Source organism: Colossoma macropomum, unplaced genomic scaffold (assembly GCF_904425465.1).
Source record: "Colossoma macropomum unplaced genomic scaffold, Colossoma_macropomum, whole genome shotgun sequence".
NCBI lineage: Eukaryota > Metazoa > Chordata > Actinopteri > Characiformes > Serrasalmidae > Colossoma > Colossoma macropomum.
This window is the reverse complement of record NW_023494791.1, coordinates 5244395-5388573: the sequence shown is the minus strand read 5'-3', so window position 1 is coordinate 5388573 and position 144179 is coordinate 5244395. Positions and strand designations below refer to the sequence as shown.

At 40.3% G+C, this 144179-nt stretch overlaps 2 protein-coding genes across 2 annotated transcripts; one reads left to right on the top strand and one right to left on the bottom strand.

Annotated features, from left to right (window-relative positions):
• The first annotated feature begins 36142 nt into the window (after positions 1–36142).
• Positions 36143–110329, top strand: pcsk2 (proprotein convertase subtilisin/kexin type 2). Its single transcript, XM_036573695.1, has 12 exons — positions 36143–36535; positions 41507–41611; positions 55820–55933; positions 56325–56433; positions 56584–56621; positions 72745–72821; positions 79857–79945; positions 80291–80466; positions 86343–86558; positions 91362–91462; positions 95868–96095; positions 109209–110329. The coding sequence occupies exons 1-12, from the start codon at positions 36347–36349 to the stop codon at positions 109696–109698; spliced, it is 1932 nt and encodes a 643-aa protein (XP_036429588.1). The 5' UTR covers positions 36143–36346; the 3' UTR covers positions 109699–110329.
• Positions 110330–117101: 6772 nt separating this feature from the next.
• On the bottom strand, positions 117102–137332 carry LOC118809888 (filensin). The gene is made up of 8 exons (XM_036573398.1): positions 136962–137332; positions 133485–133545; positions 132933–133028; positions 128053–128145; positions 125040–125153; positions 123151–123371; positions 122474–122565; positions 117102–118114 (listed from the first exon to the last, which is right to left on the bottom strand). Exons 1-8 carry the CDS (start codon positions 137330–137332, stop codon positions 117144–117146), a joined length of 2019 nt encoding a protein of 672 aa, XP_036429291.1. The 3' UTR covers positions 117102–117143.
• Positions 137333–144179: the final 6847 nt, after the last annotated feature.

The following is a 144179-nucleotide window of genomic DNA, read 5'->3' as shown; positions in this document are numbered from 1 at the left end:
AAACAGACATATACATCCACACACACACACTCACACCTAGGGGCAATTTAGCACGTCCAATTGACCTGACTGCATGTTTTTGGACTGTGGGAGGAAACCGGAGTACCCGGAGGAAACCCACACAGACACGGGGAGAACATGCAAACTCCACACAGAAACGACCCTGGTCACCCAGCCGGGAATCGAACCCAGGCCATTCTTGCTGTGAGGCGACAGCGCTACCCACTGCGCCACCGTGCCGCCCAGCAGTGAACTAAGCTGCCTTAATTAACCTCTGCCCTCTTTTAGTCAAATAACACAATGACATTTGGGAAGGTCATCTTCTTTCTGTAGATGATTGTACAGGGATCGTAGCTACATGTAAAGCAGACACAAGCTTCAGTGATGTCATTAATTTTCATTTAATTTAATTTGCTGACTAGTTAGCTAGGTCTTATGAATATTTTGCTTGTTCATAAAGAAAACCTTTAGAAAACACAAAACTAGGTCAGCTACAAGTAAGAGATTGAACCAGATGGTAGAGGTATGGCAGCCCAGCAATATAGGTTTAAGGAACAAGAACAGCTCTTGTGCTTGATTGTGATTTACAAAATGAATCTACTATGTCCATTTAAGTAATAGTTCTGGTGCAAATTTCCTTCTATAATTTGTCAAACTTCATCAAAGTAATAGTAATGAAAATGGACCTTTTTTAACCTTGTGAGTTCATGTTTTTGGTCATATTAAGCACAATCCATTGTGTCAAATTTTTCATTTACTAAAATTGTTGATCGAGGTTGGGTGTCACAGTGGCTGGCACAGTGGGTAGCAAGTAGGGCCTGGGTTCGATCCCCCGGCCGGGCGACTGGAGTCCTTTCTGCGTGGAGTTTGCATGTTCTCCTCATGTCTGCATGGGTTTCCTCCGGGTACTCCGGTTTCCTCTCACAGTCTAAAGACATGCAGTCAGGTTGATTGGACATGCTAAATTGCCCCTAGGTGTGAGTGTGTATGTGTATGTCTGTCTGTCTACACTGCGATGGACTAGTGACCTGTCCAGGGTGTATGCTGCCTTCCACCCAATGACTGCTGGGATAGGCTCCAGCTCCCCCCGTGACCCAGAAGGATAAGAGACTTAGAAGATGTGTGATGATCGAGGTTTAATGACTTTTGTCTGCCTCAAAATGCCTCTTGATGTTTGGTTGCATCAAATTATAATAATACCAATCAAATTACCAATATTAACTCCTCCCATTACCCTGACCAATCATTGAGCAAGAACACCCGTCATCACCTCGACTCTCCGCTGCATGTACATCTATGTTGGCAGACACAGAGAGCCTAGAGAGAGCAGCGCAGAGCAGGCAGCGGTCAGCAAGCAGTCATCTGCTTACCTTGCTAAAGTCCTTGGGAGCTCTATGAGGTGCAGCTGACCAAAGTAGTAAGACACTACAACTAGATTTCAAAGCTTGTGGTGGCACATCTAAGCTCAGTGTTGGAAGGAAAAGTGCTTCAAGTGCCGCTTGACAACCTTCAGGAAGAGCAGCTAGAAGTGTTGAAAGCAGCTTTTTGACAAGCTGAAGTGCCAAGTTCCAGCCCAGGCGGTCCAGAGAAGGCTACTATGGATTTGGTACAGAGAAAAAAGAGGGAAGGTTAGGGGAGTTGGCGGCCAATCCAGAATGGTAATGCATGCTTTCCTGAAGAAGTGCAGCAAGAGCTAAGTTGTGTTTCTCAAAGCACTATTGCTGGAGGAACCGCAGCACCATGTTAGCTTAGCTGCACGAGAGCAAGCCATCACCGAGGCAGAGAGCAGAGACGATCCTGTGTCAACCCAGCCCTTCATGCAGCAAAGCCGTGCCGAAGAGGTCGATAGCAACATAAGTGAGAAGGAGGTTTGCCGGTTTGAGCTTTTCCAGGCCACATCACGGCTGGTTTGCTGATCATTGCAAATCATTGCTGTGAACCTGAGTCAACACTGAGGGGAGAATGACGAGTAGACTGGTCGGGACGGACAGCCAAGAAGGCCTACCGCTCACAGTGGGACTGTATGGCAGAGTATGATGGATCGTTGTCCCAGCACTGGAAGATTGCAGCTGATTTGCATTAAATAAATGAATAAATGAACGATGAGTTTTCAAACTGGCGATAGATGAGTTTTTACTCTCACTGAGGGTTATTACCGTGGTAACTCGGTTAACTGTCACCAGTCACAGATCTACTGATTACAAATTTCAGATGGGCCCCTAGCAGATGGATGGTCCAGTTGTGGCCCACTCTTACCACTTTTAAGCAGCCCACATATCGTCTTAGAATTACAGCAATGACTTTGTCCGAATCCAAGTGCCAAAACATTAACTGTTCAGTCTTCAGTCAACACATCTTAACCCCTTTAAAGTTCCAGGATTATTACATACAAAGGCTAATTATTCCGTAACTACAGGGACTTCAATGCAAACTGGCTGAGCTATTCTTACGTCATAGAAGTGTGTAATAAAACTGTGGGCCTGCTGCTGAACCCTGACCATTTAAGGGGTTAAGACAGCCATGAATCATTTTAACCCAATTTTGAATCAAATTGCAAACTAGGATATTTAGTAGTGTTCCTAGTATCAAGGCAGATTAAGAATCTAATTTATTTTCAGTACGCTACATAGGCCAACACACTGCCATACCTCTGCCAGAAATGGCCCAGACTTGTTTTTAAGACACGTGGCCCAAATACGCATGTTTTAATTTGGGCCACTTTTGGCTCACACGCAGTTCGCTTGTGCCGACACTTGGCTAAGTAGTGCCACGTTTGCTAGAAGCGTCCTGCATCTGCATGCTGTCTGGGTCTGTGGGCGAAGCATCTAAGACTCCGGCCCTAATGACAGTGGTGTGCATGACCTTAATTTTGTAATCATTGTTAGTTACCTGTTGATGAACCAATTGGCCACTTAGAGTCATACTTACCAGTGATTACAAAATCCAGGACCGGAAACTGGATTCAAGGACTGGAATTGAAGACCTCTTGCCTAATCTATGATTCACGCAGGCTTAATTTAAAGGGATGTTACATTATGTAAATCTCACATTTGGTAACACACACACAGGGGTAGAATGGGTCACATGGATGTGCACGAGTAAACAACACCTGTCTGATGCCCTGGTTACTCTGTTATTTATTCTCAGAGTCAATAGGCAGTTTATGGATTAGGCAGATTTGTTAAGCTTAATGGCCTTTTCATTGATTGAGCCATGTGTGGATCCACTTGTAGAGGAAGAGAGTCTTTTCGAATCAGGAAATCCAGGCACTTTTCACCATCCACTTTTATAGCCCAGGTTGTGACTAATGCTTGGTTTATTTTTGAGTGCCCTGAAATTTAATTTGTCAGGCTATTATTTATTAGGGGCCATGTTTGATTAAGGAAACAGTCTAAGGGCGTTATTGAACCATCCTCTCTTCTCATCGACCCCGGAGGGAGGAAACAGCATTCGGATCAGCAGAAATGAGATTACCATCCCCTCTTCCTTCTCCTTTCTCTCCCCTTTCTCGCTTTAATACCTGCACCAAATAAACAACAGAGGAAGACATTCTATTCCACAAACACTGCGATTGCTATTCAGTTTTCCCTGAAGTTCCAAGTATATTACAAAAATATCTGTCAGAATTGTTCTTTGGGGAGGCATGAAATTTTAAAGCTACAGGGAAATCTTCCAGGAGGAAATCCTCTTGGTGATGTCAGAAGTGAACTAAGCTGCCTTAATTCACTGCTGCCCTCATTTAGTCAGACAACAAATTACACAATGACATTTGGGAAGGTCAGCTTCTTTCTGTAGGTGATTGAAAAGGGATTCTAGCTACACAATGGAAAGCAGACTCAAGCTTCAGTGATGTCATTAAATGTAATTTAATTTCATTTTCTAGCTAGTTAGCTATGTCTCCTGAATGTTTTGTTTGATAAAGAAAAAACCTTAAGAAGGCACTAAACTAGGTCAGCTACAAATAAGAGAGTGAGCCAGATGGTAGAGTTAGCTGGCAATCCAGTGGTTAGCCTGCTAGCAATATAGCAATTCAGGTAACTTTAGCTGATAGCCAACGTCATGTTTAAGCAACAAGTACAGTCTTTTTTGGAGAGATTTCCATTGTGATCCATGATTTTTCTCCAATATTAATCGCTCATGTCCATTTTACAAGTCTGCCAAGTAATAATTCTGCTCAAATTTCCTTCTATAATTTGTCAAACTTTAGTCATTTGAATCCTGGTAAAAGACAACGAGCCCTCTGTTTTTCGGTGACGAGGAGACAAGGCTACCTGCTGAAATGTAACTTTCAACACAGTTCCATTATCCTCGGTTCTACTCAGGTCTACTGTAATCTGCAACATTTTGATGGGTTCATTAGAAGGAGAACTAAATTAAATGTGTGATATCGTTCACAGTGCAGAGCGATTTCTGCCCTGTTGGGTGACATTTGCTAGCCTAATGCTATTCTATCTGAGATTAACTGGAAGTTTGCTTTTGGAAATACTTTATCCAGTCAAACCCATTATGAATGACTTTTTTTTTCTTCTGGTAAAACTAATCCAGCTCAAACAGGGCTTTAGTCAGCTGGAGTGGCAGATGAATTCACAGGGTAGTTAACACAGCTGTTCTATTTAAAGTCAACCTGAAATGAAAATGGACGTTTTTTAACCTTGTTAGTTCATGTCCTCATATTAAGCACAATCCATTGTGTCACATCATTCAAAAGTCAAATTTCTTATTTCTCCAAAATCTTTGATCGAAGTGTAGTGACTTTCGTCCTCCTCAAAAAGCCTTCTGATGTTGGCTTGCATCAAACTATACAGCCAACAACATCTAGTTTTCCCGTCTCCTCCCATCACCCCGACCATTGAGCAAGAATATCCATCATCACCTCGACTCTCGGCTGCATGTACAGGTATGTAGGCAGACAACGCCTGCTTTTCACGCTTAAATCAAATCCTGAAGAATAAATGTATGTCCTACCCACAGTTATTTCCCGGCCGAATATCCTGTTTCACTCAGAAATATGTCATGTTAAGGACGAAAAATGCTTTCTAATTTCAGATTCACATTGACTTTAAATTACAAGACTAAGCTAGTTACAAAAAGGTGTGGCATAATTTTCTCCTTACAGTAAAACAATGAACCAGGTTAAGAGGAAATCTGAAGCACTGTCAACAGTTGGTTAGAGTTTGGATTCTTACCAAAGGACCTTTATTGGTATAGCATGGTGTTCTTGCCCGGGTGGGGACCTGAACCCCAGTCTATGAGCAATATTATTTACTGCTTTACCAAACCCTAATTTTAATGTTTGCAACTAAAATAATTTACTGTGTTATTTTTAAGAACCTGCCAAACCTTTGTCACAATTTTTTTTTATTTTAAAGTCTTAATTAGGGCTCTGACCCTCCTAACCACCTCATTCATTTAGTTTTAATACTTTACATATGAATGATTCTAACAAATGGCATTTAACTGATTTAGAATTTAGACTTAAATTGTGACTACACCTTGATTATTCTACTGTTTTGATATTGACAATTTATGTTTTCACAAAATTTCTAATTTTGAGCAGAAGTCAAAAACACTTGCCAGTACATGACTAGCAAACACAGATTTGAACGGTTTTACACACATAAAATCATAATTATTTTATTTAAACACAAAAGAGTCACTTAACTGCAGAAAATCAGTAGTGACAGTTTTTAATGTTCCACACTGATTTTCAGACTTTGGGACACGTTCACTTCAAAACAGTGGGATCTACTGCTCACCATGTGGCCATGAGGGACAGAGATGCAGTCTCACTTCCTGCTCTAAAATGCAGGGGCGTGGCTAAAATAAGGCTCTACCCACAGACTAAAACTGGTTGTTTTTCGATGAAAACATGAGCATTTTCAAATAGAGAGTCTTCATTTCAAAATTCAAAAATAACTAATTAGTTCAAATTCACTTTAAAATAAATCAAAACATTTCAAATAAAATAAAAAGTATTATTTTCACAAATGTCAATTTAGGTAGGGGGTGGTGCAGTGGCGTAAAGCACGGCACCACTGGACTCTGGAGCAGTGGAAATGTATTCTGTGGAGTGATGAGTGATGAATCATACTTCTCTATCTGTCAGTCTGATGGATGCGTCTGGGTTTGGTGAATGCCAGGAGAACGTTACCCGCCTTACTGCACTGTGCCAGCTGTTAAGTTTGGTGGAGGAGGGATGATGCTATGGGGTTGTTTTCAGAGGTTGGTCTAGAACCCTTAGTTCCAGTGAAGGGAAATCTTAATGCTTCAGCACCAAGACATTTGGACAATTCTATGCCTCCAACTTTGTGTGAACAGTTTGGGGAAGAACCTTTTCTGTTCCAGCATGACTGAGCCCCAGTGCACAAAGCAGCTCCATAAAGGCCTGACTGGGTGAGTTTGGTGTGGAAGAACTTGACTGGCCCTCACAGAGTCCTGACCTCAACCCCATCCAACACCTTTGGGATGAACTAGAACAGAGATTGTGAGCCAGGCCCTCTCGTCCAACACCAGTGTGTGACCTCACAAATGCTCTTCGGCATGAATGGACAAAAATTCTCTCAGACACTCTCCAACATCTTGCAGAAAGCTTCCCAGAAGAGTGGACGCTGTTAGAGCTGCAAAGGGGGACCAACTCCATATTAATGCCTATTGTTTTAGAACAGGATGTCATAAAAGCTCCTGTAGGTATAATGTGTAGGTGTCCCAATACTTTTGTGCTTGTACTATATTTAGCTCATTACTATCTCAATTAATTCCTTGGGTTTAAATAGATCATGCTTGTAAATATCTAAAGTCTGGATGCTTAATTGTTTTTTTAATATGTTTTTTGTTACTGTGGCACTGCAGTTTGAACTAACTTGGTAGAATGGTTGGTAGAATATAAACCCCATGCATCCATTGTGTGAGTCATGCGAGGGCAGCATCCAGTCTGGGCAGGAGACCTTTAATCTGCTGGAGCTCATCTTCACAGCCTCACACCTCTCTGTTAAGAAGCCTTCTTGTCAGATGGCCTCAGTATCACTGCTGTTTCCATAGATGCAGGTTCTTTGCCTGCTGTCTACTGTTTCAGATAGCCCCACGCAATTTAGTTTCAAAGGACTGTTAGACCCACGTGTGCCGTTCAGTAAAAGAGTGTCATTATGGAATACATTCATTTACATCATTAAAACACATCAATGTCAAATAATGCAAATTCTAAATATCAGTTCAGTTAAGTGATTCAACCTACACAGAAAAATTAAAATTACATTCAGGGACTTCAGTGTTGTAACGGAACAACAACAAGCCAGCCTCACATTTTTAAAGCCCTATCTGCCACAAATTAATAAATAGAGATCAGAATATCTGAACCAGTAATAAATGAAAAAAGGAACTGGTTTATTTCAATGTTCCTTGTTTATGGTCAGTGGAAATAGCATAGAATATAGACACAAAGGCTTATAGAATAACTGGTATTTAAGAAAAAGGCATATTCACATCAGCCATAACATTATGACCTTGTTTCTACGCTCATTGTCCATTTTATCAGCTCCACTTACTATATAGGTGCACTTTGTAGTTCTACAGTTACAGACTGTAGTCCATCTGTTTCTCTGTATACTTTGTTAGCCCCCTTTTACCCTGTTCTTCAGTGGTCAGGACCCCCACAGGCCCACCACAGAGCGGGTACTATTTGGGTGGCGGATCATTCTCAGCCCTGCAGTAACACTGACGTGGTGGTGGTGTGTTAGTGTGTGTTGTGCTGGTCTGAGTGGATCAGACACAGCAGTGCTGCTGGAGTTTTTAAACACTGTGTCCACTCACTGTCCACTTTATCAGACACTCCTACCTTGTCGGTCCACCTTGTAGATGTAAAGTCAGAGACGATAGCTCATCTGCTGCTGCACAGTTTGTGTTGGTCATCCTCTAGTCCTTCATCAGTGGTCAGAGGACGATGTTGGTTGGTGGACTATTCTCAGTCCAGCAGTGACACTGAGGTGTTTAAAAACTTCAGCAGCACTACTGTGTCTGATCCACTCAGACCAGCACAACACACACTAACACACCACTACTATGTCAGTATCACTGCAGTGCTGAGAATGATCCACCACCCAAATAATTCCTGCTCTGTGAGGGTCCTGTGGGGGTCCTGACCATTGAAGAACAGGGTCACTTTCTCTTTCCCTTATGCAAGTGGATCTAAGCTAATTGCTTCAGAAATATCTCCAAAAAATGCATAACTGTTTATTTAATGGTCATTTTGACTGGAAACCACATTAATGAAGGGTCTCTGACTTCTGCCCAGTATTGCATATGAAGTAGGCTTCAGAACTATGTGAGAATATAATCTATATAAAAATATAATAAATAAGTAAATGCTTCACATTGTGGCTTCACACGTTTCACTGACGTGACATTATTTGTTAATCTATTTTCCATTTTTATTGTAGAACAAAATTTATCAGTACCAACTGATCAAACAGCCTGCGCAGGTGTTTTTTACTCACGCTTTACACTGTGGGGTGACCAAAAAAAAAAAGAAAAGAAAAATCTGTTTGCTTTTCTAATGGAGTGTGTTCTTCTCCAAGCTCAGGTGTTGCGTCTGTGGCGGTCCGTGTGTGGTGTACAGGCACAGAGTACACAGTGGTATCATTACCATTAGCGCTAATGCAATTTTGAGATGGAAAAAAGCATCAGGGGCCACACACAAGGCGCTGTCAGATTCGCAGCATTTGCGTGAGACTGTCGTTCGAGCCACGGTTAGAGCTCATATAAGTGGCTTTCTTCGGCCTGTTTGGTTTTGCTGAATTAACCTGTGTTATGTGTGTTGTTCCAGCTAATTAGTGACCAGTCAGCAGAGCTGTATGGCCCTCATTCTTCGGAAAAGTGCACTCTGTTTCCAAATGGAAACGTTAATTGTTCTATCGTCACCAGGGATGTGAGAAGGTGTTTCAATTTGGTGCTGTTGAAATGTTTAGCAGCAAGTACGTGATTAACACGGTGACATCATTCTAATATGGAGCCCAGCTGGTGACATGTCACTGGGGTGGTGTCCTTAAGGGTACATCTCAGTACCTTTAGTCAGGGAACATAACTGAACCATAATCCACTGAAATGATATGTTCTAAGCTGTACTGACTCCACACACCCCGTCTCGTCTCCAGGCTTTTATTTTACTGTTCTGTTTTAAAACATTCGGTTATGAAAAGGTACAAATACGAACTTTTCACCTGTTGAAACTTATTTAAGGTTCACATTCAGACCTTAAAACCACTGTTGTACCTTTGAGGGAACATTTACATTGTTTGTACCTTCATAAAGGAAAAATGTACCTGAACCTTTATTTCTAACAGTGTGTATAAATAAAAATAATGCATGGCTACAACTCAGTAAGGCATGGGAACAAGATAATGAAGCTGTGGCCACGACTTAGTAAGGCAGGGGAATGAGATCCTAATGTCTGGCCACAACTTAGTAAGGCATAATCTCATTCCCACGCCTTACTAAGTCATTGCCACGCGTTAGGGTCTCATTTCCATGCATTAATAAGGCGTGGCCACGCATTATTTTTATCTATACGGGACGTCACCAGCAGGGCTATGTATTCTAAATATAATGTGGTGTTTGTTTCCTTTTTTATTTGAATTGTATGGACATAGATGACAAGACACAGCTATACACAGATAACCAACACAGCAACACTGATGCTCACCCTGCTGGACAAACTTTATGCAAATGAGCAGAGGGTTGACCAATCAGATTGCTGATATGAAGCAGAAAACTGCTTTTGTCATGCCTATAGTCAAGCCCCACTCACACATCCAGCAGGAGATTATTACAGTAGTCAAAAAAATGGATGTAAGTGGGAGACAATTATGTTGGGTGAAGTGTTTAGGCTTTTAAAACAGGATTAGGTCGCTTCAGGGCACAGAACTAACTACAAGTCCTGCCTGTGTTTTAACAGCATGCCTGAAATCAGCCAACAGTTGGCGAAGGAAGCAATTCACTTCACTCTAAAATGCAGCATTAACTTTAACAGTGCATGGACACGGCAGATTTTGTACTAATAAATATAACACTCCACTAAAAAAAGCATACATGGGTCTTTGCTATGCTCAGAATAAGTTAAAGGTCTGTTTAGTTTAGTCCAGTGAATAAGTTCTTCTCCTAAAATGTCCAAAATAAGAGCTTCAGTTTGGTTATCTGGGCTTTGAGTGAGAGGTGAGGCTTGATTTGGTCGACAATCCATTTGTTCGCTTTCTTTGCCATCAAAGGTTCTCTCAAAGGTCTTTGCCAAAAAGGCATCCATATTTTTCCTGTCCCACTTCTTTATTGTCCAGCTTTTACATCCATAAAGAGCCACAGGGAAGACCACAGCCTGGACAGTTCTGCTCTTTGTTTGCCGAGACACATCATTCCATTTGAAGATCTTTTCAAGCTTCATCCTTGTTCTGCTGAGTGCTAATCTGTTTCCTACTTCCTGATTGCTGGATGCTTCATTGTCAATGACCACTTAGTCCACCACTTGTACGTCTCCACCATCGAAAACAAAGTTAGCTGTATTTCCTGTTGTCAAAACCTTTGTTCTCTTCACAATGTAGCTGTCATGTTTAATGTTTTACGCGAGTGACCACTGACCCTTTATTATTTATACAATCCTGATTGTTGCTGTCTGAAAAAAACCCACATCTCCAAAATAGTTTACAGGAGAAGGAGAAAATGCCATTTTGGAGCATTTTTTTGCTCTGTTTATCATGAAATTTTGATACAGTTGAAAAGGCAGCTATAAATAAACAAATAGATAGATAGATAGATAGATAGACACAGATAGATAGATAGATAGACAGATAGATAGATAGATAGACAGACAGACAGACAGACAGGTAGACAGACAGCTATAGATAGACAGACAGACAGCTATAGATAGATAGATAGATAGATAGCTAGCTAGCTAGCTAGATAGATAGATAGATAGATAGATAGACAGACAGATAGACAGACAGACAGACAGACAGACAGATAGATAGATAGATAAATAGACAGACAGACAGATAGATAGACAGATAGATAGATAATCAGACAGAGATAGATAGATAGATAGATAGACAGATAGATAGACAGACAGACAGACAGACAGATAGATAGATAGATAGATAGATAGACAGACAGACAGATAGGTAGATAGATAGATAGATAGATAGATAGATAGATAGATAGACAGACAGACAGACAGACAGATAGATAATCAGACAGAGATAGATAGATAGATAGATAGACAGACAGACAGACAGACAGACAGACAGATCGACAGATGGATAGATAGATAGACAGACAGACAGATAGGTAGATAGATAGAGAGATAGATAGATAGATAGATAGATAGACAGACAGACAGACAGATAGACAGACAGACAGACAGCTACATAGATAGATAGACAGATAGACAGACAGACAGACAGACAGATAGATAGACAGATTGACAGACAGATAGATTTATGACAGGAATGGGTTTTGTTTCAACAGCGACGTGTTTGTAGGCCTGGGTCAATGTTTATTTATGCCATTGAATGGTTCCAGCATGTCACTGGTTAACTGAGAGGACACTGTGTTTCTGTTTGACTTTGCGAAACAACACTCATGAAGCACGTTTGCTGATGTCACCGAGTTCTTGAAGGAATCAGTGGTGCCTCTGGGTTAGTATCTCAATTACTTTACACACGAATCACTCTCTTGAAGACGCCCGCCTTAACGTGTGTCAGAGGCATCCACCCGAGTATAACACAGATGGAGGCTGGAGGACATTTCGCCTCTGAGTAGTTTTACCCATGGTGCCGCGGCGATGAAGCCAACGGCCCTCCTCGGTGAATTCTCATCAGAGTCCTGCGGAGAGTGAGGGAAGACATGAAAAATTGAGAGTACCAATTGCTTTGGAGATTTTACTGAGGTCGTGATAATAAAACCAGATTATCCTTCATAAGAAAAACTGTGAACACTGAAAATAGTAATGCTTTTAAATGTGTACATGAATAAATTTCACATGAATGAAATACATCAACACAATTATTCCCAAAAGTAAGTAAACAGAAATACAAAATTATATTGACTTAATAAGTTTTATTCATGCAGGAATGATAAGAAAATTCAAAGCATTAGTTCTTTCAGTGCAGATAAACACATGGGATTGGCTGTATATTGCTTGTGGCATTAGGTAGAATAACCTGACAGTGCAATGCAAATGCAGGAGACTTGGCTTAGAGGATTAGTTTGTTTGGGATTAAATTATGCATGTCACACTGTATATAAAACAATATGTCTGTGTTCTCTTCAGGTTAGTTTGTGCTCCAGTGTGCTTGGCAAATTGAAATCGAAAGCTCAGTCACTTCGAATTTTGGCCAATGTTTTGACCCAGTTGACCTTGGCAAAACGGTGGTGCTCAGCAATAAAAATAAATTATAGTTCATAAACACAACTGCTGCGCTCATAGAAGAGGTTCATCAAAGCAGTTCTATGTAAAACAATACCAGAATGAACCTTTTTCTAGTAGAACAAAAGGGGACGGGGCTTTCAAACACTTCTCCTTTTAAAGAGTTTGGCAGGTTCTGTGTCTTTAGGCAACAACTAAAACATTAATGTACCCCTAAAGCAGGAGTCGGCAATCCAAATGTTAGGAAGAGCCACTTTGTCCTTTCAACATAAATCAAACCGCCTTGGGAGCCACAACGTTTTATGTCCATTTTTACCATCTTGGCTGTAAATGTGTCTCAGTATTTGCTAGTATTAGTATAGGCTAAAAAATATAAACAAAAACACGGACTTACTCTGCCTTAAGCTTTAGCTCAGCTACAGCCACTTTTCTTGCATCTCTGGTAGGAAACTTTTCCATCGAGCTTCTCATTCACCAGCATGTAACTGCTGCACCGTTTAAGGTGGAATGGGACAATTTGAATAAGAAGCTGACTTGCAGCTTCATGACTTTTTAGCGTTTGACAGTTACTCATAATCACTCCAGCTGGAGTGATTATAAATGCAAATTGGTCCATTCGTCTCCAGATTATCAATGTTTGTCTTTAATCTTTCTCTTTGCCTTTTCATTAGCTACTAGCTAGTTGTCTGTGTTGCTATGGTGACCAGCAGTCCATATGCCAACCTTTAAAGAGGGTTAAACATTGGTGAATTAGCAGTTATAAGCTACATTGACATGTGTTTCAGCATTTAAGATCATTTGTTTATTTATTAATCCCCATTCATCAGAGCCACATGTTGCTGACCCCTGTCTTAAAGTCATGATTTTGAACTATAAAAAGTGTTGAATTAAAATTGTTAAATATATCATGCATAATTGTTATGCTCAGTAAAATACTAGAAATGGCATTAAAACATAAATGTGTTAAGAATGTGAAGAACTATAAATGAACAGCTGGTGAATGCTGAACAGAACTAAGGAGACTACAGTGCAGCTCGTTATGCTAGCGCTAGCTTAGCAGGTAATAACAAAGCTCAACACCCTAAAAAAACAGACTAGATTCAGTCTTTCTGTCACTTCAACCCCTGCTGAAAAAGGACCATTAGAATCCATTAGAACCTTAAAAAAACTCTAGCAGCACTGTTGTGCCTGATCCACTCAGACCAGCGCAACACACACTAACACACCACCACCACATCAGTGTTGCTGCAGTGCTGAGAATGATCCACCACCCAAATAGTACCTGCTCTGTGAGGGTCCATGGGGGTCCTGAGCACTGAAGAACAGGGTAAAAGGGGGCTAACAAAGTATGCAGAGAAACAGATGGACTACAGTCTGTAACTGTAGAACTACAAAGTGCACCTATATAGTACGTGGTCATAATGTTATGCCTGATCGATGTGTATCATCATAATGAGGAGTTAACCATTAATGAGCGCATTTTCGAGTGCAGGGAGTCTTTGAGTAGCCTTTTTGTCTTCAAGGCCTCTTAAAATCCATTTAATTGTGTGCAGTCAATGTAAGCATGTTGAGAACCTGGAAGTAGGAACATACAGAAAGGCTGCAGAGGATGAGAAGTGAGTTGCTGCACTCATTTTTATAGTGGAGAAGAACAGGGGAGAGAATGGATATTTTAAGACAGCATTTCTATGCAGATGGCAGATGAAGGACACTTTATAGACTCGACAGGTCCAAACCATCGTACATTTCGTGATGCCATCTGGATCCAGTGCAATTTCTCTATGCATTTGAAAAGATCCAGTCTGATTGGTGGTATGTCCCACCTCATCAATGTGATTTTTTGCTAGAAGGAAATGATGTACTTATCTTTGAAGCATGTTCCCCATTCCGCTACATAAATGGACATGCATTGTCCATTATTGCTGCCTGGACACCTGCAACTCACCATTGTCATTTTCCCCTTGAGGAAATGATATAGCCCTTTGTGAACGCAGGGAGAACGCATCTGGTCTCAGATCCATTGCTTCATACAGAATATCTTTGCTCCTTCTTCACTTATAAGCTCCCTTCAGCTCAACCCTCAGGTTCAGGGAACAAAGATCAGCATCATCATCCTGCTAGAAGGTCAGTGCAGTGTAGTTATAGCCTCCCACAGACCTGGTTTTACTGGTCTGCTAAAGCACGCATTACACCCTCAGATTGAATTTCTGCACCCTCGTTTGAGCTTTGGGGCACTTACACAGCCTGATAGACTCCTACCCAACATCAGTGATGCAGCGTGCAGATAAATGTTAGACACATAGAGTTTACACGTATCACAATGCCTGAAAGATTTGTGTGACCTCTTCAAGTGTATATGTTTACACGTGAGCATACATATAAAGAAATGCTTCAGTTGGATGCTGGCCCCACTAGTGACTGCCTGGACCACCTCTTAGCTACATAGTCTGTGACAGTAAGTGAGCAGAGCAAAGACAAGAAAGGAGGAAAAGTGGACAGCACTTACCTTCAAGGTGTCATCCGCAAAAATATCCTTGGCATAGATTTTAGAAAATCCTGCTGCGGAGCTTCCTCGTAACTGTCAGGAGAAAAATGATCACCACGTACACAGATTTTGCACAGTAACTTTACTGAATGTCTCTCTTGCTACTTCATTGCCAAAAGCCACAGTTTGCTTGTGTCTACATCACTAGGAGATCGGTGGTAATGTATCAGACTATTTTTCCCTGGCCTTTTTAAGAGCTGAGCTGCAGAAGAGAAAAATGCGTGCTTTGATGTGCACTTGGCCGTGTTTGCTTCTAACTTATGACTCAGAACAGAGACTTGCTCAGCGTGTTGTTGCTACTCAAATAAATTAAAGTACAGAGCCACCTTATCACACAAAAACAAGAGTTACTCTATGATCGGATGCAAAAGTTTCAGCAATTCTGGTGAAATGACATGCTTTGTTGATTGAAGTTAATGCATTCTCTACAGAGAACACACGTAAATATGGCATTTGTCTGCAAATTTTAGTGCACAATCGAATCAAATTTAGCTCACAAATGAGAAAAAACCCATAAATATGAATTGTGCCATAACCTCTGCGCAGGCCACATTTTGTGTTTTTTTTCCCCCATATGTTAAATTCAGCAAATAAACAATAATTGTGCATTAAAATGTGCAGAAGTGTGTTCTCTGTAGAGGATGTATTCACTTATTTACACTTAAAAAATCAACGCATGTACTTTAACCAAGGCCGTCCAAACTTTCGCAAACGACTGCATTTTGAAAGCTATTAACATTGCTATAATAACACTGCAGAACACAGGCAATGTTCGGTGTAGCACGGCACATCAGCGTGCTACAGTAGTGTGATTACTTTTCCTGTAATGTAATACTGACATATTACAGTTAATCAAATGTCTCTAATAGAGCAATACTGGTTACACATGATGCATTTAAATAGGAATGTATATGGATCATTCTAGAACTGGATCAAAATCAGAGTTCAAAACACATTTCAGTCTTTTAACTTGGACTTGGACTTTGAGCGACCCCGTACCTTCATTATTATGTTTATTTTTTTTAAATAAATGATTAAACATTTCATTTTGTCACTAACAATCATAATGTTACTGAAACTTTACCAACTGTTTCAGTAGTGACTGTTTCAGTAGTGACTGTTTCAGTAGTGAAATTTTAGTTAATTTTGGGCAGAACTCAATAACGCTGGCCAGTACATGACTTGTGGCACAGCTATGAACAGCCATACACACATAAAATCTGATACTAAAACACAAACAATTTACTTAATTGTAGAACATTTTGTTTTGGCAGTGATCATTTTAGCTCAGTTTGAGCAGAACACAAAACCGCTAGCTAGTACATGCCTAGTAAATACAGCTGTAAACAGTTGTACACACATAAAATCTGAATACTTTTCATTTAATCACAACAAAGTTTACTTAATTGCAGAAAATATGTGTTACAGTAGTGACAATTCTTAATCTTTAACACCGATTTTCAGACTTTGGGACACATTTACTTCCAAACAATGGGATCTAACTGCTCACCATCTGGCCATGAAGCACAGGCATGTATTCTCACTTCCTGTTCTAAAACACAGGGGTGTGGCTAAAATAAGGCCTTTGGTAGTGACATAAGAACATTTGGCAGCATTTTTTTGAAGTTTTTTTGTTTGATAATTAGACTAATGATAAATCTAAATCTTTCAACTTCACTTTAAATCAATAAAAAAAGAAAAAAATAGTAAGTATTATTTTCACAAAGGTAAATTTAGGGGTTAGGGTTTGGGACAGACACATGATATATATTTAGCTTATTACTATCTCAGTTAATGCCTTGGGTTTAAAATAGATCATAACATAATCCCTGTAAATGTCTATGAGTGTGTATACATGCACTCAATAATCTGATCATAATCAAATTTCTGCAATTATCCAATTATTCAAATGGTCATGTAAACACCATACACTGATCTGGAAATCCGATTAAGAAATCAGATAAAAGAGTCTGGATTTTAGCTCAGTAATCAGATTTCTCAATGCATGTAAACCCTTACTCTGATTTCTTTCGGATTTCTCAGTCAGCGCATGCGCGAGAACAGACGGTGGATGTCGTGAGACGCAGCAAAACACTTTTGGAGTGGCGCTGAAACCAAACATGAAATAAAAGATTTGAATGTTCTTCATCTTCTAAATGATTTACGTTCACTTTTTCAGCTAAAGTGGCTCAAATTAAAAAAAAATGTTTGAGTTTTACGGTATGTTTACTTCATGTCTTCTTCTGTGAGTTTATTGGCCGGTTCTAAAGCAGAAATCTGATTACTGTCTGACTCATGTAGACCTGGAGTTTCCCCATTATCTGATCGCTCAAAAGCATGTAAACATGTTGATCAGATTACTGACAAAATGTGACTTTCTGCAGGTATCGGATTATTTAGTACATGTAAACACACTCAATGTTTCTTTAAATGGTCTTTTTCTCTGTTATTGCTGTCTGAAGTCATTCGGTGGAATGGTCCATATACTATCTGTGCCTGCTTGCCCATGTGCTTCCTATGTCAGCTAGCTGTGCAACTTTGATTGTGAGTGTGAGCAGCAGCACAGTGTGAGCGCAAGAAGTGCTGATGCTAATATGAGACCCATGGCGTGCTGAAACAAACCCAACCTCACCTAAATAGACTCAACAGCATCAGCCGTTCATCATTTTAAATCAAACTGCTGTGTTACACAAAGGCAGGGGCAGGCCTTTAAATGATGTTTATATAATTGATTATTTATTTATAAATAAAGTACTGAAAGGACAGTTGGTACAGCTGAGCCTGTCTGATTGGTTGGCTGCATGTAAATCATAATCACCTTTAGGCTACACTGACCACGTAACTTAGGAAATAATCAAGCTCTGTCTTCCACACTAAGCATTGGAATCAATTTCATGGTGACTCACAGCTCCTGCACGGTCGATTTTATACGCTCAGAGTGGGCAAGTAGGGAGCCTGAAAAACAGCTGCTGTGTTTAACAGGATATTTTGTGCCCTTTTGAGATGATCTCAGAAATCAGTGGGTTATTCCAGTGATGGCAATCCTCAAGGGTCAGCGTTATGGACGCATATCGCTGCTGTTGGAACAAAACCTCACATCTCCATTTTTGTCGCTTTTCAGTTTTTTACATAACTTGAAAATACCTGTTGTCCTTTATATTGTGTGTAAATTTCACGATGAATGGACCAAAATACACAGCCCAAAATGACTTGGAAAAAAGTCTGGTTCCATTGACTTACATTAAAAGTAAGGTATGTTTTTTGCTTCTCCTGTAAAGTTCTCATTTTGGAGATACGAGGTTTTGTTCCGACAGCAGCGATATGCTGTAAGTGGACACACCTACTGCTATATTGTTCAAGGAATCTGTGGAACTTTATTATAAGTGAGAAAAAAGAGACTTAGCCAGTAAATTGTGAAAAGGAATCAATCCAGTTCATCTTTATGGTTGTTGAACTTCTGGTAACTTCTGGAGAATCAAAATGAGAATTTCACTTACATGATCGCCAAATAAGTGAACACAGTGCACCATTTTCAAGGCATCATTCATTAAATATCAAACCATCTATTTAATAATTTATAAGTGTTAAACAGTGCTGGGCGGCTCGGTGGCGCAGTGGGTAGCGCTGTCGCCTCACAGCGAGAATGGCCTGGGTTCGATTCCCGGCCGGGCAACCAGGGTCATTTCTGTGAGGAGTTTGCATGTGTGGGTTTCTTCCGGGTACTCCGGTTTCCTCCCACAGTCCAAAGACATGCAGTTAAGCTAATTGGACATGCTGAATTGCCCCTAGGTGTGAATGTGTGTGTGTGTCTGTCTGTCTGCTCTGTGATGGACTGGTGACCTGTCCAGGGTGTATCCTGCCTTCCGCCCAATGACAGCTGGGATAGGCTCCAGCACCCTGACCCAGAAGGATAAGTGGTTTAGATGATGTATGTATGTATGAACAGTGTTGCCAGTGTTGCCAAATAGGAGAGAGGAGCTGGTTAGTGTTAGCTTGGCTAGCATCATAACGTGCTCACCACAGAACATGTTGGATTCTGGCTGACTAAAGCACCAGCACAAGCTTAGATGGTAATGATTCAAATCTGAGGGAGTGTTGCTGGTAGCTGCAGTAGCTGGTGTTGAAGAGACGTAAACAAGTGGTGTGTTCAGTGGTGTTTGGTTAGCATTAAATCATTGGTAAGCAGTAAATCAGGCTACAGTGCACAGTGCAGGTGTGTAACACAGTGCATTCTGTCTAACTGCTGCTCTGTTGAAACAAGTGTAGATGATGTGAAGTGGAATGAGGGAAAGCCAAAATCAGACCTGTTCTGTGGTGTTTGGGATGGTAGCGTTTTGGCTAAGCTAACGAGACCTTAGCTAGCAGGCCAAACGAGTCACATGCGCATGCAGTTTTTTCACAATTGCTATTAGGAAGAACTCTTTTAACTTTGATCTGCATAAATCTGTTTTTTTTTATCATTAAATCTTACAGCCTTTTTTTAATGGTTCAGCTTTTTATGTTATGACTCTATCAGTGTAAACTAAATTAAAAAGAAAAGAGATGATTTAGAAGCTCACACAGAAACGCATCAGCGAGTAGGAAGAAAGCTAAATTACTGAATACTTTGACTCTAAAGCAAGTGTCGCTATTCAAATAAAACCACACACTTAAAAAAGATGGATCTTTAAGGGTTCTTTAATAATGGTTCTATATAGCACCAAAAGCTGTTCTCCTATTGTACCATTGTGACAATAGCAGAACCCTTTTTGGTGCTATATACCCTTTTCAAAAAGGTTCTATGTAGAACCATTTACAGCACATTCTCCCTCAATCTGAAGAATGATTTCATGATGCAAAGAACGCTTCAATTGTAGAAATGGTTCTTTGAGTGTTCGTGGTTCTATATAGAACCATCTGCTTTACTATAGAACCATTGAAGACCATAATTTTTAAGTGTGCATGTCTCTTTAAAATGGTAACTTTACAGGTGAAGACTTAACTTTTAATGTACATTAATGTAGTTCCAGTTCCAATTTTGGACAACTTCAAGACAAGTTATGAGGTAATTACAAGTTACAAGAAATTACAAGTTACCAGTTTTTGATATGACAGTGACATTATGCCGTTTCACCGGTGGTCAATTGTCAATTGCTGCTCTGCCTGGTTTTGGTATGTTTTCTCTACTTAGTTGCTTTATGTGTAGTGTGGATTTGTTCTTATTCATTCTTCTTATGTACAGGGAGATTCAGTTGAAAGAGGCCCCGAATATTCTGTAATAACTCTCTCTAGGACGAAGCAAGCTGAACTAAACAATGTGCAATGTTCTCCTCAGTATATGGAGCTTCAAACAAGCCGGGATGCCCCTGCGTCAGAGCAATGAGGCAGGCGCTGGACAGCTGTCATGACGTTAAACCTCCATTTGCAACTTCCGGGTGCAGACCCCCGTACCCCTTCATGTGTCTGGCAAAAAACGGAGATCACTTCCAGCATCACATGTAATGTAATCGATTACACATACATCAAGGTATGTAGCACATTTTTTTGGTTCAGATTGCTTCATCCTAATGGGAGTTACAACAGAATATTCAGGGCCTCTTTCGAGTGAATCTCCCTGTATAAAACTGCAGCACAACCTTCTGACTATGAGTGGTCCCAAAATAGGAGCAATATGGTGGCCTACAATATACACCTAAACCACAGACCTCCTTAATGCACTCATTGTAATTCACTGTGGATTTCTTCTACCAAGTTGGGACCATCAACATGCCTCAGGGAAGCAAAGAGGCTCATTTTTCAAATCCGGTTCGCAGTAGTCGGCACATGGGTTGATAACTAGATTTATCAAGGTAATTTTCTTTGATTTGGATCACCGTTCGCTCTCCCTCTTCTGTCGGTCCCCTGAAAAAACTTCAGCCGACGGTGAATCACGCTCTTTCTTCACTTTCGGCTGCAGGTTTACATTGACGGCTCATTCATTACGGCGCGCTAAGTGCTCAGCTCGGAATAAACCATAAAGTGAGTGGAAGGAATTAGTTTGATTATGCATCAGCTCCCCCTTCTCACTGTTGCTTTCCTTTCTTCAATTATACAGAACACACTTTGTAAGCATGGGAGGAATAACAATGGGCAGATTACTCCTAGGAATCTCTCTCTCCCTCCCTCTCTCTCTCTCTCTCTCTTACCCCCCCCCCACCCCCCACCCCCCGACTCGGAAGCAGGGCAGCATTGTTTATTTGAGTCATTGTTAGCTCATTAATGATGTAAATTACGTGTGAGGTGGGAAGGTCTTCAGCTAAGCTGTGCATATTTACATTTCATTTAGAGTGCTATTTAGACTAGGAGAAAAAGAAAACAATCAAAAATAGCTTTCCATTACTTCCTTCGTCAAGGTTAAAGGAGAAACAGAGAGACGGATTCATAACGATTCCCTTGTATAGGAAGTAAAATCCCAGACTGTAAACTGTTGCCATGCTTATTCGCAGTTGGTTTTGGCTGAGCTCTCTTTAAATTCTCTTTCAATGCTTTCTCAATTATCAGATTCATCCACTCAGAGATGGGGTCCAAAGCACAACCCACATTACAAAATATTCTTCCACACATTGCGTGCAATGACACATTTTCACCAGAGAGGGCTCCAAATCCCCGAAACTTACATAGTGTTACTTTAGAAATCTTTATTTTTGAAGTGTGCACTGCAGAATGTTATGGTTATTTCTGCCAAAATACCTGTTATTGAACACATTGATTTGGTCAGTTCGTGAGCACAGGACCACCACTGACCAGATATTATTATAACTCCTTGGTCATTCTGTCTGAAGATGAACAAAGCCTTGGTGTGATTCTGGATGACCAGTTATCATTCTCAGCTTATATAGCAACCTGACTCGGTCATGCAGGTTTCTCCTCTACAACATCCAGAGGATTGGACCCTCCAGGGAGGCCACTCAGGTGCTTGTTTAGTCTCTTTTCATCTCGGGCTTGACTACTGTAACTTCCTCCAGGCTGGACTTCCTGTGAAGGCCATCGGGGTCTTGCAACTTACCCAAAATGCAGCAGGGTTTCTCGTATTTAGTCTTTCTAATGTCACTCCACTGCTGTGCTCCCTTACTGTTCGTGCTCTTTAAGCTTCAAGTAAGGCTTGGCTTGAGCCGCCATCCTTCAAGACGCAAGGAAGACAAGCATCAAGGCTCTTCTCTGTCCTGAAGGCCAGGTGGTGGAAGGAACTTCCATTGGCTTTCCGAACAGCAAAGTCTTCAAAATTCGACTGAAGGCTCTTTTTGTGAAACATTTAAATGAACACTGATCTAACACTTTTTGATGTATTGTATTGGACATATGCTGTGTCTTAATTCTGTACTGTATCTTTCTTTCTAGGTTTCAGCACTGACTCACTGACTGGCTTAGCTTAGCTTAGTTTGGACTTTAACCTATGTGTACTTGCTAGGATACATTCTCTGAATGGACAACAGAACGCCTTTGGAAGTCGCTCTGGATAGGAGGGTCAGTACAGCAGATTGGGGTTCAGTTCCCTGCCCAGGCAAGGATACGATACTGCACCAACACGACCCCTTGGGCAAGACCCCTAATGGTACATTTGCCTACTATTTGCCTGTATTAAATAGAAAATTCTAAATCCCTCTGGATAAGAACATCTACCAAATGCATTAATGTAAATGTACTTCAGCAAGATGGACGCTACAAGGTAGGTGTTTCAGATGAAGTGGCCAGTGACAGGTCTGAATCCAGCACCAGGTGATTGTACTGTGTTAGAAGCTCTGTGGGCTGATAAATCTCCAGATAGAGATTCTGGTCTGAGGTTAAAAAAAAACACTACCCTAAAGAACCTTTCAAAGGCGGTTCTTTGAAGAACCAATTCATAAATTAAATGTGTTAGTGTAAGTAACCTTTTTCCAAGTTTACATAATGAAAAGGTCTAAGGCCTATTCAATTTATAGAATATAGAACTGTAAAAAACATACAAAACAAAAACAACAAAGCTGCTCTATGTACGTTTTTATTTTGTTAAAATGGAAATAAGTGGCATTACTGAGTCAGGAGGGAAAAACACACTAAACTATGCTATCAGTGAGCTGGTGCAAGTCACCCTGTAAAGCCTGAAATAACCATTTAAAAGTCAGAAGCGTCGAGTTGAATTTCATGAGAGTTTTTCAGGTCACGTCATATGTCTATATGTACTGATGTCATATGCAAAGAAGGTCTAGCTTGATTGTTTCAGTCTCACATGCAAAATCAACATTATCCTGATTAAGGTATGAAGACAATAGTAGATCATTAACTCACATCCCCAGAAGTTTTGTCTGAGCTCTCTTTGAATTCTCTTTCAATGCTTTCATTGAGTCTTTAGATTTATCCGGTCAGAGAGGGGGTCCGAAGCACAACCCACATTATAAATTTTCTTCTGCACATGCGTGCTATGACACATTTCCACCAGAGAGGTCTCCAAATCCCCAAAACTTACAAAGTGTAACTTCAGAAATCTTTATTTTTAAACAGGCACTGCAGAAGATTATAGTTATTTCTGCCAAAATACCTGTTATTGAACAAATTGATTTGCCCTGATAAGTGACAAGTATGATGGACTCATATCTCTACGAAAACGGAAAAACACACAGCAAATCACAGGGTTGGCAAAGCATGAGGCTCGTCTGTCATCTGATTAGTGACCCAGCAGTGGAAATATAAATAGCGCTGACACGGTGGCAGGACAATTTAGTTTCCGGTGAGAGGAGAGCGAGACTGATGGATTCAATTTAATCTACCTCGGCCAGAGCTGTGCTACATGACAAATAGTCAGTCGTCTTCTGCTACTGTGAGCGCAGAATAAACAGGTGTTTTCTGCACCACACCCCCCCACCCTGCCTCGGACTTGCTTTGCAGCTTATTGGAAGCAATACGTTTTCTGGATGATGTCATCGGGCCGGATGTTTTCAGGTGTCTTGTTGACTACACAATCATATATAGAACATGAATAGCTACAGGGCTCCGTGTAGAAGAAAGTGGATCACTAAAGCCATTGAGAAGCCTTCTTGTTCCGGCAGAATGTCTTGGGATAGCCTGTGTTATTGCTTTGGGTTTTTCCTTTCCGCAATAATCTTAATAGACTGCACTAGCAGCTGTAGAGAACCATCAGGGCCCTCTAGGCCTTCAGAGAAGATACACTGTGATTTAGAATTCATTTATAGTTAGAATCATCATTCTTGTTGTATTTAAACTCCACAGTAGTTACACTTTAATGTCATTGTTAAGTTTTGGTTGGAAACAAAAGGTGTTAAATCAGAATATTTTTCTCTGTAGTTTCTAGGCACATTGGTTTGGCTTTCAGGAACTGGACTGAAGGCCTTACTCACTAGATTAGGCTGGTTCAGCTTAAGCCAGCACTGCGCAGATTGATGAATGCCATCATCGGCACTCTCCATGGTAGTTTTCTGGCAACAGACGCGGCACAAAAATTCAAGGTGGGTAGTGAGTTGATTTTTTTTTTTTTGGGAGGCTTTTCAGATACGTTGTCTTATTTTGCAATTAGCCTGCATTTTGGTATTTCAGAGTATGTTCTATAGTAAAAAGTATGACCTTGTCCATTCCTACAATAATTACTTTTTCAAATTACTACACTTGTTTTATGTGTATTTGATGATTCCAGCAAACTGTTTTAACCTCAGATTAACATCGGCATTCATTCCAAAAATGTACACACTGGCACTGCTAGACATCTGACTATCACTATAGTCATACACAAAAGCTTGAACAAGCCTGGTCAAACAACATGTGAAAATAAATTAACACAATCTCTACAGAGACACACTTAAATGTAAAGTTTTCCTGTAAATTCTAGAGCACAATTTCTAATTATTTGCTGAGTTTAAGAACTGAAAAACAAAATAAAACAAACTGTAAAATGTGCCATAACTTTTGCACAGTCCACACTTTCCCAGTATGTTAAATTCAACAACTAAACAATGATTGTGCATTAAAATGTGCAGAAGTGTGTTCTCTGTGGAGGATGTGTTATAGGGTGCGTATGAATGTAATTGCTGTTATTCCATCACAACAGGCTACTGAACTGTTCTAAACAATTATAACCTAAAAATCAAGGGGGGTGGTGAGCTGATTCTTTTTTTTTGGGCTTTTCAGATACGTCGTCTTATTTTGCACTTAGCCTGTAATTTGGTATTTCAGAGTGTTCTATAGTAAAAGCATGACCTTGTCCACTCCTACAATAATTACTTTTTCAAATTACTGCATACTCTTTTATGTGTATTTGAAGATTCCAGCAAAATGTTTTCACCTCAGATTTTGAATCAAGCCACTTTCGTTAGCTCTGCTGTGGTCAGTCAGCATGTGGGTCAGTCGTGTCCTCTTTCAAACGCTGAGCAATTTTGCAGTTTCTGGCGGAATGCTCTCCAATGTCCATCTTCCATCAGCAAAATTAGAAGATATTAGTTACTCAGTGCTGCTCACTATATGGGGTGCTGGATATTTTATTGGTGCCTCTTGACATGTTAGTTCTTTAATAGGATTGTATATCAATAATAGATATCTTCAGTAAAATCATATAAATCCAAAGGTAATAGAAAAGAGAATTGTGATAAAGTGCGTCCCTCAACCTGGCAGTATGCTGTGGCAGGGGACACACCTTATGGGTAGCGTCAGGCAAGTGGTCCAAGTAACTGGAATAAAATACAGCTGTTCCAAGAGTTCTTCTCCCCGTCACCTTTATTTACACACCAACACTCAGGCTTATATACATATTTACACGCGCACACATCACAAACAAAAACAAAACGAAAATAGTCTCTACAACTATGCAACGGACCAATGACTGCAAAGTCATATAGGTCTAAACTCATCACCTTCAATCCTCCACCGAGCTGAAAGAAGGGATTTTTTTTCCTGTACCCTCCAGTAATGCTTCTTATATTTGGGGTGCTCCTCCCTTAGAATATAACATTACTGGCCCGGGTTAAAACAAGTGCTTCAGCTATTTAAATATATTTACATTCAACAGTAAATAATTCATGTTCTTCACTTATTGATCAGATTTACATTCACAATGTCATTAATATGCATTCACAATACATTGTACACTCCTTAAACAGTTTTACTCATCTTGCAGGTTTTGTCCTTCCCTCCTCCTCTACAGAGGATGGACTCACCCAGGTAAGTAAATCACAGGTGAACCCGTTCAGTTCTCTTTGCTCCTCAAAGCAAGGATAATCAGTCAAGTAAGTACAGGTAAGTGTTTACAATCAGTCATTATAGTGTGATGTGTAAAGGAGTACTTTAAATCATCACAAGAATGGTTTATGTCTTTTTTTTCTTTTAAACAGGGGCATGGCAGCCCCACTTATTCCCCCTCAGATTTGATGTGATTTGATGTGTGTCAGTGTTAGCTCTGAAGCTCTCTCATAGAAGCCCAATATTTGGGTCATTCTACAGAAACATCCATTTTTGTGTCCCAAGCGTTTACAGACATATTAGACGATAAAACATGTTAGGGTTACAATTTATTTATATCTTACAACGAAACAATGTCATTTTAATAATTACACCTTCTTGAGCCTCAATTTATCAATATTGTTTTTTAAACCAATTATCTAGAATTCCAAGCCCCACAGAAGAGCTTGTCCCCACAGTCATATGTGAAGGCTGAGGCCATATTTTGAAGTAAAAAATGTGTTTTTCTGCAATTTTAACTACAATAATCTATACATGACTATGAAATATATGATTTAAATAACATAAAGAAAACAAATAAATATTATAAAATATATAATGAAAGTTGTTGTCCCCAGGAGTCGTGTCACTGGTGTTACCGCGTAACAAAAAAATATAATAATATATATATAAATATAAATAAATATATTCAATAAATTGAATTCACTAAATATATTGAAATAAAAGTCACACTGATGACATCACTTGACTTCCTTTTACCTGTTTTCTGAGGCTCTATGAAGAAAAGCACATGGTGAGTCCACTGTGTCTTTCAGTTATCAGAGATTTTCTCATTTAGCTCCTGATTTCATATGAAGCTTCTAGCTGAAGTCACTGGTGTGACTCACTTTATTCTGAGGTAATTGTGAAAAAATCGAATACAAATGGATTAAATTACATATTTTAGTGGATGTTCCATGATTGACGACATGTGGTTTGATGCTCTGTAGCAGACATTTTGTAAAAAGCATTTTTCATTAAAAATGTCTCTGGTGTTCCCTTTCTTATGTGTAACACCAATGAGGATTGGTAACACCAGTGACACCTATGGATATATAGTGGACGTTTCTATAGAATGACCCATGTACAGTTACTATCGAGTACCTAGTTCATCTAATTAATACTTTATTTAATCACATCAGGTTATGGAATTAAACAAATGCATGTGATCGCTAGAGTGCAGTGAAAAATCAAGAGCCAAACCTGTGCTCCTCTACCTGTATTCTTGTAACATACATATTCATAACTATACTGAAAACAACACATTCTTCTCACATTTTACTGTATTTATGTTTATTTGTGATTTTATATTGTGTTTTACTGGGAAAAACACACTTATTGTCTAGATAAACAGTTTTCTTGGCTGACTAAGGCTGTTATACAGCACTGTATGACTACACTTTTTATAATGTAACACTAATTACCTACTGGTTTCGTTTACATGGGGATCCGAGTACTGACCTCTGACTCAAGCTGTGGGATGAGAACTTTCTCTCTGGCTCAGAAAAAGAGAAAAATGCATTCTCCAGTAACTTTAGCCGACATACTGTGTGCTCTACTTGTTTCCCAGGCAACAGCGAGATTGTAGTATCGCAAGATTTTAGTGGGTGAGTAAATGACAGCATCGCTGTACATCTGATGTGAGACTAGACATCTTATCAGACATACTGCGGCTCTAAATGAGCTCATACGGAAGCATATGCAAAACAGGGCGAAGCCCAAGGATATCAAGCCACGGGTGACCAGAGAAATAAAAAGATCAATATCTTCTTATCTTCAAAAGGCCAGTACGGCCAGGCTGAGTATATCTGATAGCCGGAAAGGTCAGCGCAGGCATGGCTTTTCCGCCTGAAATGCGAGGCACACTGCTGTGTAGTGGAGTTCCTCTGGTCTGAGTGAAGCCCTGGGAAAGGTTCATGGGGAGTAAGCCAGGCGGAAGTCTGAACGCCAGCCTGCTCTTGGCGGAAAAGTGACGGCCCAAAGTCCTGGCTCCCTGAGTCCCACAAGAATCTGCCCTTTCTAACTCCTCACAAATGTGCAGCAAGACAAGATATGGCGTGATGACCTCAAGGTTGTTACATAAGCCAAGGCCAAAACTTCAATTTCAATAACAAGAATTAGTAGACCATAGAAATCGGAATTAAATGGACTGATGAGTGGGTGCAGTTGGGAAAGACCAAGCAACACAATGGCTTTCATTCTGAAAATCCACAACATCGCTGACATTTGGCTACCAACATAATTAGTGTTATTTTATCCAATCCAATTACACAGTCAGATTTAAATTCACGAATAATAGACTACAGAGCTGCTAATAAGCTACAGTGCTATTGGGACATAGATTGGAAGAAAATTCCATTAAAAAACTCTTAATTTGCACAGAAAGAACACAGCACAACGAGTGCTACCAAGTAATTTTCTCCATTCTGTGAAAAGAGGTTGTGTGAATATTAATTCTCTGGCCACGGATTAAATTCAAGCAAGAACTTGGTTGTTCCTGTAGTCTTTAAAACTAGCGAAGGATTCATCAGCACCATATGTGTGCTGGACAGAGGATTGACGTGATCATACAGGGAAAAAAGGCTCAGGCTTCTTGCTCAGCTACTTATCAGAGTGGACACCACACAGAAAAATAAAAAATAAAAAGGAAATAAACAGATCTGTGAATGAGTAAGGATGCAAACCACCAGGCAACACATTGGCATTAATTCCTAAAACCTGCACCACTGACATCTGACTGTCAATATACTGTCATACGCACAAGTTTGAACAAGCCTGGTCAAACAACATGCTCTGTTGATTTTTCAAGTGAAAATAAATTAACACATTCCTACAGAGACACACTTAAATGTAACATTTCCCTGTAAATTATAGAGCACAATTTCTATTTATTTGCATTTGAGTTTATAGACAGAAAAACAAAATAAAACAAACTGTGCCATGATAGTATTTAGTATGTTAAATTCAGCAAATAAACAATAATTATGCATTACAATTTGTGTTAAAGGGTGCCCAAACTTATTATTCCATCACAACAGACGACTCAACTGTTAGAAACTATTATTTAAAGCATTCTATTAATGCCCAGTTTTGACTAAAACATACATATCCCATCAGTCCAAACTCTGAACTGTACCATATGTATGTATGCACTGTGTCACAGCATAATTTGTGGTGAAAATGAAAGTAATATTATGAATTTTACAGCATGCTAAAGTCAAACAGTATGAATGCCTCCTGTTGACATCCTTGCTCTGCATTTGACCTTTTAGACAATTACATGCTTCCAACCCTTTTTTGTTGCAGCATGACTGAGCCTCTGTGCACAAAGCAAGCACCATAAAGACATGGTTTGACGAGATTGATGTGGAGGAACTCCAGTGGCCTGCACAGAGCCCTGACCACAACCCCACTTTAGGATGAGCTGGAACATTGATTGTGAGCCAGGACCTCTTGTCCAACATCAGTGACCTCACAAATGCTCTTTTGACTGAATGGGCACACTCCAACATCTTGTGGAAGGCCTTCCTGGAAGAGTGGAGGCTGGTAAACCTGCAACGAGATAGCTGCAATAACTCCATATTAATGCCTAGAGATTTGGATAGGGTGTCCTATTTTTTTGTAAGTCGCTCTGGATAAGAGCGTCTGCTAAATGATGTAAATGTAAATGTAAATGTAAATGTGTCCAACAAGCTCATGTAGGTTTGATGGTCAGGTGTCCACATACTTTTGGCCATTTAGTGAACATGACTATTGAAACATTTGGAAGACGTCCTGTCTCTGTAGGCTCTGATGCCAGTGGAGGATTCATCAACGCTAAATGTGTGCTGGACAGGGGAGGCTGTTTCATAAGGTGGAGAATGTACGTGAGCATATGGGGAGGAAAGGCTCTGGCTGCTTGTTCAGCTCCGCATCAGTATGCCTCATCACACCCTCCAGACAAGTTTTCTTTACCTATCTGGGAGCCTGGAGAGAACAGATCAATCACCACAAACCCACGATGCACCTCCTCCATTAATTTTTATCAGCCGCCATGTTTCTAAGACATGATTTACAAAATGATCATCAAATAAGGCTGCAGAGCATGAAAACGATTTCCTTTTCATCTCAGCGTTTGCTCAAACACGTACGACAGATAATAGGCCGGTGCTCGCAAATTGATTGCTCCTCAGAAAAACGTAGCGCACAAGGGGAAAACTGCAACGTGCCGGCATCGAGCGATACTTCTAATGGTGCTCAGTGCAGATATTAGATCATTTCTTCAGTGGTGAGGCAGCTTACACCCCCGGCTCGTTCCTTTACAAGGCCGTAGCACGTCTGGCTGGTCTGAAAAGAATGGTGCAAGTCCTGGAACCGTGATTGTTGTAGGTTTATTGAAACCATGACACTATTCAGAGCAGAAAGGTCACATCCAGTAGAAAGCACTCTCATCTGGCAAAAAGATCAGAAGGAATGCAGTCATTTTTTTCCATTCTGAACCTATTCAGCTATTCTGCATGGAACACTTACAAAGCAGAGATTCATGAAGGTCACTCAGAAGAACTGGCAGATCTGAGATTGCATTCTCTCCTGCGATGGATGGAGATCAGAAGCAGGAAGAGGGGGTCTGTTTGTGTATGCTTCTTCATGTCCCTCCAGCCATGCTTCACTAGGTGTATAATGGCCTATGGGGTTTAGTAACACACAGGGGTATTGCTTCATCCACCACTGGCATTAAAATCTTGGAACACTGGAGATCACCATTTTAGCCGCATGTGGTTTTGCGTGATCGCCAGCATCACTCAGACATTGAACTTTAACTCATCTTAGCTAAAAATGTTGTATTTCTTCCTGATAGTTAATCACATAGACATTCCATGTGAACTGCAGATTCAGCTGATACTACATTCTTGCTTGAAGAGATTCTTTTTGAGAGATTTTCACTGAATTTTTCTCAACAATTTAGTAATTGTCTGTTCCACCCTCTGGCTAGTTCTCCCACAATGCCTGTCACGCCTCCTCTACTGGTTCCCTTTCTCCTGCCGTCTCACTTGAGTCAGTTGACTGTATGGAAAACTCTAGTTCCCAAGATTCAGTGGGAGATCACATGACTCTTCTTGTTTTCCATTACCTGTAATCAGATAGTTAGTATATAAGCTTCGTCTCCAAACCTTATCTGTGTATGACCCGTTTTGTGTTTGCCGTTTTGGTTTGATTGCTGGACATTATTGCTCTCGTTTTTTTTTTTTAACTTGGACTGGTTACTGGACTCTCTCTGGACGTCCCTTTTGTCTTGGTTATTGTACTCTCTGGTTTTGACCCTGGCTTGTTCTGACTACGCTCTTTGTGATGCGCCCTCAAGTAAACCACAGTCTTGTCTTTTAATCTGCAAGTGTCTGATCTGTTTTGACCTCCTGACATTGCCACTAAGCTGGGTGGATGAAAGCTAGCTCTCTCTGAAACACATGAAGCTCCACCACATCTCTATAAACTGCTGATAACGCGCAATCATTGAACAGCTCAACATGCTTGGAGGAGAATGCTAACTGAAAACTACAACAGCTAACAGATGCCCACTCATGTTGTCTAGGATCGCACTGAATGATGGTGGGAGAAGGAGGACGATGCTTCCTACCCAGAGAAACCTCGTTCAGCATTCACCAACCGCTCGTAAGAAGAAATTTCTTCTTAAAACCGACTCACAATTTTCACAGGTTCTGATATTCACCAGTGTTTTCTTATTTGGGCTTTGTTCTTAGGTAAGAACATAATCTACAACCACTCAAGAGCACAAAGGTGTGAACAGTTCTGCACTTTAAGAACACGTCATGAATCTGACGCAGACTTTTTCTCAGGATCTTTCTCAAAAACACATTTAAGAAAAAACTTCGGAATTTATTGGTGAATGAGGCTAAGTGCTCTCCCAGTGAGAGGGCCAATGTTTAAATGGTTGCACCACTTGGGGAAGCTGCATATAGTCCAGGGCATCACCACATGAACTCGGGACTGCAGCAAGTTGAGGCTGTGCACAACAATAGCCATATATCAATAACATCCAGAAATGCAGCTGACCTCTCTGAAATGGACTGATGCTCTGTGGAAACATGGGCTGATGAGTCAATATTTCAGATGATTTATGGAAATTATGGATGTACAAAACCTTATTATGGACAAAACCTATCCACACTTGCTTTCTCTGAAACAGAAAGTACATAGCTAACCTAAAAAAGGAAATAAAAGCTAATTACTCTACACTTCCCTGGCCAGCAATCAAAAGTACATGTGGCGGTGCCCTCTGACCCTGGGAACTAGAGAGAGTGGACTTCTATGTGGTGCGAATGTAAAGGCGCGCCCCTCTGACTTGTTTGAAACCCCAGTTTTTTTGGTACAAATAATAAAGCACTTCCCCAACACAAGTTAAAAGAAGTGCTGGTAAAACACCTAAAACAAACACACACTTCCAACACAAGATATTAAAACACAGCACACGTGTGATAAGTCCTCTCTTCAGCCAGCTTGAAGGCCTCTTTTAAGTCTCAGGCTCCTCCCCCAACTACACCAGCCAGGCCCCTGATTGGTTAGAGGTGCTCCTCACATGACTCATTGCAGAGCAGGTACACCTGTGAAGGGAGAGACTGTGAGAGACCAGGAGAGAGAGAGAGAGAGTGCAAGAGAGTCATATAAACACATACATACATACATACATACATACATAATCTAAACCGCTTATCCTTCTGGGTCGCTGGAGTCTATCCCAGCTGTCATTGAGTGGAAGGCAGGATACACCCTGGACAGGTCGCCAGTCCATTGCAGGGCAGACAGACAGACAGACATACACATCCACTCACACCTAGGGGCAATTTAGCATCTCCAATCAGCCTGACTGCATGTTTTTGGACTGTGGGAGGAAACTGGAGTACCCGGAGGAAACCCACAAGGACACGGGGAGAACATGCAAACTCCACACAGAAAGGACCCTGGTCACCCGGCTGTGAATCGAACCCAGGCCATTCTTGCTGTGAGGCAACAGCGCTACCCACTGCGCCACCATGCTGCCCCATATAAACACATAAAACCCAAAATACACGTTAACACGTGACAACATCCCGCGTCCCATCCCGTTCTGTCTGCCTCACAGTGTCTCCTGTTATTGTGTGTTTGTATTGAATTGTGTACCAACTCTATTCACTTCACATACTTATGTGTGTGACCTTGTGCTGCATTAATAAAAAAGAAAATCACAATATTTGAATTTATATTATGATTTATTAAAGCAGTTTGAGTTTCCAAAAATAGCACAACTTTTAGATCCTTGCAAAGTTGCCTCTTGGCTTCTCGATTGTCTAAAGTTTGAGCAACGTTTGCATCAGTTTTCCTCCAGTGTCCCAGAGACATGTTGTTGAGAGACTTCTTTAAGAAGTCCAGACAGAGGCATGAGCCTCAAACAAGTCCTGAAAGAATGTTCATCATCAGAAAAAGACTGTTTAAACTCTCGGGACCAGATGGAAACTTGTGAAGAGACGCGAACGCAAAATATGCTGTGATACGGCAGCGCAGTCCAACTTTTCTCTTTGCTGAAGTAAAATAGCACTCCTGCTGAATGTTTTGGTGGGAAAGAACTTCATTACACCTCTACACCTTCATCACTGACCTTCCATTTTCTGTTTTTGTCTTGAGCTCATTAACAGCTCCATTATTTCACTGTGTCCTTTAAACGCTGTGCCTCATGAGTGTACTTAGTGGGCGGGGCTACGCTCAGTTTGTGTTATAAGCTGCAGTTTTGGTAAACTGACTGTTAAATTTAGGCACATTGTGAGCATGTACAGTCGAATGCAAAAGTTTGGGTACCCCAGGTCAAATGACATTTTGTGGATTTTCTAAGGGGAATAAAATGTGGCCTGTGCAAAAGTTATGGCACCCTTTATACTGTATGTTTTAGTTATTCCTGATAAGTAAAATTAGCAGAAAAAGGCACTTTTATTTTGTTCCCTGTGCAAGATGTCTTAACTTATTTTCACTGAGAAAATCAACATGTCCTTTCACCAGGGCTTGCAGTTGTACGCACGTCTGGCCCACAGAAACCCACTAACGCGTTCTTCAGGCCCAACGGAGAAGAAGCTGGCAAAGTGACAAAGACCAAACATGAAATATTACATTTCTCCTGCAGATATGAATTGAATTAGACCATCTGTAGGAGTTATGATTTAGGGATTTTACTAATGCAGTTATGCTCCATTCCAGTTCTGGGGAAATCCTGGACTGTACAGTTGTTCCTTCACATAGCTGCCACAGCTGATTCAATTTATCAGCTAATTATCAGCCTTTTAATGAGCTGAATCAGGTGTTCCGGAGCAAAGCTGTACAGCGGAGGTCCCCTGTGACTCGGAATATGAAGTGCTGCTAATGGTCAGACCGGAAGTGCCTAATTGCCAGACTAGACTACTTAGTCTGCTTCTCATGATAGTCCACGTAAAACACATGTAACATGTAATAATAGTCTGCCCTTCAGGGAAGAGAGGGTTGCCATCCACCCAAAAATCCATCCATCCATCCCGCCAAGTAGAAACGTTAAAGGTGGCAGAAGGTCCCTAGTTTGGTTGCCTGAAGAACCTTTCACTGAGAGGAGGACTCTGATATCTTTTCATCTAATTTATCTGCTAAACCTGTACATTTTTAGCACCATAGCACTGCTGAATTTTTTGTAATCATTGACGTTGCTTCTCCTGCTTTTCCCCTTTTTCCCGTGTCTTATAGTGATGGTCAAACCTCGTTCTCTGCTGTTATTGTTTGCTATCCGGCATTGACCAGAGGAGGATGGGTTCCCCTTTTGAGTCTTGGTTCCTCTCAAGGTTTCTTCCACTTGCTCTTAGGGAGTTTTTCCTTGCCACTGTTGCCATTTGCTTGCTTAAGGCGGGCTCGGACCTGGATCTTTCTGTAAAACTGCTTTGTGACCACGCCTGCTGTAAAAAGCGCTATATAAAAAACTTTGACTTGACTTGATTTGAATCTTCCAGTCAAAATGGCCATAAAGTACAAGTTATTCGTTTTCAGGAGATGCTTCTGAGGAGAAAAAACAGGACTTTCCAAAAAAATATTAAAAGATGTAGAGAAAACCAAAAGAAGACCACCAAAACTGCCCCCATCAGATAAACAGCACTTAAAGCTTTCATCTTTGAGAGAGAGGAGAAAATCAAGCTGCTTCAGATCTGAAAACATCCACAGGTGTTTCTGTCCATCCTTCCACTGTGAGAAGACGACTCAGCGCTGTGGGTCTGAAAGGATGTGTAGCTGTCAAGAAGAACCTCACTGAGAAAAGGAGACGGACACATCAAACAAAGAAGCTGAACAATGGACTGACCACCCGAGAGTCCAGACCCTCAACACCACTGAATGTGTTTGATTACTTCAGAAAATGATCAACCAGCTTCTAAGACTGAACTTTGGAGGTGTGTCTGCAGAAAGTGAGTCTCCTTAAAAGAGTGGACGCTGTGATGAAAGTAAAGTGACTCACTGAACACTGAAAAATTTTGTTCCATTTGTTTTATTATTATTTTTTTATGAATGTTTTGATTGGAAATGAAATAAACGAGGGGTGGTCTGTACAGCACCTTAAGTGGGGAGTGGGTCACTAAATCAAAGTGTCAGTGTCTTAGTGAAGCAAGACGAACGTTGGTTGCACCAACAACACGGAGATGTTTCCTCTCTTTATTTATTTATTTCCGCTCGGCTGGACGGAGGAATTCTCCAGGGTGCTGAAATCGCTTCTGGATGGTTTCGTCTCCACCCGAGAGGCGCGTGGGGGGTGGGGGGTGGATAGGTGTTGGGGTGTGGGGGTTGATTGTGTGTGGAGAGGTGGTGGGGGTGGGCAGTAGGCACGCGGGGCGGGGCGTGCATCCACGAACCACGCCCACTCCACCCTGATTGGGCGTCGCTGCGCGGAACGTCACGCGCAGAAGCCCCCCAGCACGTTGATGCCACTGAATTATAGATGAAAGGCTGCAAACATGCAGATCGGGGTCGCGCCAGCAAAACAACGGCCGTTCCCGAGGAGGAGATGAACCGCGCGCAGCGCTGATCGAGCCTTGTTCTTGGTCCGGGAGCCGGGTGTGTGTGTGCGCGCGTGCGTGCGTGTGTGTGTGCGTGGTTTTGCTTCTTCTCCGGAATCCACTCCACACCGCGGCCACACCGACCGAGGCACGATGCTGGGATGCTTGAAATACGGGACGGCGCTCGCGCTCGCGCTGGCGCTGCTGAACGCGTGGCTGCTTGGCACCGGAGCCACCGAGGAGGGCATTTACACGCACCACTTTCTGGTCCAGTTGCACGAGGGGGTCGACGAGGACGCCCACCAACTTGCAGTGGAGTACGGCTTCGGGAGCGCCAGGAAGGTGAGCAGCGCTCACTGGAACATCTACTGTACATTCAATGTGTTTATGAATATAGTTTCATACACAGCAGCATTAATGACCACAACTAGTTACCATAACAATACAAATATCAGGAGGTTTATTATCAATTAATGTTGCCAAACAACAAGAAGTGAATCTGTTAAAGCAACACTGTATATTATAGTGTTTTGATATATAATATATAACCTTATAATAATAAAAGTCCTGGCTATGATGTCAGTGTGGACTTTGAGCATTATTATAGTATTCAATATAATCCACAAATTTAATATAATTTAATATGATAGTGTTTTAGCCTGCCTAGTATTAGAATTTAGTATGTTTTAATTTTTTAATATGATTTAGAATTATAATATTTTAGCCTGATCAGTACTGGAATTTATTATAATCCAATATTTTAACCAGATGTTATAATGCTTTAGTTTGGTGGGTACTGAAATTTAATATGATTTTTTATTTTTAATTTGGCTTATTATTATGTTTTCGTCTGGTTAGTATTGAAATTTAGTATATTTCAATTTTTAATATGAATTAGCATTATAATGTTTTAGCCTGGTTTGTACTACCATTTACAATAATCTCATATATTAACTAGATTTAATATTATAATGCTTTAACTTGGTGGGTATTTAAAATGATTTTTTATTTAATATGGCTTATTATTAGGTTTTAGTCTGATATTTAGTATGACTTAATCTTTTGATATGATTTTGTATTCTAATATTTAGTCTGGTTAATATTGACATGTAGTATGATTTCATGTTTTAGTCTGATTTACTTTAATAATATTGCAATCTGCCCAGTATAGATATTTAATATGACTGACAGCTTTAGTCTTCATGGCTCTTGCTGTTTACCTCTAGTCTTTAGATTATCTATCTGCTGAAATGGGATTAGATCTGTAAGCCTGGAGCAACATCTTAAAGAACCCAAACCAGTCTGGGTGTAAAAATTGTCCAATGAAAAGCATCCAAGTTTAGAAACGGAGGTCCAGCGGATTTTCCTCATCCTCAGATAAAAATTGGGCCCTTGTGATAGTGGACTCTTAAGGTTTACGACCCAAGAGCTAGTGAATCGTCCCTTCATTACTGGACGTGTAATAAAATAGTGACAGAAATGGTTGATAATGTTGTTAGCCTCCCATTGCATGGAAAATTTAATTTTCCTCACTTTTTTTTTAATTAAACAGTTGGATGTAGTGTTCAAAACATACTACTCACTCCCCTGTGCATATATGGAAACGAAGCTGCAACACCTGTTTTGAATGTATTGGTTTTTGTGATATCATTAAAACCAACACATTTGCATACAAACCTAGTTTTAGCCCTGCTTATTTATTGTCAGAGTGTGGAGGTTGGAGGGGTTGCAAGAGATCATGATCTGTGCCCAATTCGGACCCCTTACTATGGACATTAAATCGATAAATTTGGTCGTTGTTCATATAACCACATTGAATTTTCTTGCAAAAAATCTTGTGAGCTTGGAGTGTTACAGCATTGACTGCTTTTTGAATGAGGTACAATACAGAACAGCCAATCAGTAGAGAGCACATTTACATATATCAGTCTTGAAAGCCCTGCCTGGTTATTTCAAATGGATAAAGAGAGAAAATGCTGAAGTAAAAATGAATGGTGCTGGTTTTGGTACATAAAACTATGCAAGTGTTACAAAAATAACACGAGAAAATGTAGGACCCTTAAATATGTGTGTAATGAAGCAAAAACTGTGGGTTGAGACAAGAAGAGAAACAATAGCTCCTATAAACAACACATACGAGAGTCCTGAATCCCTAGACTTGTCATTTGTTCTGTATCCGACACGGAGAAACCTGATGTGTTTTTGATAAAGGCTTTGTTACGTCCTCTGCACTGAAAGTGAATTGAAGGATCAGGGATGTTTCTGTATGAGGTCACATTATCAGGGTTTCCACTTTCATTGCACATTATTTTCTTCCTTTAATCGACCCATGCCATTCTTAGATATACTATGCTGGAGCTTGAAAATGAATCTGAAAGTTTAGGCCTGGAAAAATCTTTAGAGGTTGAGCTGTAAAATCATTAGTTCAGACTGAGAGCTAGTTTAATATTTATGACACAGTCTGGGGCTATTCTACATTCAAATGACACATTTAGTTATGAACAGCAAACATGCAGATGTGCAGCTACCTTCTGTCCACAGACTTGCTGATGATAAGAAATACTTCCATCCCATCACACAGTATTATTCTTGAAGAGCTGAATCCATTTAGTGCAACATTTTGCCCTCGTCTGACATCAGAGCTCTTATTTATTCTCCATAAAGAGCCGTTTATTAGTGAACAGAGGACATTATTAGCCTGACAGATTAGTGCTGTCAAATGTCAGAATTTGAGATGTATGTGTGCGGTGGGCTGCCGCGGCGCTCGCCGATGTGGAACACGGGGCTACATGTGTGGCATTTGAAATCTCGGCCGCCTTCAGCCCACGCTGAGCGTCTCACAAAGTTGGTCTCTTAACACTGGCTCATACCGTCTAGGCTGGAGGTGTGGTGATACCAGAATTTTGGCTCTGATATTAATACCAAGCAGACACCTGCACTGCCCTTTTGCCCTCAGACTGTACAAATGTCCTTGTGTGCAGTAATTGCATTTTACATCTCCTCCATTTCAGTGAGGTACAGTTCGCACAGACCCAGTAGAGCTTGTGGGGCAGCTCAGGTTTCACAAGCTTCCTCTTAGATGCCCCACTCTGAATTTCTGTCTGTGGAGATTTTATATCAGTAACTCCGACATGTCACAGATACACGCCAATAAAGCATTAATACTGTCTCTTTAAAGGTCCCATAACATAGAAACATTTTCAGAAATAAGACCGTTTGGTGTAGAATGTAAACACTGTTAAACGTTTCAACATTTACCATTGAAACTAAGCTGCAAAAACATCTTGTGATGACACAAATACAGTGTATTTACATATATCCTCCTACAGCAGTTTAGCTCCGCCCCTTCATGCTGAAGTTATAAGGAATGTTTCAGACTGGACAGTTTTTTCAATTTGGCTGAATTCAGGGTAATCAGAGCAGAGCTTGTTTGCATGTATCAGTCTTAAATGCTCTTGTGGAACACAGTGGAACGTGGTTCTGTTTCTGTATTTAATTTTCTCCCCTGATGTCCATCCATACATTTGAATGGCTTTATAGTCTAAATTTATTTGAAAATGACCTCTCTTTATCTCTTAGATTTGAACAGGCTGTTTTTGTTACTGTTCCTTTAAGACTAATCTATGCAATTGAGCTCTGTTCTGATTGGCTGTCTTATATTGTGCCTATATAATGTCTGTTGTAAGGAGGCCTAATCAGAGACAGATCATGGTCTCATGGGGCCTCAGGGCTTAAGCTTCTTTTTTGACCCCATGATGAGATGTAAACAAAGTCCTTCAGAGACACTGTAGAGAAACTTACAGATGCTGATTTCTTTACAGTGGTGGGGACAGAAACCAGGGGACACCATGTAATAAACAGACATATAGCCATTTTGATCATTACTAGTCATTTTGTTCACCACCAGTGAACCTACATGTGTTGTTTCAATAATAATATAAGCTTTTGGCTAAACATATATATAATTATTATATATATATAATATAATAATAACTTACATGAAATGGTGAGGGAGCTTTTAGGGCATCAAATGCTTCAGACGTCTGGTTCCTATCAGCATCACTGTGAACAATTCTGAGTTGGCAAGTTTCTCTAGAACAGAGCGTTTCACATCAAACTAGAGGTCTTTGTTTACATCTGAATCATTTAGTAATGCAGACTCACTATTCAAAAATGTTAATAGTAATTACCCTTTAAAGGGAGAACCTGCTCAAACATAACTCACATAGGTCAACCTGCTCAAACGTAACTCACTCACCTCCAGTATGTAGTGTAGTAGATGACGCAGCTGTCCTGTAGGTTAGAGACTGGGTTCAGTTCCCCGCTCAGGCAGATATGCAGAAATGTGAACATTTTAGGCTGATTTGGAAACAACTCTGATTCTTGGAACATGATCACACTCTGGACAAGACAGTCTATATGTGCCATGATCAATATTACGTTCAATTCACATTTCGGTGGCCCTTTTTCCCCAAAATCTTTCAGATGTCATTTTTAACCAACACAGAATGTCTTCAAATGTTAAACACATTAAGCAATCAAATAGATGACCAAATAATTTAAACAGGCCTCATTCAGTATTCAGAAGGGAAAATAAACAGTGAGATGAAGAAATACAATACAGCCTCACACACACTCTTAAACGGGTTTATATTTTATGTTTATTATTTTCAGGAGAGTAAATGAATTAAAGGCACTATTTGATTTGCATTGAAGCGAGGCGTAGTACTAGCTTATTTCAATAAACAATAACATAGAATATTAGTAACAGCATTTTTGATACACTATGTAACACTACTCTAGTTCAGCGCTTACTGTATCTCACAGATATTATGCAACATCCCTCCTCATTTGCATCAGACAGACAAGCTTCATTAAACATTGTGTGAACTCTGCGATTCTTCCGTAATTACTTTGCCTGGCTCACTCCCGCATGCACTGTAAGATGGGATGTGTAGAACCACATCATGTTTCATTTTGATCCATCTCAAACCCAGTTCCTCTAACTTAATCCTTTAGCCTTGTGCCTTGCCAGGCATTTTATCTGCTTGTCGTTACATGCGTGAATAATTTCAGTGTATTTCTAAAACATGCATTAGCCTGGATTATCTACACAACTCACCCTGTCAGAATGCTGATCTATATGGATAAGACAGAGTGAGCAGATATCATGGTCGATCCAGTGACCCTGACTAAACCTTTAATAAAACATAAGCAAAACACTGCATTCGTTCACTGCTGCCCATGGTGGGGCGATCGTGTCTCCAGATGCATTTTTTAATGGCCTCATATGGTCTTTGTCTTTTCTTCAAGCTTCCCTTTGGCGAGAGGCTTTTTCATTTCTACCCGCGGGACACTCCTAAGACCAGGAGGAAACGCAGCCTTCGCCGCCGCCAGCGTCTGGAGAAGGACCGGCGGGTAAGCCTACCAGCTCAGTGTGTGGTTCCCATAGAAACCGGCCTGATTCCAGTCCCTGAAAAACAATGGTTAATAGGGGTGGATGATGCGGCCTAAAAATGAGATCACAGCGTTTTCAATGAGATCACAATGTTTTCACAGGTTTCATTTATGACACTGATCATATATGGTCATTATATGTGCCACATAATAATGTGCAAAAGTCAGAGATACTTCTGAGAAGATTATGTATAAAATAATCCACTCGCATAAGGAAGGAGAAAGTCTGAATAAAAAAAACAGGAGTTTCCAAAACTGGAGCTTAAACACTGATTAAAAGCTACAGAGAAAATGGGGCTCCTAACAACCACCTGGAAGACCTGGTAGACACCAAAACTGCCCCCATCAGATAAACAGCACTTAAAGCTCTCATCTCTGAGACAGAGGAGAAAATCAAGCTGCTTCAGATCTGAAAACATCCACAGGTGTTTCTGTCCATCCTTCCACTGTGAGAAGACGACTCAGCGCTGTGGGTCTGAAAGGATGTGTAGCTGTCAAGAAGAACCTCACTGAGAAAAGGAGACAGACACACCAAACAAAGAAGCTGAACAATGGACTGACCACCCCAGAGTCCAGACCTAAACACCACTGAATGTGTTTGATTACTTCAGAAAATGATCAACCAGCTTCTGAGACTGAACTTTGGAGGTGTGTCTGCAGATTCTTTGAGGAACTGAAAGTGAGTCTCCTGAAATTAATGGAAGCTGGAATAAAGGTAAAGAGTGGATGCCCTGAATACTAAATGTTCCCTTCTTTATCTTATATCTAATCTCCTCAGAAATATCTCCTGAAGAAATGAAACCTGCGCTTAATGGTTGCTTGACTGGAAGTGAACTAAATGAAAGGTGGTCTTTGACTGTTGCACAGTACTGCATGCATTTGTATAACAATATGTTCATGACATTCTTTATGTCATATCGTCACTCTCTAGCTAATTAACAATAAGTTGAAGCTTTAGAAAATGCCATAGCATAATTAATATACAGCTATATAATATTACACATTGTGGTATAATGATAATATGCACTACTGTGGTGTTAAAATTGCTTGTGGACTGATCATTGGCATTAGGAGGTGTCTGATCTGTCTGTACTACTGGGCCTCAGTTTGGTGGGCAAAGTCAATTTGCAAAGAAAATGATTGGATGTGATCTTTCATAAAGTTTAAGTATTGTTAGAAAATATGAAATAGCTCTTGTCATTGTGAAATAATGGCACTGCTCAGGTACATGTTTCATTCATCAAGGTACAAACAATGTAAATGTTCCCTCAAAGGTCCAACAGTGGTTTTAAGGTCCAATTGTGAACCGTAAATATGTTTTTCCAGGTGAAAAGTTTGTATTTGTACCTTTTCATAATCGAATGTTTTAAAACAGAACAATAAAATAAAAAGCCTGGAGGCGAGACGGGATGAGTGGAGTCAGTACAACTCAAAAATATAATTACAACCAAATATAGTAATATTATGTCCCCTGACTAAAGGCACTGAAGATGTAGCCTCGAGGGCTCCACCCCAGTGATGGTTTAGTACCTTTTTTATGTGAGTCTGTGCGCTGTGTATCCATAGAGAAACACTGTTCTTGTTGCTCAACAGCTGATCCAAGATTTCTTGAGTCTCTATTTTGTGAAAACACATCATCAGCAATTGCACATTTTTGGTAACAGCTTGGTTTCTCTTACATGTCTTGGACTGTGTGAAAGTAATCCCAAAGAACATACAGGCTAGCAGAACTATAACCAATGTTTTCACCGTTAAGATGCTTTTATAAGGCAGACAGTCTTCAGTTCCCGTCTGTACACAGAACTGCAGCTTTGCATCTGATTACATACTAAAAGTAGTTTTGTGCAAATAATTTTTATTTGCTTTTCCTGTTTCCTCCGACACCATGGGAATCATGAATTCTGCTGCTTCCGCTGCCACCTTATATAGAGGTTCATGGGCGTAGATTTATGCAAATTGCTACTTCAGGTGCACGCATGGCCTTTAGGGTAGACTGAGACGCATCGTGATACACGTGAATAAGAATGAATGTCGTGTTTATGCAGCTACAAAATGAGAATTCCGGCTGGATTTTTTCGGAAGCCCTGCATTTATCAGCAAATTTACACACATTTGGGAAGGATTCATGAATTGAGCCCATTGTTTGTGGAGGGGATAAGCTTAAAGGAACACATTTCCCATGAAGGCACATGTTTCTTCAGACTTTTGTACAGAGAAAGCAGTTTTGCACCTCCCCAGCATTCTGCAGATGATAAATTGAGATGATAGAGAGCTGTAGGGTGAGCTTAACTCTATTTTGCCATTATATTGCAATTAGAGCTGGGTGTCCTTTGAAACTTCTCCTCACTTAGATGATGTAGTTAAAGATACTGAATTGATTTGATAATAACATGACTGTAGAGTCTGACACTAAATATAATCATGAAATGGAGGAAAAATATCTCTCCAGCTAGTTAGCCAACTTAAACCAGGGAGCTGAAACAGTCAAAAAAGGCTATAATCGTTGAGTGCATTTACATGCACTTAATAATCCGATCATACTCAGATTTCTGCAGTTATCCGATTATTCAAATGGTCGTGTAAACAGCACACTCCGATTTCTTAGATCGGAGTAAGGTCTAGAAATCTGATAAAGACAGCTGGATTTTATCTCGGTAATCAGATTTCTCAGTGCATGTAAACTCTTACTCTGATTTCTTTCGTATTTCTCAGTCTGCGCTGTGCGAAAACAGACGGCGGGACTGCAAATAAGCGAGCAGCGTCGCCGCGAGACACAGCAAACATTTTTGGAGCGACGCTGAAACTAAATACACGCTTAATGAAATGAAGAATTTAAATATTCTTCATCTTCTAGATGATGTATGTTCATATTTTCAGGTAAAGTCTCGTTGTGTTTTTTTTTAAAAAAAGCTGCTCCATGAAGTTTGAGTTTAAAATTATGTTTATGTTTGCGTCTTCTTCTGTGAGTTTATTGGCCGGTAGCAAAGCAGAAATCTGATTACTGCCTGACTCATGTAGACCTGGTAAACACGTTGATTGGATTACTGTCAAAATCTGACTTTCTGCAGTTATCGGATTATTAAGTGCATGTAAACGCAATCATTGTTTTTTTGTTAAATTGAAAAATGTGTTTGCCACTCTAAAAAACCACCACAGTAGTTAACTGCTGCCTCTTCGCTCTCCTTTTACTGCAAAAAATGGTATCTTGTCAAGTAAAATGATCAAAAAATATATATAGTCAAAATATCAAAAAATCTAATATTTGTCTTGTTGATATTTTTGTAAGCTTAATTTAAGATTTATGTTTTTACTTGTTTTAAGTAATTTTATTAAGTAAAAGTGATCTCACTATGCTGTCAGATAATTTTACTTGTTTTAAGAAATGTGCTTGAAACCAGCAAATTTATCTGCCAGTATAGTGAGATCATTTTCCTGAATAAAATTACTTAAAACAAGTGAAAAGTGTCTGGAAATAAGCTAGATAATCTTATAATCAGTGCACAACCATCTCAAAATGGGAACTAGTAGACATATCAACTAGATTTAAGATCATTTCACTTGAAACGACTCACTTTCCATTTTTGCAGTGCACATTTGTTTTTGTCCAAAATATGAATGAATCACTGAAGCATTTATTTATTAGTTTATCCAGCTGGTTGAAGACTTTTATGGACTGATGGCCTGGGACAGAATTGTGTAAGGAGAAATGATTTGAAATTAAATAGGTGTAGCCAGGTTTCAGTGTCCTTCTGGAAAAAAAACAACACAGACCAGCATTGCTGCTCACCATCAAAACCAGCACGTGTTGTGTTTTTGATACAGGCAGACAGCATGACCATGGTGGGTGACCAGCTAAACCAGCACAGCTTAGACCAGCATGGACTTGCTGGTTTTTCAGCTGGTTGGGCCAGAATAGCTGAGAATGCATGGCCTAAACACACCCAGAGAGCTCTTCTGCAGCATTGTTCATTAACTGCAGCATATATTACATAACTCTATTTAGTATCTCTAAAATAGTAACTATGTAGGAAGAGGCAAAAATGTTCATAATTATAATGTACATTAATGCAATGAGAAGTTATTATGAACCATTTCTATTGGTCCATTCAACATCACACATTCATGGCATACTAACTGCAATGCTAATATGCAATTGCTTTAAAGGACTATAAATAACATTCTGAATTATGTTCGAATAATAACGTCTCAGGTGCCATTAGTATTAAAATTTAAATTAGCCATGCTTTTAACAGCTCTGTTTTAATCTAAAATTATCATTAGGTTTATTAGCATTGCAGCATTTACAGTGTCAGGCATCAATGCTTGTTAAACAAAAGACTATTCAGACCTGCCCTGGTTAGCCTTTCAAAATCAATGCAAAAGGATGCAGAGGGGTTTTTTTGCAAGTCACAAACATTATTCAAGTGTTGTGATAGAGTGCCTGGTATTGATCCTGTTTTCCTGTTTTCACACTTTGGCCAAGCTCCTGCTTGATGCCTGGGCTGTTGCCTGTTTACTCTGAGACAGGGCCAGTGTTTGCTCTGCTCTTCATCCTCTTCATCCTCTGCTTCTCTGCCCTTTTAAACTGTTGAGTAAGCATAGTTTCAGAAGGTTGCTAAGCATGACCTTTTACCTACAGCATCAACATATGGTGTCTTAATGCACAGAAAGGATGATTAAGACTAAGGAATTTTGGTCCTATGTTGGGACTGTGTGAGTTGGGTTGTAATGACGTTAGTGAATGTAGTGAAGTAGTGATTTCTTGGACAAGAAGTCAAATGCTGTATTGAGAATGCCGTGGCATTTTGAAGAGGAAGGGTCACTGAATCGTTGGGTGGGCTAACATCAGCACCATTTACACATTTAACACCACAGCAAAACACCACAGTTAACACCACAGCCAACACACCAGTTAACAACATGGTTAACACCACAGTCGACACTAGAGTCAACACCACAGTTAATACTACAGGCAACACCACAGTTAAAGCATAGTTACCACCACAATTAACATCACAGCCAACAGCACACTTAACAGCACAGTTAAAGCATAGTTAACAACCCAGCTAACACCACAGCCAACACCACAGCTAACACCACAATTAACACCACAGTTAACACCATAGCTAACACCACAGCTTACACCACAGCTAATACCACAGCTAACACCACAGCCAACACCACAGCTAACACCACAATTAACACCACAGTTAACACCATAGCTAACACCACAGCCAACACCACAGCTAACACCACAGTTAACACCACAGCCAACACCACAGCTAACACCACAATTAACACCACAGTTAACGCCACAGCTAATACCACAGCCAACACCACAGCTAATACCACAGCTTACACCACAGCTAATACCACAGCTTACACCACAGCTAACACCACAGTTAACACCACAGCTAATACCACAGCCAACACCACAGCTAACACCACAGTTAACACCACAGCTAACACCACAGCTTACACCACAGCTAATACCACAGCTAACACCACAGTTAATTCCAACAGCATAGCTAATTCCACAGCCATCACCATAGTTAACACCATAATCAACACAACAGCCAACACCACAGCCGACACCACAGTTAACACCACAGCCAACACAACAGTTAACACCACAATCAACACCACAGCCAGCACCACAGCCAACTCCACAGCTAACACCACACCGAACCACAGTTATCACCACAGCCAACACCACAGTTTACACAGTTAACACCATAGCTAACACCACAGTTATCACTACAGCCAACACTACAGTTTACACAGCGAACACCACAGTTATCACTACAGCCAACACTACAGTTTACACAGTGGACACCACAGTGAACACCACAGTTAAAACCACAGTTAACACCACAATCAACACAGCCAACACCACAGTTAATGTGTATTACGTTACAGTGCACATGTATAATGAATCTTCGAGTGGGTGCACTTTGCAGGTTATTTCTGTGATGCTGTGTTGCTGAAACACCCAGAGTAGTGCAACTTTAGCATTAGTTCCTATAAAGACCTGCAAATTCCATCATTTATGGAGGAAATAAATAGCACCCTATAAAATGAGAGCGTGGACTGATGGCAGCTGAGCAACACATTAGCAATTTTAACATCTCTGTTTCTGTTTTATATATATATAAAAAAAAATAAAATATAACCCCTCAAAATACCAGCCTTCTCATGGCTTTTTTAAATGTAATTATATAAAAATAATGTAGAATTTGTGGCAATAATAAAATATCATTTGTGGCACTGCTTGACAGCACGAGTTCCTATGTAATGCTCTCATAACACTGTTCTCCTTTGTAATACAGTCATTTGGATGAAGGACAGAAAAATGTCAAATAGCCTGCTCCTCTGATTTCAGGGAAATGACACAGTATGAACAGAAAATTACTATATGTAAGATCTGGGAGCTAAAGATCACCAAATTATGAACCGTGGAGCCAATTTAGTCCAAATAGAAGAGCTTGTACTTGTCAGACTTATTCCAGATTCTCCTCATTATTAAACAGGAATAGCACAGCACCTAAAATGTTTCAACTGAGGAAGCGTATCTTTGAAACTAGTGATAAGTGGGGGAAGGTCTTTTTTCTTGTCAGGATGCGGTTAGAGAGTTCTGGGTTGGAGTCAAATTTGCAGTTGTGGTGTAAGTGAAGCCTTAGAGGTCAGAAATAACCCAATAAAAAATCCTGAACATGTTATTGTGCATTATTAATACTAAACAGCTTCAAATGAACGGTTGTTAGTGTAGGACTCCCTAAAGACAGACCCCAGAGTGTTAACCTTTGCTTTCATATGCTAAGATTTGCAATGATTTGTTAGAGGAGAAATCAGATTTTTTGTAAATTTCTGCATAAATAAACGGTTAACGCTTGTGTGGTGTTCAGGTCTGTGGGACCCATTTTCAATGTTTGCCAAAAGAAAAAATGATGTGATTTATTATTATTTTAACCTCAGATTCTTGGCCTTTGCTCATTTTCTGTGAAGAACATATAAAAGAACCCATTTTCAGTGTCTTCACTCTGTTCACCCCCCACACATCTATATTACACATGTGGTGTTGGGCTGAACCCGCGGGGAGTAAAAGTGTGGAGGTGCTGTGTCCTTCACTCTGTTCTCCTCCTACATGGCCTGCTGTTAGTGTGTGTGTCTGTGTGTGTCTGTGTGTGTATGTGTTTGGATTTGTGTGTGTGTGTGCGTGTGTGAGGGTGGACAACATGGACAGGCTGCTGACTGGCTACAGCTGCTAAAGGAGAACTCTATGCTGGGCATAAATTGTTGTGGCTGTATTGATTTAAAAACAATAATGCAGTGGGTCCACCAGACCACTGAGTAACAAACACATCTACACCACACAGGGTTAAGATGTAAACATCAGTCATTTGAAACAGCAATTACAAGTGCGAAACTGATCTGTTGGTATGTGGAAGCTCAGAAGAATATTTATATATATCTTGTATGTTTTTGTCATGTGTGCTTTATTGTGATTTTGATGCTCTAAAAAATGAGCCATTATGTGCACTTGAAAACAGCTAATTCTGTTTAAAGGGCCATTCCACCTATTTTCAAAATTTCTACATAAATCAGTTGTTGAGATGTAAACACTGTTATTTTGAGTAGTTTGGTATGAAATGCTCAGTTCTAGAGAAACTTACAGAGTCAGAACTGTTCACAGTGGTGGTGATAGGAACCAGACGTCTGATGAGTTTAATGCTTCTTAAAGCTCTCTCACACAAAGTTATTACATGGAATAGTAATGAATAGGCTGCCAGATGTCTGAGACACTGTTTTATGAGTTTTGAGAAGATTTTTTTTTGCCTAAAATGTATTTTTAAAATTCTATTCATGGTGGAGGGATACATGCAGGGTGTAGTGAGGCAAATAGTCCCCAAAAGAAAACGTATTTTTTTTCCAGATACCAGATTTTACCATCATCAACTTCGCATATAAAACTTGTGTGTAGGTCCACTGGTGATTTTGGACAGTAAATAAAATAGCTATATTTGTGTTGTAAACATTGTGACCCCACAATGTGACACAATGTGTTGCAATGTGACCCCCGGGCAGCACGGTGGCGCAGTGGGTAGCGCTGTTGCCTCACAGCGAGAATGGCCTGGGTTCGATTCCCGTCCGGGGTCATTTCTGTGTGGAGTTTGCGTGTCCTCCCCGTGTCTGCGTGGGTTTCCTCTGGGTACTCCGGATTCCTCCCACAGTCCAAAAACATGCAGTTAAGCTAATTGGACTCGCTAATGACAGCTGGGATAGGCTCCAGCACCCCACTGTGACCCAGAAGGATAAGCGGTTTAGATGATGTATGTATGTACATTGTGACCCCTGGTTCCTGTCACCACCACTGTACAGAAATCTGAGTCAATAAGTTTCTCTTCAGTGAATCATTTCACATCAAACCACTCTGAATGGCTTTGTTTACATCTCAAGCACTGAATGATGTAGAAATTTTGAAAATCATTGGAATTTCCCTTTAAACACCATTGACTATTTCTAAGTGCTTGAAATGGTTCATTTTAGAGCATCAAAAAACACAATAAGGCACATATGCCAAAGACATAGAGCACACATAAAAATATGCTCCAGTGCTTCCAGGTACCAACAGATGAATTTTGCTTTATTTGCTGCTTCAAACGACTGGGAGCTGTGTGTTAATTAAAACACCAGTTTTCAAGGACAGTGCACAATTTTTTCCTTTTTTTCCAACACCAGCTTTCAACAACAGTGCACGACTTTTTTCATCTTTTCTTCTGACTGAGCACTGAGTCAGAACAAGCGGGGGCACCGCTGGGAATTCTCCTTTCTAAACTAATTAAGGAAAAATAGCCTGCTTTTAAGCTGTAGGCCTGCTTGCTGTCTCCAGCCTCTTTCATGCCTGCTTCTTTAAACCCTTTTCTGTGCTAGCTTTGAAAAGAGAGGCAATGTTTTGGATTTATTTAGTCACCAGTATTCAACAAGTTAATTTAATACACCTTTAACTTGTTGAGAACCTTCTTCAAACTTTAAAAGGTTCTTCATAGTCACACATCTCAAGAATGTTCTTTAAAGGGCCCATATTCCTGCATTGTTATTGTGTTTGGTCATTTTTAACTAGTCAACTATTAACATTTGTGTGATTTTATGCACCAAAATGGTCATAATGTACTTTTTCTTAACCGTTTCCCAACCTCGCCTTATCCCTTTTGTTACTGTGGCTTTAAAACTGATATATGTAGATGAGCTCTGTTCTGATTGGCTGCCTTGTATTGTGCCTCATTCAAAAGGTAGTCCAGACTAAAACACTCCCTATGACTTCAATATAAATGGAAGGTGTTGAACTGCTGTAGGCTGAAAAGGTGGATATAGTATGTTATATATATTGCAACTGGTTTTCGTGACATCACAAAACAATTCATTAAAAGGGGCTGTTTTACAGCTTAATTTCCGTTTGTGAACTTTATGGACTGGAGAGTGAACAGCATTAAAGTTCACATACTACATTAACTCATTTCAAAAAAGTGAGGAAAATTCTGTTTTCCATGTTGTTTCCCCTTTAAAGGAGTATCCATCTTTTAGGAAACAATGCTGGTTCTTCTGTTGGCATCACAAGAAGCGCCTGGGTTCAGTTCCCTGGTCAGGTGACCTGGGTCCTTTCTGTGTGGAGTTTGGCATGTTCTCTCTTTGTCTGTGTGGGGTTCCTCCCACAGTCCAAAGACATGTAGTCAGGCTAACTGGAGATGCTAAATTGCCCCTAGGTGTGTGTGTGGATGTATACGTCTGTCTGCCCTGCGATGGACTGGCGACCTGTCCAGGGTGTATCCTGCCTTCTGCCCCATGACCACTGGGAATAGGCTCCAGCTCCCCCTGTGACCCAGAAGGATAAGCAGTTTTAGAAAGTGTGTGAATGTGTGCTTCCACTTGCAGTCCGAGTTCAGTTTCTTCTTATGTGGGCAGAAATCTCACTGCTATTTACAAAAAGGCTTAAGCTAATTAAATCTTAAGGGACTCGAATGCTGAAACTGACATTTTATGATATTAACAAAGCATTTAGCAGTATTAATATTAACACAAGTTCAGTGAATATTGCATATTTCAGGCCTCTTTTTGACAGTTTAGGCCCTTGTGTAGGTTTCTAGGTTTTATAGACAGCACACCAATAAATCAAAGCCAGAATGAAGGTTATACAGTTTAAACTATTCTGTGCTGTGAATATATACTGTTAAAAAAGGACACACTCTTCCAAATGTCACATTTTCATAAAAAAACTGTCCTTAGGGGCGTTGATGAGCTTCATATGTTCCACAGTTTCTTCATTAGAAAGTGTGATCTTTCATCACAGATCACTCTCAGTTGTTTTCATTGCAATTATCAGATTAGATATCAGTGGCGTAGTCGGGCGTCTGTGCACGTAGGTGCTGTATAGACCTTTTTACTGGGATCTTTCTGTATACTGACAACTAAGGATGAGATTTTGAACATATCTACTTATATTATTCATTCCAAGACTGCGTTTCAAGTTGTATTACAAGTTAGGAAGAAGAAAATTTTAACCACAAGTTTTGATTCCATATGATGATTCATAAACAATTTTGATTATCTGTTTCTACGGACACCACCACCGTCTTTGAGTCTTTATCCTGCAGTCAGTCACAGACATGCTGATACAATTTTCGGGTAAAAATAGATAGACTGTGAATGAAAACTCCTATGAATGTTTTTTTCTTATAAATAACTGTTGATGTTAGAAAATAAATATCAATATTAATAAATGTTTGCTTTTCTTCAAGCATGATAAGCTAGTTTATGTGAAATCAGGCATTGCATATCCAGGTTAGTGCAAGACATATGAAGCATGCGGTGCTGTTCAGTAAATGAGACGCAGAACATGAATAAATAATTGAAATACAAATAATAAACTTGATTTGCATTTCCTGGTGGGACTGCAGTACTTACAGCACATAAAATTATCATAAAATAATATTTGTAAGGAATGAGTCACAGAATTCAAATGTGATAAAAGAGAGAAAGTAAAGACAAAGAGAAAGGAAGGAAGGAAGGACCAAACAGAGGAAAGGAAGAGAAAGATGGAAGGGAGAAAAAAAGGACAGAAGAAAAATAAGAAAGAATAGAAGGACAGAAGGAAAAGGAAGGAACAAAACCAAGGAAGGAAGGAGGGAAGAAAAGCAAAAAGGAAAAGAGAAAGACACCCGTTAACTGTGGTTTATCACATCTTTGGAAAGCTGAGTTCATTTTCCCTAGCCACACCCAGGCCTGATTGCTGCCACACCTGTTCTCAATCAAGAAATCACTTAAATAGGACCTGCCTGACAAAGTGAAGTCGACCAAAAGATTCTCAAAAGCTGGACATCATGCTGCGATCCAGAGAAATTCAGGAACAAATGAGAAACAAAGTAATTGAGATCTATCAGTCTGGAAAAGGTTATAAAGCCATTTCTAAAGTTTTGGGACTCCAGCGAACCACAGTGAGAGCCATTATCCACAAATGGCGAAAACATGGAACAGTGGTGAACCTTCCCAAAATTACCCCAAGAGCGCAGCGACGACTGTGTGGACTGGCGAGACAAAAGTTGAACTCTTTGGAAGGTGTATGTCCCATTACATCTGGCGTAGAAGTAACACAGCATTTCAGAAAAGGAAAATCATACCAACAGAAAAATATGGTGGTGGTAGTGTGATGGTCAGGACCTGGCAGACTTGCTGTGGTAAATGGAACCATTCTACCCGTCTACCAAAAAGTGTCCGGCCATCTGCTCGTGACCTCAAGCTGAAGCGTGCTTGGGTTCTGCAGCAGGACAATGATCCAAAACACACCAGCAAGTCCACCTCTGAATGGCTTAAGAAAAACAAAATTAAGACTTTGGAGTAGCCTAGTTATAGTCCTGACCTGAATCCGATTGAGATGCTGTAGCATGACCTTAAAAAGGCGGTTCGTGCTCGGAAACCCTCCAATGTGGCTGAATTACAACAGTTCTGCAAAGATGAGTGGCCAAAACTCCTCCGCAGCGCTGTAAAAGACTCACTGCAAGTTATCGCAAACGCTTGATTGCAGTTACTAAGTTTAGGGGGCTCACTTTTTCACACAGGGCCCTTTAGGTTTGGATTTCTTTTTCCCTTAATAATAAAGACCTTCATTTATAAACTGCATTTTGTGTTTACTTGTGTTATCTTTGTCTAATGTTTAAATCTGTTTGGTGATCTGAAACATTTAAGTGTGCCAAACATGCAAAAGAATAAGAAATCAGGAAGGGGGCAAACACTTTTTCACACCACTGTATATATATGTCATGATGAATATGAGCGTAAAGATGGAAGTTATGAACTAGTTTTCACCTCCACATATATATTGCCTGCATTAGCTAACCATAGATCAGTTCAGTCAAAGCTCTGCAGTAGCCCATTCTGATCCTTTGCGTTCTCTCATTAAATATTATGACAGTGATGCCAGTCTGGCCGGCCAAATGCTGTGAATGCTTCACTCATGGCATCACACCCCCAAGCAATGTTATTAGCTTCCCTGGTTTTACACCATTTTTCATCACTGCTGTATATAAATGGAATTACATTTAGAGAAGAGTGACATTTGACAGGCGCCACTTCAGCATATACACCGGCTGAACATGCTGACTGTATGAATGTCGCTCATATCATCGGTAAATGTCCCTCAAACCTCATTCAGCCTTACCCTCAACTTTAACTTCTGTCTGTTCCACTACAGACGAGCTATAATAGATTCTATAATCCTCATATCACTGCAGTGCCTTATGAAGCAAATGTAGCTAAAGAAATCAGAGCTGAGCTTCACTTATTTAAATTCAGACTAAGTAGGACAGTTGTGAATATTCATCATTAAAGTACACAGTTCCGTCCCACCCTTGTGCTCTCTGGAGGGACGGTCCTAGTGGCTATCAAAGGGCTTTGAAAGCTCTTCTTAAATGAGCCCAGACCTGCCTTTGATCTGCACAATGTGTGATGAAGGCGAGAGAACATGCAAATCTGGGGAAAATAATTGAGCCATTCTTTGTTTCCAAGGCCTTATCGCACCCCATACTGCCTGTTGAAGGAGCATCTGGCTTCTGTGGGTTTGAGCTTCTGTTGAAGTACGGGGTCCAGACTCGGAGGCAGAATTAGCGGAATAACAAATGCACAGTTTGTGCCTGAACTACAGTTGCAGACATAAACCACGTTTACTTTGTTTTTCTTACTGTAATTGTCCTTACATCTTTTTTACAACTGCTAACAAGTCATTTCAGTTCTGATTTCTCTTTTTTCAAAACTCTTCACACAGTCAGCACAACAACACTCTGTTAGGACCAAATCATAAACCGTTTTTTCCTGGCTGGAATAAAAACCTTTCATTGAGTTTTCTCTCAGTCCCAACCTGTCAAGCTTATATATACAATAGCAGAACCCTTTTTGGTGCTATATAGAACCATATACAGCACATTTGCTATCAGTCTGAAGAACCATTTAAGCATGCAAATTGTCCTTTGATTGTTCATGGTTCAAGGAGATTCACTCAAAAGAGGCCCTGAATATTCTGTAATAACTCTTGCTAGGATGAAGCAATCTAAACGAAACAACATGCAATGTGCTCCTCAGTATGTGGAGCTTCGAACAAGTCGGGATGCCCGTGTGTCGGAGCGATGAGGTAGGCACCGGACAGCCACCATGATCTTTAACCTCTGTTTGCAACTTCCAGGTGCAGACCCCCCGTACCAGCATCACATGTAATGCAATCGATTACAAATACGTCAAGATATGTAGCATATTTTTTGGTTCAGCTTGCTTCATCCTAACGGGAGTTACAGCAGAATATTCGGGGCCTCTTTTGAGTGAATTTCCCTGTATATAGAACCACTGTCTTTACTAAAGAACGCTTGGAGAACCATCTTTTTAAAGAATGTATTTTTGATATATTGATGAGTTTATTTTCAGACATATGAAGTGTTTTGGTCACTGTAGGACATGAAATTAATGTGTGAAGTGCTCAGGATAATTGAACATGATACTGAAAGATGCTTCTTAGCAGGTGTAAAACAATTTTAAAAGGAATGTTGATAATTTTGTTTCAGCTCATGATAAAATGGTCCAGAATAACGAGTCTCTGTCCTTAGTAAATAGTGTTTTTATTCCGTGCTTTAGGTGAAAAATGTGATTGCTCAGGAGGGCTTTGACCGTCAGAAGAGGGGCTACCGAGACATCAACGACATTGACGTCAGCATGAGTGACCCGCTTTTCTCCAAGCAGTGGTATCTTGTGAGTAATTACCCTTTATATTGTCATCACGTTGCCTGACCTTCAGCACCGGAGCTGTGTATACGGAATTAATCTGAAAGGCTGATGACTCTTGATTTAAATCATTTTTCTCATTAGCAATTTGTGTCAACATTGAGGCGCGAGCCAGCATCTTCTGAGCGCCTTTGAAGGCTTTATCATGCATGGGAAACCTTGTCTGCCTTATGAAAAGGGAGCATCCCCTTTATTGAGCTTGTCAGTTTGAAATGCTTCCCAGCGGGGTTTCAACGAAGTGTAATATCAGTGACCTTTATTTTGCCCCGCTGCGCTCGTGCTTGTGACTAATTTTCTAATGTCCACGCGCCTGGAACGCTCAGCTCATGCGACGTGTCCATATTGTGTCACTGATTAGATAAACACAGGGCAGGCCGACGGCACTCCCGGGCTGGACCTCAACGTGGCTGAGGCTTGGAAGATGGGCTACACTGGAAAAGGAGTCACCATCGCCATCATGGATGATGGTGTGTTAACTTTAAAGCTAATTAATTCTCCACTGTCACTAGTTAACTCCTAACTACTGTAAGCACTGTAGAATGGTTGTCTTTGGTTAACATGAAGCTGTTGTCTTCATTTAAACACACTGATCAGTTACATTTTGGTGTTTTTGACAGGGATTGACTACCTACACCCAGACCTCGCCTCAAATTATGTAAGTATACTTTTTGTATGCTTATAACACAGTTTCTATGCTAATATCCAGTTGCGAGCCACTAGAGCCAGAAAAAAAAACACCTCTATAATGCTGATTTATGCTAGCATACCTCTAGGACTCCAGTAGCATGTTAACGCTAAGCTCACATGAACAATTTTTTGGCCGTTACAGATTACAAACATATTTGAAGCTTGTAAAAGACATTCCATGACCATTATATACATATATATGCTGTTGGAACAAAACCTCATACCTAAATTTTTGTCATTTTTCAGTTTTTGACGTAATTTGAAACTGCCTCTTGTCCTTTACATTGTGTTTACATTTCACGATGAATGCACTAAAAGAAATTGCCCAAATTTACTTGGAAAAAATTCTGGTTCCATTGACTTACATTAAGAGTAAAAAAGGGTTTTTCCTTCTCCTGTAAAGTTACCATTTCAGAGACACAAGGTTTATATCGCTGTTTTCGGAAGAAAACTTTGCATCTCCATTTTTGTTGTTTTTCAGTTTTTGACATAATTTGAAAATACCTGTTGCCCTTTACATTGTTTGTAAATTTCATGATGAATGGACCAAAAGAAACGGCCCAAAATGACATATATACACACCTATCTAAGTCTTCCAGAACAGTGCCTTGAGTCTAGACAAAAGCCTGAAGCCTAGAGTGACAGTTTTCATTAAATCCCTGTAAATCCAATTGTAAATCAAAACAGAGGCCTCAGAGGAAAAATCCTGATTGAATCATTTTCTGTTGGCAGTTGTTTCTGTTGACATTTTAGCCCTTTCAACCAAAATATAGCAATGAAATAAGAGTAGTTTGCAATGCAGGTAGAGTTCAAATGCAACAAGCACAATGATTCTATTAAATGAAAATGAATTAAAAATTACAGGCTAATTTGGCTAGTACACTGGTTTAGCTGGCACTCATAGCCATTCTGTTCTAAATATCTTCACAGCCGAGGTTTTCTAAAGCTCCTCTACCGAGCTAATCTTGCTCCTGTACTGCACTACCTAAGTGTGCCAAATCAGCTACTTAATGTTAACGTGGACACACACAGTCAATGTGATTTCCTACCACAAAGGCTATATTGACAGGGGGCTGCTGTTTTTATTCTAGCGCTTTTGCTGCAGGACAGGAACTGCTAAAGCTACAGATAGCACAGCATTAGTCTATGGCTGCGTCCTAATTGTGTACTACTATACAGTATATACTAACAAATGAAAACATTATTTTACATATTTGAAATGAACTCACATTTATACACCATTTCTCACATTTATATACCATTTCTACCATCGCAGCTGCTCTCGCATCGCTGTCCGCCATTTTTTCAGAATTTTCCAGAAGCAAGAAGCTCCTTCCGTTTGGACTGTGGGACAATAATGTCCATCATTACTATACTCAAAAATCGACTGGTTCTGAGTATGCATAGTGGATTTTTGAGTATACTCAACTTTGACACTTGTAACTATACTACATACTACATACTCAAACACTACTTAGTATTAAGTGCGTATTTCTTACCGTATCATCCACTGATGATAAATAAACACTTGTGAGAAGAAGACGACTAGTCTCCATCAGCATCTGGTCCAGTTAGCGCTAATAGCTTATTAGCTCACCTGAAGAGGCAGCCTCTGTTACTCAACACGAAAACCTACCGAATTCAAACACGTTTTCAAATGTGCTGCTAAAAGTTAAGCTTACAGCCCTACATTAATGTCATCCCAAGTCTGTTTCTTTTTTTTTTTTCATTCTATTTTTCTTCCTGCGGTCAACTGATTAGCTGTTCATTAACTCTTATGGATACTTGAATATCAAAAGTAGTTGAAATGCACATCTCTAATTTAGGACAGATCCCGTTTTGCAGTGCTGACCGAAAGCCTGAGACGAAACCAGCTTCCCATTTACTGTAATTTCCCCACAAGATCCTTATGAAATGCACATAACTGCGAATAGGTGGTTGAAAGAATCTCGGCATCTTCCTTCGCTTTCCACAAAAGACACATTTGGGTCATGTACGCAATCAGATCTGAAGCTAATGAAGGTTTTTTTCCGCCTGCCTTGTGAAATGGGAGCAGACTGCGCCTTGGCAATTAAGAAATTCTGCCGTTCTTCCATCACAAATGTCATTCCGTAGAGATTTCTGGATGCAGCAAAGCAGAGACGAAATAAACATCTCTGCGTTCCTCATCCCTTTTCCAGTGAAAGCACTCTCTCTCTCTCTCTTTCTGTCTCGAAAATTAGGAAGCAGACAATTTTACAGCCACACAGTTGCCGTGTTGTGAGGCTGGCAGCGGCATTCGCGCAGAGAGACCCTGATTCCAGGCTGGAGTATGTGAGCGCACTGTGTGGGCTCCGGGTCTGGCCGTGCCTTTGAACACAGATGAGTCTTAACCCAAAAATAACCTTTGCTTATCTGCGGCGGTGGGTGATGCCAGAGCACGCTCCGCTGGGCTGATGTCTCCAGCCGAGCTGGGCTGAGACAGTCATTTACTGCATCCTCCCCTCTGCTTCCATTCCCTTCCCCCTCCCCTCTGCACCCCCCCCACCTCCTCTCACTGCTACTGTTTTATTTAGCACCAATTCCACCCAGAAGCTCCCGCTCCTCGCTCCCTCTGAATTATCGCAACACATGCAGGCGCCTGTGCAGCAGCATTCACAATATACCAGCTTTACCCTGAGCACCAGAAAGAAAGAACAGCGTGTTCTTGTCTTTTTTTTTCCCTATATTTGTAGTAGTGGAAGACGATTTGTGGTCGGGCGGGAAAAATAGATGCTTGTGCTGGCTAATGTGTGATGAGGAGGGAATTTGTGTAATCGTTTGAAGGATGTTTTTTATTTTTTTGACAGGGGACTGCGTTTAATTCATTGCTTGATAACCGCACTGTTAGGCAGCAGCCAGATGGAGGTTTGCCAGAGACTCTCTCTCTATCTCTCTCGCGCGCTCTCTCTCTCTCTCTCTCGTGCTCGTTCGCTCTCTCTCTTTTCCTGCCAGACATACAGCAGGGAACAGAAGCAAGCCCAGGCTGTCATTGTTCAGTTCAGCGCAGCTTTATGTATATCTTTCAAAGTACAGCTATCTTCCATCATGTTGCCATGGCAATGACACATGAAGTCATTCAAACATAACATCTATGTTATGAACATCTTTTCAGAATTGGATAGTGTAGGTGCTTTTCATTGATGTGCATATGCTTTGCTATAGTACTGTGTGTCAGAATTAGCCACGTGGTAATGAACGTTATGCTGATAGAATTGATGTGTAGGGCCTCGTACAAGTTTTATGGAGAAATGGTTAAATCTACACCGATCAGGCATAACATTATGACCACCTCCTTGTTTTTAAGCTCATTGTCCATTTTATCAGCTCCACTTACTATATAGGTGCACTTTGTAGTTCTACAGTTACAGACTGTAGTCCATCTGTTTCTCTGCATACTTTGTTAGCCCCCTTTTACCCTGTTCTTCAGTGGTCAGGACCCCCATGGACCCTCACAGAGCAGGTACTATTTAGGTGGTGGATCATTCTCAGCGCTGCAGTAACACTGACATGGTGGTGGTGTGGTAGTGTGTGTTGTACTGGTCCGAGTGGATCAGACACAGCAGTGCTGCTGGAGTTTTTAAACACCGTGTCCACTCACTGTCCACTCTATTAGACACTCCATTATTTGGCATTGACGTCCCTGTAGTTACTGAATAATAATTGTATGAAATAAACCTGCATGTGTGTATTTAATATATAGATTTACCTCATTTTTGATGAAGGGTGCCAATAATTATGGAGTTGACTATATGCAAAGATAAGGGACAAAAGAAAAAAGCACCATATACTGTCACAGTAAGGTGCTGGACCTGTTGAGAAACAGTCCCGGTTTATCCGAACCTCAAACAGCAGAGCAGAACGAGCACAGACTGTTGTTTTTTGTGTGCAACACAGAGACAGACATGTCTGAAAACAGAGCTACAGCAAAACAGACCCATGGGAAAGAGTGACTCAGTTTAAAACTTTTAAAGACAGGATTCTGTGAACTTCATAAATCTTTCACCAGAAGGTTCATTATTGTCACAATGTGCAGGAAACTCCTTGCTGTATGAGTAGCATACATTTAGCTTAAACTGAGGTTAAGATTAGATTTGAACACAGCCAATTCATCTTTTAATAGCCACTGAATTTACTCATGGCTTTTACACCACAGACCTCTTAGATGGCCAGTTTGTTCACAGCATTTGGCAGACACTCTTATCCAGAACGACTTACAATTTGATTTTTTGCCCAAGGACTCTTATTGGTATAGTGTAGGGTGTTTACCCAGGCAGGGATTGAACCCCAGTCTACAGCGCAGAAGGCAGAGATGTTACCCACTACACTACACCAACCACTGTTGTTTTTGTAATGGTGTGATGTCCCTCTCTATGTAGTTGTAAATTGGACTTTCTTGCTGACACAGTCTGATCACGTCCACCGCTGAACTTCTTAGTCAGTTGCTGTTTTTCCTTACATACCATACAAACGCATGAGCATCAGGCGCACTGAATGTACACTTTTCACCACATCTTCCAGCTGACGTCTTTCCCACAGATCTAAATGCAGATGCCACTTTAGTCGCTGCTTCTACCAGTCGAGCAGTCTTTGTGACTGAAGCTTCTGTCGTTCGCGACCCAGTAAAAAAACATCTTCTTCAAAGTCACTTAGATCTTTTTCTCATGCATTCTTGATCCAAAATCTAGGTCAGCTGGGCCTGCTCAGCATTTTTATGCATCTGGACTCCTTTTTTCAAGTTTTCCTTAAGTTTGTCAGCTATCTGTATTATTGAGTTTCTTTATGTTAGATTCGCACAACATCTGCACCAACACGTCACGTCCTTCTTCATCTTACGTTTAAGTCTTCTTTTACTTCATACATCATGTATTTAGAAAGTAAAACTGATTATGTACTGACTCATGGCTCAAGGTTTTCCCTTGATCAGATTATCTAATTACATGTAAACGTATTGAATGAATTATAACTGCAAAAATCAGTTTTTGGTCGTCAGATTATTTTGTAGATTTGCTGAGTTTCTGTAATAGTGACAATGGCCCTTATTCAGTAACGTTGCATAAAAATACTGCAGATTTTAGCTCTTTTAAGGATGTACAAACTACTCTGTGTCAGATTTATGAAATTTTTTGTATGGCGTGGAAGATTTGAGTGCAAACGATGAATCGGTGCGTGAAATCAAGCGCCAGCCTACCAGCATCTCATTTACATATAATTTACCTGAAATGTGCCCTAATTCATGCAAGTTTCAGTACGGAGCCAATAAAATGACCACATTCAGCGGCTTGTGAGCCAATAGCTATACTAGTAGGCAGAGTTTGAGGTCAAGTAGTGAGTGCACTGCTCCCCCTACTGGCCAAACTTTATAGTGCTAAAATGACAATGACTGGAAAGGATAACATTTGAAATCAATAAAACATCTTCATTTTTTTAGGGTTGGTAGAATGATGTGATTATGTAGTGTGATTATTTCTCCAAAATAACATATTTCAAAAGCTGTATTATTGCAGCATATGAGATGCTTCTGCATCTTCTGTTTTGTATTGTTTATTTTTTAGGGCAAATCAGAAGTATAAAAGAAATGCACAGTGTAATATGTCTTTAAATACAACGTGGAACAGTTACAGCAATCGTTTATACCAATGTGCATGTAAAATAAGTACATCCACTTTTATACTAAATTGCCATGTGCACAAACTATTGGCATTATTGTTATTTACCTCATTTATTTCTTATCATTGGTAGATCTTATTGATGATAATTTTGGTTGGTTAACCACAATTCAAGTATTTTTTTTCAGGTTGTTAAAGTATTGTGCTCAAATTTACACACACTCCATCAGAGAGGGAACAGATGAAATAACAAAATTGTCGGGGAAATTTGTGGCCGCTCATTTTGCAGTCAGATTTGACCGTATGCTCTTGTGAATAAGAGCTGCTGTCTGTGACAATACTTCTCTTTTCAAGCCCAGACAGGGAAACCCTCATCACATCTGGTGTCATGTTTTTCCTCCTCTTTAGAAGGAGGTAGTTGTAGCCTGCTGGCATGAGAATTGTCAAGAGAATGTACAATTCCCTTTTTTTTCAATAATCACTACTCAGTTCCCCAATATAAGGCGAATAGTGCTGCCAGGCACCCATTAACTTCACAGCTCCTGTAATCAACCTGAGCCATTTAAACGTTTCGGTCTGTTATTGTCCCTGCTGGTAGTCTACTTACGGGGAGTTAAAGCAGTATTTGCACAAGATCTTCAAAAGTGTAATAATTTTAACAGTTGAACATAGTAGTTTTTGGTCTTTTGTGACGATTTGAAATCACAGTGAAATCTGATTTTTGGCACAGCAGATTTGGTGTATGCCACATGGTTCTTGAAGATGATGTATTTGATGCCTCATGAGCTAAATGGTATTATCTTACCATAACATGCTGGTCAAACTGTATGACCATGCTGGGCGGCCAGCCAAACCAGCACCAAGTCTAAGCTATTTTTTTTTAGTACAGTATTGTTGCAGTATTACAGTAGCCAAGCAAAGTGTTTGTCCAGTTTCTAGAAAGGATAGTTCTGGTCCTAAAATCTGATTGGCTGAGCCTCGTTCGAAGCCGTTGTAAAATCCATGATATATGCACACCTGTGTATTTTGCACCGTTGGGCTGCAGGATCCAGTATAAATTCCTACGTAGTGCACTATGTAGGGAGCAGGGAGCCATTTGAGATGCAGCCCCAGCATGAGAAGAGGGATTGGTGCTAAATGGATTGGTGCTAAATAAGACTCAGGTGATAATTCTGTGACCAAAAAGTACTTATAAAACAAACGTTTTTGCATTAAACAGTGCTGTGTTATCATATGTTGATTGTTACACAACAAAAAGTTAAGAAATTCATTAAAAGACCGTAATATACAGCGAGGGATGACCTAAAGTTCTCATTCAGCGGTCCATGGTTGGTTGGGAAACTATATTTCTTGGTGGAATACTTGTTTATGTTGATTATTATTAATAATAACAAATTATTTTTTGAAAAATGGTCTATTTTATCATATTTTATGTTGGCCTCCATTTTATGAAAGCAAAAAGCCACTTGAAGCTGTGTATTCCTGCGATTTTATTACCCTTCCTGTGATAAAATGCAGTAACGTACAGCCTTTCGTGGCTTATTGCTTTAATAAACTGCACATTTAGATTTATCAGTTTTGTCCTTAACATGTAGGTAGGATGCATCTGACTTGTGCACCCCTTTCAGCCAAGTTTTGATTAGGTGATTCATTAGATTAGGTATGTAGGAGCAGGAAAGACACCACAATAAGCGGGTCAGGGGTTCTCGAGGTTCTGAGTTGCAGAGAATCACTGTGTTTGGTACATATGTGAGTGCAGAGAGCAAAGATTCTCCTCAGCTTTTATCGCTGGTCTCCGTGTCAGTAATCTCTACCTGCTTTGCGCTGCTATAGTGATCAGACGCCGACTGGAGGTGTCAATACCTCTCAAAGCCATTCTGTACACCGAGTTACCTTCTCCAAGCATGTCATTACACTGCGCAGCGGCACGGGGACGAGAGGCCTTTTGTCCCTCACTGACTCATCATGGTAAATGCCAGCCAGCTCCCTCATCAGCCTGGAGCCATCGACGACTTCTGTGAATGATCTTTTCGACTGCGGCCTAATGAATACTGGTCTCTTCCCACTGTCTGGGTAATAGTAGCTTTGGATAATGCTAATGTGCAAGGCAGATTCAGTTCAGTGCTGAAAGAACTAGCAAAATCTGTCCATCAGGAGCAGCAATTTAGAGCCACGATGCTGCGCAGGCTACTAGAGCTGATACAGAGAGTGAGAGAAGGATGCGGGGGGACTATTCTCTGCTGGGCAATACCTGCCTCAGTTGGCTCTGCTCCAGAGAGGACCATTTGGTGATTGCATTTGCTGAATTGATGAGTCTCGGAGAGATGTTTACGGCTGCTGCATCTGTTTCGCTGCGTCGCCTCTTTCCGCCTGGCATTTTACTCCTATTGCCTGTTGCTACATTTAAATTAAATTCCTTGCGTAATTGGGGTGTCAGTAGCCTGTGTTTAGTTCCCTGATGTTACATCTGAGAAAAGTGTGACTTTTAATTAGGAAATTGTTAACAAATCATTAGCAAAGCAAATGCACAATGGGTGTTCCAGAGAATTCCATGCTCTTGAGATAAATCTTTGGTTTTATTCAAAACTTTGTTGTCACAGGGAGCAAGTGACCAGCGGCATAACTAAGATCTCAGGAGCCCCAGTGCTAAAAAGATTAATGGACCCCCCCCATATGAAAATGACTTTCAATGAACAGAAAAATGACAATGTAATTTGCTTTTTTGCTTGTTTTTATGTCTCAGACTAGCTGATGCTCTCAAGGCACACCGCTCCACCTACTAAATATTTGTGTTAGATCACTTATTTCAGATTTTAGTGTTATAAATAATGAATGTATGATGTTGCGCCCTGTGATGGACTGGCGACCTGTCCAGGGTGTTTCCTGCCTTCCGCCCAGTGCCCGGCAGGATAGGCTCCAGTGCCACACCTTTGACCCAGAAGGATAAGCGGCTTAGATAGTGTGTGTGTGTGTATGATGTTGCAGGTTGTGAAGGATCTGTTTGATCTGTTATTATTATGAACAAGAAAGTGTTGATGAAAGATAACTGATGTTAAGGTCTTTTCATGGGTGTCAGTATCTAAATGAAGCCCCAATGAAGAGTCTAAGGGGACCCAGACACTGCAGGCCCATAGCAATACCCCTCTCCTTGCCCCACCCCCACCCATAAGAGCATTAGTGAGGTCAGATACTGATGTTGAATGACTCAAACTCATCTCAGAGGTATTGGATGGAGCTCCATCACTCCAGGAAATACAGTTCCACTGCTCCACATCCCAATGCTGGGGGCTTTATACCCTCTATTTGACCTGCAGCTGCTCAAGAGCATCTCATTCTATCAACAGTGCTTTTCTATGGAGAGTATATAAGCTGTTTGTGTGCAGTTGAACTGTGTTAGTAATGGGTGCACATTTAAGCAGCCGAATTCACTTGTTAGATGGGGTGTCTGGATAATTTTGGACATAGAAGGTATGTACCACGCGACCCAGAAGGATAAGCGACTTAGAAGATGTGTGTGTGTGGGGGGGGTTTATGTAAAGTATAGATTGTGTGGTAACACTTTCTATGAATGTCACCTTTGTAAGCATCTATAAACACATTCATAACATGTTATAATGCATTCATAAGACATTATAAACATAGCTATAAATATTTATAAAAATGCATTATACGTTATAGCCATGTTTATTATGCATTATGAATTGTTAACATAATACATTATAAGTACTGATCATAACAAGTTATAAAAGCTCATAAGTCGTATTTGTCCGCTCTAAGTAAAGTGAAGCGTACTGTACTAAAGCCTCCTCCAGTGTTCAGAGTGAGGCTTCAAGTTGAAGTATTTACTGAAGGATTTACTGAAACACTAAAACATACATAATAAAGCACATTACAGGCTTCAAATGTCAGAGTTTAAACTAGAGCTGCCATCAGTGTTTTACCCAATGTGGGAAAGGTAATGTACACCACCGTTAGCTTGGTATTTGTCTTTACTTTACGCTCTCCAAGCTGGGACTGGCTTCTTTGGCACTGACATTATAACATGTTATCAACACTACTTATAATGCATTATATTAACAATTCATAATGTATAATAAACATGGCTATAAAGTGTAATTCAGTGTAATTCATTTTATAATCATGTTCATTATGCCGTATGAAGGCATTATAACATGTTATAAATGCGTTTATAGATGCTTACAAACATGACATTCATAGAAAGTGTTACCGATTGTGTTAATAAACGCAGAACATTTGTCTTGCTGTGTGGCAGCTTTTTAGGGTAAGTTCTTAATCAGCCAATATAGGAGGTTACCATAACAAGCTCTTACGTTAGATTACTTCTGAGATGTATCTCACAAATCCTCAACCAGGTCCAAGTAGAGTCTCGAGTCTCTGGGGGTGCGAGTGGGAGTCGAGATTTGAATATTTAGTAGAGAATTTCAGTTTAGCCTTGTTTCAGTTTAGCCCAGGCACAGCATTGTACAAGAGTTAACCTCAACTAAACATCATCAGGTTCAACACGGCTTCAAATAATGTCTTTAATTATAGACAAAATCTTCAATCTGAAGTACAGAACTGAAATGCTACATGCAGTGAATGTGTTGTTTTAATGGAAAGAGACAACTTGAAACAGTTGGGTTAGCCTGTAGTTTGTATAGCATGTATGCTGGCTAGGTTAGTTTAAGTAACTTTTAAAGGAATGTAATTTACAGTGCACTAAAACTTCAGATAGATGAACTATTACGCCTTTCAGCATATCAAACCTGATGCCACTGCCTAACGTGGGAGAATGACATTGGAGTAATGACTCCATAATATCAAGTCATGTCACACATGTATGACTGGAAAAGAATATTTTGGTTCAAATATTCATTTAGTCCTATTATTTTTTATTTGGAGTCGGAATAGAGCGAGTCCAAGTCGCTGACTCGACTTTCTATCTCTGGTTGGAATGCTGTTGTATATGTGGAAAGGAATGCTGTACAGTATATTCTGAAATGTGCAACCAACAGTAAGAACAGTGAGTTTGAAACAGTCTAAAAGTGTCTTTATAAGTGACAACAATATTTGATGACCAATAGTTTAGGTCCAGCCGAAGTCACAGTCTTTTGAGAGCATTTGTAGTTGGGTATGTTACTAAACTCTTCAGGAGCAGACTAGGGTAACCCTAGTTTAGACTACATGCTGCTAGCTTGAAACTGACTTGGCACAGATTGTGCTTAAGAAAGAAAAGTTACATCTAGGTTGTAGAACCTCTCTGAGATCTCAGGCCTTGTAGAGATGTACAAATTTCCTCAACAGGGACTCCCTGAAAGCAATATCAGTAGAATTAATAGAGTTTGGGCACAACTAATAAGGAGCTGATAAAGAAAAAAATAGCAAACAATCTAATTTACCCAGTTTTTCACTTACTCCAGATCAGCCAAGACATGTTTGGAGTCCAAATTTTGCTTCTTTAGTTTAGAAGTTAAGCTACGAGACTAATGTTGCTAACAAACACTAGAACTCAATAGTCACCCAAACAACAAAATTTGTTTCTGTAAAAATACATTCTTAAAGCTTCTCTCAACCAGCTGAAACCACATCTAGATCTTAATGAAGGTCACACAGACTTCCTGGTGTTGTTTAGAGCACAGTATGATTTACTGTGAGCTATAAAAATGAACAAAACCTCACCACAATGGGCAGCCATTACAGACATGAGGGCTGGTTCACAAAGCAGGACTGACCTTGCATCACAGTTGCCTGTATTTATGATGTTCATTGTCACAAATACTGATTTGAGATCAGCAGTCCTGCTACTGAAGTTTGTGAATACACACCCTGTTGTCTAAAGAAGCTGAAGACCTTGATGCAACTAAAGAAGCAAAATTAGGGCTCCAAGCATGTCTTGACAAATCAACTACATCTGGGGTACGTGGAAAATTCCACCATCTGCATAGGGACAGGATGGGCAAGTAGGCCTCCTTCCTCCCTGACCTTGGTTCGGCAATGAGGAACAGACTGATTGGAGAAAAAGTGTCCAAGAATGTACAAGACCTTTGCCAAAGGATCTACTCTGTTATTGTCTTATTGAGAGAACGAGCTAACGCTACTCAGAGACTTGTGATGTACAGCTCAATATCTTACATTGACAGCACAGAATGTATAGTAGACAGTATATCTGTGGTGGCAACTTGTCTTGACATGCTGCTCCAACAAGCCCACTATAGAAAGCATCATACATCCAGACAGAGATCCTTTAGTACCCCCATTAGGGGGGGTGGAACTGGACAGTGGTTTGAACCTGCTCCATCATCTTCTAGTGCAAAGCATGGCTGGTGAATATAGGGCATGTTGCCATAAGAGACTGAATGTCTGGAAGGCAAAGCAAACCAGAACTTTGTTACGACCCGGTCTAGGTCGGGCCGCAACATAAAAATAAAGAGACCTCCGTTCCCTCCCGGTTCCACAAGTCACACAGACAACCAATGTTTGCGACAATAACAATTTGGCTTTATTTTCAAGAGTTCAAGGCTTTAGACAATTATGAAACATTAGGGGAGGGAAGGGTAAAATAACAAACAAAAACACAGCTAACTTAAGTTTAGAAAAATATAACTAACCTAACAAACAAAAGAAAATCAAATACAATTTCTAACCTAACTTCCTAACTAAAGCAAACCAGGAGAAAAAGACAACAAAAATAACCCCCTCTTCCCCAATGAGAGTTTATGTACAAGAGCTATTGTCTGGGCAGCCACGGTAGCTGAGTGTTTACAGTATACTTCAGTGAAAGTGTAACGGCATGAGCTAGCTTTTACAAAACTCTCTACGACAAACAGCAAAACACCAATAAACCATACACCAGTAGCCAAGCTCTGACACCAACACAGCTCTACAGCAGTAGCGTCGCTCAAATGACTGCAGGGAACCGGGAACACAACGGAAGCCACGCCAGAAGCAAAAGCACCCTCACTTCCTCTCGGGCGTCTCTCTTTTATTGGCGGCTGCCCCTGGTGATGGCTCAGTGTATCTTCCCTCAGCTCTGCAATAAATACAGAAGACACACTACAAAAAAACTATGACCCATAGGGTCATAACAACTTAAGCATAAGAAAACTGAAGAAAAGTGATACGCTTGTATGCAAGCTGATGCTTTCACAGGATGGGCTACTATAGCAACATCGACAGCCTGTTAGATATGAAGGCCAATGCTGGCCTGATGCATGTGTCAACTGACAGTACCACATAGCCAGAGGCAAGGTCGCAGGCAGTGTCTCCAAGAAAACTCTTCAGCAAAACTCCCCGTAGATTTTCTGTAGGACTCCAACACAATGCTGTAGCGGAGCATGACTTGTTGACACAATCTTGGAAAAAGAGACCTTGATACAACTTACAACAAGAGCAGAAACTTTCCATCCATTCTGATTCTTGTCACCGAGGTCGAAGCCAGAGGCCACTCGGCGTGCGAGTGGACGCTCCTTGACAACAGGTACTGAGGACATCTGGCTGGTTGATTGGGTACACAGTGAAGAGGCTGCAAGCCATCTGCTTTCCTCTCTGCCGTACCTTCAGAGGTGGAGTTATAGAAGACACCTCCAAAGCTGGGAGGTCATCGTCGCCTTTGTTTGCTAAATGCCCTAAAGGTATCAACATAATAGCAGTTGTGTGAAATTTAATCACTGAAAGAAAAAGGATTCTGAGATAGCACGTAATCAGATGGCAGTATGTCTACAGGCAACCTAGCTTTGATGAAATCAGTCTTGTGGCACGGTCTGCTGATCGAACCGTAGACTCCCTACGGGTATTAGGGGGTAGGCTCAGACAGGAGATGCATGCTGTGTGGATCCCTCAGGAGTTGAGACCAGTATCCTGGGCAGAACTGTGGATACAAGCAGAGATGAGTGGATAGAATGATGTAGTTCTGAGGTGATGAAAGTGTGGATTTTTCTGTCAAACTGAACATCTCTCTGGTGATCCATTCATTAATTTGATGGTGGCATCTTCATCTCGTTTAAAACTGCCACCTGTGTACGCCACGTTGGCCAGAGTGAAACTCATCTGCATGAAGAATCAGAGCTTTCTATGTGCTGTTGTGTTTTCTATCACTATATAAAAGATGCACAAGGCTTCCTTTATTGTTGGACATACTGTCTGTAGGACCTTATTATTGATTTGTTTGATTAAAACAGCGATAAAACACAACTGATGTGTGATTACTAATCATTTGTTTCTCATTTACAGTGTTTACAGACATTTGTGAGACAAACTGAATAAATAGGTCCAGGTTTCCAGCTTATCGCAACCTTTGCATGTCAAATAAAGGCAACAACAGCTCTAAGAAATCATGTGATTAATGGACAAGAGCAGATTAAATGGCACAAATAGCCATGTTATTGAAACTGCCTTGAATGGTTAATGCAGACATCCATCAAGGCTGGACGTGTACGTTCCTTCTTCATGTTGGAGAGGCCACTTGCCACAGTATGATCTCAGAAGGTGTCTTGACAGATCACTGCCCATTTTTGTCTACAGTATGGTTGCAAACCTATGATCATGTATTTTGTCATCATTTTCCATGTCCACTTGAACCAGGGGGATGAGCAGGCATTTGACCCACCACTTTGCAAAGTACTGGGGTGATGCCCCGCTACTTTTTAAACGAGCTGAAGACACTAACATAGAAAAAATCTCTACTCTCCTTAAACTGCACAGACCGATGACCTCTAGGTATCAACAAACAGACAGTGAAATAAACAGATGGCCAATCACAGTCTCCGATTCAGCTGGGGGTTGGGACATTTACCAAACAGTAAAGCCTTCGTGAGTTTGTGTTCAGTGAGAGAAGCTGCAGCTCAGTAATAAGATAAAGAGGTGATATAGGAACCAATGCATGTGCTCGGTTTGGTACTGCACTATGAGAAATTTAGTAAATGTCAGTTTCAATATTTCTTACCGCTGCCTTGCTAAACTAAGAGGTGATGTTCTTTAGAGATGTGCACAGGGTCAAAACAAACACTGACACTTTTTCTGAATAGGTTTAATGGCTTATTTGGTTTACATATTATTAGCGTGACATATAGTGTATGTATTGCTGAAAGCTATTTTTAGTTAGTCAGTCACTGAGGCGCAGTTCCACAAGTAAGAACCTGATTCCCACCACCTTTGGATATGTGGCACTACTCCTCTCATTTCCACTACCAAGGCCTAACCCCATTCCTTATTTTTACCCCTACCCCTTGTTTTCGAGTGTCACCTTGCCCCTCGAAACTGAGTTACAAGAGGTAATGGTTGAAATTTTCCCCTCTGAAATGGGACCCTCAAATAAAAAGAGCATCACTTCATTAACAGCTACTAGCGCTGCTCTGTAGGCGACCCTGCCAGACTGCAGTGACAGCAGAGGAGGGTAAAGTTCAGCTCCTCACTGCTGGGCTTTAGTTACATTTAGGGCATCATATGCCTTCAAAGAGGGGGGCAATTATTTATTATCGCCCACCCCTAATTCTTCAGTGATGTGAAGCTGAATTCAGCCATTCGCCAGCTGTTATCATAATTTTTAACAGAGAAAATTCTCACATTTGTGGGTTTCTTTGGTCTCTTGTTCAGCCATCTTACCAGTTTTTCTTTTTTTCTCATAACACTCAGTTTGGAGTCTCTGAAAAACCTCTGTATGGAGGGCCTTGTAGCCCCAACACTTTGCCCTACCCCTCTATCTCAACAAGAATCGGGACACCCTACCCCTAGACGTGAACGCATAAAACAGAGGGCTAAGGGTTAAGTGGTAGGGGCGAGGGGTGAAATGGGATTGGGCCCAAGTGAACTGAACCGGAGTACATAGTTACCCTTCTTGCAGGGGTAACAAGCATACAGCGTCAGGATGTGTGGGTGGAGCTACAATTAGTGCAGACCACTGATTTGTTGTCACATAATGGTCACACTGTTATCTGCCCATCTGAGACGTTACACATAAAACCAAATGCAGTAAAAGGTAAATAAGAGCTTGGAGCTCCTCCATTGTTGCCACTGTTGCCCAGCCTACTTTCACAGCTCTTTTGTGTGATGGGAAATGGAACTCAACCTGGGAACAAATAGTTCTGGGTTCAGAATAGCTGTGCTGGAAAAAGGTCCGGTGGAAAACCACACATGTAAACGGTTCCTGAGAGAACACAGAACAAATTTCATGAAAATGCAACAATCTCTTTGCTCTGCCAACTGTTCCTGCTTACATATTTGATAAAAAGAATTATCACTCCTTTTATAAGATCATCATCTAATATCCATAACAAACTGTTTAGAACAAATGGAAAAAAGAAAGGAAGATTCATCATCGAAAATTGATTCCCCTAGCCTGGCTGCATGCTCCATTCTTCCCAACAGTGTGAAACGTACTGTGTTATTAGTGCTGACCTATTGTACTCTCGCTTCTATTTCCATAATGCATGACTAGCAGTGATAATAGCCAATATTTTCTTCTTTCAGAATGCAGAGGCCAGCTATGACTTCAGCAGCAATGACCCGTACCCGTACCCCCGCTACACGGATGACTGGTTTAACAGGTAATCAGCAGTCCGTCAGTGGGTTTGGCTTTGTGACTCAAGGCTGTGTGAGGGATGGAGGGGGTTGTGGGAGAACAGCGAAGAGGAGTGTGTTGACCCGAGTCTGTGTTTCCTGGCAGTGGTTGGCTAAAGGACTGCTTGCTTCTCCGTATTGATTTTCCTTACACGTAACCCCATTAAGTCATCTTTCTCTCTGGGCTCTTGGCCTAGCTGCATAAATATGGAGCGCATGGCCCACATTGACTCCTCACAGTGCACATCTGTTCCTTTCTTATCTATGGCTTTCTTTCTTATGTATACTAAAATGACAGAATATTAGAAAACTCTACATATTGGATTGTATGTTTTCCCTACATGATTTGAAGCTGCACTATGTAAGGTTTATTTATTTTTTTTGTTGTTATCTGAGTCAGGAGAAAAAAAATGGTTATAATACGGTGTATGTGGGCTGCTGCGAATAAAATAAATTTAAATATTCCTATATTAGTCTCACAATGGGGAAATTCACAGTGCTACAGAAGGGATAGCAAGGCATTCAAGAAAAGAAATAACTAGAAGAGAATTAACAAGTTAAATCACATTGTTAATTACAGTTTGTCACTAATCACTGTATAGATTACATATATATGCATATATGTACACACACACACACAAAATTAACAACATTATACATAGAAAATCGCATTGCAAAGCCTGAAATAATACTTTAAAAGTTAGATGCGCCCAATCTGAAAAATATTTCTCATATAAATTATGCATTCTTTTAAACTTAGATGCTAAATTGATGCAAGATTCACCAGAAGGGCTTCTTACCTCAGGTTGTGGGACAAGTTGGTTTCCTTTTTTTTTACTATAAAACCAGAGCTGTCTGCTGTTCTCCTAACTGTGTGTAGGTTCCTACATCATCTTCCTGTACATGCTAAACACATGCATAGATACAGTTTAGCTTTACATTAAATGGACATTGTTCTTAAGGGGGGCATGTCCCCATTTTCCTCTGTAGGGTGCACTGCACAGAAGCCTTAGGCACATAAGCATTTAGTTTAAAACCATTTATCTTGGCAACAAGTGTGTTTTGCCAGTAAAAATGCCATATATTATTAGAATAAATGCAAATAAACATAGATACAGTAAAAGTAACAAGAACTTCATTTTTAGGGGGGGATTTTTTTTCCATTTTCTCCCCAGTTTAGTCTTATCCAATTCCACCCACTAGTTCGGGCCCCAAATACACAATACTACCAGTGCTAGGAGGGTGAAGACAAACACAAGCTTCCTCCAAGTCAGAGAACACTGACTGCCAGTTCTGTTACGTCAGCTAACTAGCACTAATGGGGGGAGGGGGGGGGTGCAACCTACCCACCCACACTGTTAGAAATAAAGGTGCTGTGCAGGTACATTTTCCATTCTTCAAGGTACAAACAATGTAAATGTTCCCTGAAAGGTACAACAGAGGTTTTAATGTCCAATTGAGACGTTAAATAAGTTTTTCCAGGTGAAAAGTTCATATTTGTACCTTTCCCTAACCGAATGTTTTAAAACAGAGCAATAAAATAAAAAGCCTGGAGACGAGACGGGGTGTGTGGAGTCAGTACAGCTTAGAACATATCATTTCAGTGGATTATGGTTCAGTTATGTTCCCTGACTAAAGGTACTGAGATGTACCCTTGAGGGTCCCACCCCAGTGACAAGAGGGGCACTGCCCCAGTGACAGTTTCGTATCTTTATTTCTGAGAGTGTACAGAGAGCGAACCAGTTGAGCTCTCTTTTACACCCAGCCATGGATGCCTGTAGCATCACCAGGGATTGAATTCGTGATCTCCTGATGATATGGCTGATGCTCAGACGCTTACATCGCTCGGGAGCCCAGAATTGTGTATTTTGAAAAAAGTAGTTGATATCTTATATAGCTAGTTTGTGAGCTGTGACCTAGTTTGCTTTCGCGGAGATTTGTTCAATTCCATCAGTAGCACTCCTGATTGAAAATAAAATACAGATTTGATTGAAGTATTTGGATGATAACTATAATTAATACCGGGCTTCTTCGAGGAGGTGTTTGGAGATGGTCAAACACACGGATGTACAAAAAATCACTATTTATTGCATTGATGTTATTTGTGTTTATTCAAGTAAACCCTTATAGATCAGATGAACAGCTTTTCAGCTCTAATTTCCTCAGGTGCCTTTCGCACTATACTGTATGTATGATTAGATGGCCTTACACTGTATAAAAAACTAAATACATGTGCGAATGCAGTGGTAGATGGCAGGTAGAAGGTGCTCAGCAGGGAGAGAGCCAGTGCAGATTGGCATGCCTCCTTCTTTAACACGGCTCTGCTCTCAGCCTCAGCCTTAATGAACACTGGCACCTTATTACACCTTCCATCACCAGCGCCTTTGCAAAATCCACAACAGGCAGCTCGAGCCAGCTCAAGGACAGGCAGTCTAATAAAAAAGAAGCACAAGCATAACTTCTTCTTTGTCCTCTCCTCCGTGTGTTCGTATGTGAGGGAGAGAGAAGAGCTGTGTGTGATGGCAGCAGTAATATCATCAGTGCCGCAGACTTGCAGGCTAATCAGACGGTTGTTTATAAATAGAGCGGCTCTGTCTGGCTGAGAGTGATGGGAGTCACCCACTGTCTGTCACGCTGGGCTTCCTCCACGGCTGAAGTTCCCTTTCTGTGCTGGCTTGGAAACAGCTGTGCAGTTTCCTTATAATGGGTGAGGGCATTATTTGAGAAGAAGAAAGCCTCTTTCTGCTTATGCTTTGAACATGCCACATCTGTCACACCTGTCATGAGTTAAAGGGGCCGTGTGATGGATTTTTGCCCACTGAAATAATATGTTTGATGTAGTATGTCGGCATTTCTAAGCATTTCTAAAAATACCGTCCCTTACTCAGTCCATACAGTCTGTCTATGGAAACGAAGCTGTTAAAAACAGCCTGCTAAGGATTCACTGTTTTTGTGATGTCATAAAGACCAATGCATTTTCATTAATCAGCCTATAGTAGTTTAGCGCCACCCATTCATGGTGGAATAAAATTACAAGGAGTGTTTTAAATTGGACTGCTTTGTGAACTGGGCTCAATACAGGGCAGCCAGTCACAACAGAGCTCATTTACATATATTGATCTTAAATGTATGGTAACAAACAGCCTGTTTAATCTTAACAGTCTTTAATTTTAAGAAGTGGGTAAATGGTAAATTGAAAATTAAATAAAGGTCATAAGACAACCACACACACACACACACACACACACACACACATGCACACACGCACACACACACGCACACACACACACACACACACACACACACACATTTTCTAAGCTACATATCCTTCTGGGTAGGTCATAAGACAGACAAAAAAAAATAAAGCACAAGAAAAATGCAAAATATGGGAACTTTAATGTACATTAAAGGAATCCCCCAGCATTTTTCAACATACTAAAGAATAAAAACCCACTGAACGTAAACGCTTAGAACAAGAGCACCTGCCCACTGGCTTCTACTATACATGCATTTCAAGTCAGAGAGTTTCAGTTACTTTACAGAGAAATGCGTCAAAATCATTATCTGTGGTAATCAATTATTCATTACAGCTGCAGCAGACAGATTAGGCTGAAAAACGCTGGAGGATCACTTTAAGATGACAGCAGACAGGGAGGCCCCCATTGATTTTAGATTATGCATGTTAAATTATGAGTCGTCTCCATTTGCGGTGAGGGGAAATACTAACATGTGGAACATCGCATCAGACAGCGGTCGTGATTTGGAGAGGTTTTAAGTGCCTTGAATAATTTCAGGGTACAAAACAGAAACCCATAGAAAACCCACCTCCCATAGAGGCCTCTAGCAGACATGAAACAAGAGCCAGCTTCCATCTGAAGTGAGCTTCTGGCTTCACTCCAGTTGTAGAGTTGTGTATATAATTGAAATTCATTGTTACCCAAATAGGTGGCCATCTGTTTAACACATTAGCAAAAAGAAAATGTTACTGTTAAGATCTCAGCTAATAAATACAGTGGTTTGCAAAATTATTCAACCCATTTTCAAAGTAAACATTTTCTGAATATATATGATTCTTTTATATATTTTTCCAGTAAGTGTTATAACTTTTATTACCTTGTGAGCTCATAAACAGGTCTCAAAGCAGGTCTCAAAAAATAAATGGAGAAATTGTAAAGAGAATTATTTAAAGGTTGAGCCACCGATTTTTAAGTCATAACACTTTTTGAAATATTTGGTGAAATTCTAGATTAAATTGTCAATAAAATATTTGCTCAGAGAACAATCTGGTGACTGTAGCTGCACCAGGCTCTGTAAACAGCGGAAAGTAATAGACCACCCAGCATTCAGCCAATCAGGACAAAGAAGCTTATCAAAGAGGCTTCAAATCTGAGGTCCATTATAAAAAGTCTACAGCAAATACCGATACAAATGTTAAGGGTGATAAGAATTATGATAACTGAAAAAATTGGCAGAAAAATTATACTGACCAACTAAAAAAAGTCTGTTTCTAGTTTTGATAAGACCCACTGCAACGGCCAGCTCTTCACAGAAGTAATGACACAGAAAATGACACAAATATTAACATTTCCGCCACTTTCTATGGCTTACAAGGTAAAAAATAGCAAATTGAAGAGAAAATAATGCTGTGTAACTGATCTAGAGGAAAGACGTGTTAACATTCTGCTAGAGATAATTATGTTGCACAGCATATTTCATTCTGAATAGTTCAGCTGATGCGAGTTGCTGTGCCTGTATGGCAAGTTCAGAAAATTAGAGATTTTAGCTTATCTAAAGATAAAAAATCCCCTGTGGGCTTTGAGGAGCTCAGTCCAACAAGGCTCTTATTTAGTTATCTTCAGTAGTGGATGTTGGCTGGCTGATTGGATGTCTGCTCGTGTCCTTGCTTTATTTGTCACAATCGATTATAACTCAGTGAGCACCACTCATACTTGTGTTTTGGGAGAGAGTCTTTGGAAGGAACACTGAATAAAGAGGCTGTATTTGTTTGGCTGTTAAGTCAGAGAATATTTAGTGGTTCTGGTTGAGCTTCAAAACAGTTAACTTCAGCTAACATCTATGATTCCACCATTAACCCCTTAAAACCTCAGGATTATTACATACTAAGGCATATTATTTAGTAACTACAGGGACTTCAATGCAAACTGGCTGAGCTTTTCTTAAGTTATAGAATGTGTAGTAAAATGTTGGACCCACCGGTGGGTCCTGAGCATTAAAAAAAAGGTAATTTATAGATAAAAATAGAAAAGACATGGTGACGCTTTCACGGATACTGTAATTTTACCTTGTCTGAACATGCTAATCAGTACAATTAACTCCTCAATCTCTGGAGAACATTTAATATTTTTTTGGTAATCCAAAAATGTTTAATAAATCTAGTTCTGTGTCTTGTGGAAAGATATTTATACCACAGAACCTCACCTGAAATTACACACTGCACATAAAAATCAGAAACGCTGTTGTTCCAATTTGAGAGGATGCACAACAGGCTACTTTCAAATACTGGCACACAAAATCGATTTAAATGGTTTATTTCAGACAGTGTTGACAATGTGCCAAGAGCTCAAGTGAAAACAAATTAAGCGAAAACTAATGTTGTTTCAGTGTTTGCAATGCCATGTAAGGTTTCGGGAAATGGATGATATTGCATGGAAACAAGTGTGAAAATTGAGCTGAAATTGCAAAAGTCAAAAATTGCACCTCATCTTCATGGTGAATTAAAGCAGACAGATGGTTGAAAATTAGCTCTATAGCGTCTGTCTAGTGTATAAACGATTACATTACATTATTAGTGCTTCTCAGTGAAGAGCTTGATATTCTGGAAGACCGTGGAAAGTGTATTTATAGCCTTGAACGTCCCCTGAAAGAATGCAGTGGGGATCCGATTTGGTGGGGAACACTGAACAACTGTTGAGATACCAAAAAAAAAATGACTGTAGACTAAATTGAACCAAAAATCAGTGTATATATGAAATAAACAGGCCAACACTTTACTAAATATACCATACATAAGGACCTGGTTCTGTTTAAACTGAGCGACTGTCAACTATTCATGATTATATGAACTAACAAACTGATGATTGAAATATATGACGATGAGCTGCTGAAAGTTCTATATTCTAAAGTTTTAAAGTTCTGTTTACCACTCATACCAGCCCAAATTAACCCTTGTGTGGTGTTGATGTGTTTGTTACTCAGTGGTCTGGTGGACCCACCACATTACTGTTTTTTTAAATCAATACAGCCATAACAATTTATGTAAAAATACCAGATGTTTAAAATATCAAAAGTGTCCAGCGTAGGGTTCTCCTTTAGCAGCTGTAGCGAGTCAGCAGCCTGTCCATGTTGTTCACCCTCACACACACACACACACACACACAGACACACACACACTAATGGCAGGCCATGTAGGAGGAGAACAGAGTGAAGGACACAGCACCTCCACACTTTTACTCCCCGCGGGTTCACCCAACACCACATGTGTAATATAAATGTGTTGGGGGTGAACGGAGTGAAGATACTGAAAATGGGTTATTTTATATGTTCTTCACAGAAAATGAGCAAAGACCAAGAATCTGAGGTTGAAATAATAATAAATCACATAATTTTTTCTTGTGGTAAACATTGAAAATGGGTCCCACAGACCCAACACCACACAAGGGTTGAGTGAAAATCATCCTCAACAGGGAACACACTTAAACATGACTTTGTTCTTCAAAATTTTAAGCACAATTTCTATTTATTTGACAAACAAAAGCAAAACAACACACAAAAAACATAAAATATAAAATGCCAAAACTTTTGCACAGGTCACATTTTATGTTTTATTTTTCCAATATGTTAAATTCATTAAATAAACAGTATCTGTGCATTAAGTGTGTAGAAGTGTGTTCTCTTATTTTGACTTAATGTAATTTGATCAAATGTGTTCAAACTGTTGCAAGTGACTGCAATCTGTACTGTTCCTGCTAATTGGGGTCATTTTTCTGAATCTATATGTTCAGTCATGGGACCAGGTGTGCTGGAGAGGTGTCCGCAGTGGCTAACAACAACATCTGTGGGGTAGGAGTGGCCTACAGCTCCAAGGTGGCAGGTACGTCTTGTATGGGCTGTCATGGATGTAATGATGCTTGTTTTGATCCTTATGTTTATGATGCTTGTCAGTGACATTTTAGGAGAACTTTATGTTTTCCAGTGCGGCACTCAGGCCAAATACATACAAGCAGATAAGATACTGGTTAAAAGATGTAAATAAGAGAAAGGACAAGATTACTGAATAGAGGTATTGCAGAGGCTTTTAAAATCAGAAATGAATTCTTGGCATCACTGAGATGCCCTGAGGCAACAACGGCAGCCTGAGGTGAATGGGGGGGCTTTCAGCTCTGGGCAAGGACTTCATGGAGATGAAAAAAGTGACCTAGCTCTTACCCTTGTGCAGGCATCCGTATGCTGGACCAGCCTTTCATGACGGACATCATCGAGGCCTCCTCCATCAGCCACATGCCACAGGTCATTGACATCTACAGCGCCAGCTGGGGTCCCACTGACGACGGCAAGACGGTGGACGGACCCCGCGAGCTCACGTTGCAGGCCATGGCAGATGGTGTCAACAAGGTACTCGTGGGAAACGTAGCGTCTCACTGACCAACAGAATCTGTCAGTTTCAATATCAGAGGATTCAGCTGCAACTCGACTCTTTATTTCAGCTCCTTTTTTTTGTGCTGCATGTTTTATAGAGCTGGCGCACCTGTGGTGGGGTGAAAAAAACCCACCATTACAAGTGTAACAGCTGGTGCTAGCTCATAACCACTGGAGTTTGGAGTCCTTCAGGCCACAACAATTTTTCATACCAGCCAACTGAAGAAATAATTCATCTCCAGGTGGAGCTCCAGGGGCTCGAGGGACTTTGAACTAGATGAAGCACGATTTCACGAGACCTAAAGAAGCGCTGGTGTAAAATACCAAGCTGTGCCCCTACTGTTCAGACGTGACTAACGGGGATCGTAGTGATGGCCTCAATTTAACGTCTTGATGAATTAATCACAGCACTATGGAGTGATGCCCTCAAGTTCCAAAGCAGGCAGGAAGCGTTGCTGAGTAGGTGCTACTGCAACCCTCTTATTCTTCCCTCGAAAACGGGCCAGAACAAACAAGGCTAATCAAGCCATATTCCACTCAAACACTCAGTGGTAATGGTGGCTTACGTAAGCCTTTTCGCCTGCTCTCTGAAAAGCCTCCCGTTGACGAGAAGGAGGTTGGGGGGAAGTCATTCACTTAGATATTTCCCATGTAGTAGCTGAGCTGCCCTTATTCTCCTGGGTAGTTCTATAACACTTGTTACCATGGCCAATCACTTTACCCCTAAACATGTCAATTGGTTTTGGGTCTGCAGTCTGTAGCTTGGCTTGTGCAAATTGCCACAGCTAATGGAGGGAAATGGTGCCGAGCGTGCCACTGCTGCTGTGGTTTTATCAGAATACTCCACTCTGTGAGCTGAGGCAGCACACGAGGTAATCTCATACGCTCGTAATCATGTACAGTCACTCACCACAGACTGTAATTTAGACACGTTTCCCTGTAGCTGGCCACAGAAGAGCCATTGACCCCAAAACGGCGTTCTTTAGTTTCTATTATAATAGTGTTTTGAATCAACACTCTTATAATTAGGGGTGGAAATGGACGGGTTTTACTGAGGGGGACCTTACATTTTTTGGCAAAAACATGTCACTGCTGTTGGAGGAAACCTTGTATCTCCATTTTTGTTGTTTTTCAGTTTTTGACATAATTTGAAAATACCTGCTACCCTTTACATTGTGTGTAAATTTCATGATGAATGGAGCAAAAGGAAACAGCCCAAAATGACTTGGAAAATGTCTGGTTCCATTGACTTACATTAAAAGTAAAGAAGGTTTTTTCCTTCTCCTGTAAAGTTGTCATTTCGGAGATACAAGGTTTTCTTCCGACAGCAGCGATGTGCTAAAATGTCTGTTTCTTAAAAAAATAACTTTAATTTTTAAAAAATAATTAACCAATAAATGATAAGATTCAGTTTTACTTATTACTGTATAGACAATATATAATACTAAAGATAAAAAATATAAACTCTATTCTTCACAAAATTAACAATAATAACATTATAAATAGAAAAGCAAAAAAAATCTTTACACTTATACAAACGCTTTAATCTAGAGCTCTTACTGCATCAAAAATACTAAAAATACTTTTCAGGGGCTGAAAGATTGAATGTTTTTTCTTAAAAACTTTACATTTACATTTTGTTAAAGCTAAAAGAAAAAAACACTGAAATGTTGTTGCCAAACGTTTTTGACCGAGTGTTGCACGTAAATCAAAGTCTCTATCCACCTGAAGCAACATTATAACATCAAACATTAGTTCACTAAAACAAAACGATTGCAACTTAAACCTCAGTCCTTAAATAGTTATTGATCTTAAACACAGATCATACCACTTCTGTGGAAACGAAGTCAGGAAATGGGAATAAAATCTGGCTCTTCAATGCTTAAAAACATCATTGAATTGGTTCATAAACTAAGAGTTATAGACGTTTTGTACACATTAAACTAAGAGTACCACGTGGAAAAAAAAACATCTCGTAAGGTTTAATGACGTCATAAGGTGCAGGAATCCAAACAAGCTTTCTTAAGCATAACACAACTTTACCAGCCTTTTGTTGCCCCTGTCCCAACTTTTTTGGAATGTGTTGTTGGCATCAAATTCAAAATGGGCATATATTTTTCAAAAAAACAAAAATATTCTCAGTTTCAACATTTGATATGTTGTCTTCATACTATTTTCAATGAAATACAGGGTTTAAATGATTTGCACATCATTGCATTTTGTTTTTGTTTACATTTTGCACAGCATCCCAACTTTTTTGGAAATGGGGTTGTATATTTCGATATCGAGCTAGCCAGTAATGAATGACTAACTTTAGCAAACTTGTTTGTTCAGTATCAGTCATTACCATTTGAGTCACACTGGCTAACATGCTAATTTATCATGGGCATTTTAAATTGAGCTCACTGATGGAAATTTTCAACAAATAAAAACATGAATCACCGAAAAAAATCAATTACACCAAGTAGACTAGATATCATTGAGGCTTTAGAAAGAAACAGTTTTGTTTTGATGGCTGCAACATATTTTACCATTAAACTAGAAAATCTGCACATTTAGACCATATTTGTTACAACTATTAACCTCCTGTAATACGAGGCCAAACCAAGCTATAATCCATGTGTGAAATTTTACATTTTACCTCAAAATCTGATTTTGTTACATAAACACATCAATGTTTCACACAAAGGCTTCAGATTTCTCCTGTGCACACTAGTGATACCAACCCTGGAGCACATCTGTAAGCGGTGTTACAACCATGTCTCCCATATCACTTTAAAGAACCATTAGTTGAAAGGTTCTTTAGGAAACCCAGGGTGGTTCTACTATGGCATCAGTCCAAAGAATGCTTTTCTATCTCAAGGCTGAAATAACAAGCACTTACTGGCCACTCTATTAGACACTTACCTTGTTGCTACACCTCATAGGACCTCTGTTGGGTGGATATGTTTTGATTGGTGGACTATTCTTAACCCTGCTATTGACGTGTGTTAACCCTACATTGACGTGTGTCCAAACCCCAGCAACACCACTGTGCCTGATACCAGCACCACTCACACTTCCATGATCCCATGCTGCTTTCACAGCTGTGCTGAGAATGGCCCACCACACAAGTAATATCTGGCTCTATGGTGGTCTCTGTCCACTGATGAATGAAGTAGAGGGGGCTGATAAACTGTGCAGCAGTAGATCAGTAACTGTAACACACGCAGATGTACCTGATAAAATGGCCTATGGGTTTAGGTACAAGGTGCAATAAACTGGCCTCTCACTTTACATCAGATAACTGTCATTTGTTTCCTTGTAATATGGCACAATAATCACTACTGGTACTATTTCAGTTGTTTACTGTAGATGTTGACCAAAAAGGATTGTGCTTTTTTTAATTGTGGCCATTTACTGAGGCAGTCTAAACGACTAATATTGACAGTTAATGTGCAGTTAGTCCAGTGGCCTTGGACCAACTCAACACAGAGGTTTTTTGTACCATGAGAGCAATTATGTTTTATTATAAGTGTTTTTTTGTTTACTGAGTTGTGTTTAAATTACAGAATTCTATATTATTTCAACCAGTGTCTTAGCACCTGTAATGTAGCACCATTTTGAAGCACAGTGATCTAACCAGACTGAAGTACAGCCTCCTCATGGCATGGTTAGTTTTAATACACTGTTACAACTAAGATTCCCAAAGTAAAAAAATGAGACCACAGTTTCCTCCACATATATAACCTCAACAATTTTTTCTTCACTGAATAGCAAATTTCTGAGCAATTTACAGTGTTAATCTTGTTATAGATGTAGGTGAATGTAATGTTAGGAGTCTCACTCAGGGACTCTTACAGGTGTAGGGTGGTGTTCTTCCCTGGGCGGGGAATCGAACCCCAGCCTGTTGCGTGAAGGCGAATGATATTACCCACTACATTAAACCAACAGCAACTATAGAATTCATGTAAATAAAACGTATTTCAAATTCTAATGAAATGTATTTCAAAATGGATTATAGACGATTATTGAATTTTCTTTTTTTTATGTTGTATATATGTATATATGTTCAGTATGATATATGTAGTCAGGAGTGGGCTTTACACGTACAACATATATCACTGCTATATTATGATTAAACCATAGAGAGAAATAAAAATGTGTTTTCCAGTTATTCCTATCAAAAACATAAAAAATAATAATATCAGCTTTTATTTCAGTAATAGAAGAAATTAAAGTCGAGATTGTTTTTTTTTTTCTATTACTGTTAATGTTTGGTAACAGCAATAAAAGAAAATATATATTTGTCCAAAATTATTACAAATGGATATACATCATTTTACACAGCCCCTTTGTAACAATTGTAACTTAATTTATTTTTAAGCATATATTTCTATTTATTTGTGTTCCTATTACGAAACATTCAAAATTTATTTCAAAACTATTCACAACAGTGATGATGTTGTCATGGCAGCTGTGTGGAAAGCCTTGCAACTTCTTTCTACAACACCCAAGTGACCCTTCAGCAGGAGAGACTGTGATCCTCCCACACCTCCAAGATTCCCTCTCAGCAGCTCTCCTCATGAACAGAGCTCATTAGAGCAGCAGCAGCATTTAAAGTACATTCAATTGTGTTTTATCTAATTGCGGCCAAACGGAGTGGATTGGTCTCTGTTCAGACAGGAGGCTGAAGGAAGGTGAGAGAGAGAGAGAGAGAGAGAGAGAGAGAAATAAATAAATAAATAAATAAGTAAATGAGTACATACAGTGAGAGGAGGAGAGAGAATCGAAACCCTTGGCAGTTGGTCTATGAATTTGTGCTCATTTTAGTTTTATAGTTTTACCAGCATCACAACGTAAATCTGAGCAGCCGAATTAACCAAGCGTAGTTAATAGCTACATATTAGGAAAACATAATGAAGGAGCAAGCAGCAAGACCATTAGAGCACCAGCAAATGCAATTTGTGATGTGTGAGCTAATATAATATGCAGTTCATGTAGAAGTAATTCATAAAATGATACAGTCCTTTGCAAAAGTTTGGGTGCCCCGGTCAAATAACAGATTTTATTGATTTTCTAAATGAAAATAAGTTATACATCCTATACAGAGACACACTTCTGCACATTTTAATATACAATTACTGTTTATTTACATTGGAAAAATAAAACATATGGTCTGTGCGAAAGTTAGAGCACATTTTATTCATTTATTCATTTTTACTCAGCAAATAAATAGAAATTGAGCACTAAAGTTGCCAGTTGCCATATTTAAGTGTGTCTCTGTAGAGGATGTGTGACTTATTTTTTCCTTAGAAAATCAACAAAATGTGTCAGGAGTGACCAGGAGTGTTCAACCATTTGTGTACAAATGTAAGTCTTTTGTAATATTTTGCAGTATGGACCCTTGACAAACCAAGTTTACCAATAAATGTTACTCTTATAAACCTTTTATAGCAAGTTTACAAAGTGCAAATGGAATATAAAGTGGAAAAAACACAATATGTAATAAATATAAAGAGACAAAAAAGAAAAACTGATCAAATACAGTAGAACTAAAATGTAAAAGAAAAAAAAAACGACAACTTTAAATGCTGTATTTCACTCATGTCGATGAGGATAGTGGCTGTCAGATTTTCAGGTAGATGCTGGATGTCTATGAAGTCTGTTTATGTATTCAAGATCCTCAGAACATTTCATCTAATTTAAAAAGGCTTAAAATAACTTGGCCTTTGTGTACATCTATGATAGTGTTATACAGCTTGATTATAAGGACGTTCATTTCTGAAAAAAGCCTCTGATATAATTTATGTAGTGTTAATTATGGACATGTGTGCATGTGTGTTTGACGTGTGGCTCTGGTCATCCCGCAGGGCCGAGGGGGGAAAGGCAGTATCTATGTGTGGGCCTCGGGGGACGGCGGTAGCTATGATGACTGTAACTGTGATGGCTATGCCTCCAGCATGTGGACCATCTCCATTAACTCGGCTATCAATGACGGGCGCACGGCCCTCTATGACGAGAGCTGCTCCTCCACGCTGGCCTCCACCTTCAGCAACGGCCGCAAGAGGAACCCTGAGGCAGGCGTGGTGAGTAGCTTGTGTTAAAAAACTTCAGTTTTACAAGCAGTTTGCGGTTTTGCGTCCATTCCAACTCGTAAAAGTCAAGAGTTGTTACAATTTTAAATTCCTATTCATGTATTTTCTTCTTCACAAAGGTAGTTTTTCAGTGACACAGGCTGAATAAAAATTGATATATTTTCAGCTTTGTTAGATCACATTATTTACCTATCAAATAAATATCGCAACAGCACTGATAAATCACACAGAATGGGTTAAAAGGCAGAAATAGCCATGTTTTCTGTCAGCTTTAAAGGTTCCTCCAGCATTACTCATTTTCGATCCATTTATTTTCACCTGCTGATATTACCAACAACATTTACCAACCACATTTATATTGTAAGGTATAATGTTAACACACATCAGCATAGCTTTAGCAACACTATGTCACTAAGTTAGTTCAGCAGTTCTCGTCCTGGAGATGCAGCTGGCAGTGCCACCTTTTATATACTATTTTTACCTTTTATTTGATTAACCCTTATGTGGTGTTGATGTGTTTGTTACTCAGTGGTCCGGTGGTCCCACCACATTATTGTTTTTTAAATCAATACAGCCATAAGAATTTATGTAAAAATACCAGATATTTAAAATATCACAAGTGTCCAGCGTAGGGTTCTCCTTTAGTAGCTGTAGCCAGTCAGCAGCCTGTCCATGTTGTCCACCCTCACACACACACACACTAACAGCAGGCCATGTAGGAGGAGAACAGAGTGAAGGACACAGCACCTCCACACTTTTACTCCCCGCAGGTTCACCCAACACCACATGTGTAATATAAATGTGTGGGGGGTGAACAGAGTGAAGACACTGAAAATAGGTTTATTTATATGGAAATGAGCAAAGGCCAAGAATCTGAATTTGAAATAATAATAAATCTCATCATTTTTTATTTTGATAAACATTGAAAATGGGTCCCACAGACCTGAACACCACACAAGGGTTAAATTTTAAGATATATTTAAACATCTCTTAGTGGTTAGCACTGGTTATCATGCCTGCTTTTCCACAGATCTTGCTGTATTTTTAGCAATCGCTATTGCAGGCAGGGTTGCCAGGTCCAGCAAAAACTCTCCAGCTCAAAGTTTGCTGAAAAGCTGCCTACGTGAAGCCGAAACTTCATCATTTTCTCGCTTGACTGCATTTTCAAACTAGCCCAGTTTGGCAGAACTGCGAACCTGGAAACACTGATGGTGGGTGCGCGCTCTGTACCCAACACTTCCCAGCACAACCAATGAAAAAAGAAAGTGTGCATTTCTCCATAACCACCTCTTCTGTAGGTCTGCATGCTCTGCTAGATCAGAACATCTTGTTTGACCTGAAGAACCCGCGCAGTGTGTAAATCTCACTTATGGCTGAAATGAAAATATCAAAAATTGAGATATTAAGTGACATCACATTAATCTAAAGGAAAGGGTGGGGCGGTCGTTTACAAACGAGATGATTTATGTTATATTTTTACCATCCCCCTCAATTTGAGCCCTGAGTGTAAGTAAATGTCTATGGCCTAATCAGTGACCACTAAAACTGTTTTGAAAAAAAAATATCTAGCAAAGATTTGTTTCTGAAGTTCTCACGTATAATAACAATGTGCCAGTTTTAGGTTGTAAACTCATATTAACAGTAATTCCTAAAGCACATAAAGGCAGCATTAAAATGATTTCAAATATATATAATTTTTCCTGCTAAGAATCACACAGCACAATCTTTACACCGTGGTTCCTCAGTTTCGGTGCTGGAGGGTCCGTGTCCAGCACCGTTTGGTAGCTCCCCTACTCAAACACACCCACTAAACCTGGCAATTAGCAGTCGAGATGAAATAGGGCTTGTTTGAGCTGGAAAATCACCAAACTGTGCTGGACACCGGCTCTCCAGGACTGGATTACAAAGTCTTCAGGTAATGTGCTTTGTTCAGTCTGATCTCAGAGGCGGTGATCTGGAGATGTAAAGAGTCAGTGGAGGAGGTAGGAGCCGTATCACATCCTTTTGGAAATGTAATACCTTTCCCCCACCCACATACAATACCGAGCATGATGAAAGAGAGAACTAATTGTCTCGTCGTTTTTGTGTGCGAACAATTACCTGTGAAATGCAAGTCAGAGGCACAGAGGGATGCATTCAGCGTGGATCTTAATCTCAGCTCCATCTCCCGATTTAAAGAAATAAGCGGAGATGAAGAGCACTTTTAGCCTGTCAGCGAGGATCTTGTCAAATGGAGTTGGAGGGAAGAAGAAAGACAAAGATGGAGGGGTGGGTGGGGCATTAGCATCAGTCTGGCGCTCCTGTCAAAGAGAAGAACAATCATGTCTGAAGTGTGCTGTCAGAAAGCTCAGCTTTGTCCTCCTGCTGACTGACTGACTTCTGCACACACTTCTGCACACTTATTACCGGCCTACGTCACACCTCCAGCCAAATTAGCAGTTCTGTGTTAGTAATTAGCTCTAACTAAAGCCTAATTTGAGTGCAAATGTGATGTGTTCCTGTTAACAGTTCAGCATTGAAAAATTACATCACCACAGATTTGTGGTAGGCATTTGGTACATTCATGTCATCAGTAAGTGCTAACAATATTCCTCAGCCAATGGGCTGATCAGCTCACCAACCAATCAGCACTCAGTAGCAGTAATGCTAACAAATCAACACTTAACAGCAGTAATGCTAACCAATCAGCACTCAGTAGCAGTAATGCCAACCAATCAGCACTCAGAAGCAGCAATGCCAACCAATCAGCACTCAGTAGCAGTAATGCCATCCAATTAGCACTCAGTAGAAGTGATGCCAACCAATCAGCACTCAGTAGCAGTAATGCTAAACAATCAGCACTCAGTAGCAGTAATGCCAACCAATCAGCACTCAGAAGCAGCAATGCCAACCAATCAGCACTCAGTAGCAGTAATGCCATCCAATCAGCACTCAGTAGAAGTGATGCCAACCAATCAGCACTCAGTAGCAGTAATGCTAAACAATCAGCACTCAGTAGCAGTAATGCTAACCAACCAGCACTCAGTAGCAGTAATGCCAACCAATCAGCTCTCAGTAGAAGTAATGCCAACCAATCAGCACTCAGTAGCAGTAATGCCAACCAATCATCACTCAGTAGCAGTAATGCTAAACAATCAGCACTCAGTAGCAGTAATGCTAAACAATCAGCACTCAGTAGCAGTAATGCTAAACAATCAGCACTCAGTAGCAGTAACGCTAAACAATCAGCACTCAGTAGCAGTAATGCCAACCAATCAGCACTTAGTAGCAGAAACACCAACCAATCAGCACTCAGTAGCAGTAACGCTAACCAATCAGCACTCAGTAGCAGTAACGCTAACCAATCATCACTCAGTAGCAGTAATGCCAACCAATCATCACTCAGTAGCAGTAATGCTAACCAATCAGCTCTCAGTAGCAGTAATGCCAACCAATCATCACTCAGTAGCAGTAATGTTAACCAATCAGCTCTCAGTAGCAGTAATGCTAACCAATCATCACTCAGTAGCAGTAATGTTAACCAATCAGCTCTCAGTAGCAGTAATGCTAACCAATCATCACTCAGTAGCAGTAATGCTAGCATCTCACTGCCCAATTGAAATGTCTGTTTTGTTCATTTTATGTAATTATGTAACATTTTATGTAAGTACAAGCCTAAATTGTTTAGATTGGCTATCTCACTTCCTAGCTGTTGATAATTGGGCCTTGCTCAGACTGCCAGCCCAAATCCGATTTTTGACTTATTCAGATTGTATCCAGATTGATTTTTGATAGTCTGGACAGCAAGTGACGGAAGTGCTGGGATTCAAAAAGAGCGCCAAAGATTCATCCTTATGCCAGAGAATTTTAAAGAGTTTGGAGGGCGAGATGACACATCTCCAACTCTCCTGCATCTGTGTTTGAAATCCACGTCACCAGCGTAGCTACGTGGTTACTGACACCTACATCGTTACGACAGCAACCCATGCAGATAGGCTGGTGATGTCTGGACACAATCCGATCTGATCACTTGTAAATAAGAGTGTGGACAGTCGTCTCAAAAGATTTGAGAAACAAATCCAATTTGCCTGCAGTCTGAACACAGCCTTAGTAGCTTCCAACTGAAGACAGAAGCAGCTTAAGCTTAAATCAACAAACATTCCTCTTCTCTGCCTTCTGAAGGTGCTGTAGCACCCAGTCCATTGTTAGAAGTTTTGTTGCTCTCAAAAACTGTGTTTTCTCCTATTTACATGCATTTTCCTCAAACTAACTGATAAAAACCTACTGAATTCACATTCTGTTTGTAGCAACGTAAACATGTGATTATGGGAGCTAACAACTCTGGATAATAATTGTGATCAGCCGAAATAACCACGATCCAACGGTTATGTAATAACTGTGACAGGCCTATCATGTAGTTTAGAGTACACTGTGGGCTGTAATGTAATTGAGCTATGGGCGCGATACTTTTGGATCTCTACCCTTTTATGGTTTCAAACATGTGGTTTGTAGCAAATCCTGGCACTTCCAATCTCAACCGTTTCCAAGATGGCAGCCCTTTTAGACACAGTGTGTGCTACGCTAATTAGCTGAGTCATCTTTTTCCCCTGAGTGTGCCTGTAAGTGCCGGAGTTGCTGTTTTTGACACGCATCTCCCTTTTTCACAGCTTTGTCTCTGTTCAGTTCGAGAAAGCGTTATTGGCGTGAATGTTAGAGCTGCAGTTTTGCCAAAGCTGCATTGTAACATGAAATTTTCATAGAATGAAAGCAATGATGGAAGCATGAGATCTGTTCTCTCTCTCCTTCTGTCTGCAGGCCACCACAGATCTGTATGGAAACTGCACGTTGCGTCACTCTGGCACGTCGGCTGCTGCTCCCGAGGCTGCGGGCGTGTTTGCCTTGGCGTTGGAAGCCAAGTACGTACACCTCTGCTTTCCACCCAGTGAACCTGCTTAAAGATTTATGGAACAATCGTGTAGCTCACACGTTGGAGAGCCCCTCTCAGGCAGATTCACTCCCAGCTGTAGATTACCATTGATGAGTCTGTGTCATAGAAGCGTCGTCCTGCCAGTATCTTCAGGAAACCTCTTTGAGGTGTTTTCCTCAGTGCTTCTAAGACCCATGGATAACAGACTTCATACCGATATGCTCTCAGCCGTTCATGAAACTGGCTGATTGCTCTATAAAGCCAAAGAATGTGCAACGTTTGTAGTCAAAGCCAATGCTTAGAGAATCGCTGTCCGAATGCCAGCGAATGAAAATCATGTTCTGCCTGCATCTGGTGCTTAAAGCTCATTACATCGGTGCGGAGCTCACGCTCTGGCTCGAAGCTCTCCTTCGTTCGGATAATTGAAAGTCTGGTACAGATGAGTGTGAACATGACCTGGGAAACGTAACGTGCTGGAGAGACAGCTCCAGGAGCTGTGTAGTGCCATGGAATGACCTCAATCTTTCATAAAATATCCAGAAATTCTTTCCAGGAGTAAGAAAATGAATCAGTTTTGCCCCTTTCAAAAAACTGCAGTGTTTAAGGTGAGATACTACAGGTGAATAGGGCAAGTTTTGTAAAACAATAAATACAACCATGATTTGTTACCAACTGATTATTTATATTCTTACAAATTGTAAAAAATAACGGACATTATCCAGGTGTCGATTTGCATCTTTTTTAATACCAAACATCGATGTTAGATTTAAATGTTTGTTTCATTGAAAACAAACTCCAGAGAACTGATTTTATAGAACATATTACTGAAATTGCTTGTTGATTTAGAGTGTCATTAAGAAAACAGTGTGTGATGCTATTATAAAATATTTTAGATCATTTTCTAGTACAAAATCTAACATAGATCCAGCTAAAAGTAATATATTAGGAAGTCCTGTGTATCCTCCAGAATATGCTTAAGAATGACTGTGTGAAATTTCTTAACACAAGTAGAAGCTGATATTTTTGGTACTGAATGTAGAGAAAAGCTGATTTTGAGAAAAACCACTCTCAGAAATAAAGGTACTAAACTGTCACTGGGGCAGTGCCCGTCTTGTCACTGTGGTGTTACCCTCAAGGGTTCATCTCAGTACCTTTAGTCAGGGAACATAACTGTACCATAATCCACTGAAATGATATTTTCTAAGTTGTATTGACTCCAAACACCCCGGGAATCCCAGAAAACATGCATCGTTTGTGTGAAGGATATCAGTAATACAAAGGAAATAGACTTATTGAGATATTTTATTTATATTATATAGGAAACAAGCTTTTTAATGATGGATTACATGGCATGGTTGTGACAAATGTGGGCGGAGCTAAGTCTTCAGTAAAGATGTGAACTTTTGGAAAATACAAATTAGACACATGAATTGACCAAAACACTGAAATAAACACATTCCTGTTGAACTTTGACATTTTTAAAGATTACAGTTTTAGTGAAGACACATTATACATGCAATTAATCCAAAAATCTTTCAAAAATTGGTTAGACCAAAATCACCTGTGGTGTCTTGCCTTAATTGGTCCGTTGACTCTTGGTGCATTTAACTGATTTAATATATCACTTTATACACATGTTTGCTGATGTGCAGCCCGTGATTAAAAAGAACAACACTAAATATTATTTTAGCAGTCTTCTGTGGTCCTAGCAACGGAGGCATAACTGTTGCCTTCATATCATCTTCGCTTTCCTTCGGCTGTTTGAAGCGGACGCTAGTGTGTTGGGACTGGTGTTAATGAATGTTGACATGACCTTGCCTCTGTAAAGCCTCTGTGTTTGCTCAGCGTTGAATAATGATGTAGCTGACGGCCGAGTGGGTCACTCACTCCTGCCAAAGGTAAATACTGACTGCAGGCTGCGAGTGCGTGTGTGTTTTGTCCACTGCCCAAACACACTCATGGCACCGTAATGATACGAGCTTCGCATCTCGCTGAAGAGCTGAGGATTGACTAGCGACAGTTGTAGAGGGACGGGCGATACTACTGACTTCTTCATCCAATACCAATTCTGGTTTCCCTATACCAACACAGGTTCTCTTGAAAGTCTTGTTGTGCGCATAAGAAAGAAGTGATTTCTGGAGAATCAGATGCTGTACATATTGTCGCACAAAACCTTATCATTTTTTCAGTTTTTGCATTTTTGCATGATTTGAAAACTCCATTTTGGAGTTTGCATTGTGTTAAAATATCCTGATGAATGGAACAAAAGAAATGTTTGAAAATTACTTAGAAAAAAACTCATAACATGAACTTCAATCACTAGTTAAGAATGTTTTTTTCCTTCTCCTGTAGTTACAATTTTGGAGATACAAAGTTTTGTTCAGACAGCAACGACAAACTAATTAGTGAATGCAACTATAATGTGAATCCATTACTGATGCAGGGGTTCAGTTTGCACACACACAGCTTGTCTAAACTCCAAGGGCATAAAGATACACAAAATACAAAAATCTATTGGATTTGTATCTTGATACAACAGGTTTTTCGATATAGCAAAAATAAGCAGTGTCTGAATATGTTCCATGAGTTTATATGCTAATATTAGTATGTTAATGTTTGCACACAGCTTACATGCATATACACATATTTGATATATTAGATTTGATAAGACTTTAATTTCTGAGGTCAAGATTCAGTTTTCATGTCTTTTTCAATATTTTGTATGGTAAAAACATTAAATTTGGTTCTATAGAGCTCTAATTATAGACTACACAGATTTACCCAGATTAAGTTATCCAGCAGAACTTTATTAATGCCTGCACACCAACCTCTAACTCCAAAAATCACAACCTTTAGGATTTATGATTCATTTATGAAAAAGTCCAGTCATTTGAGTGTGGGGGTGTGCATAAATTAAGCCTTCACTCTGATAGGATGCACCCAGGTGCCTAGTTTTGTTCACTGACAGTGATTTCCAACATGAGACCCTTGGAAGAAACTGAGGAGAGTATCTGCAATACAGTTTTAAACTTCAATATATGTCCAAATTAGATTTTTCAGCAACTATTGAAATTGTTACACTTTTAATAATCTACCTAGAAAAGCACTGACCAACAGAATGGAGCTCTCTGGAGCAGCCGCACATGAGCATAAGGTCACCACGCCCAATGCCAAGCATCAGCTAGAGGGGTATAGAGCCCCCCAGCAATGGAACAGCAGTGGAACTGCGCTCTCTGGAGTCACGGAACTCCATCCGGTTCCTTTGGGCTGAGCTGGTGTGACCCAGAACTGATCATCCAACATTAGTACCTACCTCACTAATGCTCTTGTTGCTGCCATCAAATCTTCACAGCAATGTTACAACATGTAGTGTAAAGCCTTCTCAGAAGAGTAGCGGTGTTACTGCAGCAAATCAGGACAAACCCACTTTTAATACCCTTCATTTCAGAAGAAACGCTGAATGTTGTGTTAACATTTCATGATGAATGGTCCAAAGTCACACTACCTTAACATACATTAGATTTCTTTCTTCTCTTATAAATGATACAGTCACTTGCAAAGGTTTGAACACTCTGGTCAAATGAAATTTTTTGTTGATTTTAAATGAAATAAGCCCATCTTCTACAGGGAACACCCCTAAATATGGATTTTTTTTCTGCAAATTGTAGTACACAATTTCTAATTATGCAGAAAGTTTAATATAATGAAAATAATAAGACATAAAATGTGCCATAACTTTTGCACAGGCAATGTTTTGTTTTTATTTTATCCCAATGTGTTAAATTCAACTTGAAATTGTGTATTAAAATGTTCAGAAGAAGATCTGTCAGCTTTTTTCACTTAAAAAACAATTCAACAGTAACATGTCATTTGTCCAGGGGAGCATTCAGCTGTACTAGCCTTTATTTTATCAATTCATTTTATACAATATAGTCCTACAACATTATTCGCTTCGGTCACTTTAACATCAACACATCCCATTTCAAATAAACCTCTTAAGATTAATGCCAGAAGAAAACGCTCTGGATCAATATTTTTATGCTAGAATCGATTCTCAAAAGCAAACAGCCGGATCGGACATACGGACACTTCAGTATCGATCTGCCCATCCATACGGTGGACTCTGCACGTTGCATTAGACCAAAAAATCCACTTCTGCACCAGCACTCAAAGGAAAATGTTTGCTTTCCATCTTTTCTAAAGTGCTCTTAAGATCCCGTGTATCTAAGAGAATATTCCTGTTGACCTGCGGTTTCCTGTTTGTAGGAGGACAGTGTTTCATCCAGCAGGGTTACTTAGTAACTGTCTGTTGACCATTAGGAGGAAGGAAGGGTTTTAGTTATTTTTAACTGAGCTGATTTTGACCTAAGCCTGCCCTTCTCGTCTGTGTGCAGTCCGAACCTGACGTGGAGGGACATGCAGCACCTGACAGTGCTCACCTCCAAGAGGAACAAACTCCATGATGAAGTGCACCAGTGGAGGAGGAATGGAGTGGGCCTGGAGTTTAACCATCTGTTCGGCTACGGCGTGCTGGACGCCGGCGGCATGGTCAAGCTGGCGCGGGACTGGAAGACCGTGCCAGAGCGATTCCACTGCGTGGCCGGCTCTGTTCAGGAGATGCAGTAAGTGTCGCCAACAGAATGCATATGACGGTCAAAGGTTTGGGGACGTACAGCTTTTCAAAATTTTTTTTAGTACAGCCCAAATTTTCTGTGCTTTATTGAAACAGTTTGATGTAGTATGTAAACACAGTTACTGCTCAGTCCATACGGTCCACATGTGGTAACTGAGATGCAAAAATGACCCGTTTTGAATTTATTGTTTTTGAAAAAGCAAACCATTTACATACATCCACCTATTCAGCCTACAGCAGTTTAGCCCTGCCCATTCACACTGAAGTTATAAGGAGTGTTTCAGGCCAGACTGCCCTTTGAATGAGGCACAGTACAGAGAACCAGAGATCATTTGTTCGTTCATAGTACATCAGGGGTGGTAAGCTCATCAGTTAATTTCCAGATTTAGCAGTAGTGTTACAGCAGGGAAAGCAGGGGACTGTCCACTCAGACACCATTTAAATCTGGTCATTTCCGGAGACTTGGATCTGGACTGTAACCTGATAAGAATTTAACCACATGCATTTACCATTTGCCAATCAAATGCGTCTCCAGATAGGTCGAAATCTGTTTGCTGTCTGGCACAAAATATGCAGATCAGCCAAAGGCCTTATAGGAAATTCTGTCCACTTGACAGCCATCTTGACAACACCACTGGGCTGTTATTTGCACTCGTACAAGATCAGTCCCCTATCTGTTTAAATGAGGAGAGACATATAAACTCAAAACTAAAAGCCACATTAACGTTTCATGAACACATTTCAAGTAACTGCTTCTCCTGCTTCTGGCTCACGCAGCAAACTGATTGGCTCAATTTATTGAACGTTGAGATTTGTCTGTAAACAGATGCCATGTTGAGTGTTACAAGCTTTCCCATTAATTTTCCAACCACTGTCTGATCTCCTCCTTTATAATGTCTCTGAATCAACTCATGTACACAGCCAATCGTTCGTGTTGTTCCTTGTTTTTCCTGTTCTTTTCAAAAGACAGTTGTCAACTCAAAAAGTAAAATTTTGCACAGCGTTATTAATTTTCCTACGCTGCCTTAACAATAATGTTTTTAGGAAGACGTCTGTTTAGAATAATTACCGTCCTGTAATAGTCGCCATGGTCATGATCGTCACATGGTCACACATCACACATGGGTGTGCAGAATTACAGAGAGATGAAGTGGAAGTAGCTTTGAATGTAGCTCAGCCAGATAGCTTTTAGATCTGTAAGTTTTAGAATTGATATTTTGATGGCTCACATCTTGGATTTTAGGCTTGTCAGGCCACTATTAATTGTCAGATGGCTAAAGCTTACCTACAGCAATATCAACGTAAAACTGGTTAAAGAAAATAAATCGAATGGGATAAAAACACAAACTCCACTGTACAGAAAGCACACATGGGTCTTTGCTATGGTCAGAATATTAAAGCTCTGTTCTTTTGTCATTTATCTGTTATTGTTTTTAGCAGTTGCAGTTAAACAGTCCTCAAATGTGGGGGTGCTGCCTTTTCTCATGTCCCTGTAAGAAACCATGTAAAACTGCACAGGCTGAGGTTGCAGTTTGGCAGTAGGGAGGCTTTTCGCCGTCAGCTTCCTTTTTTGACATTCATCATGTGTCGGCTGGGTGTGGATGTTGTATGGAGGGACTGCTCCAGTCTGACAGCTCTCGGCTTTGATCCACCCCTGAACTCCACATGATGGCATATTGCTAGTGTCAAACCCCACTTTCTCGACCAGCAGACCCAGGGAGTCCCTCTCCCCTTCCCTCTCTCTCTCTCTCTCTCTCTCTCTCTCTCTCCCTTTTCTCTCAGCACCTGTGCTCCTTATTCTCACGTCTGCTATAATTAGTCCTCTCCTACTCACTGCTGGGCATAGCATGCTATGGCAACAGCCTCAATTAGTCTGAGCTTGAGTGGCATGGAGGGGATGGTGTACGTGTGTGCATGTGTGTTTGAGTGTCTTTGTTTGTTTTTGTACATTTCAAGGTCCAAGATGTCTTTGTAGGAAAACCAGGGACAAATGGGACTAATAGGGCATCAAAATGGTCCTAATTTTGTGAAGTGGTCTTTAAAAAAGGCCACACATTACATTTTTTAAGCTAAAAAGGCAAAATAATTTCTCTTTGGTTACTGAGGTCGAGGTTAGGGTTACAGTACTGTGCAAAAGTCAGAGAGCTTCCCTTCATTTCTTTAATTTACAATCAAAAATGACTTTTAAAGTGATTCAAGTGATTTTAAGAAGATATTTGAGGCATTAGATATAATTTTCTTGCACAGGGAAGGTGAAAATCAAAGGAAACAAGATGTGAAGGAAAACTGTAGTTTCCAAAACTGGAGTAAAAAAAATCTTGAAAGCTACAGAGAAAATGGGCTCCTAACAACCACCTGGAAGACCTGGTAGACACCAAAACTGCCCCCATCAGATAAACAGCACTTAAAGCTTTCATCTCTGAGAGAGAGGAGAAAATCAAGCTGCTTCAGATCTGAAAACATCCACAGGTGTTTCTGTCCATCCTTCCACTGTGAGAAGACGACTCAGCGCTGTGGGTCTGAAAGGATGTGTAGCTGTCAAGAAGAACCTCACTGAGAAAAGGAGACGGACACACCAAACAAAGAAGCTGAACAATGGACTGACCACCCCAGAGTCCAGACCTCAACACCACTGAATGTGTTTGATTACTTCAGAAAATGATCAACCAGCTTCTAAGACTGAACTTTGGAGTTGTGTCTGCAGATTCTTTGAGGAACTGAAAGTGAGTCTCCTGAAATTAATGGAAGCTGTGATGAAAGTAAAGAGTGGACATACATATGACCCCAAGTCCTGACACTGTATAAAAACAAACAGACTGTACATGTTTACATCTGTGTGTCCTTGTCGAACCCCCCACTGACAAAGTGGCAGATCTCGTATCTTACCTAACGGAGAGTCCACAGGAGTCTTAGCCAAGGCAACAGGCGAGAATAGCAATTAAGCAGAGGCAGAGTGAAAGAAATCCGCTGCTGAATGGTAATGAGCGTGGGCACGCAGGGGCTTTTGCCACACGATAAGGCCTCTATCAGCCCCGACTAATGAATGCCTCCAAGCAGGCAGACAGCTAACCTGCATGGAACAATGCGACGCGTGTCTCCGCCGTGGGCCGTGTGGAAAAATAAGGCTTTAATTGATTTGGAGGGAGGTTCCCGAAACAAGGCATGACTCTCGGAGGATGCTGGTGGTTTCGCTGCTGCATCATTATGTAGGCCTAAAAAAGCCTGTCTCATTTATGCTGAGATATGTGTGAAGAGGAGAGAAGAAAAGAGTGTATGTGTGCAAGAATAACGAGAGGAATAAAGAACATGTCGGGGGCGTTTGGGCATTTTTGTGTGGGTGGACTGTGTAGGTGCATGTGTGTGGACAGCTGAGAGTGAATGCAGCATCCTGTAGCTGATTTAACGCCTAGAAGTCTAGAGTTTTTACTCTTATTTTATTAGACCATTTAAATATAATTACATAATTGCATAGGCTGCTTAATTAGTTACATAATGAGTTACCTTTACATTTGTATTCTGTACACTGAAAAAGTGATGTGTTAAATTAACTTTATTCAAATGTGTATATCATTTTTGGTCTATGGGATGGGCGATGTGACCCAACATTACCTGATGACTATGTTGGGAAAGAGAACTAAAAGAGGACACACTTAATTTTAACCCTCTGGGGTCTGAGGGCATTGAATTGATTTTTGCATATATTCTTAAATTCACCTTTAAAGGCACTTGCAATCGAAATGACACCCACACGTTATATATCGAAATGTTTAGAACAATCTCAGCTCTCTCTGTAATCAGGCCCTTTCATCAGTGCTGTGTAAAGAGATATATGGGCCTGAAAGATGAAAAAAATAGAAATTCTTAATATCATTTGTGAGCACATGGCTTTACTCATGTGGGCGATTTGTTGGTTGCTTGAAAGGGGTTTACCGAAGATTTAGGTTCACAAAAGTAATGGAATGTATTAATAAAATAGTAAATAAATGTTTTCCTCATTGCTACTTTCCAAAACTGCTGTAACAACTTCAGCAGCTGTAAACTTTTTACGTCTGAGTCAGTTTAACGCAAAATCCATCAATTACAGGCGACAGGCAGACGACGGACACACAGTGAGAGGCTGATGATGTGCATCTCAACTTGTCTTCATTGGTTCATAACTTTGGATATGAGTCACTTATGATCTCGCAATAGAATGGAATCGAAAGGGCGACTCTACAGATTCAGGAACTGTTTGAACTGTATTTCTATGCATTATTATCACAAAGAAACATAAACAAGCATCTAATTTGATGAGCCAGCACGTTCGTCAACACCAGAGGGTTAAATACTTTGATTTTACTGCTAAAACAGAGGATTATTATGTGTCATTATTAAGCAGTTAGGCTGGCTTTTAATGGTGAAACTTTCATGCAACTTGTTGCATGTTGTGAGTTGCATAATCAGGAGGATCTTCTTTTCATTCTTCTGTTTCATTTTATTGTCTGGTAATGCAGTGAAATAAGTCAAATGATGTCAGTCTACATGATCACGTGATGCATTATCTGTGTTATGATTGGCTGTTTCATAACACTTATTCCATGAAGGTAAGCCACTTGCAACTGTTGCGGCTAAGTTCCAAATGAGTTGCAGGATGCTTTATATTATGCAGTTCAAGTGCAGTTTATTTTCATGTAGGTTTCAAGCAATTAAAGTTGCATGTGAGTTTAGCTGTTTAGAGCTAGCTCTAGGCTGTAGTACAGTAAATTTTCCACTGTCTCTGCTGTTTCCCTAAGTGTGACATACAACTAAAAGGTCACAATGATTCAGATAACTCCAGAGAGACACCAGAGAGACTCCAGAAAACGATTCATTTTACTAACATGTAAAGCACATGGAGATGTATTTGGAACTCACTCACTCGTACATGTTTAGCATGTTTAGTGTGAAGTTACCATGCAAGTTGCTTTTGTGTGCATCATTAAAGAGCTATGAGTGGCTCCCGAGTGGCGCAACCGTTGGCCCTATCATCAGGAGATCGCGAGCTCGATCCCTGGTGATGCTACAGCCATCCGTAGCCGGGAGTCCGAGAGAGCACAATTGGCCTCGCTCTCTCTGGGTGGGTAGGATGGCCCCTCCTTCTTCCCCCATCACTCAGCGTGATGCTAGTCAGCACAGGCGTCTGTTAGCTGACGTAACAGATCTGGCGGTTGGCGCTTTCCTCCGAGCGCGTTCGGCTGTCCAGTGACGTTGCGTGAGCGGCAGCTCGAAAAGAAGCGGTGGCGCTTCACAGGTCTCGGAGGAAGCCTGTGTTAGCCTTCGCCCTCCTAGCGTTGATAGCATCGTGTGATTGGGGGAGTCCTAACTAGCGGGTGGAATTGGAGACGATTAAATTGGGGAGAAAATTGGGTAAAAATAAAAAATAATTAAAAAAGAAAAGGGAAAAAATGAGTGAGTGCACACTAGCAGGATCTCGAATGCATGTGTTTGCAGGAACATCTAGGGCCGCCCTGAAGCTTTTACAGTCTAAATATTGTTTAATACTTGTCCTCAAAATCTCCCTAACAGCCAATTCACAACAGACGTATTTCTGAACTGTTCTTTAGTTGTCCGTCTGACGGAACAGACGTGGTTGCATTTTAAACAGTCCTTCAGTTACACCAGCCGAACTAGACGCATGTCTTACCTCTGTCAAAACACAAGACCTTTCAACCATACATTTTTTCTTGCATGCACGAGTGAAGTGCAAACTCCACAGTGATCCTCTCTATAGCAGGCATGTCAAACTGGGGACCTTCCGGGCAAAAGTGCTGCAGAGATTAGCATTTACCCTCATCTAACGCTGTGATGAACGAGGCTGTGTGCTGAAATCTGCAGTGTATTGGCCCACGAAGACTGGAACACGACACATGCTTTATAGTGTTCTAATTTTAAAAGTAATTATTTACTAAAATGTGCTAATATTGTTGGTGTGGTAGTTGCAGAGCAGCTCCTGTGCTGTACTAACTGTGTGTGGGGGAGAATCCTCTCTCATACAGCAAGAAAAACCTGTGATTGTGATTTCATCGCAGTAAACAGATCAGCTGTTTGTGCTGTCAGGTTTTGAACCTGTGTACTCAGATAGCATCATATTTGCTTCAGTGATTGTGTGGAAAGCGGTGCAGTTTGTTACGCTCTGAAGCAAAGTGATGTGGATACCTGGCCTGAATTTAACTATAACTGTTCTATTTAAAGTTTGTAGTGATGAAATTTATTTTTGGGTACAATATTTGTGCCTTAAAAAACATCAAAAAGAATTCTAAATACAGAAATGGTTAACAAGATAAACAAATGCTCAAGAATTTAAATTAGTTATTTTTATGTCAACAAACACATGGCAAATTTGTAAAAGGTTGTTTTTCTTAGTCCAATACAAGTCAAACATACTCTTACATACATACATTACATCGCTGCTGTCAGAACAAAACCTTGTATCTGCAAAATGGTAACTTTACAGGAAAAGGAAAAACATACTTTACTTTTAATGTAAGTCAATGGAACCAGAATTTTTTCCAAGTAATTTTGAGCCGTTTCTTTTGGTTGGTTCATGATGAAATTTACATACAATGTAAAGGGCGAGAGGTATTTTCAAATCGATGGAGATAAAAGGTTTTGTTCTGACAGCAGCAATATATATATATATATATATATATAGACCCTTTTTGTTCTTTTTCATCAGCTCTTTGCTCAGGCCCACCACACTGCAGTCATAACGCGCTCATCCACAGACGGTGGTGTTTCCAGCCTCACAGTGCAGCACCTTTTGTTCCAGAGCAGTAATTACAATCAGAGCAGAGCCGCGAACCTCCTCCGGTCGCTAGGCTATTAATAATCCAGCATGTGCTTTAATACCTCGCTCAAAAAAAAAACACTGCTCAGTATCATAGTCTCTACAGCAGCTATGCTGCGACCTGTTTCCTGCTGGCCTGAAGTTATAGGAACTCGCTGGTCTGATGCGTTCCACCTGCTGATCAATCACATCTGCTTTTCAAGAGGGAGACCCCTAATTACATCCATGCTTCGCGCAATCATATAAGTGCACCTGCTGGGTTGGAGACCAATTTTGAGGGGGAACTGAATTGGGCGTCCATAAGTTCTTCTCCCAGGTGTGTGGATGTGTCATGAGGGACATCTTGTGCTTTAGTGCACAGACAGATTCCAGCCTTAAAGAAGTCACAGTTTGGCTACATGCTGAATGAAGCTAAACATCCATACACTCTTAAAAAAGATGGTTCTGCAAGGGTTCTTTGCATGATTAAAAGGTTTTTCAGATTGATGGAGAATGTGTTGTATATGGATCTGTATAGAACCTTTTTAAAAGGTGTTCTATATTGCACCAAAAGGGGCTCTTCTACTGCTACATGCTTGGCATTGTAACAATAGAAGAACCCTGTTTGGTGCTATACAGAACACTTTTCAAAAATGTTCTATATAGAATCATATATAACGCATTCTTCCTCAATCTGAAGAACGCTTTCATTATGCAAAGAACCCTTTAATCATTCAAAGGGTTCTTTAAGTGTTCATGGCTCTATATAGAACCATTTTCTTTACTAAAAAACCCTTGAAGAACCATCTTTTTAAGAGTGTAGAAGAACCACTTGTGGTTCCCCAAGTAACTTTTAAATGGATTAAATGGATGGAAGAACTGTTTTCAATGTTTTCAGTTGGTGCCACAGAGAACCACTTTTGGTTCCAAACCATTTTGGTTTAGTTTGGGACTCTAAGCGTGTTCTTAAAAGAACTCTTCATGATTTTTAAAGCAATATAAAGGTTCAGAATCAGATAAGAAAATATGTAACTTGAAAAACCAATATGCTTATGCTTATTTAGTCTATTCCTAAAATGCCTGTTGGGTCTGTTCCTAAAGTAAATATAGGCAAAGTGCTTACAGGAAAGTCTTTTCACTCAAGGCCATCTTGGTAGCACCCTGTTCAGTTTGTTTTCACTCATACAAGGCCAGATTCCTACCTCTATGAACGTGGAGAGACTTATTAACTTAATACTTAAAACTAAAACACACATGATATTAAAAACACGTTTCAAATCACTGGTAAAAATCGGACAAAAACATAAATATTTTGCTCTGTTTAACGCTCAAAAATGTTTTTTCAGCTTGTTCTGGCTGCTGTGCATGTGCATATCTCCACAACAAGGGACTTTTCCTGTTTGTGGCTTAACCACCAAGCTGATTGGACTTCCCTCATGTTGAGTGTTGCAAGCTTCCCATTCATTTTTTCAACCAGCATTCAACAGTCTCCTCCTTTATAGTGTCTCTGATACAGGCTACTGAGACTATTCCTTATCTCTGCTGTCTTACCACAACATTTGATTATTGAAGTAGATTATAGATCAATGGAGTAGGCCTAGAACAAGAACCAAGCACCCAAGGCAAGAACCATTTAGAAGTCTTTTTATTTGAGGGTGTACGCTCATGGGAATGAGAATGGCAATAGGCATTCACTTCTATTATAACTGTGTTTGCTGTAGTTTCACAAAGAAAAGCATTGAAATTATTGTCTGTGGTAATCAGTTGTTTGCTATGAATGTGGCTGTCATGTATGGAGGCTGGAAATAAATGCGAGCAGACTTTAATAACCAAACTAGCAAAATTCTAAGTACAAAGTAACTAACTATAAGACTTAAACAAAGAAACACAAGGTAGGGCAAGAACCACTACATCAGACAAAGTGACAAATAGACCAGACCAACACTGACTGAAACAAAGGGCTTGATAAAGGCTAGAACAAATGGGGAACACCTGGGAGAAGGAGGAGACAGAGACTACAGACAGGTAAGGATACTAATAGGGAAGGCAGGGAAAGGGCGGAGCACAAGAACCAAAACAAAAACACAAGCACATGGCAGAAAGCACATGGCTACTACACAGAGCAAGTAACATTCGAATGTCACCGGATCCTCTGAATTACGAGGTCATCAAGGAGTCAAAATATGACTATAGCTAAATTCAGGCTAACATTGCTGTGTACTGAATTAACATCACAAGATTAGTAGCCTTACCAGAATACCCCACACAGTGAGACTTGCAGGGGAAAATGTACACAGCACAAATTATATCCGCTTTAGAGAGTTTTTGTTTACCGCCATTCATTTTCCCCATAGAGAAAAGCAGCATAGACCTAATTTGGGCATGAGGTCAACTGCAGAATGGCACACAACTTCAGGCTGAATCCAGTTCTATTAACCCCTTACAATCCCAGTCTTTTTACATACTAAGGCTTATTATTCAGTAAGTACAGAGACTTCAAAGCAACGGGCTGCACTATTCTTAGGTTATAAAAGTGTGTAATAAAACTTTAGGCCTGCCAAAAAAGTGGTTTGTGTAAGTGGTTAACCCTTGTGTGGTGTTCAGGTCTGTGGGACCCATTTTCAATGTATACCAAAAGAAAAAATGATGAGATTTATTATTATTTCAACCTCAGATTCTTGGTCGTTGCTCATTTTTCTGTGAAGAACATATAAAATAACCCATTTTCAGTGTCTTCACTCTGTTCACCCCCCACACATTTATATTACACATGTGGTGTTGGGTGAACCCGCGGGGAGTAAAAGTGTGGAGGTGCTGTGTCCTTCACTCTGTTCTCCTCTTACATGGCCTGCTGTTGGTGTGTGTATGTGTGTGTGTGGGTGTGTGTGTGTGTGTGTGTGTGTGTGTGAGGGTGGACAACATGGGCAGCCTGCTGACTGGCTACAGCTGCTAAAGGAGAACCCTTCGCTGGACACTTGTGATATTTTAAACATCTGGTATTTTTACATAAATTGTTATGGCTGTATTGATTTAAAGAAACAATAATGTGGTGGGACCACCAGACCACTGAGTAACAAACACATCAACGCCACATAAGGGTTAAGTCCCCCTGAAATGATCTTTGCCTGCATACTAAAATACTTGGTGAGAGTAGTAGCTCCTCCGAGTGTCTTTGGTGTACTGGAGAGATTCATGTTGGTCACATACTGCATACATTCGGGCACAATCAGCACATAAACAGTATATAGGAGACTATTTCTAAGACAGCCAGTGTATGTTGATTGGGGAGGCATAAGGAGACAGATAGAGAGACAGTTCGACTTGCTGGCTGTGTTTGTGCTTTGAGGATTCTTTTATGTCTTTTTATTGGTACTGCAGACCTATTTATAGTGGCATTAATGGCTTTATTGCTATTGTTAATCAAATGAGCACTTTTGGCCAGGAACAGTGTAATTAGACACAATCAGGAGCTCCAGGCTTCTGTGTAGTCTACTATAGCTGTCTCAAGTCCCAAGTGACCTACAGACCGCATGAATACTTGACTCTTACGCAGTCTAACGTTGTCCTACGTTCAGGTACTTCTATGAATTAGTTTCCCGGGAAACACGCCCAGCTCACGCAGCCACACACGCACACGACCCGCTAATCTGAGCGCAGTAATGGACCAGGCTGGAAGACATGCCTCTGATAATGCCATTACGTCCACTTTATGGCCGCTCACTCCAGCCCTCCACCGTTATCATCCTGGCGGCACAAAACAGCCTGTCAGCAGCGCTGTGCCTTTGTGCTAGAACAACAACAAAAAGCACCCGCCTCTTACAGCGAGGACAAGATCCCTTCATCTGGCCAAAGCAATTTGCTTGGCACCAGGGTGGTGCATTATTGAAAAGAGGGGGTACATAATAGAGTTTTGTCATGGCCTGGTTTTTTACAGCCCGTTCTTATTAAACCAGCTCATCCAGAGAGGAATAATTGCAAGATTACAGCCTTTTTCAGAGCAAGAATTGATGGTTCAGTTTGTTTCTCCAGCCAATTGTAGACATGATCATTTTTGGCCATAAACCCACCAAGCTGGATGTGTTAAACATATTAGCGCTTGTAGAAAAATAGGTTTGAGTCTGACTTGGGCTTCATGGGAAGGATCGATTTAAAGAATTACTCATATTTATTCATATTTCTTTAGATAACTACATTAGCGCTACCTCTGCAAGTGTCACTGCATTATTCAGAGTGGTCAGCGGATGCATATAAATCCAATTTAGTCCCAGCTAAGTGAATTTACTGTTTTTGTCTCCACTAAATCTCACTCTTAGCGTTTTTTATTATTATTCATCCGTATAATTCATTATTCTCATAAGCATACGGTGATTAAGGATGTTGAAGAAGAGCATGTTTTCTTGACCTTTGTTCAGTAGCTTAGAGAAAACGCTCGGAGCTTCTCCTCTGCAGAATTTCACAGCACTTGTCAACGGCTATTAAAAAGGCCTTTAACCCTCAGCTTGAACCGTACATGAAAAGATGTCAGCTGTTAACAGCCTGTTGACCTGATGAGCGATCCCTCTGGGCAAGGGTCAGGGCGATTTATGCTGATTCAGCCTGATTTGTCAACAGATTCCGTTGTGCATGACTTCAGTGCTTGCAGAAATGCTCTATCTGACACATCTGCATTGTATGGTTGATTACCACAGATAATAATGTTTATGCATTTCCTGATGCTTTGAAAAGAACGGAAAACCTGTTGACACGTTTATAATAGAAGCCAATGGGCTTTTGAAGAACTCTGTCAGTAAATGTTCATGCTAAACACATACAGTGTTGTACAAAAGTCAGAGACCATCCTTCATTTACTTCATTTCCAGTCAAAATGGTCATTAAGTACAAGCAAAAAATGAAGCTCGAACAACTAAATATAAAATCCTTTTTTCATTGTTCAGTGAGTCACTCTTTACCTTTATTCCAGCTTCCATTCTTTTCAGGAGACTCACTTTCAGTTCCTCAAAGAATCTGCAGACACACCTCCAAAGTCAAGTCTTAGAAGCTGGTTGATCATTTTCTGAAGTAATCAAACACATTCAGTGATGTTGAGGTCTGGACGCTGGGGTGGTCAGTCCATCATTCTGAGAACACCAGCAGCTTCTTTGTTTGATGAGGGCTGAGTCGTCTTCTCGCAGTGGAAGGATGGACAGAAACACCTGTGGATGTTTTCAGATCTGAAGCAGCTTGATTTTCTCCTCTCTCTCAGAGATGAAAACTTTAAAGGTGAACTCCACCAAATTTTCAATTTTTCGGCATAAATAAATGGTCAAGATGTAAGCAAAGTCATCAAAAGTGGTTTGGTGTGAAATGCTCTGTTCTAGAGAAACTTACGGAATCAGAATTGTTCACAGTGGTGTTGATAGGAACCAGACGTCTGAAGACTTTAATGCCTCTACAAGTTCGCCCACAGAAAGTCATTACATTAAATGGTCATGAACACCATGTCTGAGGCATTGTTTTATTATAGTTATCATAGTTTTGAGATATGATTTTGGTCTAAAATATATGGTGACGAGGTACATGCAGGGTATTGTAAGGCAAAATTGTACCCCAAAAACTTGTTTTAAGATTTACTACTATTCTAATATTACCAATGTTACATATCATTACTGTCCAAAGAAAAACATGTATCTCCGAAATGGCAGCTTTAGAGGAGAGGGCAAAAACATTCTTTCAATCCAAGTTATTTTAAAAAGATTTAAATACAAACCTTATTTTTTTCTTCTTATTTTGGACATCAAAGATATAAAACTCAAAAGACATGTATGAGTTCCCTGTTCATTTTGGATAGTAAATATTTGTGTTGTAGACCCCTGGTTCCTATAACCACCACTGTAAATAAATTAGAAATCCATAAGTTTCTCTGCAGTGCACCATTTTACATCAGAATGCTCTGAATTGACTTTGTTTACGTCTCAGCAACTTAATACCACAGACCTTTTGAAAAATTGGTGGAATTTTCCTTTAAGTGTTGTTTATCTGATGGGAACAGTTTTGGTGTCTACCAGGTCTTGCACAGTTTGTTAAGAGTCCTAATTTCTCTGTAGCTTTAAATAATTTTTTGAACTCCAGTTTTGGAAACTTCTAGGATTTTTTTTATTTTTTTTATTTGACTTTCTTCTTCCTAATGAGAGTGGATTATCTTATATCTGATCTCCTCAGAAACATCTCCTGAACCCAGAATAGCTTGTACCTAATAGCTGAGGGGTGGTCTGTAACATCATATTGTTGAATATCTCTCTCTCTCTCTCTCTCTCTCTCTCGCTCTCTCTCTCTGTGCAGTAAGATCCAGTCAGGCGAGAAGCTCTCTCTCACCATCTCCACGGACGCCTGCCAGGGCAAGGAGAACTTTGTGCGCTACCTGGAGCACGTGCAGGCCGTGGTGACGGTGAACGCCAGCCGCCGCGGAGACCTGACCATCAACATGACCTCGCCCATGGGCACCAAGTCCATCCTGCTGAGCCGCCGGCCGCGTGACGCCGACGCCAAAGTGGGCTTCGACAAGTGGCCCTTCATGACCACGCACACCTGGGGCGAAGACCCGCGTGGCACCTGGCTGCTGGAGGTGGGTTTCCGCGGCGATGCCCCGCAGAGCGGCGCGCTGAAGGAGTGGACCCTCATGCTGCATGGGACGCAGAGTGCCCCTTACATAGACCAGGTGGTGAGGGACTACCAGTCCAAACTAGCCATGTCCAAAAAGGAGGAGCTGGAGGAGGAGCTGGACGAGGCCGTGGAGAGGAGCCTCAAGAGCCTGATGAGTAAAAGCAACTAGCCCCAGGACGGCCCTGCATGACGCCCGGCTTTTCTCTCTTCTTTCTCTCTCTCTCTCTCTCTCTCTCTCTCTCTCTCTCTCTCTCTCTCTCTCTCTCTCTCTCTATCTCTCTATCAGTGTATATCTCTCTTGCTTCTCCTTTCTTCGCACCTTTTAGTTTAAATTTTTTTCCTCCCCCCTGTGGTTCCAATCACAGTGAATGTTTCATGTAGCCCCGTCATAATAAAAAGTATATTCTCAAAAATGATCTGCCCTACAGATGAAAATATGACATCTTGCTTTCTGTATTATGTTTTGTTTTTTTACAATTTAAGAAAAATGTATATAAACAGAATATATAGATACTATATTAAGTTCTTGCTTATCTTGCTGTCTTACCACCTCTACGAAGACAACTACTGTACAGTTTGTGACTGTAAATGACTTTCTGTGTTACTCTACCTACCTAACGTTTAGTACCTTGCAAACACAGCAGTGGTATTTCTTTTCTGTTATATATTTTTGTGAGGACGAGCTGTTTATATCTACGGTTGGAGATGGAATGTGTGATCACAGCTTGTGGCCGACTACAGCATATTTCATATCCTTCGATATATCTAATAATAAATCTGTTCTGCTGTTTGTTAAAGCACTTGAGTGATGGAGAGGATGTTTTGCCCCAGGATTCTACGGAAAAGCTAATTTTTCAGTAATGAACAAATCAATTATTAACAGCCTCATTCGCTTTTACCCTGACTACAGAACTGAGGTTATGTAGGTAATATTAACATTATTTCAGCATCAGCCCGAGTGAGCTAATCTTTAATTTTCCTTTTTTGACTGTGGTTACCTCACTTTCATTTTTCTTACATATGTGAAGACATTCTGGGTACACAGTGCGTAGAACAGGGCTGTCAGGTAGCATTAGAAATCTAATTCAGATTTTCCACTTGTTTGTTGGTAAATATTAAAATATATTTAAATTTTAAATTAAATTTTAATTTTAATTTTTTCCAACCCAAAGAAAAAGTAAAACAAAAACAAAACAGAAGATAAATGATAAGTCAGACTTTGTAAGCTTTATTTTTATAATTCATTAATACTTTATCAAGTCCTTCAAATGTTATGATTATTGATCAGTAGAGATTTACCAGATTAACATTGGTACATTAAATTGCAGACTTTAAATGAATCAAAAGTAAAGTCAGAATGCCAGGCAAGCTTTAACATTTCTGAAATGAACTTGTAAATGCAAAGTTGTTCAGCTAAAAATGCTGAATCACATTAATCTTCTTATTTGTCTGTTGGAAGAATAAAATAATGGCAATTGGATTTTAAATTATTAGGTCTTATTGTGTGCTGTGAACGCTTAATCTGAATCCCAATTCATAGAACTGGTTTAAATTTTGAAATGATGAGTCTAACAATTTTAAAATACAGTGGTTTAATTGAAAAATGCCAAGGCCACAATAATTAATTAATATGTGTTGACTATTAGGGACAAAAAACTTTTTTGATAATTATTTACCTACTGATGCCAGAGATTATTTCAAGACCAATTTTGAAATGCTCGGATCAAAATCCTAAGACTAGTTAGAAATGGGCTGTTTTCAAACAATGTACGATAGAAAAAACACATTTTATGAAAACACTTGTAAGTGCAAAGTTAATAGGATCACTAATTGCATTATTTAAATCCAGTTTCATGTCCACAAGTGAAATAATGTACGAGGTACACTTGGTCAGATTGTTGGAAAATTAAGTAGTGCCCCCCAAATGGCTGATTCTTTTGAAACATCATAAGCTAACCGAGAGTTTCTACATAGACAGACCATTCAAGTTTCATGATGATTGGTCAGTATTATACCTGTAAAATGCTTGGTGAAAGCTGATTGGCTGATGGCACCCACAGTTTTCCAATTATCATGTTGTCTTTAAAAATGAATTTAGATGCAGAATAGTTTCACTCGATGTGCAGATGCTGTGAAAGAGCCACTTAGCTATTAGAGCACGCCCTATTTACATACGTGTCCAAAATTGGCAAGCTACCTCAAAATCACACAAATATAGCTTCATTAGAATCAGATAAAGCTGTTTGTAGCTTTTTCAGTCAACAAAGCTCTAATCCAGAAGGATTGATTGACATGTGGCAGCCATGTCATTTAAAAATCTTTTTATGATAATTATCGAGATTTAGGCTCTGGCAGATAATTTGATACCAGTTTCATGAGGATTGAGGGAAAAACCTAGTACATGTTCGCAAAAATAGGTTTTACAAAAAATGCAAAAATATGTCAACATTTTTTTGGGCGCATTTTGAGTTTTTGATGAATTTTGGTTCACTATGAGCCAAGAAATCAGCAGCATCCAGAATTATGTCTTTAAGCCTCACAGGGTTTTCATGTATGTAGGCCTTACAGTTTGGTCTGTAAGATTTGTTTTAGGGAAAAAAAAATAACTAATGTGGATCTGAGCAAAACAATAAGGATCTGGCACCTACAGTGCTTGGACCCCTAAAACAACATTATTTTGCAATGAAAATAAGAAGATACATAACTGCAGTAAATAACAGCTCAATAAGCAAAAACCAAGGCTCAGCATAAATTATCGAGTGACTTTTACAGCACCCGGGGTTTTAACCATTCAGTCTAGGCTTTAAACCAGTGATTCTCAGCCTGAGGGTCGCATCTCTCAAGATGGTCCTCAAAAAAGGTATATAGTCTTATTTAATGCATCTCTGAGAAGGACTTTTTATATAAACCTTGCTGTCATTATAAGCTAAAGATTGTGACGCATAGTGAAAATTAAAGTCTGTAACTGGTGCAGGCGGCTGCAGTAGCTGTTTAGCAGCTTAACCACACACCTTCACTTAGATATTAGGTGATTATTAGCTTACTGCGCTACAAAGCGTACACAAGTTGAGTGCCTGCTTGTCAGAAGAGTCTGCCATCTGAAGCAGATCGTTGGGCTACGTCTGTTTTGCCTATTAACATTATTCAGCGTATTAAGTAAACATAGCGCCTTGTTCTGAATGATTGAGCTACTAAAAAACTTTTGGACATTCACCTGTATCCCCATAGCATTTAAAAGCTGAGCTAGTTTAAAGGGAGCTTCCTTTTTCTGCCAGAAAAATCACTGCAAAAAGCTAGAGGGCACCCATGAGGGACTCCTCAATGAATGGGGCTAAACAGGTAAAAAAAGAAAAAATGAGTTTTAATCAATTTATATGGAAAGTTCTTTTAATTTTGGAAAGTAGAAGACTGTATTCTATAAAAAATTAAATAAAACCACCAGTATCTTTCTATTTTTCTACAGCAAACATATATTTGTTTGTCTGACTAGCATTACTGCTACTGGGTGTTGGCTGGTTGATGTGCTGATCAGCTCATTGGCTGAGTAAAAGCCAAAATATAATGTTTAAATACACTATATTGCCAAAAGTATTGACTCACTGAATTCAGGTGTTCCGATCAAGTTCCATGGCCACAGGTGTATAAAACCAAGCACCTAGGCATGCAGACTGCTTCTACAAACATTTGTGAAAGAAAGGGTCGCTCTCAGGAGCTCAGTGAATTCCAGTGTGGTACCGTGTGGCCTTCAGATTAGCTCAAGAACAGCGTAGAGAGCTTCATGGAATGGGTTTCCATGGCCGAGCAGCTGCGTCCAAGCCTTACATCACCAAGCGCAATGCAAAGCGTCGAATGCAGTGGTGTAAAGCGCCGCAACTGGACTCTAGAGCAGTGGAGACATGTTCTCTGGAGTGACGAATCACACTTCTCCGTCTGGCAATGCGATCAACGAGTCTGGGTTTGGCGGTTGCCAGGAGACGGTACTTGTCTGACTGCATTGTGCCAAGTGTAAAGTTTGGTGGAGGGGGATTATGGTGTGGGGTTGTTTTTCAGGAGTTGGGCTCGGCCCCTTAGTTCCAGTGAAAGGAACTCTCAATGCTTCAGCAGAACAAGAGATTTTGGACAATTTTATGCTCCCAACTCCCATAAAGACATGGGTGAGTGAGTTTGGTGTGGAAGAAGACTGGCCTGCACAGAGTCCTGACCTCAACCTGACAGAACACCTTTGGGATGAATTAGAGCGGAGACTGCGAGCCAGGCCTTCACGTCCAACATCAGTGTCTGACCTCACAAATGCGCTTCTGGAAGAATGGTCAAAAATTCCCGTAAACATGGAAAGCCTTGTGGAAAGCCTTCCCAGAAGAGTTGAAGCTGTTATAGCTGCAAAGGGTGGGCCAACATCATATTAAACCCTATGGATTAAGAATGGGATGTCACTCAAGTTCATATGCGTGTGAAGGCAGACGAGTGAATACTTTTGGCAATATAGTGTATTTTATGCTGCTTTGTGTGGAGAAAAACAGGTGCATTTTTGTATAATAATTCTGACGTATTTAGAAACTACAATTTACAAATCTCCATCAGAACCCATTCATTGGCCTTCCTGGTTTTTAGCATCTGACAAATCCAGAAGTGAGTGGCAATTCTCCTCATTCTATGTTCTCTGGTAAAACCCAATACAATTCTAATTAAGACCAAAATAAACTGCTGTTTTGTTTGTTCATGGTCAGCAATGGTATGAGCTTCCCTCCATTTGATAGCTGTCATTTGTTATACTGTTAGTAGCTAATTTGCCTGGAACATGCTAGGAGGTAAGTTTTTTGAGGGACCTGCTTCTTTCATCACTTCCATCATAAACAGGTCCCTGTCATCAGGTCATGTTCCATTAGCATTCAAGACTGCCAGGATGGCACCCATTCTGAAGAAGCTCAAGCTTGGCAGCTCTGATGTCAGCAGCTACTGACCAGTACCACTCCTTTCTTTCCTCTCAAAAATTCAATCTATAATAATTTGTCTCTCTTTCTCACTCAGAACCGGCTCCAGGACCACAATGAGTCTGGCTTCAACCCGGCGCACACAGCTGCCCTTGTAACAGTGACTAAGAAAATCCAGGTAGCAAGATCAGCCAAACTGTCATCGGTTAATGAACGCTCTTGACCTCTCTGCTGCCTTTGACACGGCCAACCACAAGACCCTCCTCTTTGTCTTCACCAACATTAGAATCGATGGCTCTGCATGGAAGTGGTTTTAGTCTGGAAGGATACGTTTATCAGGTAACATGGAGAGGGTTGACATCCGCTCCACGCAGGCTCTCCACTGGTGTCCCACAAGGCTCAGTGCTGGGCCCTCTTCTCCTTTCACTTTACATCCATTCTCTTGGTGAAGTAATATCCCCTTATGGCTTCTCCTACCTCTGCTACCCTGATAACATTTAATTCTTTCTTTCACACCTTCTGACACTCAGGTTTCCAGTCGCATCTTTGCATTTGACATCTCTTCATGGATTGTAGCTCACCACCTGAATCTCAACCCTAGCAAGACTGAGCTGCTATTCACCCCTGGAACTACATATCCTCACCATGATCTTACCATCTCAGAGAACTCCTCAGTCATTCCATCTGGAAGACTTGGTGTAACTCTGCATAACCAGTTATCATTCTCAGCTCATATTACAAACCTGACTCGGTCATGCAGGTTTCTCCTCTACAACATCCAGAGAATTAGACCCTTTCTCTCTAGGGAGGCCGCTCAGGTGCATGTTCAGTCTCGTCATCTCAAGGCTTGACTACTGCAACTCACTCCTGGCTGGTCTTCTATGCGAGTCATCAGGCCCGCCCAACTGATCCAGAATGAAGCAGCACGGTCTTCGGTCTTGCTCATGTCACTCCATTGCTTCGTTCCCTTCACTGGCTTCCTAAATTTAAAAATCCTGATGCCAACAAAGCCAAAAATGGACTAGCCCCTCCCTACCTGGGGCAGTGGTCAAAACTCGGTCCATACCTCGAGCCCTTCGAGCTTCAAGTACGGCTCAGCTTGACCTGCCATACTTCAAGACACATGGAAGATGAGGATAAGGACTTTTCTCTACTCACTTCTACTCCCTACTCTAGTCCCTTGCAGTCTTGAAGACCCAACCTTTTGTGACACAGTTTAATTAACACTACTCTAGCAGTTATTGTGCTGCACTTATGCTATGTCTTAATTCTGCATTAGTGTTTTTCTGGCTTTTGTTTCTACGGTATCTTAGCTCAAGGGTTCCATGGACTCATGGATGCATTCTCTGAGGGGACAACAAAACTTTTATACGTCGCTCTGGATAGGAGTGTCTGCTGAATGCCGTAAAAGTGTGGACATTTTCTGTATTGGACATTTTCCTTCTTTGAATTTGACAGATATTCAAATGTGAAATTTATTCTGACAGCCCTAACAAAGACTGAAGCTTTCTCGGTAATCAGGCTCTACATTCAGTGGTAAATTTCTCAGTGTGAGAGCGACTACAAACAGATTCTCATTGTCTCTCGCTCTCTCTGGCTGGGAGAGTAGATTATGCAGAGGTCACATCTGCACTCCAGCGGGTCACCTTCATGAAAAATGGATGAGTGTCATCTCCAGCTGGCTCACAAAGAGGAACACCTCCAGTCTGGGTTGCAGAGAGAAAGACTGTTCAGAAACATGGAGTATAAAGCGCTGCTTTAGTGCATAGCTTTAAAAACCCTCAGCGCTTTTTTAAAGAGTACGGCATGTAAATGATGTTAAAGGTATTGTTCAGATTCCATACCTGAGTGATACCTTATCTGTTATTATTGTTATATGACAAGTCTGGTGATCCAAACTCTTTTTGGCATCCAAAATATGCTTCATTTGCTATTTTTTTTAGGCTACTGTAGTTAACACATGAAGAAAACAAACCCCATGCTTAAATAATCATACACCTCAGACCATGTTAAGCTTTTAAATAATCTTTAACACACTTGTTTATGTGCTTTCTGACTGTTGTCTATAAAAACGGACAGAATTCAGACACAACGGCTGATATTAGTGATTCAACATGCTGATAAAACAATGGAAAACAATGGACAGCTTAATGGTCAGTATAATTTATTTTTTTGCCAAACCATAGTTTTGAAAATCAAACACAACAGAATAGCAGTTTTGGACATTTTAATTTTTATTTGTAAAGCAATTAATACACAGCAGGACTGTGCGATTTGCAATTACTAATATTCCAATAGAACAAATTGGAAGCTACTCAATCTCTTGAACTCAGGGCCTTCTAGAGTTTGTGGGTGGAGGGCAAACATATTCCTGAGGGCAGCAGCATTATTCCGATTAGAAAAAGGCACTCTATTGTTTGAAGCTTAAACAATGTATCAAAACATTCCTTCATTGGGGGTGAAGGACGGGGCTTTCTTCGTCTGTTGATGTTCCCAAGTTTTCAGACAGTAAAGGCCAAAGGTGTTGGCACAGGGAGTTGTAAAGCAGCACCGGGGGTGGGGCAGCTACGTAGTAGAGCTAGGCAGAGCTGGAGCAGAAAAGAGGCAGGAATGGCAAGGAATAAGTGGAATGTATTTTTTTGTTGTTTTTTGTGTTTTTCTTTGGTCGTTGGCCAGAAGCTTCTTACGTGGAGCGGTTTCCGTGTTTCTTTTTGCTGGTCTTTTCAATCATGGTCTCCACCACCACTGCAGTCTCCTCATAACCCTTGACTTTGTGGTCAGGCGAGAGCCTCTCCACCGACTCCACCACCTCCACCTTCTCGTAGCTCATGGAGTCTGGGGGGTGGCCGCTGGAACGAGGTGAGGGTCCCCTTCGCCTGCCGCTGTCTTCTGCTCCCTTGTCCTTGTCGCTCCGCTGGGATGAGGGCTGACCAGGTTCTGGGGCGGGACCGGGGCCTCGAGGCATGTGGTTAGGGCATGGGACGGGACCGGGCGGTGGAGTTGGGCTTTTTGGTTGTCTGGCTTTATCAGAATCTCCATTTTTCAAATGGTTATCTCCTTTCCTCTCTTCGCCGCCTTCCTTCCCTCTTTCCTCATCAGCCTTGCCGTCGTCTGAGGGAGGCAGTGGGGTTAGAGGGATGGGGGGAGGGACAGGAGAAGGAGTGGGAGAGGGAGTTTTGCGCTCGTAGGGCTCGTATGGGGGGACCGTGTCATCACAGATGGTGACGAAGACGTGGCCTGCGGAAGGCGTGGACGAATAGAAGCAGGGGTCTAGGTAGCTGGACTCACCCGTTACCAGGACGTAGCGGCCCTTGGTGAAGAAGTCGGCGATGGGCTCGGGTTTCTTGTACTTGCGCATCCTGTCCCGGACGATGTTGCAGAGCGTGTCGAAGGCCTTGCTGATCTGGGCACCATCAGGCACGTCTTCGCGAGCAACCCCCTTGAACAGAGGAGCGTGCTCCTCCTGTTTCACCTCCCCTTCCACCTCCTCAGCTCCTCTTCTCTCCTCTTCTGCACATTCACCAGTTCCTCTTTCCTCCTGGGCACTGTCCATCATGTCTTTCGAAGTGAGATCCTTCTTTTTGGTCACTTTCTTAGCAAGATACTTCTGACGAGGCTTGACGCTGGTGATGTCCTGGATGGCTTGGGTGATATCTGCAAAAATGGTTAACAAGAATGACCAAAATTTCCAAGAATGGAGTCTTACATGGTCATATGCATCGTGCTACCACATTATGTTAAAGGGTCAGTCATTGAGATGTAAACAAAATAATTATAGATGTTTGATGTCAAGTGGAGAAACTTGTCGGCTCAGATTTTACAGTGGTGGTGATAGGAACCAGGAGTCGCCATGTCTACAACACAAATATAGCCATTTTATTTACTATCCAAAACCACCAGTGAACCTACACGAGTCTTCTGAATTTATATATGTAACGTTGATGGTGGTAAAAAATGAGACAGGAAAAAACACAGACTTTGAGAACTAGTTTGCCCTACAATACCCTCCATGTCCCTCTCCACCATGAATGTATTTAAAAAATAACATCTTTTAGGCCAAAATCCTATGGTACAACATTGTATTAGACATTGAGCAGCGTATTCATAACCATCTTGTGTAATAACTTTCTGTGAGGGAGCTTTTAGAGGTGGACGTCTGGTTCCTATCACCACCACTGTGAACAGTTCTGACTCAGTTGGTTTTCTGAATTACATCTCAACCATTTAATTACACAGAAATTCTGAAAAATTGGTGGAATTTCTCTTTAAGTATAGTTATAATTACATTGCATGATGTTTTGATTATGATTAACAATGACTAACGGCACATTCTGAGGAAACACCTGTGATAGAACATCTACTAGTCATAAAAAAACTTCTCACATAACAACTCATCATCAACATGCTCACATCACACTGAACAGGAGAATCTGATTTGAGAATTGAATTACCTCATGCGAGAACTGAATTAGCTGATACGGATATTATCTCACTCACTGAGCAGGGGTGCCGTTTACAGCTATTAATTCCGATGCTAATTGAAGTAATTGCAGAGGCTAAAACCGCACAATTAACACGCAATCGTCTGCGCAGCCCTAAATACATGCAAAAAGAGAACAATCACACCTAAGCCTTTTCTTTTTACGCTTAAAGCCACTATTGTGCCAAATGAATCACTAGGTGTTGCTGCTTTGTGCACACAGCAATTAGTCAAGCGATCCACGCTCACACAGTGTTGTGCCAAAAGAGCTCGTCGGAAAGGTCAGCGTCATGCATCATTGCTACAGCAGCTGCGCGCTGATCTCCAGACTTCACAGTTGCAGCTTTTTCCCAAGAGCGCCACAGAGAGAACAGCAGCGTGGGCATCCTGATCAAAAGCTAAACGAGTGAAGGGCTTCAAACCAGCCACACATTTCTACTCCAAACACATACGCATCTTTTTTCAGATTTTCAGTGTATTTTGGTGATTCAGAAGTGCATAAATTTCTATGGCTGAGATAATAAACTGTTTTAAAAAAATCAATAAATTGGGACAAAATTATGACTACAATTTTGATTATTTTAAACCTTGGATATTTTATGGTTACAAATTGCTGTTGTTGGTACAAAACCTTGTATCTCCAAAATGGTAACTTTACAGGAGAAGGAACAAACCTACTTTACTTTTAATGTAAGTCAATGGAACCAGACTTTTTCCAAGTCGTTTTGGGCTGTTTCTTTTGGTTGATTCGTCATGAAATTTACGCACAATGTAAAGGCCAACAGGCATTTTCTAATTATGTCAAAAACTGAAAAACGACAAAAATGGAGATACAAGGTTTTGTTCCAACAGCAGCGATATTCATATTCAGTATATCTAAGACAGTTTCTGGTTTGCCAGACAGGGTAACAAAGCTTTAAGGCCTTTTCACACTGACTTTTCCTGACTGTGTTTATTAATAAAGTAAAACCAATACTGCAGTTTTGGATAACAGAGCACAGAACACTGCATACAAACAGGGAAAAAAAGAATAAATCCCACTTATCGATTTCATGGAGGTTATCAATAATTATCGATTAACTGGTCGAAACTTTATAGATTACCTCCCATTGCCTTCCTCAAGTCACAGAATAAAGCAAGAAAATTGTACAAACTTTAATACGCAGCAGCTCAAGCCTCGTTGACCTGTATCAGAATATTTTTAAAAACATTTATTCCATCCATCTTCAGAAAAATCTCTGATCAGCAGTGTTTTTGAATAGTTCCGTCCCCTGATGACTCAAAAACTCTCGCATGAGCATGCCAGCCCAGTAGAAGGCGATAATACCCCATAAAATTTGGTATGATACCCCTCAAGTAGAACACTGAGCACGCGCACTGTGCAAACGCTAAAGCAGAGATTTTCTACCGAAGTGATGGTGCCGTGTTACTAATACAGTAAACTCTGACCTGCAGCCCGTCAGACCTCCGCAACTTAATATCACACAGATTCAGTTTGATTTTTTCCAAAAAATAAAAGTTTCAAAAAGCTGCACTCCTAACAAGATTATTCTTCAAGGGTTCTTCGGTACAGAAAATTGTTCTATATCGAAACATTTGCGTGATTAAAGGTTCTTTGCATCGTGAAAGGGTTCTTCAGATTGATTGAGAATGTGCTGTAGATGGTTCTATATAGTACTTTTTTGAAAAGGGTTCTATATAGCACCACAAAGGGTTCTGCTATTGTGATGATGTCAAGCTTGTAACAATAGAAGAACCCTTTTTGATGCTATATAGAACCCACCTCAAAAAAGTTCTATATAGAACCATCTACAGCACATTCTCCATCAATCTGAAGAACATTTAATAATGAAAAGTGTTATTTACGTGTTCATGGTTCTATATAGAACCATTTCCTTTGCTAAAGAATGCTTGAAGAACCATCTTTTTAAAGCGTGTACAGAAGGCCTACCACTTGCTGGGGGTTAGTTTATGTTGCCATGGCTTCACCACCATCTCTGAAATGTCTACACAGTCCTGATCAGACACAGAAGCCTTTTCTAACTTTTTTAAGACATTCGAATTATGAAGCTGGGTTATATTATAAATCTTTGGTTAAGGATCATTAAGCCACAGATCTTATGCTGATCCGATATTTTTAATATTTGCGTTTGAGATGAAATGATGCTTCTACACTGCATTAGAATGAAACAATAAAGCTAAATTCAATTATAAACATGTTATATACATTGTTATATTATACATTGATATACATTGTTGTAAGTGGGCTTCACACATCCAAGACATATCAGTGCTATATTATGATTAAAACCACCTTTATTAGAGAAATAAAAATGTGTTTTTATGTTATAGGTTAGCTGTTATTCTTTTCAAAAACTCATTATATCAAAGGAAACTCTTCATATGTTGAAATACACTCTAAGAACTAAAACGACTGTCATCTTGGACATACAAGGAAAAACCTTTTAAGGGCCCAAATCATGGAAAAAAAGACTTGCTCTCACTTTTTATGAAATGAAGACTCTGAAATAATATGTAAGCACTGTGAAAGTTTCATAAGGTACCATTCAACTAAGCTGCTATATATATATATATATATATATATATATATATATATATATATATATATATATATATATATATATATAAAATGTATGGACCTATTCAACAGTTTAGCTGCAATATATATATATATATATATATAGCATTTTTGAATGAGGCACAGGGCAGCCAATAATTTACATATATCAGTTTTAAAGGCACAGTAACTAAAACAGCCTGTTTCTTTTTAAGGAACAAAGAGTGGTGTGAAAATACTCATGTAAAAATGAATTATGACCACTTTTGGTGCATAAAACCACACATCTGTAATAAGTGGACCTCAGGAAAAAAGAAAATACAAGAAAAATGTAGGATATGGGGTCTTTAATTAATACCCTTTACATTATGTGGAGCTTCTCTAAAAGGTTCTTCACACTCACATCTCATTTACAATCATTCTTTTCAGAATCATCAGTTGAAAGGTTCTTTAGGGAACCAAAAAAGTGCTTCTTTCATGGCAGGGGTGGGGAACTGAGGGCCGGAGTCCAGCACTTTTTGGTGATTTTACTGCTCTAGCACACCAGTTGCACCTGGTAATTAGCTGATGAGTTGAATCAGGTGTGCTCGAGCAGGTAAATCATCAAATGGCTCTCTAGGACTGGAGTTCCCCTCTTCTGTTCTGGGGCATCGCTCCAAATGCACAATTTTATGTTTAAGAGTGTTCTCAGCCATACTCAATACAACTCAAAGATGTGGTGTCATTGTTTTGAAGCTGAAACTGAATGTCGTTCTGTGGCCTCTGGAATCCTATAGGAGGCCATTTTTGCACCATATATTAATTTATAAGCGTGCATTTCATCACCAAAAGCATCTGATTTGAAAATCTTTCAAACTGATCCTTTAAAAGGACTGCTCCTTTAAGGCTAACACAACAGACGCAGCAATGTTACATAACGCCCCTCCCTCTGTTTCTCCCCCTTCCCCATCCTCACCTTTCCCTCGACTGCTCGAGGTGGAACTGGGAGTGTATCTGTAATTGGTGGTGAACAGGCTAATGGGCGTTCCAATTATAGCCGAATTCAATCTGTGAAAGAGAGAAACGTAATCACAAAAAGGAACATCAGGGGTGCCTGATTTAAAACAGGTTTCAGTCTGGAACAAACAGTTTTTATGAAGATGCTCATAAAACACATAATTTATGTTTTGCAGAATACTAGAAATCTTTATTTATATACAAACTACACTTAGAAATCCACATATCAGAGGACATTGTAGTCATTAAACCCTCAAGCTTACAATAAACCTATGCAGAATGCAAAAATGTACAATGTTCACTGTTTTAGGTTAGTTAAATGCAGATTTTTTAGAACTAAAAAAAGTAGGATTTTTTTTTTTTTCCCCCAAAACACAAGGGAAAGTCACAGAAACAATGGCACCATCCTGTTCCTGAGACTCTACTGCCATCCTGTGGCGATAAATCTGTTTAGTGGAATTACTGGTTAGATTAACACTCAACAAGAGGCTAAATTAAGAATCATATACCAGACATACATTAAGCCAGCATGAGCCACATCTGCTATTTCCAGCACAAGGCAGTTTATGACTGTGGTGCTCATAATCTGTAAGATCTTTGAGCCGTGGACCACGTGTGGACGAAGGCCTAGCTCACCTGTTGTCTTCGTTCTCAATGATCCTCTTATACCTCTCCAGCTCGTTCTCCAGGGAGGTCTGGTATATGGCCAGCTGTCGGCACTCGTTGGTGTATTTCTCCAGCGAGCGCTCGGCCTCCTCGATCTCCTTCCTGAGCGACTCGATCTGCTCGTTGTAAAGCTGGATCTCATCGTCATAGCTCTCCTGCGTGCTCTTGATGGTTTGCTCCAACACTGAGGTCTGGGAGAGGTGACAGTGACAGTTAAGTGGTGTTGTGTCATGTACATTATTCATGTCCAAATGAGACATGAAAAGTGGTCGTATGCAGGTATTTCACACTACATCGCATTATATTTCTCAACACTTCATCAATCATTACTGACAAGAAATACAGCCAATTACATTTACCCTGGTCAAATTACGTGTTGAAGTGAATATAAACACATCCTCTACTGAGAAAACACTTCTGCACATTTTAATGCACAATTACTGCTTATTTGCTGAAATTAATGGAGACACTTTGTTTTGAGTAGATGAAACAAACACTCAACGGCCTCTCAGTGACATGTCAAAAACATATGAGGGTTAGGATCAGGTTTTGGGCTGAGGTTAGGGTTAGGATTAGGGCCAGGGTGATGGTTGCGATTAAGGTTAGGGTTAGGGCCAGGGTTAGGGTTAGGATTAGGTTTTGGGCTGAGGTTAGGGTTAGGGTTAGGATTAGGACCAGGGTGAGGGTTAGGATTAGGTTTTGGGCTGAGGTTAGGGTTAGGGTTAGGATTAGGACCAGGGTGAGGGTTAGGATTAGGTTTTGGGCTGAGGTTAAGGTTAGGGTTAGGATTAGGACCAGGGTGAGGGTTAGGATTAGGTTTTGGGTTGAGGTTAGGGTTAGGATTAGGGCCAGGGTGAGGGTTAGGATTAGGTTTTGGGCTGAGGTTAAGGTCAGGGTTAGGAGTAAGGCCAGGGTTAGGGTTAGGCGTTGGGTAAGGTTTGTAAGGTTAGGTTTTGCGTAATAGAAGTAACATATTAACAACACATCTACTTAATGTAAGTAATGTATCAACAGAACATCTACAAGATATTTACTTCAGTCTATTCATATATTTACCTACTGCTACTTCACTGATATGTTATTGATGTGTTACTGATAATCTGTTAAGAGTTTATTAATCATCTACAAAGGACCACTCCAAATACAGTGTTACCAAATTAACATATGGTGAAAAAATAAAACATAGAGTGTGGCAATGCGCATACGGTGTGGAGCATGTATGTATTATCTTTGATGTTTTACCCTATTTGTTAAACAAAGAAATAGAATTTTGCACAAAAATTGTAAAAATTTGCAAATTTAACTTATTTTAATTTAGAAAATCAACAATGTTAATTGACAAGGGATCTTCAAACTTTTGAAGGACTGCTTTTAAAATGAGGTGCAATACAGGACATCAAATTTACATATATTAGTCTTAAAGGCACAGTCCCAAAACTGCCGGTTCAATTACGGGATAAATAGAGTTTTTAAAAATGGTCAAGTAAAAATGAATTCTGACTGTTTTTGGTATATAAATCTACACAAATTCCACAAAGTGGAAAAATACATTGTACAATAAGGACTTAGTGTAGTCCTTGTATCTCCTTTATAACACTGAATGTTGCCTCAGATAAATGAATCAAACATATTCTGAGAGAAGTTTTTTCATGAATGAATCACCGAGTGCTCCTTCATGCTCACTGACTGTATATCAAAGAGGAAGCTCATAGAGGAAGATGTTCTATACATCGGTTCTGTCAATCTTTCTCAATGGAAAAGCCTTTGAGGCACCTCACAGTGACAGTGCATGAACATCATCTCCACCTCCATCCCCCTAAACCACCCCCCCAACCTTCTCCGTCTCCATGGTGACCTACCTCTGTCTGCAGCCTCTGTTTTTGCGCCTGCAGCTGGCAGAGGGCGCTCTTGTACTCCTCTAGCTGGATCTGCAGGGCAGGAACTCGCCTCTGAGCTATCAGCCTCTCCTGCTCCTGCAGAAAAGAGGAGAGAGAGAGAGACAGAAGGACAGAGAGAGAGAGAGAAAGAGTGTACATGTACAGCTGTAGATAATCTGGAGATAATCATCATCACTAATCAGCTAGAATCTCGTAGCCTGAGTGTTATTAAATAGACGAGTGATTTTCAACCTGTGGGCCCGCTGAGGGAGCGGCTATGGTGGTACGACTAGGGGCCTTTGGATGTTAGGTTTTTTTTTTACCACACAAATTACCATAAAAACATTTATTCAAAAGTTGTTTTAAATATGACCAATATTATTGTTGTGATAATTATTAGTAAAAAACAATACTTATGTTATGCAGGTTAATTACTTTGGCATGCTAGCTGGTTATGTTTATATTTTCAATGCAAATCAATGTGAAACATTTACACTTTTCTATCAATCATATGGAATTCATTATCAGTTAACATGGGTACATTATTAAAAACAAGGTCTTAAAGAGGAAAGCTTCGAAATATGAGAAAAGCAAGAAATCCAAACTTTACGAAGAAAGGAGTGAGCGCACAGCGTTAGGCTTCATGTGACTTGGAGAATAAACGTAACAAGTGTGCTTCTAACCCTGTCTAAAGTGAGCTGTCTATTTGTAGCTTTCCTCTTTTAGCCAGACATCCAGCACTTGGTAGCTGCCCAACAACATCAGCCATCTAATTAGCCGGACAGAAAAAAAACTATAGGATCAGTTAAACCAGGGGTGCTCGATCCTGGTCCTGAAGATCTACCACCCTGCAAAGCTTAGCTCCAATGCTAATTTAACACATCCAGGTACTGAAAGCTTTTAGAATGAAAGCTTAACTATTCAACCCAGATCTGAACTTGCCAGGGTGGCAGATGTCCAGGACCAGGATTGAGCACCCTTGATTTGAACCTTTTTGCGGGCTACGGAAGCTTTTGTGGTCAGTTGTGTGGGTCACGAGTTGCAAAAGATCGGGAACCCCTCATATAGACTACCCCAGCGGTCCCTAACCTTGGTACTGTTGTAGCCCTCTCCTGAATATTTTAGTGTTTGCCTGCTCTAACACACCCACTTCAACTCAGTAAGGGCTTGTTAATTAGCCCATTAGTAGGATCAGGTGGGCCAGAGCAGAGAAAGTATGGAAGGCAGGGTTCTCCAGGACCAGGGTTAAGAACCACTACATTATAATAATACATGTAAGGCTAATTAACCACTTCACAGTTACATCTTCACAATTACATTCACGATTAGGTACTGTATGCTATGTCTTTTTTCCTTCAGCAGAATGCTTATTTAGCACCCTAGGCTAATTATCTCAGGAACTCTGTTAGTACTACAATAAAGCAATACACCAATCAGGCATAACATTATGACCACCTCCTTGTTTCTGCGCTCATTGTGCATTTTATCAGCTCCACTTACTATATAGGTGCACTTTGTAGTTCTACAGTTACAGACTGTAGTCCATCTGTTTCTCTGCATACTTTGTTAGCCCCCTTTTACCCTGTTCTTCAGTGGTCAGGACCCCCATGGACCCTCACAAAGCAGGAATTATTTGGGTGGTGGATCATTCTCAGCACTGCAGTAACACTGATGTGGTGCTGGTGTGTTAGTGTGTGTTGCGCTGGTCTGAGTGGATCAGACACAGCAGTGCTGCTGGAGTTTTTAAACACCTCAGTGTCACTGCTGGACTGAGAATAGTCCACCAACCAAAAATATACAGCCATCAGCGTCCTGTGACCACTGATGAAGGACTAAAGGATGACCAACACAAACTGTGCAGCAGCAGATGAGCTATCGTCTCTGACTTTACATCTACAAGGTGGACTGACAAGGTAGGAGTGTCTAATAGAATGGACAGTAAGTGGACACAGTGTTTAAAAACTCCAGCAGCACTGCTGTGTCTGATCCACTCACTTAGACGGCTGCGCCTGATTGGTTACAGTTTTTTAACCGGCTTTATTCGTGATATTGCTGCTAAAATTATTAACTGAATAAATTTACAAAGGATAATGAACGAAAGAAATGTAGGAAAGATATGTAAATTGGACTGTGAGTGCAAGGAAAAGTGGCATTTTGTCTAATACTCAGCTTAACCACCAGTGGGCTGCCCAGAAAATGCTGAGCAAAAAGCCAGAGGCCCGTCAGATTTGCCATCAGCAGGCCAACAGTGGCCCGCTATACTCTTGCAATCTGGTGAGTGTAGCTCATAGCTAAGCTGCTTTCATGCTTAGTTTTTCCTGGTTCCCCTTCAATCAGCATCACCTATCGGTGAGCTCCCACATCACCAATCAGTGACCCCTCGAAAATATAAGTGGGTGGAATGTGCTTATTTGGTCATTCAGAATAGGAATTTGACATATAATTAAAATACCGACATCATTTTTAAATACTGTGATATACCTGATTACTGTTATACTGCCTAACCCTACTTAAAATGCTACCTTTGTTGGACATCAATGGGTCAGCGGGTTAATGGGTCAATGTAGTTCACTACAATGAACTGGACTGAACTGAGAGGCTAACACAAGTCCCACTGTACCAGTCTTTCCTATAATAGAAGTCATTTCACTTTCACTGCAGACGTCATCACCACACAACACTAAATCACAGAGCTCTCTCCCTCTTACTGCATCTCTCTCTCCTGATCTAAGTGAAGAACAAAGCTCCGGAGGTCATGTACACTGGGCACTTAACAGAAGCAGCGCAGCTGCTCTTTCAGCACTAGATCAAAGTGGGAGAGGAACATCAGCACCAACTGAGTCTAATCACAGCGGGCACACGGACCGCAGCACGGCTGAAGTTTGCTGCCGCCGTCACTGTCTCCTCTGTGCCCTGCTGACGCTGCCTGACAGTGACACACTCGGCACTCTTTTACCCCCAAGGGGGCACTTTATGCACCACAAGGTCAGCCTACCTCTGAGATGCCCACTGACATGTTGGGCATTAGAATGGCCGTCTGGTTGATCTGATGCAGGATGTTTACGTAGGTCTGGATCTCGGCAAGGTTCTGCAGAGGACAGAAAGGGAGGAGGGGCAATATTAGAAGATTTTATAGCATAGATGGCATATCAGTATGAATGGGTATGGATATGAGGCTGATATCAGCAGAAATTGCTGGATGGGAACAAATCGATCCTGAATCAGCCCTCACAGTACTTCCTGTGGAGTTAGAGTGACTGAGTAGTTTCAGCATCATAGCCCACTTTCAGATGCTTATCTTAAAACGGAATTCCACTGATTTTTCAATATTTCTGCATAATTAAATAGATACGATGGTAACACAGACATTCAGAGTGGTTTGGTGTGAAATACTCTGTTCTAGAGAAACAGACGTCTGAAGAGTTTAACACCTCTTAAAGCTTCCTCAAAACTTACTAGATAAAATTGTTATTAATATGTTTCCTGATGGCTAAAACATTGTTTTATGACAGTTTTATTAAGTTTTTTGGCCTAAAACATATTTTTAAAAGGTATTCATGGTAGAGGGGTATGTGCAGGGTGCTGTACGAAAAAGTAGTCCCCAAGATTTACTACTATTTTATCATCTTGAACATTACATTTAAAAAATAAGAAGAAGTGCACACTCACCGGTGGTTCTGAATAATAAATAAAGTAGTAAACACTGAGGTGTGGACAAAAAATCGTATTGTTTATTGGTACTGCCGTACATAAGCTTTTGGTGATGTTTGTGCAAATTATATATATGTATATATATATATATATATATATATATATAAAACATGTTAATTCATGTTAATTAATTAATTAATTAATTAATGCTTTGTTATTAATAATTATAATTAATGCTAATATTAAAATTAATGCTAATGTTATTTTTAATGTTATTTGTAAATTTACAGTAAATTAGAGGCTATTGGGTTGCAGTGCAGTTTTAAAAGTTGTTATGTAAAAATACAGGAAATTACTGTAATTACGGCTGATTACTGTAAGTGTTCAGCAACATCACAGTTATCTAGTGGTCCAGTGATTGTGAGGTCACAGAAGTCACAGTTGTTTTTCACTGTTATTTACTGTTTATATGGTACAGAAACGTACTGTAAAAGTAATGCAGCTAGTAGCAAATTTACCATAATTTTACAGCAATTTTAATGTATCTAAAGAAAACTGTTTTACCACTTTTACCACTATTTAAATAAATGGCTAAGTTTGTGTTGTAGTCATGGCGACCCCTGGTTCCTATCACCACCACTGTAAAGAAATCAAAGGATTCTTCTTAATAAAACACATAACATCAACACAAAACTTTCACTTTACTCACTTTTGGCAATGGCTGCGTTGATGAAATACATTTTATTCACTTACATTTATGGCATTTAGCAAATGCTCGTATCCACAGCAACTCACGAAAGTGCTCTGTTTTCTATTCACAGAATGTTTTCTGGCTTGAATAAATAGGCTAGACTACCCTTAAGCTAAGATACCACCAGAAACAAGAGAGAGTGCCAGAAACAAAGATGTGCTGTACAGAAATAAGACACAGTAAGTGCAAAACATTCAATAAGTCCTAGATTAAAGTTAAATGCTTCACACAGAGATGGATCATCATCCTTCACACTAAAATGATTTAAACATTTGCATGAAGTCTGTTCAATGCATTCACTTTTCTCAGTGCAGACGAAGCATACAGCTATTAAAGTCTATTAAAGGCTATTTAATAAAATAATAAGGCTATTAAAGAACACAATTAAAATGAAAGGCTGATATACATCTTGCTCTGTACGCTTTACCACTCACAGCTACTATGCAAATGACTGTCTGCTTCCTAACGCCTCTGTAATTATATTTGTATTGATTTTTAATGGTGCATGAACACCAAACACAAACTGTAACACAGCACTATAAAACTAAGCGTCTGCATTTGGATTTGGATGCTGGCCCAAACGCTTCCCATTTCTCATACCCACTGTAAGGCCAAGCCGAGCTATTGGAAGGCATCATTCAAGCCTTTTGTTGTGCAGAGAATTCAGAGTTCAGAAAGAGCCACTCATTTGCAGCAGTGCAAAGCCTGTACACAATGCACTCTAATGGGTCTTTGTAGCTTGGGGTATGTTTTGTTGTTGCAGTTGGCAGAAACGGGGCTGTTCTAGCCTTTTTTGAAAAAAGGCCCATCTCAGCACACAGCGCAGTGACCTGTCTGACCTCTGCAGGGACTCTGCAGTTATTACAGCTATTGTAGCCCAACCCTCAATCAGCTTCAGTTATGACACTTTACAATGGATCCTGTTTAGAGAATGAATGCATCTTTATCATGTGAATATTGATCAGACATAAAGTATAAATCACTGTCTGGTGTCAGAGTTGATCTGAAGTATTGCTCAGTCCACTGGACATCACTTCCACATTAATATACATCGATCAGGCATAACATTATGTCCTTGTTTCTACACTCATTGTCCATTTTATCAGCTCCACTTACTATATAGGTGCACTTTGTAGTTCTACAGTTACACACTGTAGTCCATCTGTTTCTCTGCATACTTTGTTAGCCCCCTTTTACCCTGTTCTTCATCCTCTAGTCCTTCATCAGTGGTCACAGGACGCTGCCCACAGGACGCTGTTGGCTGGATATTTTTGGTTGGTGGACTATTCTCAGTCCAGCAGTGACACTGAGGTGTTTAAAAACTGCAGCAGCACTGCTGTGTCTGATCCACTCAGACCAGTGCAACACACACTAACACACCACCACCACGTCAGTGTTACTGCAGTGCTGAGAATGATCCACCACCCAAATAGTACCTGCTCTGTGAGGGTCCATGGGGGTCCTGACCACTGAAGAACAGGGTAAAAGGGGGCTAACAAAGTATGCAGAGAAACAGATGGACTACAGTCTGTAACTGTAGAACTACAAAGTGCACCTATATAGTAAGTGGAGCTGATAAAATGGACAATGAGCAGTAGAAACAAGGAGGCGGTCATAATGTTATGCCTGATCGTTGTATCAACACAATATTGTCTTTCAGTTGACTTACTTTCATCAATGTAATATATTTTGTGATGTAATACATTTTATTAAAGGAGGAAATGATATGGGGCCAAAGGATATGAAAGTTTTACAGGCACTGATTTTAAATATCGCAGTCAGCTGCAGCAGCTGAACATAAGTTCGATTGTAAATTGGGGTGTAAATCCATCCTAAACGTTACTTTGAGAGTCTTTAGTTTGAAACTAGCGACATACAGAGTTTCGGTTGCACCAAAGACACAGTAAAGTGATCTTAGATCAAAACACTGTCACACAGAATGACGTTTACACTCTGCAGCCAATCAGAAACGCTACCCGGCATAAACAGGAAACACTACACGCATGATCTTCGCATGCAGTGAAATGGCTCGCATTGCTCCATGCTACATTTACTTTGTTTAAGGTACGTCTGTGGTTTGAGTTATATTACAAAAGAAGACTGTGTTTAACAATAAAGTGGTGTCTTCAAAGTGTCCATCTCTTGTATGAGTGTTTATTCTGTGTTGCTGCTTGGATTGTTTTCAGTGTTCAAACTGGGCTCTTTAACCACCACTTTATCAACGAATGGTCAACAACGTTAGCCAAGCTGCGGCTAATGTAATCGCTGTTTGAATCCGCTGAATAATAAAACAGGTAATGTTAGCTATGTTAGTTATATTTTAAAAATAATCTGTGTTATGTATTGTATGATAATAAGGTCAGCGTCACACACAACCTGAGCAGTGATGGAGCTGCTCTTACTGCTCTGAACACAGTTGACTTGTGTACTTCAATAGTGTCGCCCACCAGGTTTTGGAATGACCCTGCAGAAAAATATTCTAGTTCTACATTACGTTTACGTCACGTTTACGTTACCTTGCTGTAAGTTTATTGGCTGGCTGTAAAGCAGAAATCCGATTACTGTCTGAATCATGTAGACCTGGAGTTTCCCATTATCTGAGTACTCAAGTGCATGTAACTGCGTTGATCGGATTACTGACTAAATCTGATTTTCTGCAGTTATCGGATTATTATGTACATGTAAACACACTCTATGTTAAATCCTAGTAGCTCATAAACTTGAACGTAGTGGCAGGATGTTCAAATTAGGCTACGGCCAAACTAATGCTCAGCTGATGCAACTGGCTGCTGATATCTGATAATCTGAGCCGATATAATTTTATAGGGTCAAAAATAAAACATACTCCCATAGTTTTAAACAGTTTGTACATATTATTGCACAATCACTATTTATTTGTTAAATTTAACATATTGGGAAAAAATAAAGCATAAAATGTGGCCTATAAAAGCCAACCACCGCTTCTTTTCGAACTGCCGCTCACGCAACGTCACTGGACAGCCGAACGCGCATGGAGGAAAGCGCCAACCGCCAGATCTGTTACGTCAGCTAACAGACGCCTGCGCTGACTAGCATCGCGCTGAGTGATGGGGGGAGAAGGAGGGGCCATCCTACCCACCCAGAGAGAGCGAGGCCAATTGTGCTCTCTCGGACTCCCGGCTACGGATGGCTGTAGCATCACCAGGGATCAAACTCGCGATCTCCTGATGATAGGGCCAACGCTTAGACGGTTGCGCCACTCGGGAGCCCAACCCGCTGAATCTTAATATTGATAAATGCAGATATATCGGTCAGGCTCTTGTGGAAGTGATGTACATATTTAAATCAAGTAAATTTATTCCATCACTTTTTTAAGGTTACTAGCCACATGTTCCAGAAGATAAGATCGCAGCAGTGGGCCTGGAAACTGAGGCAGCTTGGTGGCCCATTTCCATCCTTGCTACATCATTAGTTGGCCACGCTTTTCTCCTTACCTTTTTATGTCTGTCTCTTGTGGAGTTGATGTCGTCCTGCAGGAACTGAGACTCGATCTGATACTCCAGGTTCCTCAGAAGCGCCGCGTCCGCCTCCTGCGGATCCCACAGAAAACACGCTCAGAGAGAGATCACAGACAAGACACAGTTTCTCAGGTTTAAACATCTCTGCATCTAAAAGAGGATGTGTGTGGTGGTGGTGGTGCTGCTGCTGCTGACGGTGGGGTGGGGGGGGGGCGCAGCTCTGATCCATCTAGAGTGATAACTCATCCTCTGCTACTTGCTTTCCTCTCAATTACGCTTGCTGCTTGGCTTGAAAATCAATAGCAAGACAGCAGATGCCTGTAATCAACCAGACACCCTTCCGAGAGTTCTCGCCAACTCAGATTCCCATTAGTCGTGCCGTGTCACGTTTCCATTATCATTCCATCTTTACGACACAGATAAACTGATTTACATGTAATCCAGTGGGATTATTCACAATTAGGGAAGTAACATGTAGGATAGCGTGGGGAAGTTCTAGACTCAAAGGATTCTCTGATACTCTCGTACCTTATTGAGCTGCTCCAGGGTCCCCCGCAGCTGTTGTTGATATTCACACTCGTTTCTATATCTGTGAGCAACAGAGAGTTATCAGAATGAAACATTAACCACAAGCCCTGACCTCATTGCTGCGTATGGTATTCATTGATAAGTGTTCGCTATGGTTCTTATCACACCTGTACAGGTGTTCTTATTATACGCTGCCTGGTGTGTGTGAATAGAATACATGTTCATTCTCTAAACACTGATCCTGAGCTGAAGTAGGAGAAACTTAAAAATGCACGTGTTAGGAAAGGGATAAATAAGATCCACCAGTATCTTCTGTATTTCTGAGGGTCCCTGAGGTCTGGGATGAGAAATGCTCATCTTAGGTTATCTTTAGAGAATCAACAGCCGCCCTTCATTTCTTTAATTTCCAGTCAAAACAGCCATTAAATACAAGTTCGTTTTCAGTAGATGTTTCTGAGGAGATTATCTATAAGATAATGCATTGCATAAGAAAAGAGAAAGTCAAAAGGACAATAAGTAAACAATCAAAACCATGTTAGGACTCCTAATAACCATGCAAGACCAGGTAGACCACCAAAACTGCCCCCATCAGATAAACAGCACTTAAAGCATTCATCTTTGAGAGAGAGGAGAAAATCAAGCTGCTTCAGATCTGAAAACATCCACAGGTGTTTCTGTCCATCCTTCCACTGTGAGGAGACGACTCAGCGCTGTGGGTCTGAAAGGATGTGTAGCTGTCATAAAGAACCTCACTGAAGCTGAACGATGGACTGACCACCCCAGAGTCCAGACCTCAACACCACTGAATGTGTTTGATTACTTCAGAAAATGATCAACCAAATTCTAAGACTGAACTTCGGAGGTGTGTCTGCAGATTCTTTGAGGAACTGAAAGTGAGTCTCCTGAAAAAGAGTTGAAGCTGTGATGAAGGTAAATAGTGACTCATTAAACACTGAAAAAAAATTATATTTAGTTGTTTTTATCAAATTCTTTTTCTGTTTTCTCTTGACACTGAAAAATGAATAAGTTGTACTTAATGACCATTCTGACCGGAAATTAAATAATCAAAGACTGACTTTTCCACAGAACTGCATGTAGATGGACGAGAGACAAATACTACCCATCAGGATCCTCTCTCCCTCTCTCTGAAGTGGGTGTATTAGAGCAGAGAGAGCACTAAAATGTGAAGGTCAGGAGTTCTCCGGGATCAGGGTTGGTAAGTCTAGACTGTGAAAAATGAAGATGCTCCTCACTTTCAGAACTGCCCAAAGGAACAACATCTTTCTTAACATCAACTTTTCTTTGTCTTTGGAGAAATGAAGCATATCGCTGTTGTCAGAAGAAATCATATCTCCTATCTCCATTTTTGACATTTTTCAGTTTTTGAAATAATTTGAAAGTACCTGTTGCCTTTACATTGTGTGTAAATTTCATGGTGAATGGACTAAAAGAAACAACCCAATATGACTTGGAGAAAAGTCTGGTTCCATTGACTTACATTAAAAGTAAAGGATGTTTTTTCCTTCTCCTGTAAAGTTACCATTTTGGAGATATGAGGTTTTCTTCCGACAACAGCGAAATCTCAGTTTTGTATTAATCAAAGAACGCTGCGCTTAGGAGCAAAGAGAAGCTTAACATATGCATTTAAAAGCAAGTCAAAGCGAGTTCATAATGTCTTGGAAGGGTAAATGAAGTTAAAGGGGGACACTGATTTTTTAAAATGTCAGTATAATTAAGTGGTTAAGATGTGAACAGAGTCATTCAGAGTGGTTTGGTTTAAAGAGAAACTTAATGAGTCAGAATTGTTCACAGTGGTGGTGATAGGAACCAGACGTCCACCTAAAAGCTCCCTCACAGCAAGTTATTACATGAAATGGTCATAAATACACTGTGAGAAACATTACTGTGAGATTAACGTTGAGCTGCACATTATTATTGAAAATGTTAGCAGTTGAGAGTGAAAAACATTTTATGTGTTTTGCTTATTAAGAATAAAAGTTTTGGTGTTTAAAAGGCTTAAAGTTTTACACTTTGCTTTAATACTGAGGTGTGGACAAAAATTGTTTATTGGCATCACCAGACGTAAGCTTTGGCGATGTTTGTGCAAATTATAAGAAAATTAAAACGTCTGTAAAATGTGTATATGCATTTAAAAATGCTTTCTTACGATATTCTTTGCATGTACAGTGCAAAACATGGTGAATAAACATGTTCATTGATATTATTGTTTATTTTAGTTTATCTTTTACTTTTGTTTCAATTAACAATAAATACCTATAAGTAACATTTATATGTCTGGTAAAATTAAAAGTCAACTTTTTTTATATGTAAATTGGAGGCTATTGGGATGCAGCACAGTTTTAAGGTTGTTATGTAAAAATACAGGAAATTACTGTAATTACGGCTGATTACTGTAAGTGTACAGCAACATCACAGTTATCTAGTGGCCCGGGTGATTGTGAGGTCACAGAAGTCACAGTTGTTTTTCACTGTTATTTACTGTTTATATGGTACAGAAACTTACTGTGAAAGTAATGCAGCTAGTAGCCACTTTACCGTAATTTACCATAACAATCAAGGCTACATGCACCAATGCCAGAAGACTCGTGTAGGTTCACTGGTGGTTTGGATAGTAAATGGCTATATTTGTGTTGTAGTCATGGCAACCCCTGGTTCCTATCACCACCACTGTAAAGAAATCAGTAAGTCAGTATCTCTAGAACACGGTGTTTCACATCAAACCACTCTAAATGACTCTGTTTGCATGTTAACCATTTAACTGTGCACAAATTTTGAAAAGTAGGTGGAATTCCCCTTTAAGAAGAGATTATATTTCGAAAGTTCTTTCAAGAATTTTAAAAATTAATAGATCTATAGGTACTGAGGTTAAGGCTGATAGCTACAGAGCTCCTAAGTGACATGGTGATTATTTTTTAGTAAGGCATGGCCTTACTGAGGCCAATAATTACTATATTGAGGCCACAAATTAATATACTGAGCCCACAAATTACTATTTTGAGTCCATAAATTGTGATAAACGTGAAGAGTGGACACGTTAAATAATATATCAAGACCGCAAATTAATATATTGAGACCACAAGTTACTTTTTTGAGGACATACATTACTATATTGAGGCCACAAATTACTATTTTGTGGCCATGAATTACTTTATAGAGACCATAAAATTAATATATTGAGCCCACAAGTTACTTTTTTGAGGCCATAAATTACTATATTGAGGCCACAAATTACTTTATGGAGACGAAATTAATATATAAAGGCCATAAATTACTATATTGAGTCCACAAATTACTATTTTGAGGCCATAAATTACTATGTTGAGACCACGAGTAATGAGAAACTTAACTCGTGGCCTCAATATAATAATTCGTGACCACTCCTTATTAAAAATAATCACAATGTCACCTTAAAGTAGCCGAGTAATAAGAGTTTTTGTTGTTGTTGTTTTGATCAACCTGCTGCTGAACTCGTCCAGCATGCGCTCGGCGTCCTTCAGCTCGCGCTCCAGCTTGGCGCGCTCGGCCAGCAGCTCGCGGATGCGCTGTCTGTTGACGCCGATCTGCTCGTGGAATTCCTCCTCGAGCCCCGCGGCCTCCTCCATGCGCTGCAGCGTCTCCAGCTGCTTGCGGAAGACGGCGTTGCGCTGCTCGAGCACGCGCGCGCGGTTGATGTAGCGCGCGAAGCGGCTGTTGAGCTCTTGCAGGCTCTCCCAGGCGGGCAGCGCGGGGTGCGCGCGCGGACCCGCCTCGCCCTCGGGCTCCTCGAACACATCCGAGCGCTCGAACTTCTCCTTGCGCACCTCGCGCGTGTAGCTGGTCTTGAACATGGCTGCGCGCGCTTCTCTGTTGTCTCAGTGCTCAGTGCCCCCTCAGTCCGCCTTTAGTGTGTGAAAACCGTGCTGCTCACCCTCTGAGGGCTCATGCTGGACTGACCGCCGCCCGCTCGGCCCGTCCGGCGAAATAGCTAAAGAAAAAAAGAGAAAAAAAGAGAAAACTTTGCATTTGGACTCTTCCAGCGGGCACCACGGCTCACCGGAGCGCGCGCCAACAGAAAGGCTGCCATTGTTCGCGAGCGCGGCCTTTGCTGTGTCAAGCGATCTATTGTGGGGCGGCTTTGTTTGAGTTCTGTTCGCGGAAAGTTCGGCTGGAAAACTGCATCAGCTGCGTTTGTGTTCAGAAAGACAGAGAACACGATCTGGCACCTCACAGCCGCGTGATGGACAGGAGACTGAGAGAAAATGCTCTTTCATTGAAAGACAGGCTCTCTCTCTCTCTCTCTCTCTCTCTCTCTCTCTCTCTCTCTCTCTCTTCCTCTCTCTCTCTCTCTCTCTCTCTCTCTCTCTGTCTCTCTCTCTCTCTCTCTCTTTTAAAGCTTTGCACTTTGTTTAAAGCTGGAATACTGAGTACTTTTTGGTGATGTTTGTGCAAATTGTAAGACAATTAAAACGGCGTTGCCAATGGAAACAGTGGCAAAGAAAAACTCCCTAAGAACAAGAGGAAGAAACACTGAGAGGGACCACAAGACACCAAGACCTCCTCTGGTCCACACCGGATATGAAACAGTGTTAGAATATAATATTAGAATACAAAACGGGGGGAAACAGGTGGAGCAATGGTTAATTAGATAGTTTGGGTTCATGCAGCAGCAGCAGAATCATCTGAAGGGTCAGTTCATGAGGGTGAGGTTTGCACAGCGTTGTACAGCGTGAAGCTCCATGGTGGTCAAACCGGTCCAGAAGGCTGGTGAGCAGTGAGCAGTGAGCAGAGTCAGTACTGTAAAGAGTGACTGATCACAGATTACAGTGTAACAGAGCAGCAGAGACTCCAGCAGGTCTAGTTATTACAGCCCTTTACTAAAAGGGAGGAGCCAGAAAGGTAACAGAGACATGAGGCTCCCTGAGGTGTCAGCACCCCTCCACTCCACTGTCAGCAAACCTGAGTGTGAACATGTGAGAGCAGCAGGACGACGGCACCAACACTCCCAGTTTACCCATAATACTCTATGACCATGAACCCCCCAGATCTGCACCTTTTATCTAACAGGGAAAACTAATTACCAAAGTCACCACTAAATAAGTGAGTTTTCAGCCTAGACTAAAAGACTGAGGCTGTATTTGAGTCCCGAACACTGACTGGAAGATATTCTAAAGCTGGGGGGCTTTGTATGAGAAAGCTCCACCCCCTGATGTAACTTTCATTAATTCTAGGTACTAATAGTGAGCAGCACCTTGTGATCTAGGCAGGCGTGATGGTTCATAGTATGAGAGATGTTCACTCAGGTACCGAGGAGCCGTTTAGAGGTTTATGTGTCAGTTTATGTGTAATCAATGCAAAATTTAACTAGCAAAAAGAAAATATGTGCATATCCAGTGAAAAACTAATAATTAATCAATATGTTCATTGATATTATTTTTATATTAGTTTAGTTTTCTTTACTTTTGTTTAAATGAACAACAAATAACATTTATAGGTCTGCTAAAATTAAAAGTCATCTTTCTTCATATGTAAATTTACAGTGAATTACAGGCTGTTTGGGTTGCAATACAAAAAGGACAAGGTCAATAGATTTCATGTCATAGGTCATTCTACAGAAATGTCCATTTTTGTGTTCCTAGCGTTTACAGATATATTACACTTGAAAGACATGTTAGTGTTACAATTTATTTATGTTTTAAAATAAAACAATACATTATTTTAAGAATTACACCTTCTTGAGCCTCAATTTGGCAATATTGGTTTTTAAATCAATTATCTAGAATTCCAAGCACCACAGAAGAGCTCGTCCCCACAGTCATGCGTGAAGGCTGAGGCCATATTTTCAGGTAAAAAACATGTTTTCTTCAATTTTAACTGCAATAATCTATACAAGACTATGAAATATATTAATTAAATGACATAAAGAAAACAAATAAATATTATAAAATATATAATGAAAGTTGTTGTCCCCAGGAGTCATGTCACTGGTGTTACTGCATATCAAAAAATCTCTTATTTTGAAATAAAAATCACACTGATGACATCACTTGACTTCCTTTTACCTGTTTTTTGAGGATCTACGAAGAAAAGCACATGGTGAGTCCACTGTGTCTTTCAGTTATCAGAGATTTTCTCATTTAGCTCATGATTTCATATGAAGCTTTTAGCTGAAGTCACTGGTGTGACCGACTTTATTCTGAGGTAACTGTGAAAAAATAGAATACAAATGGATTAAATTACATTTACATTTACAGCATTTATCCAGAGCGACTTACAGAACGTGTTTTGTCTATCTAGAGAAAGTATCTTTGCTAGCTACAAATAGGTTAGCGAGAAAGCCAGTCCTGAGCTCAGATACATATTTTAGTGGATGTTCCATGATTGACAACATGTGGTTTGATGCTCTTTAGCAGTCATTTTTTAAAACACATTTTTCATTAAAAATGTCTCTGGTGTTACCTTTATTATGTGTAACACCAATGAGGATCAGTACACCAGTGACTCCTATGGAGAGATAGAAAAGTGAACATTTCTGTAGAATGACCCATCTACATAATTTCATGATGTGCTACTGAGCTGCCAGAATTACACTCAGCAGTGTAACCCCTGCTGAAAAAGAACCATTAGAAACCATCAGGGTTAAAACCTAATGGTTTTACTTTCTAATGGGAATTGGTTTAACAGTTTTCAATAGAGACCACTAGTTTCTTGTAGAACACCTTTAGATCCCATTAGGAAACCGTCAAATGCATTCAGAATCAGCCACTGGTCACCTGTTAAACCACTAGGATCCTTTGCACTGTGATTTCAAACTATTTAAAAAGCCACAACACATTACAAAACCATCAGCAACCAACAGAAACACTTAATGGTCTTCATGTTTTCTTCAGCAGTTGCAGTGAACCGTGAAGGATAAGAGATGTGAAGAGCTCAGAGGAAGGTAGAGCAGGAGGAAAGACAACACGAGGAGGGTGAGTATAAATAAATAAAACACTATGCTAATAGATGAAGTCAGGAGCCAACGGGAAAGAGTTTTACTGCATTGACCAAACAAACATTTATTAAAGGGGAATTCCACCAACTTTCCTTAATTTCTGAATAATTTGTCTTTGAAATGTAAACAAAGTCATTCAGAGTGGGTTTGATGTGAAATGATTCACTGTAGAGACTCAGATTTCTTTACAGTGGTGGTGATAGGAACCAGGGGTCACCATGACTACAACACAGATACAGTCATTTACTGTCCAAAAGTGAACCTACATGTGTCTTCTGAGTGTTTGTAATGTTGATGATGGTAAAATGGTGGAAAATCTGAATCTTCGGGGACTATTTTGCCTCACAATGCCCTCACATGTATCCCTCCACCATTAAACAATATAGATAAGATAAGATAAGATAAGATAAGATAATCCTTTATTAGTCCCACAATGGGGAAATTCACAGAGCTACAGCAGCAAAGGGAGAGCAAGGCACTCAAGAAAAGAAGAATTAACCAGCAAGTAATTAACCGGCTTGTTACTTTTTACTATATAGACAATATATATAATACTAAAAGTAAAAAATAAGATAAAAATATAAACTCTATCCTTCACAAACATTAACAATATATAGAATTATAAATAAATAAAAGCTAAAATATTTACACTGTAAGGATATTTTACCCAAATTTCACATATAGTATCGCACATGAGGTACTGATTCATATTGCACATGGGATGGTGAGGAGTTAACAATATAAACAGTATAAACAGAAAAGCTTTACACTGTAGAGCTATTTTACAAGTGTTACACATGGAGTATTGATTATATTGCACAAAGGTATAATAGGTCTAATGGGGGGTGGAGGAGGTTCTACTGGGAGTAGTGCTGGTTGTTCAGTCTAACAGCAGCAGGAAGGCAGGACCTGCGATAGCGCTCCTTCACACACTTGGGGTGAAGCAGCCTCTCACTGAAGGAGCTGCCCAGAGTCTCATATATGGGATGGGACCTGTTCTCCAGCATGGATGCTAGTCTGGCTAACATCCTCCTATCTCCCACCGCCTGCACTGGGTCTAGGGGGCTCCCCAGGACGGAGCTGATATGTTCACTGGGGTAGGGAGGTGACTGCATCTGTGAAAATCCACCACTATTTCTTTGGTCTGCCCCGCATTGATCAGGAGGTGGTTCCTCAGACACCAGTCCACAAAGTCCTGGGTCAGTTCTCTGTACTCTCTGTCGTCCTCATCTGTAATGAGTCCAGTGATCGCTGCGCCATCAGAGAACCTCTGTAGATGGCAGTTTGGTGAGCTGTACGCAAAGTCTGCAGTGTACAGGGTGAGGAGGAACGGTGCCAGGACTCTTGCCTGCAGGGCCCCTGTGCTGCTGAACACCATGTCAGACACACAGGCCCGTGCCCTCACATACTGTGGTCGGTTGGTGAGATAGTCCAGAATCCAGTTTGATAGGAGGTGATCCACCCCTGTGTTCTCCAGCTTGTTCCTCAGGATCCTAAACTGTATGTTGTTACAAGCACTGGAGAAATCAAAGAACATGATTCTCACAGTGCTCCCAGACTTCTCCAGGTGAGAAAGAGCTCTGGGTAGAGCTATAAATGAACTAAGATACATATTAAACCAAAACCTCACCACAATACTATCATAAAACAATAGACATCAGGCAGCATCTACCTGTTTCATTTAATAATTTTCTGTGAAGGAACTTTTTAAAAACTCGTTTGGTTCCTATCACCACCACTGTGACCAATTCTGATTTGTTTCACCAGAACAGAGCATTTCACACCAAACCACTCTGAATGACTTAGTTTACCTTTAAGTAAATCTGACACATAATTTTATTGAAACAACACAACTAACTCAGTTTCACTGACTTGCTCTTCTTAAGTAATGTTAGCGAAAGAAAACTGATTAAAACCAACAGCAGAGCGATTTCACAGTGAAATAACAATAGCAATAAAGAAGACACAAATAGAGTAAATAAGTAAAATAAGACAACAGGTACAGAAAATGATAACAGACTTTTATGCAGTGAGATGTTTGGTAGCAGGTCAGTGGGGGCGGGGTGCAGAGAGTGTGTCCTTCACCAAGTAAAACTGGTCAATATTCAAATTGAGCTGTACAAAATGGCTCGTCAGGTCAATCTAAACAATACTTCATGTGGTAACAAGCAATGGAACTAGTTTAATTAAACTCAATTCAAATTACGCTGATTTGAAAGAATCGTTCACTCATAGTATTTAAATAAAACTAAATAAAACTCGTTAATTTACTTGTTATCAGATGAAGTCATGTTTTCAGGTTTTTTACAGTGTGTGTTAGAATTTGGGAAATGCCTTTCAATTCTGTGGTGAAATTTTCTCGTGTCGGTCAGAGTTATTCTCAGTGGAGGAGGCGTACAGCTCTGTCTCGATTAGTGCTGGGCATTCTGGTGTTGTGCTGAATTATGCCTCCCTGAAAGAATCCGACTCCCCTTCGCCTGCATGCGTTTCACGCAGGCATGTGGACGGTACAGACTATATTTGTGATTTCAGTTGTTTCTATGTATAAATAATGGCTAATCTTTAATGATCCTTCACAGCAAACAACACAGCAGGACCTAAAGCCAAACACAGAGTCTCTCAGTGATGTATTAAATATTATTAATTAAATACAATTAACCAAAGACTTTGGTTGTTACTGGTTACTGCAGTGCTTAGGGTGGCTGGACACCTTTTAGTCATGATGATAAGAACTACAAACTCAGTTTAAATTCCCAAGTCTGGAGCAATAACGTACTTACTATAATCAAGTTCACCTCCGACCACGTGATGCTGCAGTGTTACTTTTTTCCTCATCATTGTTGGACAGCCTGACTTTCATTTCTCTTTTAATGAGATATTGGAGATGGCAAATTCAACAAATAGGCCATAATTATCTCTAATTAGCCAGAACAAATCTAGAGCGCTTAATGAACTGAGTTACAAACAGAGTACTGCATAAACAGAAGTTAGACCTCGTGATTAAAAATTTTAGTAATTTTAACATTCATTTTGGTTGAAACGTCAGCAGACTTTACAGTCAGGAGTATTTACAACCTGCCTAAATTATACAGGGGTGCAATGTCTGATTTCAATCAAACTTACTCTGGTGACTTATCCTGGTGTGTATGTTGTACCCTATAAGGCACATGTCTCTATGTTTAACAGGAAGGATTGTATCAGCAGCATCCCCCCCTTATCTCTGAGGAAGAGTTTTATCAGGAGGAGTAGAAATTTGGCAGTGCTATTTTGAAACCTGCCAAAATGATACTCCCTGCATGATTGCAGGAGTGCAAAGTCAGATTCATTAAAAATGTATTTTAGTGTCATCACTTGGTCTGAAAATTGTGCCCTAAAATGCATTTTGGTCTAGGTTCAACAGGGGGGCTTTTACTGGGGGAGTACATTTTTGGCAGTGTTATTCTAACACCTGCTGAAAACATACTCCACCCTGATCTCTCAGATTCAAGGTCTGATTAAAATTGAACTTACTCTGGTGAGTTATGTTGGTGTGTATGTTGTACCATATAAGGCATATGTCTCTATGTTTAACAGAAAGAATTTATCAGGGGGAGTATAATTTTGGCAGTGCCATTTTAACCCCTGCCAAAATTCAAGGTCTGATTCATATAAAACTTATTGTGGTGACTTATGTTGGTGTGTATGTTATACTATATACAGCATAT

What these genes read in the sequence shown, in the direction of transcription:
- LOC118809888 (XM_036573398.1), bottom strand. Translation starts at nt 137,332, where the DNA reads ATGTTCAAGACCAGCTACACGCGCGAGGTGCGCAAGGAGAAGTTCGAG. An exon ending in CTGGACGAGTTCAGCAGCAG is followed by an intron (nt 133,546 to 136,961) that starts GTTGATCAAAAC and finishes TGTTGCTCACAG; the next exon opens with ATATAGAAACGAGTGTGAAT. An exon ending in CTCGAGCAGTCGAGGGAAAG is followed by an intron (nt 118,115 to 122,473) that starts GTGAGGATGGGG and finishes CCATTTTTGCAG; the next exon opens with ATATCACCCAAGCCATCCAG.
- pcsk2 (XM_036573695.1), top strand. Translation starts at nt 36,347, where the DNA reads ATGCTGGGATGCTTGAAATACGGGACGGCGCTCGCGCTCGCGCTGGCG. An exon ending in TCTCCAAGCAGTGGTATCTT is followed by an intron (nt 55,934 to 56,324) that starts GTGAGTAATTAC and finishes GTCACTGATTAG; the next exon opens with ATAAACACAGGGCAGGCCGA. An exon ending in CTACAGCTCCAAGGTGGCAG is followed by an intron (nt 79,946 to 80,290) that starts GTACGTCTTGTA and finishes ACCCTTGTGCAG; the next exon opens with GCATCCGTATGCTGGACCAG.